This window comes from Chelon labrosus, assembly GCF_963514085.1.
Source record: "Chelon labrosus genome assembly, chromosome: 17".
In the NCBI taxonomy this organism is placed as follows: Eukaryota; Metazoa; Chordata; class Actinopteri; order Mugiliformes; family Mugilidae; genus Chelon; species Chelon labrosus.
Genome location: NC_140350.1, coordinates 7953700 through 8064662, shown reverse-complemented (window position 1 = coordinate 8064662; position 110963 = coordinate 7953700). Strand labels below are relative to the sequence as shown.

The 110963-nt window shown below is 42.6% G+C and overlaps 2 protein-coding genes across 4 annotated transcripts; both read right to left on the bottom strand.

The window, feature by feature from the left end:
• Window positions 1-21554: 21554 nt before the first annotated feature.
• On the bottom strand, window positions 21555-40979 carry ints2 (integrator complex subunit 2). 2 transcript variants are annotated; one of them, XM_084564203.1, is made up of 25 exons: window positions 40343-40979; window positions 39070-39378; window positions 38767-38905; window positions 37839-37941; window positions 36054-36167; window positions 35069-35199; window positions 33556-33726; window positions 32426-32646; window positions 32103-32228; window positions 31796-31867; window positions 31086-31200; window positions 30539-30607; window positions 29783-29917; window positions 29496-29672; window positions 28696-28816; window positions 27877-27981; window positions 27616-27780; window positions 26689-26890; window positions 25488-25613; window positions 25096-25297; window positions 24611-24892; window positions 24026-24133; window positions 23720-23825; window positions 23262-23438; window positions 21555-22535 (listed from the first exon to the last, which is right to left on the bottom strand). In XM_084564203.1, exons 2-25 carry the CDS (start codon window positions 39360-39362, stop codon window positions 22354-22356), a joined length of 3642 nt encoding a protein of 1213 aa, XP_084420329.1. In that variant the 5' UTR covers window positions 39363-39378; window positions 40343-40979; the 3' UTR covers window positions 21555-22353. The 2 variants fall into 2 exon arrangements, with proteins under 2 accessions (XP_084420329.1, XP_084420328.1); XM_084564202.1 differs by having other exon boundaries at window positions 21556-22535; window positions 40102-40979.
• An 832-nt stretch (window positions 40980-41811) lies between these two features.
• Window positions 41812-109836, bottom strand: med13a (mediator complex subunit 13a). Of its 2 annotated transcripts, XM_084564888.1 has the most exons (31): window positions 109402-109836; window positions 109187-109289; window positions 101923-102157; window positions 90266-90434; window positions 73413-73558; window positions 66537-66737; window positions 66231-66425; window positions 65925-66087; window positions 65345-65455; window positions 62607-63353; window positions 60991-61207; window positions 57823-57853; window positions 57237-57358; window positions 56914-57004; window positions 55468-55679; window positions 54833-55029; window positions 51861-52783; window positions 51576-51743; window positions 50828-51051; window positions 50419-50608; window positions 49672-50086; window positions 49309-49540; window positions 48505-48696; window positions 47511-47734; window positions 46484-46626; window positions 46202-46360; window positions 45132-45320; window positions 44556-44698; window positions 44291-44455; window positions 43210-43310; window positions 41812-42923 (listed from the first exon to the last, which is right to left on the bottom strand). In XM_084564888.1, the coding sequence occupies exons 2-31, from the start codon at window positions 109250-109252 to the stop codon at window positions 42791-42793; spliced, it is 6504 nt and encodes a 2167-aa protein (XP_084421014.1). In that variant the 5' UTR covers window positions 109253-109289; window positions 109402-109836; the 3' UTR covers window positions 41812-42790. The 2 variants fall into 2 exon arrangements, with proteins under 2 accessions (XP_084421014.1, XP_084421013.1); XM_084564887.1 differs by having other exon boundaries at window positions 109187-109836.
• Window positions 109837-110963: the final 1127 nt, after the last annotated feature.

Here is a 110963-nt window from a genome sequence, read left to right as displayed (position 1 = left end):
AGCTCCATCCTCACACCTAACCTAATCAGAGCCACCGTCATCTTATAGAGGCCGCCTTTAACACGTAATGTTTGGTGTAATTGAATGATGATGGCTTCCTAATAGACGAACAGCCACCCTGGCTTTTGTGACACTCGTTGCAGCGTGGGCTATGTCTGTCTGGATCGTGCCTTTTAGGAAATGGTTTCGAGTGGTAACCCTTGGGTCAGTGCGGATGGGGATTGGTTTTATTCACGCAACACTGATACAAAAACGCTAGAAGAAAACCAATGGATGTTTTTTGTATTTTCTCTGTATTGACCTAGCCTCTTGTCCTAACAATTTGACATTTGTGGAGTTGCCAGCAGGAGTGGAGAAGGCTGGTGGAAAGCTGGCAGCTGGAGGCTGATTGTTGATCGCTTCAAGCCCTCAACACTGCCAACTCCAAATATACACACCTCTAGCCACAGGACTCATCATTCTGTCATAGCTCTGCATGAAGCACTCTCAGAAACACACCGATTCATTACCAATCATCGCAACTAAAAACAACAAAGTCTCTACTCTCAGTTGAAGCAACCATAACACACAACATGGCTGATAAACAACACTCTGGTTAAGTATTTCAACCCTTTTGTATTTAAACTGAATAAACTGAAACACTGTTGCAGTGCAATACCTTTGGCTCTGCAATAACAGCAAGTCCACATCCAATCTGGGACCAATATACTTAAAACCCCTACCAGAGTGTTGTTCATTTAATTCTGGGAAGAGGTGATGTTGACTGTAGATTTGTCTGAAGCAATTTCCCTGCTCATGGGGGATGGATAGGTTTGAAAAAAAAAAGAAGGCAAATCAATACTGAATAAGAACCTCAGCGTTAAATCTTTTCTAAAAAACCCAAGGGCCCAGAGAAGCAAAGGTGGGTGAACTGAGGTTTAGATATGAGCTTACATGTGCTTACAAGTACAAAACCAAGTGTACTGTATGAACAGCTTTTAACATCATGTACAGTTTGCAAGGAATACTGATGATTTAGTTGCTTTTTTCAAGACGGATAATGTTGGCATCTTTGCCAAATATTCTAAAAGAAATAAACCCAATACAAGATCCAACCCCTGTTGAGTTTGTAATCATCCCACTTTTCTAGTCACCAGTGCAAGGCTACCACATTTCTCAGTGGATTCAAAATTTGCTTCTGCTGTTCTTTAGATGTTAGTCTCACCTACGCAGATGTGTGAAGTCAGAACTAAGAAAATAAATGCAAAGCCATGTGCAAGATAAGCCAATTAGGGGTATAATGTTGGGGAAACACCACAAATCTCTGAAATCAACGACAATATCAGTTTTGTGAAAATCTCTTTCATAACTAAAAAAAAATGTTTTGAAAGTGACATATCTCTTAATCGAGCAAATAAAATCAGAAACTTGAGAACTGGAATCAAACTTATTTACGAAATCAGTGGAGATAGCTAATTCTACGAAGCACCAAGACAATTTCCTTGTAAGGTACTTGTCAATCAAGTCAATTCTGATTCTGATTTTGGATCAGGAATGAAATCTTTAGAAATGGGCGTTAGCACAGACAATGAGCTGGAGGCTTCTGACTGAACTGAATCATCTCGACATTTAATGGAGGTCCACAGGGAGTATAGACTTAGGGCACTGGGATAGAAGCATATATTAATAAGGTAAACAATGTTTTAAACAAAACAATTAAACTTGTGTAAATACTTTTCATTAATTTCTTTTCACTTCACTAGAATCTTTAGCAGGGGATTGGATCACTTTGCAGCTGTTTCTCTGATTATATGAGTGTGTTCCTACAAAACCCTCAAATTTTAGATCAATAAAGTAAGAGTAAAGAGAGTAAGAGTAACATAAACCGGTTGTCCATGTTCTCACATACCTTGGAGATAGCTGAAACACATGAAAAACATGGGTCAACTATTTCAACTGTATCTATCATGGTTTTACTGAAATTGTATTGACCTTTCTGCATTATTTCAGCAGCAGTGTTTTTTATTAGCTGTTCAAATAGTATATTAATCCTAAATAGACAAAACACTTGAAACTGTATAAAAAAGGTTAACTGACCAACATAATCAAATTTAGATTTAATCTAAGAGCTATGTCTCATATCTTAACTAAATTCTTAAATCTGCCATCATGTATATCAGCTGTACATCACCATCACATGGTACTGGCAGACTAGTTTTCCACTTTGTTTTCCATTTTGTTAGCCTCTACATACCAAGTGCAAAAGGACGCAATTAAAATGTCTGTAAAAAGTGTATCTAAAAAGGCCTAATAAACACATCATGTAAGAGCTAAAATAACGTATCATCAGTTAGACACAATGAACTATGCACTCTATATGTATCCTATATATAGCCTAATATACTGTAAAGGAATTGAACATACATACTTAATAGAGCATAATACAAGCACAAAAGGCCATTTGTTTCTGTTCCTGAAAATGGTGCAGCATCCGAATTCTCCAGAAGAAAATAACCAAATAGATATAGGCACTATCAGAGAAAAGACTGAGAGTCAATCTCTCTATCTCACTCTCTCTCTCTGTCTGATCTGCGTAAGAGGGGCCTCAGGTGAAGACAGCTGTCACCCTGATCTACAGCCCCCGGCAGCCTCAGTAATGTAGGCCAAATTGCCTGAGTCGCTGGAAATGATGCAGTCATTGTGGAGGAAATTGGAAATCAATTCTTGTCATCACTGAACATAACTCCCTTTTTAGCAGAGCCAGGGCTCAAATGTATTTGTGTAGGCCATGGCAGCTCTGACAAAGATACCGCTGCGTTGGAAAATGGAACTGGACAGGAGCAAGATAAAGGAATGAGGAAAGAATACATCTGGAGGGATGACACCACTAAGGCTGGTAGTTTATAACAAATCCTTGTAGCAAATATTAACATGAACCATGAATGTATATATCATAATTTATTAATGTATGATATGTGCATTAATATGTGTGTATTAGTATTAATTATTATAATTAACAAAACAATATCGCAAACACTGGTGAACAGCAATATCTGTTAGGTTGAGTATTCTGCATAACCTTCAGGCAACATCTGACCCCAGGAATATGAATTTATAAATATAGAAACACTAAATAAAGAATCCTTTGTCGTTCTGCCATTCTGTCCTCAGGGTAATGAGTACTCATTAAAGAGGTTTCTCACCAGTAATTCTCTGTAGTTCTCAGTAATGAGTTTTCTTAACAGATTTGCAGAATGCTCTTAGGGAGAAAAGGCTTGGTTTCCTGGAGCTCATCTCGACATTGTTTACAGCTCAGTTTATTTCTTCAAGGAGACTTTTACTGGCCCCAACACAGAGTGGAACTAAAGGCCCTGATGGTGCATTGCTGAAATGTAAATCAGAGGAAGGTGCTCTTTTCTTGACATAGTGTATGTTGATAGACTGTATGTAACTCATGTAGGTCACAGCAGGAGCCATGACACAGTACAGTGCTTCTGCATGCTGAGTAGCTCATAACAACGATCCCAGGGGCACACAGGCTCAATAAGAAGCTATCAGCAATGGAAGCACGCCCTCCCCGGCTCTACTCCATCTTCCCACAAGGCACTGCTTCGAGGCAGACCCATCCATTATGCATCAGAACCTACACTACAAATCTCCTCAAATAGAACAGAGTGTCAGGCGTGATAAAGAACAATCGACCAAGGGGAGGGAATCAAAGCAAAATAATTCCCAGGATGAAAAATATTCCGTTTTGCTCTCTGATGTCGCTCTTTGTTTTTCTTTGTTTGTCTTGTTATTCGAGTTGTATGTTCATGTGTCTCGTGGGATCCCTGCCGAGGCGCAAGTCATTCGTCATCCTAATTGGTTGTGTTTAGAGAGCAACTGTTGTGTTTGATAGAGAAGCTTTTCCGCTCCTTCTGGTCAAAACAAAGCCACACTTTCACTCTCAGAGATGGATAGCTATGTAAATGGAAGAAGCCACAGATGTGATTATCCCAGCCTTGTCTGTTCATCTGAAAGTTTTAGCCTCAGCATGTTCAGCTGCTGTAATCTAGCATCCTTTATCTTTATATGCCTGGAGCGCAGTCAAGACTCGGCTGGGTGGAAGCCAGCAGTCACTGCGTCTGCTCTTAATGGAATTACATTAGTTAAGAAGTTGTTGGGTATGTAACGATACAAGGAGAGCTCACAGGGTGGCTGCTTCTTTCAGATTAAGACAGTTCCAGTTCCTTTTTATCAAGATAAATCATAATAATCTTTTTGATAAAAACTGAAATTTGAGGAGAAACAATTAATCTCCAAAACACTAATGCCTCAAAACACAAAGGGGAAACTAAACATAGGAAATTATGATTAACTCTGCAAAAGAGGATACCAAGAAGTAGAAGTCATAATACGATAATAAACAGAACAAATTTAACTATGGATCCCACCACAAGAAGTTAGATGTCATACTATTAAGTTTGCTAGAAAAAATGGGTTTAATCAAGGTATAACAGAAAAACTAATTTTACTGGAGCTAATTTGTCTGAATATACTCCGGTTTATTTCCACCGTCCAAAGACATGCTTGTTAGGTTCATTGGTGATTCTAAATTGGCCGTAGGTGTGCATGTGAGTGTGAATGGTTGTCTGTCTCTCTGTGTTAGTAGCCCTGTGATAGACTGGCGACCTGTCAGGGCAGACCTGGGCATCTTACGGCCCGCGGGCCACATCCGGCCCTTTGGGCGTCTCTGTCCGGCCCGCGTGAGTGTGCGGTCAATCCGAACATGACTGAAAAAATATTATATAATTTATGCCGTTCATGCTTTACAATCGTGTTGCTTTTATTTTGAAAAGCGTGCCGTTGTTTGTTTGTTTTTCTATTTATGTGACGCGCATGCGTATTATGCATCCACGACGTGCGTGCGTGAACAGAGTGATGCGGCCAGCTAGCCTTCAAAACGTCAGCTCACGCCAAAAAGTGAAAAGTCGATACCGAATGCCGCGTTTTCAACAAGACATGGACTGCTAAATATTTATTCACAGAAGTCAAAGGTAAAGCGGTGCGCTTAGTTTGTGGTACACAGGTCGCTGTGTTCAAGGACTACAATTTGAATCGCCACTTCGTGACCAAACACGAGGAGAAATGCAAGAACTTGTCCGATGAAGAGCGCGCGAGGGAGTCGAATGCTTTGCTAGCTAAACTGCAAAACCAACAGGGATTTTTTACAAATCTTTGCACACCCAGAGATGCGGCTGTCAAGACAAGTTACGTCATATCCCACAAAATCGCCAGAAATAGTAAGCCGTTTTCTGACGGAGAGTTTATCAAGGAGTGTTTGGTGGACTCTGCAGCGCTAATATGCCCGGAGAAAAAGGGCGCATTTGGGGACGTGCCCCTCTCCCGACGCACTGTAACGAGGAGGGTTGAGGACATCGCGGGGAATCTGGAGCTTCAGCTGAAGAACAGAGCGGTCAGCTTTGACTATTTTTCCCTGGCTTTGGATGAGAGCTGTGATGGACGTGACTCATCTTCCTACGTGGGATAACTGCAGACTTCAAGATCACGGAGGAGCTGGCAGTCATGCAGCCAATGAAAGGGACAACAACTGGAAGTAATTTGTTCACGGAGGTAAATGCATGTATGGACAAGCTGGGACTCAGATGGGGAAAGCTGGCTGGTGTGACAACAGATGGTTATCCAAATCTGACAGGGAAAAATGTTGGACTTTTGAGGAGAATGCAGGATAAAGTGACAGAAATGAACCCTGAGCAGAAATGGACATTTTTGCATTGTATTATACATCAGGAGGTGTTGTGTAAGTCAGTGTTAAAAATGAACCATGTTGTTGATGCTGTCACTAAAATAGTTAACTTCATCAGGGCAAGAGCATTGAATCACAGACAGTTTGTTGCACTTTTGGAGGAAAATGAGACTGAACATCGTGACATAAGCTACCACACAGCTGTTAGGTGGCTCAGCCTGGGCAAAGTGCTGAAAAATGTCTGGGACCTGAGAGAGGACATTCGGAAGTTCGTGTGAAGAAAGGAAATGACATCCCTCAGCTTTCAGACACAGACTGGCTGGCAGGCCTTGGTTTTGCTGTTGATGTGACTGCGCTAATGAATGAACTAAATGTCAGGCTGCAATGCAAGGGCCTTTTTGTGCATGAAATGTACAGCGCAGTGAAGGCTTTCATTAGAAAGTTGCAGCTTCTCTCAAGCCAAATGAAGGACAACATTATCACCCACTTGCCAACACTGAAGGAAGCCGCACCATCAGCTGATCACTTCCACAGGTACTCATCAACGTTAGAAGCACTGCATGGTGAGTTTTCAAGGCGATTTCAGGACTTTAAAACAGTTGAGAGTGAAATGCACATGATTTCCTCTCCCTTCACCTGCATTGTGGATAATGCACCCAGTGATGTTCAGATGGAACTCATTGACCTGCAGTCTGACACACTTCTGGCACAGCACTTTAAGTCAGTCTCACTGCTGGATTTTTACTCTTCTATCAAAGAGGAGAACTTTCCACACCTGAGGAGGCATGCTCAGAAAATTCTAGTCCTCTTTGGATCTACCTATGTATGTGAACAGACATTCTCAGTGATGAAGTTCAACAAATCCAGATACAGATCCTCTATCACTGATGATCAACTACTCAGCTGTCCTTCGCATATCCACCTCAGACATTCAGCCAGATTTCAGTGCACTTGTTCAAGCTCAAGCCAGACTGGATTTCTCTCACTGAACTGAAGTAAAGTGCTACATGTAAAATGAACTGAAAAAAACATGTATTGCTTTTTGTATAAAGTAGGTCAATTGCATATTTTAACATACTGCAAAATACATTTTCATTGTTTGTTTACCTAATTAAAAATAAAATGAAACAATGATGTAAAGATTGTTTTTGTCTTTACTGTTTGCTACTTCTATAGGAGTATTTTTCTATTTGACTTACACCAGAGTTTCATATATTTTTATAAATATTTCTAGAATATCCTTATTCTTCTGATAACAAAATCAAAATATATAATTTACTGATTTTTACAATGGGAGAAAATAAATATTGAGCAGAATTAAGTTACGTTATCATTGGTTCGGCCCTCCAACACAGTTCAGGTTTCTCATGTGGCCCCTTGTAAAAAATAATTGCCCACCCCTGCGTCAGGGTGTACCCCACCTCTCGCCCAATGACAGCTGGGATAGGTTCTAGCCTCTCCAAAAGACAGGTGGGGACAGAAAATAAACAAATGAATAATTTGTCTAAATATGGAATTTGAAAAGTACATACCAAACAGACCTTGCTTGTAGATGAGCTTAAGATTCAGCTGAAAATCATCTAAAACATCAGTATAAGTAGTTCAACTGTTTAAATTAACTGAATGAATAATTTTGTTGCATACTACTGTATGTTGACGCGCTGACTGACATTCTTGAACTGTTTGCTAGGTAGACTGTACTTTTCAGGGTTTATAGCGAAGGACAAAGCCAGTGCCTGATGATGTATTGAATAGCAGGGAACTATGGGAAATCCATCTCTGTCAATTCGCTACTTTACATGGTAACGGTATTTCTCATAACGGCCCATTTTTCACTCCATCTAATCTCCTCACATCTCCCATTTCCTCCTCCCCTCTCCTGTCAGATGGACATTTAATGGCACTGACCAACCATCATTCATATTAATGTATATTCTTCAAGAAATCACATCACTTTTTACAACCTGACTGACGCCTATTTGCCCATAAGGATTCTTAATTACTGCAAGTTTTGGGAAAGTTTCACAAGAAGTTCACTCTTGTAAAAACTTCTTTACTCATCACTTCAAACTAAGAATACAGCCAGGACTCTTTGGGGTTGTCCATCTCTACATGGAGGAACAGTGACAAAAGTATCTGTGTGAATTTGAGACTATTATCATTATGATATGTTTCTCCGACTCCAGTCTTACAATAGCAGCTAATGTCCGGTGACACCTTCAGAAAGTGTCATCTTGTCATAATTTGGACTTACCTGTTGTAACACGGACTACCACAAAGGTGGTTTTGAGTACTTTGTGTTTACATGCCTATATGTGTGGGATGGCAGTATCACAACCATGCAAGATGCAGTCATAATGTTTAAGTTGTGTAGTTGAGATCAAAATTAAGGTGGAACAACCAAAGATGGGTCTGAGTACTGAACACTCAAGGGTCGCACATACATGTCGAGCCGTGTCGTGGCTGCTGTGATCCTGAAATGGTCTCCAGTCACTTCTGCCTGTAACACTTCACTAGTTTTACTTACTAGCAAATGCATAAAGATGCTGGATTCAAAGAGGGTCATATGCAACATTTCGGAAAGCAATGATGAACATAATATTTTATCTTTTAAATTGAAGGAAAAGTAGTTTAAATTGTGGACATGACTCAGTTCCACATTTTTTAGCTAAATGTCAAGCTATCTTCTCTGAAGTCCATTATAAATGGGATTTAAATTGTGTAGTTCCCTTTGCAATTAATCAGTAATTAATCAACTCCTGGTACTTATCCTTTTCATGTAGCCCATTTATTTACTTCTACACAGTTTTTCCGTAAGATTTTTAAATTTATTTGAGTGTAACGCCAACAACAGCTTCAGTTGTTGGAAGTGGCTGTCACCTGATATAGACATGTTGCAGGAGACATCATTAATGTGCCACACACACATCCGAAGCTGAACATCTGGAAAGCCAGAGCGTTTCCGTCGGCTCGGTGTGGCAGATGTGTATGAAAATGCACATATAAAACAGAGAGACGTATTTAAGTCACACACTTGTCACTGTTGATCCTACCTTCCCAGGCCATCCTCCATCTGCTAGGCCTCCACAGCGGCTGCAGCCAGGAGCCGCTGCAGCATATGTCAGTGTTTGAATCGGAGAGCAGAGTTCACATCGTTAGGTCCGCCTTTCATCTGGTCCTTTGATGAGCCTTCTAGCTCTGCAGCTGTGGATGAAGTAGATGATAGGACACACTTGTTTATGCATGCACTTGACATGCAAAATGGAATATAACATGTCCCCTTGCCTCACAGTTGGTTATTTTTTGGAGAGACTTAATAAACATACTCTTTTCGGCTCAGCTCTGTGCATGTATTAATGCTGTATGGAAATTAACACATTAATGTAAACACAATTATATTAGTATATAAATTAAAAAATACTTTCTCTTCCACAAACCCCATGATCACATTTCCGTGTTACATAAACCCATTGCCTGAGTAATATACCACTGATAAACGGCTCCACAATAATATAATCTGTTCACGCTTTTCAAAGGGGACCACTGTGCAAATAGATGTTTACTAAGCTCACATTTGTCATGTTACAGTGCGTTACTCTGCATATATTGTTCGTCCTCACCATAACTGCAAGCCTTGAGGTCTGAAAGCATGAACAAAATGAGTGTGGATGAAAGGAATCAGCAATTCTATGTCCCGACATCTGTGTCAAAACAGCAATTACACATCCACACCCACACAACCGCACACACCCACCCGCACGCACACGCACACGCACACACACACACACACACACACACACACACACACACACACACTCAGGGTGTCTGCAGATCCATCAGGTGTGGAAACCTTCAAATCTCAGATTTAACTGTAAGACACATTGAGTGTGTGTGTGTGTGGGTGTCAGTATTTCTCCACAGCTACTCGACCACACACAGAGCTGTCAGTCAAACCTCATCTGGACTGACAGTCTCATGCTGTGGTGACTCCAGTCTCACGTTTGCCTCAGACTCTATCTTTTCTACAGCTGAAATCTGCAGATCGTGATGAACAAGGCACATAACAGATCGTTTTCTTTCATATTCAAACCAATGAGTTTGAAGGCTCTCTTTGAGACATTATCCTTAACCTTATTTTACAACACTGACATTTAGCAGACCAGCTTAATGTTGAGTAAAGTGTCCAGTTTGATAGACACAGGATGACGTCTCTTATTTCTACTAATGATGAACTCCCACTGTCTTCATCAGGCCGTGACCTACAGTGCATACATGGGCAGTTTGCAGCTGGGTGGAAAGTGGTTGTGATAAAGGTCAACACCTCCATCTGAGGCTCAGCAGGAAAAAAAAATATAGAGTGATGTCTGCTATCACTGAACAGGAGTGTTCATAATTGTGCAATTTAAACTTACAACACAATACGATTTCATATTTTAATACAGGAATCTTTTGACAGTGAGGATACAGACTACAGGGTACAACTGAACAACACCATGCATACACAAAATATTCTTTGTACCACATTCATTCTATTGTGGACATCAGGGCAGGAAATATACAGTATGTATAACTCGGGTCACAGCTGAGGCTTTTTTCTGCCGGGTAAAGAAAAATAGGCAGAGACAGAAGTGGCTCAAAGTCGTAAAGTCTACTTACTGTATAATCTCTCTATAATCCACCACTCAAGACTGACTGTGATCCACTACCTTCCCTGGAGGAGGCAGAGAATACAGTCCTACAGGGCCTTTCAGCTCGATGGCATGATGAAAAGCACCATCTGATTTACTATTGCAGCTAATTGGAGCTCCACTGTGCTAATTAAATCAAGGAGCCACCTGGCGTGTGAAGTGCAGTGTGTGTCTGTGTGTGTGCGTGTGTGTGTCCTAAAGGAGATGAAAACTTCCCGCTCCTGTTTATGTAGACAATTCCACATGATATTCTGGTAGATTCTTAACTCTCTCCATATGCACTAGCAGCACGTCCCTTGCCTCATTTAAAAGCAACCCATAACGTAAAAGCCTCTGCTGCTTGGGTGTCCTAAGTTCTCCGCAATCAGGACCATGTGAAAATGTCAGGCTCCCTTGTTAGCAATTCAAACGAGCAATGAGGCAATTATGCCATTTTCATGTTTCCACTAAGGCCCCGCTGCCTCCGACACAATTGTGACACCATGCCCCTGTGTTTTAATACAGGCTACAGGAACATTACATTCCTCAGCTGCCATGAAAAACTAACTGGACCACATTAACACAACCCCCCCCGCCATCCTCCCCGCCATCCTCCCCCTCACAGGCTTCCATTTCCACCACCTTCCTCTCCTATCTCCCTCAATCACCCTTATCTTTCTCTCTCCAGCCCTCACCTCCTCTTTCATTTCCGAGACAGTCTATCATTTGGGCAACACAGCGGCGTGATTGTGGCTTCCGCTAGAGGGGGAGAGCCGAATGCTATCATCACTCCCAGGGCCATAATCAATAGTGTCAGTAATGGCGATGGCGGGAGCAGAACAGTGGATTGCTGCGGGGTCCTCAGAGATCATATTGGAGGGCTTTGTCTTTTCTCTGGCACTCCCAACAGTCCTGTTGAATTATTCTGCAGGCGTTCCCACTGTCAGCCTCACTCCACTTGGGGCCACAGGAACAGAAACACTATTCTGTTATAAAGAGTACGGAGGCGACGCTGCCTGTTGACAGGCTTCCAAAGATGCTGTTATTGGCAAGGGTGCGCTAGTATATCAAGAATGGTTAGTTTCAGTCATATTATGTGCTTGGTAACATACTTTCCAAATTCACTGATATTTCTCTTTTAAGTAACACTTGCAATATTTTCCCTCCCTGATGTAACCCTATCTTTTTATTACTGTGCCATTTCAACAGACCCTGTAGTACTCAACATTTTCAAAGGTTAAAATCTATTTTTCACTTCCAGCGCAGGGACTAATACTGTTTTTGTAGGAAAGGGATTTATTGCATGCCGTATGTTTCACAACGGTTTGTGCTGCAGGAGACAGCAGTAAATCACATGAGAAAGACACATCAGACATACTTTGAAAGTTACTGCAGGTAGTTAATCAGAGAAACACTAATACCGATCCATGCTTGACACTCTTTTCAAGAAACAAATGTTTCTGATGCCGGCAAGCTGCATATGCCAAACCTCACAACGATGTATCCAAAACCTTTCAACTGTATCTTGCAATTGTGTGGAAAACGTCTCACACCATGTGCAAAATAAACCCAGCTAGTGGTTGCTAATAACATGATTAAAAAAAGCAAAATTACAATCACTTCTATATGAAAATAACTTGAGTTTCTTTCTTTCTATTACTTTCTTTTCTTTTCTATACTGTAACCAGATGTATCAGAACGAAACCTGGATTATAACTTTAAGCTTATGCCCTGGCGCAGTTAACACAGATGTAGCGTAAACCTTGTATTCTGGATGAATAAAGGCAAACCAAGTGTCTGGTGTGTGAGGAGGAGCCCCCTGGGTCACTTATTCCACCACTTTGACCTGTCATCATTCAGGCCAACGCTGTGAGCCGTAAAGCTCCGGGCAAACTGCTGCTCCTCTGGCCCCCTGGCAGTGCTGAGAGGTACAGACAAGGAATCTGTTCTCACAGGGGAAGCCGTAGAGAAAATGGGGCAACACTGTCAAGAAATGGAAGAAACCACAGAAGACCCACGTGGGATTAAGCCAGCAGGTAAGCCTGGCCCTGGCTGCACCATCTCTACATTGCAGGGTGCATTTAAAATATGCTCAGACTAGCTTGTAATGTCAACAGATGGCTCCTCTATTCCATGCTTTCATTACATCTCAATTCAAATGTCCCCAGATGGAGCTTTTCAGCTCTGTATGGGATTCATTCCCTCCGAGTGCTCTTACAAGACGACATTAGCCAAGTCGCCTGGTAATGTGAGAAGTCAGCCGTCTCGAATCGTCACAGTCATTGTACTGCTGCTGTCTCAAGGTGTTTCTGAGCCCTTCATTATTAACTGGAAGAGAGCCGTTCAGAAGAAGGCACCTGATTATTCAGCTGAGGAATAGAACAGCTTCACCTTACCACCTTACAGAAAGGTTTTTTTTTTTTTTTAAAAAGACAGCAAAAAAGCATTTTTTTGGAGGACGTGGAAGGAGCTAAAGGGAGGGGGCAGAGAGAGCAGAAAAGATACAATTTCACAGCTGAGCACGCCCGCTTGGTTTTCCGGCATGAGCTGGGAAGGATTTCACACCTGAGGTAATAATACAGCGGAGATAGAAGATGGGATCAAATTTTTACACTGCTACCCGTCTGTTTCTCTTCATCAGGGAAGATAGTGTTACCCTTTACAAGGTCTTAAACTACCACAGGCTTTTAAAGAACAATGTAGTGTCTTACATTCACTTAGGTCCACTTGTGCTCACTTTTCTCCCTATAGCCTTAGTTAAGAGGTGAGATTACTTGGTAGAAGATTTATCAGTATTTCTGAGTCACTTTCTAACTGACTTCAATTAAATATTTCTGTTGTTTAATATTATTATCTGCCAATTAAGTACTGCGATTTATAAACACTACTTTTCCATCCATTTGCCTCGTCTACCTGGAATCTACTCAGAGATGTTCCTCACTTTCCAGAATCAGCATGTGTTCAGTAGTAATATTATTTTTATAATGACCACAGTGAGTTTTTCTGTCAAGAATAAAGTGAGTGGGAGTGCTGATGTAAGTTTGAAGGTAAAGTGTGTAGGATGTCTGAGGGAGACATGGACATCTGCGCCAAATTTCACTGGAATCCATCCAACAATCTACAGACAAACATACACAAGCATCGTCACAGATATCTCACTGTCAAAGCAAAGCTTCCTGTTTTTCTTCCTTCTGCGAATTAGACAGCGAGAGACACAATAATAAACAATGCAGCCAAACAAGTATCATTTCTTTAGCTGAGCATTTTCGTGTCAATAGCCCGAACCCAAAGAAAACGAATGGCTGCAGTCTGATGAACTGATAATCACATACACACACTAACACCTAGACGCAGAGAATTTCTTCTGATGCATTTAATACCATATTCATATTCTCCACTCCCACCCTTCAAACTCGTTCAAATCCATCGTTATGCAGAAGCCATTTCAGTCATTAGGCATCAGTCAGTCAGGAGGCTAAACACAGTCCTCAGCAGAGGAATCAATCTGCCATTCTGTGGGCTCACCGGCAAAGCAACACATACACACCCTATAGCTGTGGCGGAGGATAATCAAAACCCATAATTGCTTTTTAAATCACAGCGTTAATGACAAGATCTCTCGATTGTAATGCATTGTAATCATGCCATTAATATGGATATGACTGCAGCATTGGGAGCCATCTGTTTGGCTGAGGCGGCGCTGGACATTTTCCAACAGACACACTCATTTCAAGGACTGTATTTTGGCCAGCGACCACAGGCAACATAATCAATGCGAATGCCGCCACCAGCGCTGGGAAATGAGGGACGCAAATTGATCCATCAATCACCTATTCAGACAATGTTTATTCAGCTTTGCCTCACTTCGCAGTTATTCACACTCGCAGATGAAAGCTCCAATAAAAAGAGATGGCAGAAAATGGAGAGGGAAAAAAACAGGCGCTCCTTACACAGGGTTTTTAGTGTTCGCTTTTGGTGAGGTAGGTGATTGCCTTGGGTTACCTCTGGGTGGAATCAATTATACAAGCTTTTTAAAAGGCCCTCTTTGGTCTTCTAAGGAAAGTGCGAAGCGAGCAAGCTCCCGAGGTATCGAGCATTATTCCTTTTTATGTCCTAACATCAAACTGTCTCTTTCTTTTAAAACTTTTCCATACTTACTGCCAGAGTGAAAATGTGGGGCATTTGAGATGTTATTGCCAAACTTCAATTGCCCCACCGCCCTCCCGTTCCTTCCCCTCATGACTAATGTATTTCTAGTACAAAAAAGCATATGTTGCTTTTAAAGAAGCTCTGCAGCAACTCCTGAGTGCTGTTGCTGTGTTTGTGGTCGCTGAAGGGGGAGGGGGCTGAGTTGGGAACAAAAATACTCTATTTTACCTCAGGGTATTTCTGACAGTTTCACTTTGTGTTTTAGAATTAAAGGAACGAGAAAAGCCTAACCCTCGCTTTGTTGTGACACGGGTGTCTTGCTGGCATTGCTGCTCCTGTGTACTCTGTACAAGTCTAGGGACGCCAGTCTTTGGGAATGGGGATATGGATTATTAGCATAATCCTTCAAGATCAGGTCCTCTATCAGAATCCTCTGAGCCTGAGGGTCCTGTGCAGGATCTTAACTGTTCCTAGTGCTACGCTCTACTGGGCAGAGATCTCAGATGTTGTTCCTGGGGTCTGCTGGAGCCAGTCTCACAGTTTGGAGGTCACAACCCCTAGTGTTCCGATCACCACAGGGATCACTGTTTCCTTCATCTACCACATCTTTTCTAGTCCTTGCAGGACTCAAGCTTCTCATGTTCCTTCTTTCTGACGTTGCCACCACTTGGCATTGCTAAGGAATACTGGGAATACTGCAACTGAAACATCCACAGTCTGATTTCTGTACGAAGGACGTGGGTTGGGAGGTATACCTCTCTCTTTGTCCCAGGTTCCTCTCTCTCTAGAATCTATACTGTCAAAACAAATGAAAACATCTGAAAAATAATGTTCAAAGTTTTTTAACCGACTTCATGTCTACACCGTTTCATGTATTCCAGTGATATAAATAGTTTAAACATAGCAGCTAGACAGGGAAGACTGTGGGATGTTGACGTAACTGCTCCCTTGATGGTGATGATGATGAATGCCAGATAGACTTTATATGAGGGTGACTCGTTTCTCGATCAGTCCTGTTATATATAAATTGAAGCAAACCTCATGTGGCAATAAAAGCAGAAGCAAAAGAAGACCTTACCTTATTGCATATAGCACTTACAGTGCCTTCCCTGCACCTAATTTGCAATAGTTTCCTGGAGTTACAAAACTCTTGAAAGAAAACATTTTTCTTATATCTTCCCAGTGTAGCTTCAAGCACAAGAGTATGCAAAGCACATGCTACTGTCTGTCTATTACAGCGCTTGCCAGGCAATTTAAATTTGGGCCTCTTTTACCTGCTGAAACATTGAAGCTTTGGGTCTTTTTTAGTCTGTGGTTAATTGGCAAGCATGCCTACACTCCCTCAGAGCACAAGACAGTCTGCAGGGAGGAGAGCAACCAAAGCAATGCATCTCGTCTCTCTGCAGATTTCTTCATCTCTTGTAATTAATTGCATCTTTAAAAGAACAAAATGTAAATACACCACTGACACGATGCCAATTAATTTTCAATCGCCGTCTTCCTGACGCTTTCTGCTCAACCGAGGGGGAAATCAAAAGTTTTAGAGGGTGTTACGGAAGCTTTAATAGTGTCCCTTTGTTCCTGGCAACACATTGTGAAAACTGCATTCAGGCCTGACAAAATGTTTCTGCTCCGTGTAATCAAATCCCTCAGCTTCAACCAGCAGAAGAATACGGGGTGGGGGGGAAGATCTGAGAGAACCAGCATCTCACTTGTCTCTCCTTGCTCTCTGATCAAGCAAAATAACCTTTTTTTAACATCGAAGACATGTGGATAAAGAGAAAACCGACTTGTCTGATGTATTCAGTCACTTGACGATGAGGCTGGCTCTTGAGAAGTCCCTGTAAGTCCAATGACCATTTCAATTATATTATATATTTTTCGTTCCCCAGCACATAGATAGATACATGTAGAGTGTTATGGCCTGAGGGACAAACGACATCCTTAACCTGTCCATGGAGCAGGACAGAAACAGCAGCCTGTCACTCAACAAGATTCTCTCCCTGACTATGGTGTCGTGTAGATGGTGGTGGCCCTCAAAAACCTTACAGACACCCACACTGCTGTGGAGAGATGTTCAGACATGCTGGACATGTAATTATCAGGCTTTATTTCATGTTCTTTGGCTAAGTTTAAGTTTGCAGTTCTGTGCTGTTTTTAAGTCAGAAACACTTGCTGTCCAACGATGGTTGAAGATATATCAACTCGTGCATGGTGTCATTTTTCATGCATTGGCTAATGGTGTCACTGCAAGTATTGCGTCTGGTAATAAGCTACTAGAATATTCAAAATGTCTATTCGAAAGAAAGAAAAAACAAATAACTGTAGATAAATGGCACTTTTGTCCTCATGTTGTTAAAATATTCTACGATATTTAAGACTTTTTTTTATAAATTAAAGAAGCTGGTTTAAAAAGTCAAATACCCAAAGAGCCCTAGAGAGACAAACACTGTCCTTTACGTGGATGGCTTGGCAGTAGTCACAGCAGTATGTGGGCGTTTTACTGCATTATACCTGAAGTGCCTTTCTCTCAAAGAGCCACTGAGACCAACAAGGAAAGAATGCTCTGCTAACCTCAATGACTCTCGTAACAAGCTGAAGTGGGATTTTCTGTGGCCTCTTAAGGGTTTGCCTTTTATTACTAGAAAGTAAACAGAAGCAAATAGACCTGTAATGTAAACTGAAAAAAGTCAGAGTGTAAGGGTAGTCTATACCTGGATAAGTACATTAAGAGCACCATTAAAGTGCTTCCCTTCGGAGGTGTTGGGGAGATTACTAAAGAGGCAGAAGACTTGTTGTGAAACAGTTTTCAGTTAAAGACATACTTTACATTCCTGTAGAATAGTAATGGATAATTAGAAATGTCTTTGTCTTTTACACTTCAAAATTGGAGCACTTACGTTCTGTCTCACATTCATAATCAGCTTAGTGTGTCTAATGTACTGAAATGCCATCAACTTGTTAATAGATTTTGCAGCATTAAATCATCATTAGGTCTTTCCAATGTTGCAAATATTTGCTGGCGGCAACAACAACATGCTTTGCAAAATGTTTTGTTTTACCAGATAAACCTGAAGAGAAAGTCTCAATAAAAGCCATCTAGAGTTACCCCTTGTCTTGTCTTTATACAAGCATACTTCCCTGCACCCTTTTTCTGCAGTTTACAAGGTGTTGTATTTTTGGGCTGTCGACGTTAGAAGCACAATGGCAACGCTAGAGAAAACAAAACTGCTCTGTGATTTCACCCTCACTTGCTTCAGGCAGCTCTCACAGCATCGGGAAACTGCAGCAGCACAACAAACTGCACCAGAGCGCTTCATAAATGCCTCCACACAAAGAGCACAAAGAGAGACTCTGTGGTTACGAGAAGCCATTCGCATAAAATCTTACAAAACATACTGAGCATTTTCTCACAATATGTATTATATTAATCTATTTCATCTGTATCTACCTGTATGATTATTAAATTTAATCAATGAATCCTTTGCAAGCCTTTTTGATGTACATGATTGTTCTGGTTGCTCAAACAATAGTGAATCACTCTGAATCACAGTGTATAATGGCGCTTAACAATCAATGTACAGTAACTTCCACTGGCAACCTTTTAGTGTTCATAAAACGTTAAGTCATGGGCCATATTGCACTGTAATTTCTAAGAATAATAGTTATAGGGAATATTAAACTATTCTCTGGTTTTTCACTGTTTACTCTTCAAGGTTTATTTAATTAAAGGGTTTAGCCTCACAGGAGGCATTTGTTGTTTTTAGTGTGGCAAGACTGCCCTCTGGTGAATTACCAGGATACAGTAATAAGTGAAGTAAGTGGATGGCACAATAGAAAAGAAAATAACTGGGTTCTGTAGCTGTTAAAGAGTCTGTTTCACTTATAGAAACCCTTTATATTCCTGACAGAGTGTACTTAAGGGTAAACACAATATCACAATAGCACTGAAGAGATATCAGACGCACTACCACCAATTGAATCGTGTTACATAGTAGAAAGTGTCTTTAAATAGACAATAATCCTTTCTTGTTGCAAAACATATCAAAGAAGAGTTGCATTAGGAGACGACCTCAAAAACCTCAGTATTAGCTTTTTCAAAATAAGCCTCCTTCATCACAGACTATGTTGAACAAAGATGGGAAATAGAATTGGACATATGGCTGAATGCCTGGAAAAGAATTTTGTTAAACCTCATTTGACTTTTTCATCACTTCAGACAGAAAGCAAACCAAACTGGCACTCAACTCTGCTCCATCTTGAACAAATAACTGATGAGTCACGAGAAGATAATACCTACTACCTACAGATTGTTTGGCAAGTGAAAAGGTGGCTCCAGAAAAACTGCCCCTCCGCTGGTTAATTTATCAATTGTAGTGATCACATACATTCGCCTGGAACAGACCTACACCTACTCTTTACACTTACACTGGGAAAAAATGTGTTTCTTTAGCTGATGATACATCTACTGTTTAAATTCTGGATGGTATTCCTTTATTTGTTTTTTTGTTTTGTTGTTTTTTGCAGCCATTTGTTTGTACTTTTGTACTGTTCAGAAGTTGAGATCTGTAAATTGGTAAAAATCTGAGAAAGCAACTGCTTTGCACCGTCAAGTTATTTATGGCCGCCCTCAGGGGCTCTGAATCATTACCTTGCAAAAGAGGCTCAGCTGGCAAAACCACTAAAGAAAATCAAAAAAGACTAACGGAGCACAACTGGTTGGTCTCTAAGTGGTCCATGGTCTAACTCAGTTAAAATTCATTTTCATTTTCCATCACAGAATGCATCTCATACATAAGAAACTTCAAATAATCTTTCCCTATTTAATTCTAGTTGTATGTTCTCAAACAGATTAAGTGGGTGCAAAATAAGCATTCATGGAGGAAACATTAATATGCAGTCTAATAGTTTGGTGGTTAGACTCAGAAGAGTGATGGTGTCACACAGCAGAATTTGCATGGGAAGCATAGGAAAACGGAAGAGGTGAGGAAATAGAGCAATAGTCCACCAATACAGGAGGGGGAACTAATTATGAAGAGACATGCGTATCTTGCTCACTGAACTTTCGCCTAATCATCATAAAGAATGTTTTCTCACAGTTTCTACTATGAAATGTTTACATATAATTAAGGCATTTGATGAAATCATTCCAGTAGGTTCCAAATGAATATCTTAATGCCAGCCTGCTTGTATGCAACAATTGTCTCCACCAAAGTTTTAATTCCAGCTTCAGGGGAAGTGGTTGGAATTAAAATGTCTATTGAGGAAAATAACATTTTCAGAAAATGTAAATTGAAACTCAACAACATAACATAACATTTTTGAGTTGTTTCTCCAGGCCTACTGGAGATGGCTGCTGCCATTAAGGAGTGTCATTGCGATAGGTTGGGGGTGACTTGTCTGGTCTAGGTGGGTGGTACATGTCTAAGTAACATCCACATGGATGCCAGGTCCAAAAGTTTCCCGGTAAAACATTGCACTGTCACAAGATGATAATGGCTGGATGTAATTTACATCACCTGTCAGTGGTTTTAATGTTGTGGCTAATCGGTGTATTACTGAACAGCGATATACAGTACATTCACTTGCCAGTTCATTAGGTACACTAGTGATGCATTCTAATAAAACAGTCCAGCACTACGTCCCCCTTCATGACTGCAATGATGTTGAGTTTATGCTGAAACGGCGTCATAAAGGTGGTAATTCAACTGTGGAGGTTGCAGTTAGACTGGACTGAATTAAACACAAAAGTGTTTCTGTTATTTGGTCTAGCACACTGGTTGTCAAAATAATGGGAACATGTGTCGATACAACACAATACAACTGTATATTATACAGTGAAATAATATCACAAACACAGCCTCCAAAATGAAAACACAATTGTATCAACAGCTCTCAGTTATTTGAAACAAATGGCAAATACCATAACCTAGACTGAGAGCAGGATTGTTACATTAGGATGCATTTGATTTTAGTGTACCCAGTGAACTGGCAAGTGAGTGTAGGACTTAAATATATTAATAATTAAAGGTAAAACAACAAGAATGAAAGGCTGCTGGTGAACAGGATACACCAAAAACAATGTGTTTTTCAGTGCAGACAAACTTGTCATAGCAGGACAAGCACAGGCCTAACTAACCGAATTAAGGGTGTCCCTGTTATTTAAGAGGATTATATTACAGGCACCACTGAGACATGATATTGTGACAATTAGCTTTAGCCAAGGTATACAATTCCTACAGTACCCTACTGAACAGCACCCTGTTAATCATATATATGTAAATATTAGCCCACGGTGTTATAGGGAATTTGTTATTATACCTTTATTTAAAAGTTTGTAAATAAGAAAAATAGTTGGCTCCTGTTACCTCAACAGTTAAGCTAGGTGAAGCTAACTTACCCTCTCATCTGGTGCTGTGACCGTCCGTCGCTCCTCTGGTCCGTACAGAAGGTACTTTTTAAAATACAGCCTCGGCAGAAAAAACAAATAGCAAACATTTCCACGGGTATTTCTTTCTGTGTTAATGCCTCTCACGTTGAAGTCTGCGCACTGGTGCAAGTGAGGAGAGAATTTCGTCAAATTTGGCGCAATCTCGAAAATTCGCGTCTCGCGAGACTAAAACGGGCCGGGTGAAAGTAAAAAAGAAGTAGAGATGGGATTTCTGTCTATTTGAAGGGAGCCGGAATGTGTGGATCCATTCCTTTCAAGGAGCCGTTCAAATGACTGGCTCATTTTGATAGAAGATACCAGAATGGGGGCAACTTATTTTATCCTAGATCAGAATCAACTGAAACACTCTCCAGTACATATTCTCTTAGAGGGATATCTTTGTGATTCCATTGTGTGAGAAATTCAGTAAACACCTTTACACTAACCAGGACTCAAACCGGTCCACTGCTATGCTCACCACTATACCAGCTCACCAACACTGGCTCAATGCTAAGCAGGAGCTTCTGCGTGCAAATGTCATTTCATAAAAATGTTTTGTTTTGTCAAACATTATGTCACATGGAAGTTTGATCTTTGGGACATAAAATCCCCTCACTTAATGCACTTGAAATTTATGTTAAATTTAGTTGCAGTCAGGTTTCTTAGGTTAACTGAGGCTTCGAACAGTGATCTCTGACCACCAAACAAATCAGTTCATCTTGGAGTGAACATTTGTGCCAGATCTGAAGAAATTCCCTCAAGGCCTTCCCTGAGATACTGATCACATATACCACCCGAAAACATGTCTCTGGCCATGACAACCATGTCCAGAACAGACTGCATCAGTCAAATATTTCCTTTGTTTTATTACAAACAAATAAAGTACAAAAAGATCTACACATTTCAAGGTGACATTTTAGTTTTTTTTCCACTTTGAGAAATAATGTCACAACACTTAAAGCTTAGAAAAATATGACTACAAGGGTCAAAACATTGGACCCATTTTAGTATTTTCAGCATTTCTACAAATTGTGACAGAGAACATAAACACAGATTTTCAAAATAAACTGTAAATTGTGATTATTTAGTTTCAGCAGAGCCAGATGGTTGAAGAACATGTTTTTCAGAACTTCAGCTCAGACAGAACAGACTAGAGTGGCTATATAGTACATGTCCCATCATGTGCAAAGAATGAAAGTAACGCCGACCTATTATTACCTGAAAGCCCTTAACAAAGATGGCATGAGAGTCCATTTTCTGAAGTTTAATGGATTTCTACTGACTGCAGTCCTCTTATGAGTGTGAACATCTTTCAGAGGCAGTGTTTGGAGTTGTTTAAGTTAAGTCCATCCTCTCCCGTAAGAACGTGTGTATCTGGTTTATAGTCCATGAAGGGTAGAGCTGATAATGTCCATGAAGGTGGCCTCTATGCAGTAGCAGAGCTGGACATCTGGGTCAGCTCCACCCAGCTCCTCTGCTGTCTTCTGGGGCAAAGTCAGCTTGGAGGAGGCTCCGGCAGGAACCACAGCTTCCTGTGGTTTCTCCTTTAGATACTGCAAGCCTGATGTTGGGAAAACAAGAAATGCAAAGTCTTCTTACTTCAACAAAGCTGTATCTTTTTTAAATGATAACCTTTATCAATGGTCATTTCATTATATTACTGTACCGACTGATCTGCATTGTAGTTTTTGTGGTTCGTACATTCACAATAATATACCATGTTATTATATACTGTATACCCATTGAGAAATTAGAAGTTTTTTAAAACAAAACAAGAGGGTAACTTGTATTTTTTTCTCTTCATGTAATATCAGCATACATATGAAATAATACAGACAGCAGGTAAGGACCACTTTCTACCCACTATATATAATTTTTAATCAAACCCTATTGGATATGGCACACTATGATACAAAAACATGTCAAACAATGAAGGGACATTTTCTGTGGTGCTTCTAGCAAGAATGAGAATTACTACAAGTTATTTAGAAATCTACAGATTTTAGAAAATATCTGTCTGTCTGACTGTCAATATAAGTTAAAGATTTCTGATCAAGGCTGACAGCAGGCATAGATTTCGTCTGCCATTTCTAGACAAGTTATGTTTATAACATAACTTTGGACAAAACATTTATAACCTTTTATATCTAGGCTACAATATAATCCTACAATGGTGATGGCCACCTAAACAGCGAATAGGATCTGTCACAATACATGTGTTTTGATGAATGGTGTAATATAACGAATAAAAAAATATCTTAATAGTCATCCAAATGACTATACTTACGGGCAATAAGAGGGTCAATGTCCCTGGCTTTGGTGGCCACATCAGAAGCACAAACCTGGCCCACTTGTACTAAAAGAGCTGCTACATCATCATACAGTGGAGGGAAGGCCTGGCAAAAAGCCACCACACATGGCAGGGTGGGCATGAAGAAGGAGAAACGCTTGGCACGAGTCAGCACTATAAGACAGAACACACACACACTTACACAATACACAAGAGCTGTGCAAACACTGAATGCAGTGACAAATAGGCTGGAACATACTGTACACTTTTGTCATGGAGACAGAAAGCTGCACTAACAGCCAGAGGCCAGACGGTGGCAGCCAAATATAGGAATAGAAATATCAAGGCATACTGTATGAGGAACCGTCATGTCCAATTCGTGGTCAGTCCATGGGGAGAATATGTGATGATTGATAAGAAGAGGCAGATAAAGACAAGAAAAGATGTTTTCTGACCTGTTAGAAGTGTGCCCATGACACTGATGGCCAACCTGGCCACACTCAGAGACTTGGGTAGCGCGTACTGGGTACACAGGTATGACAGCAACTGAATTGCAAAGATCTGTGGGGACACAGAACAGAACAGCTACACATTTTACCCATGTATTTATGTTGCAAATATGCAAACACTCAGTACACAGCACTAAGTAGAGTTGCTTTTAAAAAGCACAACAGTGTAAAGAGAGGCTCTGGCACAAGCCCAGGGCAATTCTAGGATTCAAAGCCAGAAAATAGAGGGGAGGGGAGGTTGGGAGGCCTCACCTGCTTTTCCAGCTGGGGCTGGGCCAGCAGCTCTGGGATGAAGTCCAGGCAGATATGGATGGAGGGGATGCCTGCCACGGTTAGAGGCAGCAGAGCTTGAGGGTAACCCTGAAAGAGAGGGAGAGAAGAGGAAATATGAAACTTATAATTAAACAAGTATAAGGGAGGAATAAGGAATACAGAGTAAATGTATTCAAGCAGCCATTCACACACACACACCCATACCCACACACAACTACAATTGTGTGTGTAGGTGGATTCACACAGCAGCCTCTGCTTAGAAGTGTGAATAAGGATGGATTAGTGTGACAGAGGAAGGATTGGTTTGATGAAGTCCTCCATATGGCCAACGGCTACTTCTGGGAAAGCTGCGCTCACTTATTACGGATGCCATGGCAGAATGTAATCACCAAAGGGGTCAACATGATTTGACTCTTCTTGAAAAATTCACATCAAGGTATTTTCTACACCATGGCATTATCCATTTACTATTTTAACATTACTTAGGATGGCACAAATTTGAAGGAAAGGAAGAAGGTTAGGTAGGAAGGCACTGTAATCCTCCCAGCCTATAAATTGTATTACCTGAAAGTGAACCAACTTGGCAATATTGGGGTCGGCAATGAACATCTGATGCAGCAGACAACAGATGAGACATTGCACCTCCCTCAAGTCACTGAGAAGGCCTCCCTCTGGCTCTGCTTCCTCCAAGCCCCCTCTGGCTCTCGTCCCCAGGCTTCCCTGTTTTGATTTCCCTGGCATGGGTCCCCGATTGCTCCTCAACAGGCTCTCTGTGGTGGCCCCCAGCTGCTGCTCTTCGGAGGTTGGCAGACATACCTCTAGGAGAATCTGGACTGCTGCGCTGTCCTGGAGTGAAACAGAAACAGGTGGTTACAATGAATGAGGGCAAAAGGTCATCTGTTACATATTTTAGTGTTCTATCATACAATATTACTTTTGTGTTTATGATTTACCAAAACTGCATGACATAAAGATAATAATAGGAGTCTTCATTAAAAAAAGAGGTAGATACTTAGAAGTGTGAACAAACATGTTGGTGGTTAAAATACCTGTGCGGCTAGAAGAGCATTTTTCAGCTCCTCCCTGGTGACCTCAGGTGTGTCTGGTTGTCCAGGTACACCTAAATTAGAGACAGTCTGGCTCTGACGGTCAAAGTCAGCTGTCTCCTTCAGGTGGCACTGTAGGTAGGCTTTAGAGGCGAGCAGATAGCCGTTCAGCATGTGAAGGACAATGTCCATCAAAGGAGGACACCTGGCCAAAAAAAAACTCATCTTTTAAGTTAAGTGACACGTAACTGTTCTTTTTATATTGTGAAAATGTGCATGAGTATTTTTTTCTTTTACACTAACAATCTGGTTTTTCCCTCACAAAGGACGATGCAATGTTAATTTCTGACTCTGTAGGTCTGCTATCTGTATACATGTCAAAGTCCTGTAGTTACCTGTATACCCTCTGATCACAGCGCAGCACAATCAGAGGATCCACCATGAGGTCATTTTGTGTGTACCTCTGCTGCCTGAGCAGCTTCACTGAAGGTTGGAGGGCATTTACGGTCATCACCCACAATCTGAAACACAAACACAAGTTTCAGCTTTTCTTCTTATCACACTTACAAAGTGAAGGACACAAAGAATGTGACTTGGACTACAATTTTAGTCACCTAGCTTTGGAGAATCATCATGAGAGGAAGTGTGTAATATTTTTCTGTGTTCATAAGAGATGGCTTCATGAAAGGACAGCAGTAAAACTGCTGATAACAAATTATGACATCTACTGTAAGCCATTTGTGGAAGACAGCTATGTAAATATGACCAAAATATGAAGTGGCACACAGTTCAGTGGGGGTTTAATGACTTAATTTACTCACAGATTAGACCATGGCAGCATTTCACCCACAGTCCCTCTTATCAGAACAATGTTAAACTCTAAACAGCAGGGTACTCTTGGAGCTCCAAGCCTTCATGCAGCTTGCACACTGGCATCAATCAGTGGATCTGTGTGAAATCGGACACTGCTTCCCTCCTAGATTCCCTCTCTCATCCAACCCTCTTCAACACTGAATATATGAGAGAGAGGAGGGAAACAAACTCTGCCTCATGGAGAGTTTTCTCACAGTTTTCTTGCCCTTGGCCCTTCTTGTTACAGGCCCCCTTTGGATCGATAGAATGTCTACTATTCGGGCCCTGCTCATCTGGCCAGAGAGTTCACACAGGCCCACAGACTTCAACACCTCTGATCTATACATACAACAAGCTTTGAGCAAGCAGCCTGGAGTTAAGGGCAACAACTCTAACTCCACAGGTCTGCATTTAATCTATTTACTGAGTCACCCAGCAACTATACACAGTCCTGGGAGAGAGCACTATTGTTAACCTTTTACTGAAATGATCCTGCAAACAATTATAAATTTAACCTGCAGCCAGGAGTGAAGCTCAGCAAATGATTACAAACTGTAATTAGTGAAGACAAAATAATTATTTTGAGCCCAAGAGATGCCATTAATGCTTTAAGGCAGAAAACATATGGTATATTAATGTAAAAACTAATTAAATATTGTAATTACTGTGATTCTCACTTGAGGATGTCACAGTAGCATTTTCTATACCTTGACCACAAAAGTCACCCATGTTGAGAGCATGTACCTTCGGGGCATTACAGTGTTGAGGCCCATCCAAAGCTTGTTGAGGGTCTGCAGTATACGGCGAGGCACAGCAGGCTCCAGCAGGAGCGCCATGCTGGCTGTGAGGGCCTCTGCATAAGGGATCAAGTCTCCAGGGGAAAGCAGCGTTAAATGCTCCAGGATCCGCATCAGCCTAGGACTACTGGATGGCAACTTCTGGAAGGCTGGGGGACACAAACACCTGAATTAAGCCTGCTTAACAAACTCTACAGCTTTGACATCTTGCTGGGTCAACTGATGTGACTTATTTGTACAAACTAAAATAAAGGGAAACAAAGATCAAACATACAGTGCAAGACAGTAGCAGTTAAAGAAATAAGTAAACTACAGTGGTCCCAGTTATCCCTTTACTTTTATCCACAAATTCCTTAAGGGGCATGAAAAAAAAGGTTAGAGTTAAAACTACAAAATAAAATACTGGGTAAGTCATTCATTTCAAGGATCAAGTTTCACACCCAAGTGCCAGAGGAGCTACATTTCAGTATACTCCCTATCATTATTGCTACTATTAGCACCATTACCATGAAAAGGTTGTAACGCATAAAGTGTACAAATTTGTATAAAGACAAAATGTATCCCTTTACTATTCTCTGAAAAGACGTGTGAAATTAAATCTGTTTATCAACGCACTCTAACAAAACAAAAAAGTTATATTGGAAAAATGCTTTTACTAATAAATGAAAAACACTGGCATTTATTCCCTGTACCGCCCAAAACATGATATCTCACCTCACTGGTGTCAATGGGAAATTAATGGATTGACGCTGTATAATGGTTTTTATTATTGTTATGACTTTTATGAATTTAGCATAATGAGTTGGTAGCTCTAAAATATAAATAGAAGCCAGGGTCCACCCCTTGCCCCCTAAACCCAACCCATCCTGCTCACCCTGGTGCAGCTGGCTCTGAGTGTATCGACAGGTGTTGCTGGGAAGCATCATCCTCCTGAGCAGGGGCAGGGTACCCGTCACCTCCTCCTCGCACACCCAGTCCTCCACTAGACATAGGTGGGGGTAGTTGGTCGCAAGCAGCCTCAGCAAAGCAGAGTGCAAACCTGGAATGGGTGCAAAGTTATTTTTGACATAATAGCTCACTCAGTTTCTTTATCACTTAATAAATGTGGATGCAAATGTGTATGTAAACATCTCACCCCCTAGCTCTTGCTGTAGCCCCTGGGCTTGGGTAACCAAGTACTTAATGGGGATCTGGTCCATCAAGGCTGCTGAGTAGGACTTTGGTTTCCTTTGCATCAAGGCTTAAAAAAATAGAGAAACAAGGGTAAGTGAAGCACACAGACAGCACAACAGTAAATGGAGAGTGTGAGAACATAAAACAAAAGAAGGACAAGGCAGAGCATAAGTGTTTTATTTGGTTGTGTAAGGACACCAGAGCCGCTGTGCCGATGCGTTAAAGAAACAGAGGTGATTTTTCATTGACGTGGGTTCATTACCACTGCTGATGGGCTTCATTACTCCATCCTTGAAGGCTGCGGGAGCACTTGGGTAAACAGAGCAATTAAAGAGATGGGCATAAACTCTCACATAAATCTGGCTTAATGAAGGGCAAGAGGAGAGCTCGTCATGGGAGAGAATAAACACTGACTAGGCTAACTGCTAATGCTCAATCTAACCTACAGCTGTCCTAGTTAGCTTTGCTCCCGCAGCCATTGTACTTGGCTCTTCGTCAGCCCTCCATTTATTCTCTATGAAGCCGCCAACATCCAGTGCCAGGAGAGAAAAGGATGAATGACTGCACATCCAGAGTGAGAGCGTCTCCTACAACTTAACAGAGGACAAAAGCTTCCTTTCTCTTCTTGCTGTCTGACAAAATCCCTCCACCTCACATACAAAACATTCTTCAGTGGAAATGACTTGACAGGCAAAGAAAAGGAAAGAAGCAGAAAGCAAGTGAGCCAACAGCACAGAGGGAAGCCAGGCACTGTGCAGTGTTTTTGTTGTCTTGTACATACCCAGTTGTTTGGTGCTAGCCAACAGGTTCTCTTCATAAGACAGGATGTAGTAGAGGATAAGAAGTTGGGTGGTGATGGAGTAGCGCTGTCGTCCTCCCCGACTACCATCCCCTTGCCCCGACTACCATACAATAGAGATAATAGAGTAGCAAAAATAAGTACAATGCGTAAAACAGGTAAAACAATAAGACTCTACATCAACAGTTAATGTGAAGATGGATACTCTCAAAAAGTTAATCGGCAATAAAAAATCCTGCAATTTAAGTGAATTGCAAATATAGGCCCAACTTTAAGTTACTTCAGCCATTATCAACACTAAAACGGGTTATTGCAGCAACACTATAGCTTAAGACTTAAAAAAAACAACTTGTGTTCATAGTGCTGCAACTCATTTTAGGTTATTCTCATCATACTCACTCAATATGGTTCCACAATAATCCACAATTTCATGTGGGTGTAAAATGTGTTTTCAAAGATGAAGATGGACAACATAATATTGCTTGAACAATAAATGAGCAAATGTAATCAGAACAGAAGCAGAACAACTCAATAGGAGGTTGTGTTAGGGAGTGTTAAGGTTACATTCTGTAAAACAACAAAAGGCAAACTCAGTCAATTGTGGTTAGGGGAAAAAAAATAATGATCTTGTGGTCAAATATAGCCTTCAAATTCTCACACATAATATTGGATAACATCAAAATGTGAACATCAGCGAGTGTGAAAATTGTACAGCCCTGCTGTTACTATTTCACTTTCTGGAAGCGGATTTAGGCTTTTGTGAAGCTCAGGCACTGACTCACCCCAGCGGAGCTCTGGAAGACGTTGAGGATCTCCTGCTCAGTGATAGGCTGGTTGGTGGCCTCCGGGTTGGCTTTGGACGCTGGAGTGAGGATGGAGTTGATATAGGCATCAATTAGGGGAATGAGTTGGGTGTGGATCGGTGTGGTTGTCTCGCAGAGTTGGCGATAGATCCAGTCCTGTTGGATACACACGAGGACAGCACCGCAGAGAAAAATGAATTACTGAAACAGGTGTACATCGGTGGTGAGTCATCCAGTTATAATGAGCCACACAGTGCAAATCATACCTTGATGGACACTTTGTGCTTGGTGAAGGCTCGACTCCGAAGCAGCTGGTAGATACAGTGAATGGGGAGAAATCCTGTGATGTTGGCACTTAAGTTGTTCGTCACTGCAACCCTCACAGCATGGGCTGTAACCACCTAAAGACCAAAAATAATAAACATGTAACAATACAGCAACCATGGAAAATGGACAAAGAACACCAATAGATAGAATAGAGACAGAAGTGCTATTCACAGTAGACAGTGAAGGCAGCATTACATATACCATGAATAATCAGGCAGATAATATTAATAAATAATAATAATAATAGGGAATATAGCTATTAGTAGTACGTTTTATGATCTGTAGGGTGAAATAATCTGTTGAGCAGAGTTTGACAAGTTATGCTGCAACAGCCTAAAGAGATTGGAACGAAACTCATAAGCTTTTTAAGCTTATTATACAATATTTTTTTTCCATCAAATTAATAATTTAGACCAACATTAGTTTACAAAAGATGTGAGACATCTTTCCTAATGGCCTGATGATAAGTATGATGAGCCATTTAGTCATAATCACAGGTTAAGTGAACATATCTTTACTTCATTGTAGCTAATGGACAACCTACCCAAATTTAGCTCTCAAGGTGAGAAATAATTGTTAAGATGATGAAGGTAAAATCAGAGACCATTAAATAATTAAACACCAAAATCATTAAGAAAGCTACCTCCTCACTGTGAGAGAAAAACGTACCCAAGGAAGAATAGGCTTGTTCCTACCTGTTCGGTGAAGATCTCCTGCGTGAAGATAGTCTTCATCTTGCTTAGAGAGCTGGGTTTGATGGCGATCTGTAGACAGTTGAACAACCCAAAATAACTATGAGAAAGTTGTAGGTTCGCTGTGAGTGCAAACAACCTAAAGGCAAATGTGCTGGTATTTTGTAATTCCTTCCTTTCATATTTCATGAGAAAATTCTACATGGCAGGCACAACATTGAATTGAGAGGATTGCCCTAGGGGTGGAAATAAACAGGCTCTAAATCCATTTACATTACACGTCTTAGTGGAAAATACACTGAGACAGGAAAACTACTTAGCACACAGGCAGGAAACAATAGTGCACTTAATAAGTAATAAAACAGCAAATTGGCCACAGGGTATGGAGTGTCTTTCTAGATACAGTATGTGTATGCTCCAAGTGTATTTTCTTATTAGTGATATAGTCTAGTACATATATACACCACTACTGCAGTGGAGGAGTGGGGGCAGTAGCTGGTCAGCCAGACTGATGTATTGATCACTGCCTCCCTCCCACCTTCTGCCTTACCTTCATCCCCAAAGTAGAGCACACCAACTCAATAATGGAGCTGAGCTGGTTGCTATGGAAATACATGGCAACCAGTAATAGCATCTCTCCAAAAGAAGCAGATACGCCTGCAGCACTGTAAGAAGGAAGACACACACATATAGGAAACACATTTAGGCTTGTCGTTAATCCTGCATATCACAGGACAGAATTTTAATAAACTCATTATGCCAGTTTCAACCCACACACACCCTCTTGTGTCAGTTTAACAAACATATATACACACTTTCATGGAGTACTGCCGCAACTTACAAAACAGGTCACACAAATTTGATTTTAACTAACAAGCAAACAAACAAATCACAAAATACTCTGTAATCATTTTATTTTTCAACATTAGCATAGCTATCTATTTGCTGAATACGTATTTGTATGAAATGTTAAAAATTCTTTCACATAGTGACTAATGTCACATTGTAAAATAATTACTATATCTGTAAAATCAGCAGTTCCATCATGGCTGATGTAATTGCACATCAGCATAAATGTTTACATGATCTTTTTAGAGGTTTACATTATTAATTGTCATTTTATGACTCTGAGCAGCCTCTTGTTGATAGAACGTTTATGATGGCAATGAAATTAAGAGCCATGCAAATTAAGGGAAATTAAAAGACTAAGCTTTCTCCATACAGCAATGCCTCGTTATCATGATAAAGAGATTTTCTTACCTCTCAAAGTATTCCTCTTCTTTGATCATCCAACTAAGCCACATGACCATCAGCTGCTCTTGCTCAGGAGTGCTGCACAAACACACAAAGAGGATAATGTTCACTACACATATTAAAAAAATAAATAAATAAATAAAAAAGAGACTGAATGCCAAAGAACACACAGAGAAGGCTTTGGGTGGGTAAGCGCATTGGCAGGAAATCAAAACTTACTGGATTACTGGTAGCTGAATAGGTTTTGTGATCCCAAACTTATTTGTGCCAGCTGAATAAAACAAAGACTTCTAAAAGTAGGTGTTTTATGTACCTGACCAGAGTGGGGAAGGCCAGCAACTTGCAGAAGGACAGAGAGACAAATCGAACACCAGCAGGAGTGGCTGGAGGCCGGCTGGTCATCAGCTGCAATAACTGCTCTGCCTCTTCATCTGTAGGTCTGGAGGGGAATCACGTATAATGAAAATAAGCTAGTTGTTAAAGAAACAAGGACGAGGAACATTTTAAAGATATGTAGACTATAAAGAGGAAAACATTTACTTTCAAATCATACTACAAAAGCAATTAAGTACACTTCAAAAACATGATCACACAAGTCTAAATATCAAGTGGGCTGCTGAATCCTCTCGGACCTACCTGAGACCTGCAATGCCCATGAGGGCACAGTATAGTCGAAGCAGAGCGCTGGCCTTCACCACATGCTCTTCTCTGAGGCCAGAGTACCCTGAACCGCCTCCTTCTTCCATGCCGCCGTCATTGGGCACATGGGTGCTGCGTGAGCGTGGCAGGATGGCGACCAGCTCCAGCAGCAGCTGCCTGCGCATCTGCCACAGCACAGAGCTGCTTTCTCTCTTACGCTGGCAGTTCAGAGAGAAAGTGAAGGAAACACATGAGTCACCTGCTCCGTGTTAACATTAGGGCTCCAATCAGTGAATGTTTGGCATTTACAAATACTGTTGACCATCAATCAGCTGACAAATTATCTGAGCTTATATCCAAATTATAATATACTGCACGGAAAAGTATGAATGTGAATGGAACGTCTCAGTAAATTTCTCCAGTGTTGCAGAGAAGTTTTTCCTCAAAGTTTTAAGAGATTTATTTTCTTAAAAATATAACCTTTTCTAAAAGGGGAAACATAAACTGACATTTTCACTGAGAGGTAGGCTGTAAAGCATATCAGCCCTCCATAAAATGCAAGAAAGGCTGGCAGTTAGAAAGACACATGATCCCTTTTAAATCATTTTTTATATATTGAACGTTAATTTTAAAAAGAGCTGGCAACAAGTAACATAGTGAAAAATGGGGGAGCTACAAAACAAAACAAAACAGAACTAGTACCTGATGTTGAACTCTGAAGACAGACACTGTATGAGACCACAGGTGTGTTCTAAGTACACAGACTGCAAGGTTTCCCATTCAATGTTAACACTATGGGGGCCTGCCAGGGTCTAATTTCATCTGCCATGGTCTCATAACCAATCAGAAATATTTTTTTGCACATCTCAAACAACGTTGTCCTTGTGTTGTGTTTTGCCCTACACCTCCCGCAAAGCATTTCTCCCCATTAGTGAGATCATCTCTCCCTTCCTCCCCTCCCCAAACCCACTTCCCCCAAGACCCCCCTCCATCCACACACACACATCGGCCGCTCTGGATTTTCTTAGTTCATGGAGATTTACAAGTATTTCAAGAGAGCAGATGAAAACCCGGAGGAAACGACCCGAGGTTTTATCCACAATACAGTTTGAACCCAGGCCTCTTACCTGTTGTCCATTGCGGATGAACATGCTGAACCAGGTGCGGACTTTGCTATTGGTGCCCAGCAGTAGACCGCTGACATAAGAGACGAGGGGACTGACGGCCTCATCTGCTGTATCTGGTTTGTAGTCCAGGGTAAGAGCCACACCAAGACCAGGCAGGTGGCACTCCTCCACCTGGAAATACACAGGATAATCCCACAGAGTCAGCATCCTGCTTTACTTGAGGTACTGCTATCTATCTATCTATCTATCTGATCCATATGTTTAACTCTAACAAATATTTCTGACTAGTCCCTGAAACAGTTTCAGGAAAAGATCATATCAGTTACTAAACTCCATTGTCTGAGACCACAAAGTACAGCCAAGTTAAGTCTTGCTGATGCATCATTCAGCAAGGCAATGAATTTCTACTACCTCCTGGGGCCTCGCTCGATAACTGACCTTGTGCTGTAACCTCCTTCAGAGGAGGAGGAGGGAAAGCGAGAAGACAAATTCCTCCCCTCAGGGACAGCATCACAAAGTGTATCACAACATAAATCAGTGTAGAGAAAAATCCTCTTTTGTGAGTTTGTGAGTTGAGTAAAGAGAAAAAGTTTGTGTATAACACTGCCTATCACTAGTTGGTGATTTTAGAATAACCAAGAATTACTCTACAATGATATTTAGGTGTTAAGAGTTTTTTTTTTTGAAATTGCAGAAAAACAAAAAAAACAAAGAGGAGTAACACAGAACATATTGTCCACTAAGATCATGTCATCTCAGATTCTCAACAACGTACACATTTTAGCCAGAGAAGACAGAGGGTTTGAAAACTTCTGTCTTAACAGGGGAGGTGGACCGAGACGTAATTCATCAGTCACTTAGAATATACGCTGAATATAACTCCCAAAAAAGTTTCACCCACACTCACAACTTGAGTATCTCTCCATTAATGGGTCAGTAGTGTACCACTAACTGGAAGAAAAAAAGAAACAAAGAGTATCTGGTTGGCTCTAGTCATGTGAGTTTCAAGTGGGCACTACTCTTCCCAATAAAAACCTTAACTCCTCATCAGTCAATTAGAGCTGAAGAAGGTATCTGGGTGAATGGTGAAATGCCTCAATCTCTCAGTCAAGATGATCTACTAAGATCATGTTTTTAAGCCATCATTATTAAAGCCACTCTGTGTGGGTGATACGTGTAGTATGTGGCTGCAGTGCTCCTTTAAATGCAGACGTAAATGTTTTAAGAGGACCTGCCAAATCATTTATGTAGTAACAGTAAATAATTATGTTGCGATCACCCTCAATATTTTATGCAACGTTTCAGCAAACACCACCATGCTGTAGTAACACACGTTTTTTTCAGACGAGTATATCACAACAACAGAGGAGATGCTAAAAAATGTGCTAACAAGCATTAATTTTAGTTTACACACGCATAATTAACGGAAGAAAAATAAAGAGTAGGAGATAGATACTGGTACAAATCCATCTCCAGTGTGACGTCATGTGATTATATTAATAGTGTCACTGACCACCATAGCTCTGATGTTGAGGGCTTGCGAGGGGTTCATCTGACATAGCTGCCTGAGGGCTTCAGTCCTGCGCCGACCACCCACACTCTCCTCATCCTGACGCTCTCCATTCTTGATCAGACCTCTGCAAACTGAAACAAGAAAAACGGGAACATTTAAACACCCACAAACAGAAGTGTCATTTCTCCAGTGCTATAGTCATGTCCTGCGTAAATTCTACATACAATAGAATAACAACTTATTAATTTGACATGAAATGATAGCATTTCCTAAGATTATCTTATTTTCCCTGCACTTATCCACAACCGACAGTTTACAAACTAAAAGGTTTATGGCTGCCTGAAACTACTTAATGTTGTCAAATTTTATTAGTTTCCATCTCATCTCGTTCTGGACTATTTCATACACCATGAAAGAGCTGGTGGAGTTGGGTCTGCTCACCGGCTGGCGTTCAGCATAACAGACCTTGATGCTTCTAGACAGAACCATTTCCCACACTTCACCCTTAAATCTGTTTATTTCACTTTCAATTCAATAAAACAAGTCTTTTCCAGTAACAAAGCCAAAAAGATTCCTTGGTGCTGACTGCTATGTAACACACACATATGCGACCGACTTAGTTCTGACCCTCTGTGCGCTAAGGAGACATTGTAGGCATTTTCTTCTAAAGCGACTTTCAAAGCAGACACTCTCCGTGAGTCAGAGCCACACAATAATGTTCATCATCAATCAAAGACAAACGCATACACCCTTGGGCCAGTGGCATGGCTAGAATTAAGAGGGCGAAAAAGATAAAGTCAGAAGAAGATCACATGGTGGCAACTCAATAACTGTCTGCCTCGAACTATAATGAAGCCACCACAGAAAGTTTGTAAAGCAGCCACACTGACGAACCATATGAAACGAGTACTGGCAATTAACCAGCCACTCTGTCTTAACATTGTCTGCTGACAGCATGTGCAGTGTTGTGAGACAGATGAATTACCTTCATTGAAGCTGTCAGGAACGTTGGCAACCAGCAGACACAGAAACCAATCTCCATTGCGGACGTGAAGCAAGGCCTCTGCCACATCAACGATGGGCAGCAAAGACGGCAGCTCTACGACAAAGACAAAGTAAACACACTTGAGACATAGACTACTTTTAGGCTGGCTTTAATTTGCAGAAATATTAGCCAGTTTTTGTAATATACAACTACTACTTGATATTAGCTGCAATGAATACATCAGCAGCAGTAGATTCTGTAGCTTTAGTAGCTGTTTCAGATATGCAGTTTAATCCTTTTCACTCTTCCATTTGTCATGAAATAACAAAGAAGCAGCTGGTCTTGATTCTGCAAAAGATGTCTGTAAATCCTGAACCGTTAATGTATTATTTTTTAAACTCCTTAAAGCTGAAAGTCTACACTTCAGTCACATCTTGATTATTTCATTTTATAAGGCTCTTATTCATTAAGCTGCGATACTTATTTGAATAGATTCAATGAGGCACGACCTTCCCTGTTTGGAGTATTTTACAATAAACTGGCTGTCAGCCCTGTGGCATCATTCATACACTCATCTATCTCTCTAACTCTTTCTAATTAACTGAAAAGGTACTTCAGTTGAGAGGACATGGCGATCTTTGTTCTCAGTCTCAATGGCAGTGAGAAATTCTAAGATACGTAGCCAATTAGGCCAAAGTGTTATTTACAACTAACGATGGGTGTAGACAGTTTGCCGTTACAATAATGAGATCTGTACTGTGTAAAATATATAACTGTAGCTTAAGAGGAGACAGCAAATAGTCTGTGTGAAGAGATGTGGCACAAGTTGCATCTCTTTAATCACGGTTATGTGATAAATGACGGTCTCTGTCTTCTACTTCAATGTAGCGTGGAAGCCAGCTCGACTTTTCCTGCACACACACACACATTTTTTGTGGCGGAAAATTGGTCTGGAATCACTCTGTTGGGAACTGTTTACGCTCTGGCAAAGATCTGCCAGGCTAATCAAATGGGTTGGGCGGGCTTTATGTGGTGGTGGACAGAAGACAAACAGCAGTGTAGTCGTCACACATGCCATCTGAGCGTTGTGGAGCTGAATTTGTTTACAACTAAATGGCTCTGACTGGTTGCATGCAGAGGTATTTTTCCCTCTGTGCGGGCTGAAACACACCCCTTAATGAAATACAAACGGTGTGGTACCAGACTCATAGTGTGTTAAGAACTGAGTCTGGCAATACCAGGCTAACTCCAATGCAAACAGAGGACAATTTACACTACATGCTTATAGTTCATTCCAAATATTTGTCAAATTTTCATTGTGTAGGTGCACCGTGTTTCTTTAATACAGACGTATAATGATTTTTTCAAATTATTATTACTTTCTAAGTTATTTTTTTAATTTATTTAAGTACTTTTTGTCTAGAAGGAATGATATTTGATTCTTAACTGCACCATGCATATGATAAAACGACCATAAAGAAATTATAAATCTAAATCGTAAAATCTTACAGGTGTTGAAGAGAGGTGTATCTGTTGTCAACTCAAATAAACACACCCAAAATGTGTTTCATTCTCTCCGGCAGGACCGCTGTGCTCTTAAGTTAATTTTCTGTCTGCTCTGTGTGTGTGTGTGTCAGGGTTTAAAGTAACATCCCTCCTTCGCACGAAGCCATGCTCCACACTACACATCATCTGAACAGTAATTCAGAGCAGCCAAGAAAATATCAATCCAGCTGCAAAGCACCTATAGGTAAAACTATACAGAAGATTAAAGGAGTTGCATACCTGCTTGTAAAATGCAGAGAACATCTGCAACCTCTTCCAAGTACACAGGGCTTTCAAAGAGTTCAGAAGACTTTAGGAAAAACTCTCCATTAGAGTCTGCCACCTGAGGAGGAACAAGGGAAACAGATAGCGTGGATTAATCATCCAAGTCATTTTATTAGATTAAGATGAAACTACTGAAGGACAATTGCAGTGCTGAGAAATATCTAATTTCAGTCAATGTGAGAGCAGCTGCCCAAAATTTGTGAGTAATTTCAGATACAAACTGGTGCTTTGATGAATAATCAAAGAAATACATACAGTGTTGTTTCTTTCATCTGAAACAAATTTCTCCAAGTAAGATATGTATAATCCCTCATTTATAAATATGTCTTATATTTAAAATAATAATCAGACCAGCACAACCTGGAACGTTGGCTCTCAACACATCCCGACCCGTTTGGAGGGAAAACAAACGACTCTCACCGTAGACTAACAGTACAAAAATAATTAAATGAGTCAATAAGTGACCCGAAGACACAATTTTTAATAAATATATTTCCAGTGTGTCTGTCATAAGACTGAGCAAGTTACATAAAGAAAGCTAAATTTGATCTATCTTCATTCCATTTTACTTTTCAGTCTTGTTCTACAAATAGTATGCTAGCTGGAAATAGCAATGTGGTCTGACAACTGACCTAGCTACATTATTGGTGATGACAGCCTACACTGGATGACAGATTGCAGATCTGGTGTTTGTCTGCAGCGTTTTAGCAACCTTTCAACAATACTAATTATATAGATAGTTTAAGGCATATAAATACTATCTATGTTTTGGAAATTACAATTACTTTTTGTCATATTTGTTAGATCTTATATGTTAAGATCAGAAACCATCATTGTCAATATCCTGTGACTTACTAACTTTTGTGGGAAGCTCTAACTCTACCTTATTCATGATAGCCAACAGCTCGCTGAGGGTCAGGCGGAGTCGCCTGAGGGGATCGCTGTGTTCAAACTCCAGGGTCAGGCCATGCTGCAGCTGCGACACCAGGATGCTCTCTCCATTAGAGCCACCTGCCTTGTGCCTGGCAAGAAGACAGAGCACACTGTGTATACTGCTAAAAAGAACCCCCAGCAGAGGTTTAGAAAATAGCAACGACGAAAGCAACGCATGCATGTATGATGCTGTCAATTCTATCCTGACAGCCTGTAAGCCATGATCATGTTACCATGTGAAAGTCAGCTGTACCTAAGCTGCTGCTCCTTCCGTGCATCCTGCTCCAAGGCGTGAAAGTCCACAGACAAAAGTGCTACAATGGAGTTGACGGCTTCCACTCCAGAGAGCAGGCGGAGGATAAGCTTCTTGTCCTGCGCCCAGGTCTCGCTCTGGTCAGCCGGAGCACATAAAGCCATCCTGACCAAGCAGGGCAGCAGCAGCCTCAGCTCTGGGTCGCTCAGGGCAGCCAGGCGCACCACGTCCACCTTCTGCATGGCTTCAAACGCATAGGAGCTGACAAACTGCAGCCCCGTGCTGTCTGCCATCTCTCTGCCCCTAAATCTTGGAACAGGCAAAGAGCGTTCAAAGAGCAGACATAGATACCACCTGGAGCAAATGCAGAGGGCAGGCTACTAGCCTGGGCTTCCCGTGGTCAAGATGTACAGATTTATGGTCTTAGCAAACATTACACAAACTAAACACAACTTCGCAAAGCCATGAGTCCAGATGGCAATATTCTTGAATCAACGGTTGATGTAATATTAACTTCTAGATTTATTAACGTTAACAGATGTTAATATGTGCTCCGTAGTCATGTGTTTATTAGTGAACTTGTCCAGAGGCTTGGCCACATAATATTTAAGTTAGCATTTTAATAACCACTGTGCTAACAAAACAAGGTAAACGCTAGCTATCGCAGATAGCGCTGATGTTAGCTCCAGCTGGAAAGATTACAGCCAACTTAAACTGACGTGGCATTCTCTTACCACAAGTCCCTACATTATATCAGCTTAACGGAAGCACTCACACCGTTTTACATACGCATTTAAAGCACAAGTAATGTAGCGAAGTCTTCGCGGGGCGGTTTATTGAAGCTAGCTATTAGCTAGCTGGCAGTGGCTAGCACTCATTCACTGTCCCCTATGACTCTTAGCATGCTACTAGCAGCTAACAGCTAAGGCTAAGCTAGCTTGCCAAAAGACAATACTCGCATGTGCTGTATGGTCCGTTTCTGCCGTCTAAACTTCTAGTACGAATATAATTGTCCATTAAGAGTGCCCTTACCTCACTTGTTAGGATGATTATGAGTCTCTAACAAAACATTCACAATCGAGGCCTTCAGACCTCGGACTGTGTTGTGTGCCTCCAGCCCCAACGGTCTATCGTTACAGGGGAGTCGTAAGCCAATGACAGAGAGAGGAAGCTTGTCCTAGCTGATGCCGATAGGTTTATAGTAATGTCTTTAGCGCTATATTTCTCACGTCCTGCTTATTATAATTTCCGCTTGGATCTTATCGTTACCTACAGGGAATACGGTGTCAGTGTGAGAATGAGGGAACTGATCTTGTCAGATCCGTGATGCCGCGCTGCCTGACTAACACTGACAGCGCCTGGAGGCAGAGCGGTCCTCTAGTCCAGCCCTCAGTGGAGGCAGCGCTGTGATACAACCTGAAGTGGGCTTGACACCGATTAATAGTGTAGGTCGGGTGGAAATCTTATTTCAGTCTGGTTATCAGCATCATTTATAATAAGAGCAACAGCGCTTCTGTTAGTGACAATATGAATTATATGCGTAGAAACTGCTGAAGAAGAGGATAAATACAGACAGCCTGGGAGTCTTCATTACTTGACATTTGTGAAATTATTCCTGCACCATCTCTGATGACAGTATGCAATTCCCTTTTCAAGCTCATATGTCAAAGAGGCCTTGCTTTTTATTCCTGATTAAGCTGCAAAATATTTTAATACAGCGTTCATACATTTTGATTACAGAATGCCTCCGGGTTATGGTTGCATTAAGAGATTTAGAAGCCTCTCTTAAATGCTGTAGACGTTTACCTTACCCGGTCCTTGACACAACGTCAGTGTAAATTCCACTAGATTTTCAAGGGCGCACTGACAGCGGTTGCAGGGAAATTAAGGAAAACAGAGCATGACCTCTGTTTATGCAAAAGCTGCAGACAGAGAGAGGAGATGCAGAACGTCTTTCAAAAAGAATAAACTGCCAGCTGCTACTACACCACCCTGGGCCAATTCAGCAATTTACAAGTAAGATATCCGACTCAAATTATTATGCGGGGTGACTTCAATGCCTTTTTCCAGCTTGGAAACAGTGCTAACCTAGTGTATAGCAGAAGCAGATGGTTACTGCAAACAACCATGATTTTCCCAAAAGAAAACATGGCAAAATAAATTTTCAGAGGTTTATTAAATATTGAATGTATTTATCTACACTCAAAAGACCAAATACATACTGATGGTCAAATTTCCAAGCCAAGTTGGCAAAATAATGCAAGATAAAGAGCAATATCACTGGATGTATAGTCAAAGGACAGTTTCCCTCAGGAGAGGAGAAATCCAGAGAGTCCACCGTTCTCTGCACAAACTCTGCATGTCCACTGGGCAACCATCCGTAGCTGGTTAAAGTTCATTTACACCACACATTTACTTTCACAGCAAAGTAAAATGGGTTTGGTCTAAATGTATCCATAACCAATTAGAAGTGGTGCCAATAGAGCCAGACCTCAGCCAATCAGTAAGGAGAGGTTCAGTGAGCTAAAGGGATGTGCTGGAAAGGACACTGCACACCTGCCAGCTGTTCTCACACCCTAGCTCTGTTTCTTTCTCTGATTTAAAAAATAAATAAATAAATAACCTGAGGTCAGGTACTTCCAAGAGATGCCAATCGTTCTCCTTCCACTCCACTATCGGTGTCCTTGTCTAATTGCACATCACCGTCCCCCTCCCCAAAGCAATAAACACAAGCACAGGGAAATAAGTTGACGCACTTTATTCCTAAAACAGAAGCCACACCACCAACTGCTGGCATGGCATTCATATATAATTATTTATATATATTGCCGTTTGGTTTTTGTGTCTAAATGTGTGGTATAAAATACTATATACAACAATGTACCTCTTTATTTGAACACAGTGAAGTTCATTGCTGTACAAGACCTCTGTAGCTACAGCTTTGCTGTAAGTCCTTCATGCTCAAAGGCATGAAACATAATTCTCCACTCTAATTCTTCTGTACATTGTGACAATACAAATATTCTGTCTCCATTACAAAAAATAATACTCTAAAAGCAACCTACTGGGACTTTAATTTTTATGGGATTTTTCCTGGTTGTTTTATTATTTAAGACGATTACATATATCTTAGACCAATTGCTTTAAAGCAGGAAGGTGATATAAACCTTCTCCATTTTTTATATATAAAAGAGGTTAAGAAATAAGACAAATTATACAATTAAAAACTTACAATAAATAAGATAGATGCAGGCATTTCATTTGGATACTATTTCATCCAAAGGAATAAAAAGGAATTTCATGTTTTAAAACTAAAGAGCCATTCTTTAGTTTTTTTTTCCTTGATCAAATATGTCCCTTTTCTTCCAATAACTTTACAGATAGACTTCTCTCCAATACAGACTGGCCTGTGACTGTGCCGCCATGCTACATACCATGACAACCAATCGGTCGGTCTCTCACGTTCATTAATTGCGAGTCAACATCAGTTTTCCCCCCTTATTTTATTCCATTGTCTCTATGCTTATGTCTTTGAATCACAGGGACAGGACAGTCTCAACAAGTAACAGCCATTGGGGGGGGCGGGGCAGGACCGGCGAGGCTTTGAACAGCCCTATAATTCCATCTTGGTGCAGGATCCAGCTCCGTAGTTCTTGATGAAACGCGCTTCGGACTTTCCTCTTCTCTGAAATGTTACATCCCTCCTGTAACAGGCCGTTGGTTACAACATGTTCATGATGAAGTTGTACATCTGGTTGAGCACCACGAAGTGAATAGGTAGACATGATCGTCTGTCCTGTGTAGCTGGGTCACACGTCAGCCAGGAGAGGGCGTTGTACTGCTCCAGCACGAATCTGTCGAGGTATACAAAAAAAATGTAGTCAGTCTTGTATGCAGAGTTATTTATAGACTGATAAACTGATGACCCCATCCTGGGCTATAATTAATTAATACACACAAAAAAATCGGTATTATGTACGTGTTAAGTTTTGCATCTTGTTGGAATTGTGCACAAAAACAACTTCAGTCTAAAGTGAAAGCCCACAAATACAAAAACTCATCCTGGAAGCACAATCAGCAGGGTGGTAATAGTAATTTGTGCACTTGACTTGAGGCGGAATGTGTTCTGGTGTTGTTTACCTGAGTACATCTGAGGTCTGATTGGAGTCAAGGGGGTGGGAGTGTTTGCTGTGCAGTAGTTCATCTGATTGCACTGAAGACACATGGAGGTGCAAAGAGGCCTAAAAGAGGGAGTGCAGGGAAAGAGTTGGTGTTAAAGGCATTATAATGACGTTATCAACCCTTTATTACATCTCATCTAAATAATTATAGCCCTCTTCACAGCAGCGATAGCAGCAGTGGGTCTGTAGCCAATTCCAGATGCAAGGGGTATCGCTACTCATCAAATACACAGTTTATTTATATGAGCTGTTTTAATTTTTGCCACGACACACAAAGAAGGGGGGGCACTTCCTCAGGTATAGTCACAAAAGCAGAAGTGATTTACAGTTCACTGACAGCTTACATCTTTACTGTATTTCTGAACACATTAGTGGCTTTATGGGGAGTTGTGTGCTGGACTACGTCTCAGCTGGGAGCAGTGACTTCCTGGAGTCAGCGAGATTTCAAGGCAATCAGGAGACTCTTCATGAGCTTCATCTGTTTTTATACCAATTTAACAAACAACATTGCAGTTGGTAGATTTGTATTATCTTTGGATACCAGCTTGTGATTCATATTCAGAGAGTTGTATATAGCTTCTCTTCCAACTCTAGAGAAGTATATTTCCTGAAACATGGAATTAACCCGTCCAGTCCCAGGACAAATCGGACAATCAAAGTGACACAACTATAGGCTGTAAACATGATGGGATGTTAAACAACTAACACTGCTTTGATTCACACATGTTGCTTCAATATATCCTCAAAGGAGGTTTAAAGTGAAGGCTGACAGTTCATTTGACTCATAAGGACTAGGGTTATAGATATGTTGACCCTCTCTCAAACAGAAGGAGCGACGCCTGCGTTCTGCCTCGCCTGATGGTGAGGACTCATCAATTCCTTTTTAGCACTTGTTGAAGAGTATTTTCATGTCTAAATGGTTAAATGCAGTTGCCTTTTTTGACTCTCAACAACCCTCCATTGTTTTATCATGTGGCCTTGTGTGAAAAGGCAGCCTTAAAAATGTATTAGGTGAGCGTGAGAGAGGCTGAGTGCAGTACCTTGAGGAAGAGTGGACACTGGTTCTGAGCCTGCGGACAGGCCGACCAGAACCAGTCGGGGAGAGGGCCGGCTTTGGCCGTGGAGACAAAATAGCCAAGCGCCAGGGGCTGCTGCAAGAGGTTGGGGACTTCTTCATGAGACTCCATGCGATCTGTACTCTGGCCCTGCAACACAGTGGAGACTCAGTATTAGCTTTGTTTCCATGTGTCATAACTCAAGCTGTATTAAAGTCATTTGACCGACTGTGTGTGCATGTTGGCTCACCTTGCTGCCATCGCCTCCGTGGGGGTAATGGGAGCCAGGGGAGTGTACTGGAGAAGTGGTGGGGGAGATGTTGATGATATCTGGGTCCACTAACTCGTTCTCTTGGTCCAGCAGGTCAAAGATCCCAATAGCGTCAGACCCATCTGAGCAGGAGAGTAACACATTAGGCCGGCAACTGATTATGTAAATGAATAAGCTCTGAAAAGCTTTTAAAATACCATTTATAAAATGCCCTTCCTGTACGTTAAGATATGACATCCATTTCTGAGGCCAATTTTCAGTCTTTTTCATTTTCTAACTTACAATGCCATTATTGATTCAGTATGTCATTCACCGAGGAAACATGTTGTACATTTCTGGAAACAGATGTATTTTTCACAAAGGAAATAAGCTGAAGACTCTCAAGCTCGCTGTGCAGGCATTATGCACCTAAGGATATGCTACTACAACGCAGACTAGACTAGTCTGGAAACTAACTGCACGGATGAAAAGAGAAACACTCAGTAATTTGTTGGGGTCCAGTAAATAGGATGACCCAGCGAATGACTGCAAGATAAACGTCGGAACTCCACTGACCGGTGGTGGCGTTGAGAATGTCGATGTTGGGGTCAATGTTGGTGTAATTGGAGCTGGCGACTTGGACGAAGGCGGAGGTGGGGAAGACCAGGATGTGGGTGCAGGAGGTGTCCTGTGGGGTGCTCAGCTGGGACGTCTGCATGTTCAAGGTGGTGCTGCGGCCAAACACTGAGCCTGTCGACACAGAGTCTGAGGGGACACACAGAGGAAGGAGAGAGTGTCAATAAACAGTGGTGCAAGGAGGATGGAAAATAACTGAACTGGTCTTCACTGAGCAAATTCTGCATATTGCACTGGTTTTAATCAATTTAATTCCATTGCTATATAATGATAATAATGAGTATGTTATTAATATGCAACATCTTCCACCGAAGAGCAAATTAAAGCTTTAACTGATTAAAGTAGATCCCCTTTCAAGTATACCATTCAAAGTGTAAGAAATGACTGTTTAAATATTAAAATATGCCTTGCTTTTTTTATAACACTACTTGAATTGATTGGATAAGCCTAATTCACAGTGGTAGGTTTAAAAATGTATTTTAAAATGTTTCCCCTTCTGTTCATCATGTAAGAAACTCCATTTAAAACGTCAGAACAGCTGTTTCCTTTGGTGCCAGACCCCTTCGTCATAGTCATCAGAGGCTAACACTGCCTTGCTAATCTCTTCCAGCTCGGAGAGGTCTTTTTTTTATTATTTATTTAAAAGGAGATGTCCTCAGCGCAGCATAGCTCAACACAATCCTGGTATGATGCGCTGACAATCCCCCACTCGTTTCCCAAAATAAACCCATTGATCTGGCTCTCCATCACGCTGCATTGAGATCAATGGGCATCTGAGAGGTAGTGCTTTATGAGCAAAAGGTACACGGTCTTCCCTGCCATCAATCTGCTCTGGACAAGGAGAGGACACGGATTGTGATATGTTGCTCCCATCCATCATGCCACACACACACACACACACACAAATACACACTAGCGCTACCTTTGTGGGTGGAGTAATGTCACTCAGATAAGAAGTTAAAACAGACACCAAGCGTATTTCTAATCTTGCTCTTGTGCACGCATTGTACCTGGCATGATTATAAAGGATCCCTGCGGCTCCATGGCAACCAGGCACACGCTGAGGATGCTGGGGGTGTCAGAGGCGGAGATGCCACACATTCGACACATTTCCTTCAGACGCCGACTGAGTGACTGGAGGTTTCTCCTGCTCAGCAGAATGCTCCAGTCTGAGGTATTGAGAGAGGAGAGATACAGGGATGACTGAACAAGTGACACAGGGGTTTGCAAGCGCTTGAATGTTCTGCTGCGATGACCGTGAAAAGGCATTTTAGCATGACAGCCCTCCTTACCTTTTAACTCTCCGTGTCCTATCCTGCCCAGCCGGCCAATCACCACCCTCCAAGGAACGGATGTCATCTGCACAAGTCCCAAGCACCAATCCCACAGCTTCTGCAGGCCGAGCCGCCGAACTGACCCCTTTTTCCTCCGCGCCCTGCAGATCATACGGACACATCAGAACCCCTCTTCAGAGTGTACATAAGTGAGCTTGGTGGAGTTCAAGCTGCTCATGAGAAGCTCTCCTCGGGAAATGTGTGCTTCACTAACGGTCTTGTCTCATATTTCAACACAAAGTGTCATCTGAACCATGCTCCAGGAAGATCTGTCGAGCCATTTTAAAGAGTTTGTGAGGGCTTTGTGCAGTTATGGACAGAAGAGTGACAGTGACGTAGTCATACATGTCATCTGAGCGCTGTTGGGTTGAATTTATTTACAAAGACATGGCTGTCATCAGAGAAGTGAGCGTTTTATAAGATACCGACAGCGATAAAACTTTAGAGGACAGGCAATTAATACTTAATGTCACACACTTCGTTGCTCTGACTAGTTGCAGGACTAGTTGCACACACAGGTATTTTTTCTCTGTATTGGTTGAAACACACCCTATAATGAAATTCAAATGGAGTGTTACCAGACTCAAATTCCTAAGTCGGGCTACACCCGGCTATCATCTGACAGCTACTGTGAGAAGAGATGCAGGTATCACAGTTTAGATACTAAGCAGACACATTTGGAGTGTCATCAATAGCTGATACACACCATTTGCAAGGTCGCAGTCATTTGTTGAGTCTGTGCAGAAGGATGTCAAACTGCTCTTAAACCTCGACGGGCATGAGCACTTTTAGTGTTTGAGATTCAGACAAATGCAACAGACCAAACTGAAAAATCTACTAAACTTTAAAACATATTTGAGTTTGATGATGCTTAAATTCTCAGTGTGAGAAAAGGCCAAAAGAACTTCAAGTGGCTTCAAGTAATGTGCACTGTACGGTAAAGTGAAGATGTTTGGTTTGAATGAGGTGCTGATTGTAATCCCACCTGTTGGGCACATCGATGTTGATGACGCAGGTCTCCAGGAGTTCCCCATACAGGTCAGTGCAGGTAGCCAGAAGCCACCGCTGGTCGTGGGACAAACAGTATCCTACAAACAGCACGTTGTATTTCTGCGACGCCTCTCCAAATGTCTCCCCGAGCTCTGTCTGCTTGTCCTTCACGGGTGCTAGGATGAACGGAGGTGTATACAGACGTAGACACTCTGGTCTCTGCAGATGGGGAGGATAAAGAATACAAGATAAATGTTCAACCCTTTTACATCCCAAATAAATAGAACTGCTCCAGACATATGAGCAAAAAAAGCCACAAGAAATACAATCTTTAATCCTAACTGCTGCTAAAGTGGCATTTTAGACATCTTTACTAGACATAAATGCCACTGTCCCTCTTCTATTGTCCCATCCATATCCTAGTTTTGCCAGCAAGTCTGTTCAACATTTGCTAGTGTGTAAAGAGAAACGGTAGTGTTTGCAGCGAGGTATGAAGTCAACTGAATCGGCTCCCGTCTAAACCAGGAGTCAAGATCCCATTATAAAGGTCTCAGGGAGCCAGCCAAGAAGATAATAGAAAGAAAGCTTTCAAGCAGAGGGTTACATGTTCCTTTGGTCCAGGTCCAGCTAAAAAACAAATAAACAAACTGAGAACGGTTAGCACTAAACCTCTCTATCCCATTGCCTTCTTTCTTTCCACTGGCAGACCAAACAAAGCCAGGACTAGAGGCTGGGTCATATCAGGTCAGGTTCATGTCTGGTTGGAAAGCTGTAAGCAAATGAAACTCCGCTGCACGGCCACAGTGTCAGCCTCTCTTTGTTTGCCTATCGATCAGAGGACAGAGGAACCTAGCTGGGGACCTGCTACTTATCAGCTAAAGAGCTGAACTGCAGCTGCATGCTAACATCGGTCTCTGTCTTGCACATAGATTATGTCACAGCAATTACAACAGTTCAGCTGCAGCGAATTCGCTGTGTGTTGCATTTACCTCCGGGCTCTTCAGTGCAGTGTCAATGGCCAAGCCCGGGCCGAAGCCCGTCAGCGACTTGACGTTGGTGGAGGTGGGAAGTGGCCGTCGGCACTGGGCAAAGACGGAGAACGCCAAGGATTTGAGGTGCTGGGCGTAGATATGGCGGTCTTCACCTCGTACTGGCTGCAGCAGGTACTGGCACGGGACAATCTGAGGTGAAAAAAAGACAAGTAGTTAGACACGGGTGACCAAACTACAACACTCTCTCTACAATCTCCAACAATGCAATAGCTACGTTTTGGAGAAAAATGGAAAACTAGAAGACACTTCTTTATAGAGCTGACATAAAACATATTGTATGCATTTGTACTGCACACAGGGCTATTATCAGAGGAGAAGAAGAAGTTAAATCTTTTTAGTTCACTGTACAAATGCGATTTATTTTACAAAGTCATGATGCAAAATTACTTGCTAAGAAAGCTAGCTGTGAAGTAAGCAAAAGAGAGAAGGAGCGAGACTCGTTTCTGTTCGGTGTAGAAGTATGTTTTCACATCACAGATGATTAATGAAAGTGGTGAAATGTGGATTCTAAACGAGGAGCTCAGTGTGAAGTGGCTGCTCTTCAGATGTGCTAAACTGTTGATGTATCTGTCCATACAGAAAAGCAGGATGGATATGTTAGCAGCCACAGAGGACCAGCTATTAACCATTAAGGGGGGAGCTGACACAGAAACACTGAATACACCTTAAGTGGTGCCAGTCGTGAGAATGAAATAAAATAGTCAGCAATATAAATGGCACTGTCCAGGGAAGTTTACTTACTTGTACAGAAATAGAATTGCGGATGTGTGGGGGCAGGAACTGAAGCATCTCAAGGTAGCAGCGTAGTAAACCCAGCGTCCACACACTGGAGTGAGCCGGTACCGGCCCGGGACCACCGTCGACGTCCTCGTAGCTAAAGGGGTCCACAATGTAAACAACGATGGCAGGTGGATACGTGATAGCGTGGGACTCGCCATCTGTGGGCACGCCAACCTTCTCTCGTTCCAAAGTGCTACAGAAACAGAGGAGCACGTAGACAAGAGTTAGAACACTTACCATACTTTCAGCTCAAGTTTTTAGTTTGGTACACAGCTTCTTAACGGTCGTGTCACATTCAAGGTTAGGTTTTGTGTTATGCCGTACCTTTCAGGAGGCTCTGTGGGGCCCTGTCCCTGGCTGCTGGAGTTGTCCCCTGAGGTGCCAGTATTCTGGGTACCAGCCTGCTGTCCCAGCTGTCCACTCTGGGGGCCACCTCCCTGGCCCTGGCTGCCCATGCTCCCAAATGGGGGGAAAGAGTTTGGCTTGGCAGACTGTATTGTGCTGCCAGGCTGGCCTGACGATGTCACAAGGCTGTTGGATGATGCAGAGCCATTTCCGGACCCACTGTTGGTGCTGTTGTTGGGAACGGAGGAGCCAGCAGCGTTCACTGAGCCCTGTTGGCTGACTGCGCCGGAGGCGGAGCTTGACAGTTGCGTGGATGACGACTGGTTGGACGAGGGCGCGGGACTGGGCTGTGTGAGGAGGGAACTGTCTAATGGCTGTGAGGCGAGGTATGGAGCTGAGGTGTGAAACGGAAATACGACTTTTATTAATCACATGAAACATACTGGGAGATAGTCAATGAAACTCATAAAAACGATACTCAGTTTAACATCCTCCTACGCCGATCACATTTCTTTGGCATTTTGAAGCTCTGCTTTCTTTCAAGCAATCAAGGTTCTCCAGCTAGTCTTTTCACAGGCTATATTATAATGGCAACTATGCCAAGAGGTGTTGAAGGTGGAAATTCAGTAATGAAAGAGCCGACTGAAAAACTCATTGAACACTCGCAGAACCAGGGGTCACGCAGTAATTCTCATTTAAAAATTTGCTAGTTTAAATGACACGTACCAAGGTTGTGGCGACACACTTGTGCATAGAGTTTGAGCTTGGTGAAGGCGTCACTGTTGCCGCTGGCAGCCTTGAGGAACCAATCGCTGACTGGCTGATCTACCAGATTCTTGGCTCCGCTGCCTCCGACGAGGACTATGCCATCAGGGTAGCCTTTGGAAATGGGCCGGTGCTGTCCCAGTCGACATGACTGTGAAAAAGGCAGAAATAGACGCAACGTGTCAGTGACAGTGAGTGTATGAACCGATACATAAATGGAATTTTACTTGAAAATGGTCAAAGTATAGAGTCGAGTTTCGCTGCAGTTGATATTTGATGCAGTGCTTTTTCATGAATCAGTTTAGCAAAAAATGAAGGGAAAAAAAGCATAATACATTTAGACAGCTCCAACACGGAAAGGTTTGCATACCTCGTAAACAGCAGTGAGGTCTCTGAAGAAGCTCTTGGCGCCGCTAAGCAAGGCCTCATTGTCAGGACAAACAACCAAGTACCCAATGTCGCGCTGGGAGCCAAAGGGATCTAGCAACAGTTTCTCCCAGTACGGGAGACCAAACGGAGACAGGACCACAAAGTCATACTCATAACCCACCAGGAAAGTGGGGATGGGCAGAGGCTCTGGGGACTCGTCTGTGCCTGTGGGAATAATGTGGAAACAGGAGAAGCATTAAGGGAAAGCAAAGGGGTGATAGAGACACAAAATAAGACAGAATAAGAAGAGAGTATTGTTAACAAGTAAAGTGTCAGCTCCTCGCCCTCCTTCCATCAGAATGTGGGGTCACTAAATGATCTGACAGCTCCTCCCAACAGAGCTGACATCTGGACCACAGCAGAGGGACCACACAGCCTATTGATCTGACAACATTCTGAGTTTTTCTACCTGAAGAGACACACATCCCAGACAGAATGTACCCGAACACCAAGTATTTCACATCTTGGGTTTGATCAATAATGTCAACAAATTCTGTGCCCAAGATGACAATCAAAAGTTTTTGGTCGTCTTACTTAAAGGACATATTTCAAGGATTCTTATTCTTATTTAAAGTGAAATCTTTTTTGTAGGTTTATTGGAAAACTCTGTTCCACACAAGTAAACTTGGTAGCAGCAAAGATCCAGTCAGAACTGTGTATTTTAAGCAGGTACATTTCTCCAGCTTTACCATAAGAGCCCCGTCCAGCCATCTTGTGGAACTGCTGCCAGGTGAGGGGACCCTGAACGCCCCACGACCGCACCGTCCTCTTCTTCTGGATCGCGTCCTGTAGTACGGGTTGGAGGGACATCAGAACCCGCAGCACGTCCTGAGAACACAGCGCACTCACATCCACTGCTGAAGAACAGATGAGGGAAGAGGAAGTTAAAGATTAATCACATCAGACACCAACAGGCATGTTTGTTTGCTCCTAAACTAGAATAATTTTTCTCAGTAGATTGCTTTGTTTCTCACCATTTTGTTTGGCCCAGTGGTGCAGGCAGGTGCTCTTAACCAGCGCCTCGTCCACCTTGCCACCTGACATGTTGTCCATGAACTGCCTGCCGTGCTCCAAGGCCATGTAGCAGTCGCTGTGGTAGTCCCTCTCCTCCACCCTTACACAGGCGGGTACACGGACCCCGCTTGGCCCCCGCGTCACAATGTCATGGTCAAGGATTGAAATGGGTGAAAAGGGGTTGGTACACTGGTCCTGTAGGAGCAGAATCAGCTCGTCTGGGATGCGGTCTCCCCTCCCGACGCTAGTTCTCTCCAACGACGAGAGCCGCAGCTCCTCAAAGCGCTTTTCTGCCTCTCTGCTGACATCTGACCCCCGGCCGATGATATCCAGCTCATCCTCCAGGAAGAGACCCGAGCCATTTCCGTAACGCCGGTTGACCACGGCGCTGAAGCCGCAGCTACAGGGTTCCTGGGCCTCGCCAATGGGGTCGCTCAGGTACACGCCCACATCAGCTCCTTTTATGTTCATGTTGCACACGCAGATGCAGCAGCTGTCAAAGTTGCAGTCCTTAAAGAGGTTCATGACCGACTCGGAGAGGATGAGGGTGACGTAGAGGCTGTGGGCCTCGGGGATGGAGGGTACTGTGGCCGGCTCTACCGAGTTGAGCGGTCGGCAGGTGGAGGGGGTGGACGCTGGCGAGTAAAGATCCGAGTTCTCGTACTTGAGTGAGCCCTGGACGCTGGAGGGGCCGCGAGGCGTGCGTGGGGTGCGCGGCGTACGTGGGGTGGGGGCAGAGAAACGCGGGGTGGCAGGTGAAGGAAGAATGCCCGCGCCGCTGTTACTTGGTGGAGCGCTGTTTGACATGATGGGCGTGTGGGTCTGAGGGGTGTAGGTCTGACTGTAGTCCTGGTCCATGGCGCTACCCACACTGGGGATGTTACTGAGGGCAGACACATTAAAGGACATGAATTAGAAAAGGTACCAGAACTACAAGAATGTCTGACAGCGGAGCCACAACAGCACATTTTAGGGGTTTACAACGGGCCTATGGGTTGTCCAGGGGTCCTTATATGGATTCTTGTGATCCCCAGCGAAGAGGACAATTAAAGTATCCCTATTAGGCCATAAATAAGAACAAATACTTCTTACCTAGTGTTAAAACTATAACATCCCATATAAAAAGAAAACACATCATCAAATCATCTCATATATGGGTCCCCTGGATAAAGCACCATCAGTTTGATATATTGTCTAATTGTCTAAGGAACACAACTAGTACTAGTACAGAGAACATAGCTGTTTTCCTGGGTCCCTGAACAGCAACATCCAGTACATTACTTCAGATAACAATATACCGTTATCTAACAGTCTCCCTGAATTTGTGAAGACAGTTGGAGTAATAAGGCAGTAGGGCACGGCGACATTCACTACGAAAGCAGTGCAGGGTGGGCTTGGACTGCACACATGTTTACACATGAGAGAACAAGAATGCGGGAGAGAGGGAGCGAGAAGCGGGCAGCGAAAAGAAGCAGAGGGGGAGAGAAAGACATTCAATAAACATTTCAACAAGCGGCCCTCTGAGGTAAGGGTTATTTTTGGGCTGGCAAGCAACTGTGAGGAAGCAGGGAGAGAAAGTGCGTGTACGAGAGAGCAGGAGAGGAGAGGAGAGGGGGAGGGAGGGTGAGCACATCATGTCCCTAGCTGTACGTGGGGGAACAACTCCTGGCACAGGCCCATTAGACGGAAGTCCCAGCACAAGTCTCTCTCCAGCCAGGACTCACTCTCCATGGCATACAGATGCAATTGCAGCACCAGCGCAACATTATAAGATCTTTATCGATCGCTTTTTGAACACTTGGGTTCAACACTTCAAAAAAATAATGTGCCATCCTCATATTACAGTTTTGACACACGTTTAAAATAGACCAGCTTTGTAGCTTGGCCTGAGATATGTTTCCTGTCATGCTGTTTTCACCTAACACAGAAATGCTCTAAGTAATATAACCCCATAGATATTAGAATTGGCTCTGCTAAAAACACACTTATTACCTATCGTGTAAAAGTTGGCCTAAACCTGTTGGATAAACTGCATGCTGACGGTTTACTTTTCAGTTAAAAACACTGTGTCGCTCCTTTTCTTATAAGTCACCATATTTTTTCAATCACTGCTATACCTGGAGAAATGCTTTGGCTTCGGCTCCAGGCCAGTTTGTTGTAAACTGAACAGTTTATTGTGCATTTCATGCAATAAAATTCAGTCAAGCGCACAAAGTAAGGCTGATGTGGTTAAAAACTGAAATAGGAAGTGCGTCATAGTGAAAGAGTAGCAAGTTCAAATATAGATCAGCACGGGTCTAATAAATCAGCTCATATAAACGCAATCAGGCTTATTAGAGAAAGTACAAAATCGATAGGAGAAAACCAGGTTTGTTTTGAGATTATTCTTAAACCGGCTGAAGAGAAATGTCAGAAAGTAGCAGAGATGTATGTGTGACAGGTATACTGAAGACAGCATGCTGCTATGAGCAGAGAGGTGGCATGGAGCCGCTCTGTCGGCCTATCGCACCACTCCAGTTATAATCCTCGTCTTTAACCAAGAAGGCATTTTACACTCATTTCCCTGCTCCGCCTGAGGCAGCCATGCATGGAGAACTGAGCTGCCTGCTACTGTGGCGTCCAGGGAGAGACCGGAGGGTGTGTGGACAGAAAGAGAGCAAAGTATCAGTATGTGTGTGAGTTTCCCAGCACAGAAAAGGCAAACCAATCCAGCACAGCCTTGGCATTTCCTCTGCAAGTCAAATTAGAGTTCTTCAGTAACCTTCTGCCCAGATCATCATGATAAATTATAAGGCAACTTTGAAACGTCGATTTGGTTTGAAAGACTTCAGAAAGAACAAAAAAAAAAAGGGAGACATAGAAGCAGCGTGGACGGTGGTGCATCAAAGTAAAGGAAATAATGTCAATTAAATATCTCACTACAGCAGCATACCTGTCCTTATTGAAGAAGGTCATTACAGGCACGGGGTTGAGAATCTCCCTGCCCATGGTCCAGCTTGATCGATAGATGCAGTCCTCTGGTATTTTGATCGGTGGGAGACATTGGCTGGGCAACATCTTAAGAGGAGCGAACATGGAGCAGCCTACGAACGTCTGGCACAGCTCTGGCTTGTACACAAAAGAATAGTCCTACAAGATGGACAGAAAAAAAGCAGCACAAAATAATTATCCTTACAGATCCTAGTTGAAAAAAGAAAGCGTTTGTTTCGGGGAATTGACGGCACAGGGAAACGTGTAGAAAAATTTCAGAAAATAAATCAAGGTATTGCTTTGATACTTTATATTCCCATCAGCACAACATCTGTGTTTCATTTCAATCACATTCAGTTCAGTACTTACACCTGACAAAGAGCATTTGTCTACTTTCTATTCGGATATGCTGTAGAAAATGAAATATCACGCATGTGTGATCTGCAATATTTGCATGGATGCACAGCTGGATTTCTTTGATGGTGAAGCAAACATATTTTTTCTGACTTCACAACAGATTTATTTATGTCTCCTAAATTTTAAAATATGTAAATCACATCTGTAAATGTCCACGGTTAAGGTTAAACTGTGACCTACCTTGATCTCAGATGGCTTGGGGCTGCAGAAACTCTCCTCCACCTCGATCTTGAAGTGGCCTCCCAGAGATGAGGTGCCGTCCAGCGTGGTCATGCCCGTGTTGGGCTCCATGCTGCCGTACTCCTTACTGCACATGTTCATGGGTGAGTAGCCCATGATGTGCTGCTCTAGGGAGGGAGGCGTGGGAAACATCTGGTGCAGGTCTGCTGAACCTGGTGGAAGAGGAGAACAAGAGGCGATCAGTATATGCGTGTTTAAAGAGGAAGAGCAGGAGACGTGAAGGATGTCTCCTATATGTAGGCTGACCAACAAACAGCTCCGTTAGACACTTGTCAAGATAACAATTATGTGCATAATCTGGATGACTCAATGCTAGATGTATTATTTTAAGCTTTCAGCGTTAGTACACATTCTGCCAAGACGATTGCTAATGTACGATTTATCATTCTGCAAATAAATATGACAAGCATGTTGTTGTCACAGGCAGCTGCATGGAAATATGAAACAAATGAATACAGGGTATTAGTCTAAGCAGGCGTCCCTCCCACAGCTGATGATATGTTTACATGGTTTGTGAAAGTTATCTTGGCATTTTCCTTTATATATTCTTGACGTTTTACAGACACCAGACAAGCTTTTTATGCAGCTCATATGCTTGTAATTTTCATAAGATAAGCCTCCAGTAGTATGACAGGTTCCTGGAAGCCAAATGCAAAGATGGCAAGAGCAGGGATGTAGGGAACCAAATCCAAGCTCTGCAATTCTCAAATTGTGTTTTTATTCTGGAATTGCAAGATACATCCAGGTAATAACCATTTCGGGTAAAAGGCAAAACTTAGGACTATGCATTTCCTGTTCATAAAACTAAAAGACAGTGGTTGACCTGAGACCAATTTGCTTCAGAAGAAATATGCTGCATCCTTAAATTCTCTTTAGTTCTGCATCAGTGTCCCTGAGCTCAAGCCTTACAATACACAGTTGCAGTTAAGGCAAGGCTCTGGTGTGTGAAAGCTTGGAGATCCTGCAGAATAGTAACAACAGAGACAACTGGACAGCAGCTACAGGATGCCTCTCAGCTAATACGAGACTATGAAGTTCATGACAGACATAATATTCACCACTAGGTGGCGAAGCCAAGTGTGAGCACGACCTGTGCTTGAGGAGAGAAAAAATTAATTTTATTTAGTGTACTAAAGGACTTGATGCCATTTCACTTAGCTCAGATTTTGAGCATGGGGAATACTACGGTTAAAGCTGAAGTGGCTCCTGGCAAAAGCTCAATGTGCCATTCTTAATTTTCAAGGGGCTCCCAGGTGTGACAAATCTGATTCTAGATTAACACTTGAGGTAAATCCATCCTTGTTGTTTAAGCAGACACGGTACATCAGTGTTCAGGGAAAACAGAGCGAGACAGACATCAGAAGAAACAGATGGAGAGATACATACTAATGCAGGATACGGGGTCCAGAGTGGATGGCTTTGGTTCCTTGTTGCCAAATTTGTCGTCGGTCCCATTCATCGGTCGTCTGGATCCAGGCTGTGGATCAAAAAAAAAAAAAAACTTTCAGCCTCTGATCATTGCTGTTACATTTCTCACACCTGTGGGGGGTGTAGTTCACTATCACACAGTGGAAAGTGAGAGTCAGCTGGTGATGGGCAGAGTGGAGATTCCGTTCTGGTACATGAATGCCAGTGGGAACACACGCATGACACACGTGCCAAAGCACACTGTGTAATAAGATAATCACTGCAGTGTGAACTGTACTAACCGCCAGATCATCCTCATCCGAGTTGAAGAGGTTGTCCAGGTCGTTGATGGACACCACCAGGTCTGTCTCGTGGATCAGGCTGATGGAGGCCATGCGGTTGTGAGCAGCTGCACGTTGAGCATCTGCACGCACACACACACAAAAGTACTTGATGTTGACACTAAATATTTCAAAGTTCGAACTTTCAGCGTCGACAAGTGGATTCCGGCTGCCTGAGAACTCAATAAAAGGCAAAACATCTTGCTTGGAGCTGTGATTGTTTATTCTGACTACCCAGGATGGCTTCGATTCACTCCTGTTTTAACTCAATTCAGGAAGTAGATTTTCTTCTAAATTCAATTACTGAAACGCTCATGGCATGACAAATCTGTTCTTTGGGGTTTCAATTAAAAATAATTGGGAATGAATCTTATTTATTTAGTGAATGAATGTAGTTGCTGCTGAAATGAAAATGATTCCGTATGCTACTGCCCCAAAATCTGAATGAACACCAACAGATAACTTTTTCACCCTGGTGTCACTATCTAGGTCTTTAGAGATTCTGACCGCAGCCAAGTGGATGTTGGGAAATAAAGGGTCTCCTTACCATCTGACTGACCTGCTCCTCCGTCTTCACCCTGTAAAAAAAAAGTAAGATGGACGGATTAGAAGAAAGGACCAGCAACCAAAAATTCAACTCAAAAAATATTTGGTTAAACAAAGCTCTCGATGTGCAGTTTAGACGGATAACTTGTTTATAAAACTGCGCTCTCATATCAATGAAGCTTTTCTGTCTTCTTAATGGGGGCACCTGGCTGAGCAAAATCTGCTTCGCTACTGTGTTAAAATGTGGGTGTGTGAAATCCTTTGAGCCCAGAACTGTGATTATGAAACTATACGTATAATAATAAAACAACAACGAGAGACCAGCCAGATTAAATTTACAAAAGATGTTGATTTCTCCAATCAGTGTGGAAAATAACGAGAATAATCGTGATAGAAGAGAGAGTATTGGACAGACGGAGAAGAACAGCAAAGGGGACAGCATGCCTCTGCTGTGGCAAATGAGATTTCCAGAGCAGACCAGAGTGAAATCATGATCCAAGGAACGGCCTGTTAAGCTCCCACCCAGGCATCAATATCTGGTAGGGCTGGCCTTCTGAGAGAGTGTGCGCTCTTATGGTGGGGTTGTGTGTACACTGTGTGCTGAGCAGTTCTAGCGGGGGAACAGGAATGTTATGTCCTGGCCATTGATTTCATTACGCTCCAGGGCTTTTCTCTGAGTAACTTGGGCTTTAATCTGTCTCCCTTAAAGGCCCAATCCACAGCAGTGCACAACATCCCCACCAAGGCCACAATCTATAGGTGGCAACGATGCCTTAACCCCTTATCAATAACATAGCCTTGGGTGGAAAATGTGTGTGCAGTCTTTACGTATGGCAAAAGCTAGCCTGACTCCAAGGCTGCCTGCATGAAAGCATCCCATCACATTCAATCTCCATCTCCCCGTCTTTCCTCATTCATCTAGGGCTTTTTCCTGTGTATTCATCTTATACTTATTTCAGCAGACGCACTAGCACCTCTTCGATGCAGTGGTATGGTGATCAGATGACGGCCCGTTACAGCGCGGTCAATAGCTCTCCAATTTAAAGATCATTGCCTGATGCTCATGCATGGCTCACACTAGATCTCGGCTCTTTACAGTGAGTCGCAGGTAAGTGCTTTAATGAGCTGATGAGGAGTGAACAGAGAATGTTGGTTGGGCTCCAGACCCACTACAATACGAAGAGAGAGGGAAGAATTATTTCATCTAATTGATTCCTCAATCACAGGGAGATAATTCTAGTTCAGATAAAACACCAGCCAGATATGAAGTACACTGCATCTCCATTAATGAAAACGTTTCGAAGGGGAAGCAGCTCCAACACAGTGAAAATATTAGCTTAAGCAAAAATCAGGGAAGTGAGGGAATCAACACGTCTACACACACACACCACACAAAGCAGACAGACGGTGGAAGAGCTCCACTGCACAGACTCCTCTTTGGGGACTCCTTACTCCACAGAGACCTCCCTTCACCCCGACATTCCAGCACAGGTTGGGGGGAGTACAACAGGGTCTTCATCACCCACAGGAGCAGGGAAAAGTCTGAGTGCTTTTTAGGCTTAATGGTTCAATGATCCAGGTTTGTGGCTGTGGGAAGACTGCTGCAAACACGCAGACCCCGACAGACACAAACACACTGAAGCTCCCATTCGAAGCTGGGGGCAGTACCAGCTAACAGGTGCCACCTGTCTGGAACAGGAGCCAAAAGCCACAGACGCATAGGCAGAGGCAGAAGAATACAGAGAGGATGGGAAGTAGGAAGAGGGCAGATCAAATAGGAAAAACTTAACAACTTAGAGGAAACTTGACAGGCTTAGTATTTGGTGTTCCCGTGGGCTCAAATAACAATGGTGATTCAGGAATGGTTTCCTGTTCGGTTAGACTTGGACAGAAGAAGAGGATGTAGAAAGTGATTGCACCGTTATTTTTAGTGCAGCGTTGCTGAGGATGCTGATGGCCTATTTTCTACCTCGCCTGCTCCCAGATCTTAAAATCAGCCCTCTTGTCCCCTTTTTACCCCCGGCAACTAGTGACGAAAGCGTGGAAGAAGTGGTTACGCTCTATGCTGCCTTTAAAAAGCCTAAAAGGCTTCACGCCACTACAAAATCTCTTGAGTGTCCTTTTTTTGTAAGAAGTCCACTGGACTGCAGCAGCACGAGGGATTGAAAGCAGCCAGAGGGCACCGTGCAAAGCTTAACTCCAGGCAGAGTAGTGGAGATCAACATGTCCAGGTCACCTGGTCACAATGGAGACGTGCATGTTGCCAAGTTAAACAAAAAAGTGATAGCAAAACATACCACCATAATACTAGATGACTGAAGAATAACCCTGATTCTTAAATGTATAGTGAGGTTGGGGTATTTATGGTTATAAATATGTATTTTTATAATAATATCTTGCTTTCCCTAAGACAAAAGGAGGAACGCAAATATGATGAGCATGTATTTATATTTGATGCTATTGTCAAATTTTTTCTTCACGACATTTAAAAGGAAATCATGCCTGTTTTACTCCTCTGCGTGTATATTTATGTAGAAATTGTGTTTAGTCGTGGCCGATATTGCGGGGCTGACCTGTAGGTTAGAAACCACTGGACCGGAATTTTATGTTGAAGAACAAGCATTTTTCCTTTTAACAGTACAGTTTGTTAAGAAGACAGTACATTGCTGTGATTGAGTTTCAGGTTTGGTCGATATTTCGGTTGTAAAAATAACAACAAATAAAATGAATAAACATTTTTGAAAAAGAGCACCGAGACCAAATAAAATGCAAATAACACATCTGTGTTTGTTCAAATTAAGATAAAGAAGTTAAGCGCCAGCGTGCAGCATATGTTGTGGGAGATGCAGTTTAATGTTTGAAAGCTGTACAAAGGTAATGTTTGCCAGTACTGAAACAGACTGCAGTTTGTTGTTATGGAAACAAGTTGCAAAACCCGTTTTCCATTTATCTGTCTTTTAGTTGATAATGCACATATGGGATAAAATAATAACACTGGTATCATGGCCAGGTATGGTATCTGGAATCTGTCTGATCCTATTGTCCAAAGCAACAACACGCCAAAGAGATCATTTTTACATCTATTACAGCATCCAGTACAGCAAGGCTCAGAGAAGTGGTACTCAGCTAACAAGAAACATTCCTCAACCCTCCACTTGGCTTGCCTTACCTTATGTTTCTTGCCTGGCTCACGCTCCCCGCCTGCTTTATCCTTCTTGTTGGAGAATGTGAACTTGACGTCTCCTTCCTCGAATGCGTAGGGATCCACCTCGGGCTCGTGGTCTCCATCGGTTACGGCAGCAGCCAGGTACTGGTTCCTCCTGGCTCGATACATCTGAACGCGCTCTTCTGATACCTTCAATGGCCATTTAGATGTGGACATCACCCTGGAAGAATGGAAAGTGTTGACCATCAGAAAGAGTAAGAATGCACAGATAGCAAATAGCAACAGTTCATTCTTGACGTCAATTTTAAGAGATTGGACCTTTACAAATCGGATATTAAATAAGTTGTAGAGCTGTATGTGAATAAAGTTATAGTGGACATTTCAAACAAAGGAACATTGCAGCAACCACTCCGTTTTGGACTGATTCTGTCTGATATGTACGACAATGATGCCACCATGTTTATCTGCAGCAACAGAAGTGGCAGCGATCGCAAACCGTTCTGACAGCTGTCATGCAGCAGAACTAATGCATCGTGTTTGCTGTCAGACAATTACATTTCTGCTAGACTTTTTTGAAATCATGGTGACTCCAGCACTGACTGCTCAGTCTCCAAGAGACACCGGCACCACCTGTTACTGTGGCATCACTCATCAAAACGTCTTGTGCAGCTATGACTGTGGCCTACTTGTTTCTCATATGTATCAGACCAAGGAGGGGTGGAAAAGAGGGGAATCGCTGGCAGTTTGACAGGAGAGGAGGGACTGGCCCAACTTATGTGTTCTCCCTCCCCTTCACTGCCTCCAACATTTCTCTGTACTTCTGTCCTCTCGTCATGCCTGTCCAGCTCTGATGCAAGGTGATGGTGTGCAGTGGCCTGGGCCAGAGATTAGCCGCCATTCAGAACTGAGGCTGGGAGGATTACAGCTCACTAGAACAGGCCATCCAAGTGGCTGGCCCCTCGGGATTGCATAACCCCACCGATAATTCCCACTACGGCCACCCTACATCCTGCTGGTCACCCTGGCTGCCTTCACACTGGACAAACTCCCCTCACTGTCCATTTGGGATTCCTTGCTAGTAGCTTTTTCTTGGTCAAAATCTCTCTCCGGTGCCAGGCACGCCGATAGCCGGCAGACACTACTTCTATCGGCTTCAACTCTATTACAATAGCAGAGGTTTATCTTTATCTAACCCTATCATTGCTCTTGCTCCCTCCTAGCTCCGGAGTGGGAGCGTGTTTGTGCGTAGGAATCAATGAGTAGTGCTGGCCCTGCACATTGGTGATGTATGATGTCAAAAGGGCACATAGCAAGAGATTAACATGCTGTGTGCAGCTAAGCGCTACAGTGAACATTCTGAGGGATGGGAGGGGGAGTGAAGTGAGGGAGGGGATCTGAGAGAACAAGAGCGAGAAAGGGGTAGAGGGTGCGTTTTGCATCATTACTCTTTCAAAACATTTTTTTCTGGACTATAAAACTAGAAAACACTTCAAAGCAACCCAGGGCAGCTGCAATGGGGGAAAGGTGGGATGAGCTGGACAGTTGAGCAACTGACCCATTTATCGCCCTCTGTATGTGGGGCAGTGAGTAGTAAGTACTAAGTGGCAGCTGTCACTCACTCTGTGATTGACACCAGGTTGTCCTGTGACGCCGAGGCCTCGTCCCTCAGCTTGTCCCCCGGTAGCAGTGGTGTAGGTAGCTCTGCTTCTTTCCTGCGGGGTAAGTTGAATAACCTCCATGGTGCGTGGGAGCTGTCGTCCTCCAGGTTTATCGCTGCACCCACATACACAGTGGGCTCTGGAGGCTCAGAGTAGGCAGAGGTTCCAGGGTGAGGGTGATGGGAGTGGAAGTGCTGATTCAGGCCCTCTGGCCCGCCGGGCTCCTCGCCACCACCCTTCACCAAACAGGGTTCAGGGGGTGGCTGGTAGAAGTGTTGGCTGTTGGGGGTTGAAGGGTTCTTCATGCCCTCTCCTGACTCCTCGCCACGCTCACAGAGGTGGGGACTAAGTGGTGGGGGTTGGGGGGAGTTGGCCTGCTCCGACGGGCCGGTGTTGACCCCCCCACCGTGGAGCTGGGGGGCTTTTTGGATGCCGGACACATCTGCAGAACGAATACTAGAAAACCTTCCTCCATCCTGGCCCCGCATGGCCAGCCTCTGGCCCGCTGTTGCTTCGCTCTCTATGGATGCCGCTTCTTCGCTGGTCAGGCTGCGGTGATGGAAGGGTGTTTGGGGTCTTTTCTGTTGCTTGTCACCTTTCTCTGGCTTCTCTCCTCCAGTTTTGTGCTTGGTAGGAGGCTGCGAAGGCTGACCTGCTGACTGAGCTTGGCCCGGAGTGCTGCCTGTTCGTTGCTTCACCGATTTGTATCTGCAGGCAAAAACACAAACAGAGAAATACGGTGACACTATGAAGCAGCATTGACACCAAACAAAACAGCAGCAGGGAAAGATATAACCTTTCAAACCATGAAGATGCTCAATGAGGATTTTCTTTCTCAAACACAGAGAAGTTGTGCAGGTTATGTTAAATCTCACTCTAAAGCTCTAAATATCAGTTAAGTCAATTCCTCTCACCTGCAACAAAGCAGGCTCAATAATTCATCCTCAAAACAATTAGCAGGAAACACTTAAATCACATTTCAACTAAGGTGCTTGAGAAGAAGACTAAAACAGCTAATCCACAAAAGCGGGTGCACATTTCCTATTGTCCTGATTATTCACAGCCAAACTCATGAACACAGTGCATCTTCCCAAAGTTTCATTATCTTTTTCCATGACGTTGAATAATAAAATCAATTAATCAAACAATAAAGTGCTTTGAGAAGAAAAGAAACAGTCGCTCATGATCTAAGCCTCGCTGCTTCTGCCAGCTCAAATGACGGGTAATTTATGGTTGTTTTATGTTTAATACCACGCATCCAGGCTTCACTATGGTCAGCGTGACCTGCTGTCAACTGCCAACCACCTGCTCTGCTCTGTGACCATCTCACTCGCTCACAGGCAGCCAAGGATTCCTCTCCTGCCTTGTGTTACATCTTCCATGGTACAAACCCCCTACGTCGCTGCAGATATGTGTCAAAGAGTCCTGGGTCAGCATTAGTGTTAGTTCAGCCTCTCTGTTGCTGGGTCACCTACTGTTGTGGTTACGTGTTGATGAGGAAGCTGCGCCTCTTTAATGACTGGGATAGATGTGTGTCCTGATAATTAGATGTCAACCAAACATAAGCAGGCACACGGATGATTTCCATCTACAAAACAAATGGCCATTAAAACTGGCAATGTAGAGCTTCCAATATCTGTGTTGCCAAAGTGCTGGGTGGCTTCCAACAAAATTAACATGCTCCAGCTGACTGTCCAAATCCACTCTGCTCTCATCTGCGGTCCAATTCAGCTCTCCTTGCCCTAGGTGGAAAAATAAGCCTGGTGCAGAGGATTCCCCGGTCGAGGTATGCACAAACTCGGACTGACCCCAACAAACACACACACTAAAACCCGCGTTAGATAGTACTTGCTCAATAAAAACAAATTTTCTTTCAATCTATTCAACCAGTCGAGCATTGAGGAGACCACTTAAGCATCCAGTTTCTTGTGAATTAAACAGCTGGTTGCAGCTGCAATTGGTCAGAAGAGGGAGAAGCGGAAGACCAAGGGATGCAGGAGACATTGGAGTGAGACCTCCCAGACTCTCATTAACTGGAACGTGATAAACACTCTCATAGAAGAGAAAACGGTGTGCAGGTGTAAGCACGCACAACAAATGCAAATATTCACATTCAGAGGTCAGATTATTATATGCAAAATTATATGTTGATATGCAATAATTGTGTTAGTGCGATATGAAAGAGATTTTGTAGAGTCTGTCCGTCTATGTCCTGACATTATGCGTCAGCTGTTTGTCCTTGCAGATAAAACAACCGTGACATTTAAACAGATGCATAATGAAAGAAGTTATTCAACATGTTTAGAGCTCATTGTCAACATTGGGCACATGCAGTACACGCATACACTCCATTTTACCACTAAAGCAAACCTTAAGAGCTCCATCAGGGGTCAAACCATTCTTTCTGCCAGAAATGATTCCCATCAGTGTGGAAATAAAAATGTCTGACTTACGAGAACACACAAGCCAGCAGAGGTTTTATCCCCGGCCCGGCTGCCGCTTACACAAAACAGTGATAAATTGAAAAGTATGAAGAATAATATGCTTGTCAAAGTCTAGACGTGGATAGAACTTGCAGATATTTTGCTGACTATGGCCCTTTGTGCCGGTGTTCAAAGCCCTGTAGACTCTGTATGACCTCTTTGAAATGTCTTTAAGTGTACATAGAACATAGTACACAAACATGGACAAAGACTGACCTTGAACAGCTGCAGTATGACCTCTGTGAAGGTTCCACAAAATCCCAGGCTCCTGCTTTCTCAATGGGCTCCTCCTCACAGGTACCGTTGGTTGCAGCTGAAAATTTCCGCCTGAGGAGGAAAAAACTATTAATTACACTGGGGGCGAGGTCTAAACACTTGTTCAAATCATTTATGAAGCTTTTTTTCAAATAATATTTGAAACTCTTAGATGATAGCACAGATTCTGTCTTCAGCACTTTTCTTTAGTTTACAGTGGAAATTAGTGAAAGCTTTGTGCTGAGAGTGTTTTCATCACCCGCCTTGGAGCACTTATACTTTGGCTGACAAGCTAACAGCTAACTATAGCAGACATTCTGTGCTTGGTCAAGGGGCAACAGATCCTGGGGTGCTCCCTATGTGTCAGATTCACTGATGTTGTAAAATACAGAAGACCAGGGGGGAAAACGGTAAGCTAACTCATATGCTAATTATTTGTGGTAATTATGTCTGGGTTTCTTTTAGTTTATTTATCTAATTTCTTTTCTCCATTATTTGACCAGCTACCTGCAGACATTTCAAGACACAGTAGCAGACTTACTTGTTCTGAGCTCGGTTGATATTGCACTCTTGCCAGACACGCTCCACCACCTGACTGGCTAGCCGGCGTGGAATCTTTCCTCCATGGTGACTTGTTCTGTCCACGCTGAAAGCATCAGATGATGAAGGCATCTTAACCCACTTCTGGGCCGAGTGGGAGTCCACTGGAGAGGGAAACAGCAAAGTTAACAGAGCGCTTGACAGAATATAAGCAATTCTCCTCAGCATCTCAAGAGAAAGCCTTGTTTTAAAATTTTACTTTTTTGGTCTTAAGTCTCATAACTCTGCACTCTGTCTATCCCCGTACCTGTCTGCGCCTCCTCAGGTGATGTGGGAGGGGTGAGGGTCACCAAAGACATGGCGGGCTCTCGCTGGGAAGCAGGCACTTGGTGGCCACCCGAGTAGACGGCAGTGCAGTGGGAAGACCCCACAGGGGCCACAACAGGGATGTCTGACTGGGGTACCAGCACCAGACATGCTGGGTACACCATACGCACACCACCTATACACAAAACACATGGGCGGGATGTTCAAGAAGCAAACCAGGCAAACCCAGATAAGGGAACTCCAGCTTTTAAATCATCAATCTTAAACTTAATGATTTAAAACTGACCGACGAGAACCTCCACAGAGGCCAGAGAGTCATCCTCCCAGTCCATGTCCTCTGCCTTGTCCTCCGACATACTTTCCTTGGCACTGGGACTAATGGGATAGAATTGGTTCCACTCCTCAATTAGCTTCTGCGTAGGTGGGTCTGACATCTTGAAGGACTGGCCAGTCAGCGTCCCATTCAGGCCAAATGGACTCAGGATGACTAGTCAGAAGAAAATGGGAGGTGGAGGAGAAAGAAAGACATTGTTAGTCAGCATTAACTTCTGTTCTGCATCATTCTCACATCCTCTTCCACCTCTTTATTATTTTTCCCCTTTATTTCCTTTCTCATATTCTCATTGGCTATATTTCACCATACTTTTCTGTTATTTCTACTTTTTCTCTTACTTCTTTCACCTGCTACACATTTACATTGCCCAATTTTAAATGACATTGAAATTCAAATTAAAGTTACATTTATCTTTTGTTCTCCTCTCATGCCTCAACCAGTCTCCCATCGCTCATTTCTCTACATTACCCTTCCTTCTATCATCCTCAAATCTTAGCCTCATTCCCCCCACCATCATTCCTTACAACTTCTTATTCCATCTTCTTTACTTCCATCTTCTCGGATTCCCTTCCTCTTTGCCCAGTATTTTCGTGCAATAATCCCAGTCTCATCTTGATAATCTTTCTTCTTACATACGCTTTCCTTTCACCGTCATCGTCGCATACCCAGCCAAATCAGCAGCACTCCGACCTTTCCAGATGCCAATTATTAAGAAGCGGCAGCCTCTCAAGAGCCCATAAACAGAGGCTTATAAAAAGAGCCACTCCTTGGCAAACACACTTGACCTCACAGACATGAGAGCGACAGAAAAAAAACCCATCAGTGCGCTTATAGAGCAGACCGACATCCATCAGCCAATGCAGATAGTACCGGAAAGTAACATGCATAATGCATACATATGAGCACAGAAACCATATACATATCAACTGGCGACACGCACATGTACACACAAGACCTGACATCTTGCTGTGCAAGCCATTCTCTTTCTCTGCGTCTGTTATGCATTGGAATGTGGAGACGGGTTCTAATGGTTCTACGAATAGACTGGCTGGGTGGGTGTGTGAGTGAGCATTTGTTAATGTCCCTTTCTGCTCTGCCTTTCTAGTATGTCATTACTAGACTGGATGGCCTCTGTCCCCAGGTATTGATCCAGTGGCTGGACCGCAGAACAGCTTCAATAATAGGAAAATGGCAGAAGCATTGGAAAGGAAAAGGAAAAAAAAAAAAAGAAAGAAAGAAGGCAAGACGTCTGCCCGGCTTGCATTTAGACTGTGGAGGTTTCTGACAAAAGGCCCTTAAACCACTTAAAAGATATGAATTAAAGGTATAATCCTTATGACTTTCATAAAACTGTACCTCAGACATTTATCTCCTGCAGCCATTCAATATATTTCTATTCTGTAATTAGCTCTCTATATAATAGTTTTAATTGCAGTGGTGGAATCTGGCATTGCCACACAGGCTGCCTACTTAAACACAAGGGATTTACTGGAAACGATACAGGGGATTTGAAGTTATTGATATCCACCTCACTGATTAGGAGCCATTCTGTTTACATTGTGTATAATAACGCATTTCTTCTGCAAACCAAACTTTTTCTTCTGCAGCAGCTTCATATTAAAGCTTTCAACTGAGGATTTTAATGTGAAGCAGCGAGAGGTAACATAATGTCACCAAGGTTAGCGCTGACTACGGTCAAATAACAACCTATAAACGAACACAAAGGACGTTTGGTGTTTTGTCCATCAGCGGATCATTTTTAACTACTGCTGGAGGAAACTGAACAGTCAGCAGCAGCCAAAATGATTTGTTAGATGAGAGCAACAGGTTTCTGCATGACAACAGGGCACACAGTAAAAGGGGGGGGGGGTGCAAACTACCCACACCATGTACAGCATGAGCTCACGTTGTGGCTGTAATAATTATTGTTTGACATTTTTATTAAAACAACCTGGATTTGTTTGACAGCGCTGTGAAACAAATTGACCAGCTGCTCTTCTGTTGCGTTTTCTGACAAAGTAGGCGCTCAAGGAGCTCCGCAGCATTCAACCGAACTTGCCGTTACCGCGGTAACCACGCCTGTTGCCAAATCAACCCGTACTTAAATCTTGAGCTTTACAACATTAAATGAGAAGGTTTCGGACATTATTGGCCTAAAAGAGAAATCTTGTATTCAGATCCAACACTTCTGGATATTTTAAGGATGTGGCTGCAAGGTGGTCGTGCAAGATAAGTAACAGAGAGTGGGAGCACTGCAGCTTTACCAGGCAAAGTCTGCTACTCGGAGAAATAATATTCTTTACAACTGAACCCAGGTGGCTTTGGGGGCACTTCAATGTATAAATATCTTTTAAAAATCACAACATCGTGTTGTCCACACACAGTGAGTCCTGAATGCCCATCGGCATACTGTTTCGCTTCAGCCTGCAGAACATACCACCTCAGCAAAAACAACCCAACAGAGGAAAAGAACAAAAGGTTATTTATGTTGCGATACACAATAACATCCAACTACGGCCGATCATATTAACCTTGATTAAATTCAACCCCGCTCTCCTTTCATTTCTGCATTTCTTGCTCCGAACACTCGTAAAACCCGAGGCTTATTGTGCAGGAGAGATCAAATCCAGCACAATTATGGAAATGGTTTACCGTTTTCCCCATCACCACCTCAACCACATCCTCCCATGCCATCCCTCCATCCCTCTCTCTCTCTCACTCTGGCCGTGAGTCTATCTCTGGCTCCCTGAAGACATGTCAAATGTGCTCAGATCAGTGTAATGGGCTGAGAGTTCATTACATTCACTCTGCGCCCTTTTATGAGGTCACATCCTGGAGAGGTCTGCCTGCCGGAGCGCTCTGCCGCACAGTAAACCAAGCTTGGCAGAGGTGAGTAGGGGGGAAGAGAGGGGGGAGGGGGAGATGGATGGATGAAGGGGGGATGGAAGTCAACCCTTCCCCAACGCTATGCTTGGTTAGCCAGGTGGAGATACAGTACACCTGCGTGCGGACACACACAGACCACACTCTGATTGTAAAACACACATTATTTTACGCATTATCTCGCAATGGAATAAGGAAGTGTGTGTGTCACATAAAAACTTGCTCTGCCACAAGGAAAGACAGCTATATAGAGCAACAGCAGGTATTCACAGACTAACAAAATGATTAGCTGCTGACAGGGGAGCAATATGATCATCCTAAATGACTAGCAAAACCCATCAACATACTCACGGCCATCCATATGCCAAATTCCAATAATCATTTTATTTTTATCCAGGGCACTAGTCTTTAACTGAGGGGTATTATCACCGCGCCCCAGGAGGGCTCTAGAGACAGTAAAGGGGTTGGATATATAGGAATTACTGTGGTGAATGGAGGAAGTGATCACTATTATTACTCTGGAGGGGGTGTACGAACAGAGGACGGCTGAATCACATCTATCCAACTATAGATGAGGAGGTGAAAGAGGGAAACAATTCCTCTGGGCTAATGGATCACTCAACTTCTTGTACAAACTAAATTCTTAAAGACGGCAAAATTATTTAATCCTTACAAAGCTTTACAAAGTCCCGTTTTATCAGTTTTATGGGCAGCATTCATTTGCACGGTTTAAATGTGACCCTGGTGCAGGTCACATGCCATCGGCGCGAGCAAACCGGGGAATAAGTCGGCCCCCTGTCTATGTGCCACCACATGTCAAACAATGTTGGAAAGCTTCATTTCTTGAGAGCAGAGCGATGGACCCCATTTCAAGATACAGTCATAACTGCAGGCTCAGTAAACACTTACGTCAGACCAGTCACAAACACAAAAAGTTGTACGACTTAACAGCCTTGCAGTATAGAGAGCAGGTAAAACAAAAGTGGTCGTTACATTGCCAGGGTCCAGTAAACTAGTAAGTCCACACCAAGCCTTTGAGCTACAAACGCATAATGTTCGCTGCAGCAAATGTTCACAGTTTTCATTAGAAGCAAACATTTTCCATATTTTCTCGATCTAAGTTCAGTTAGCTTGCATGTATTAGCCACACCGCCATGCCAAAACAGCTCTGAACACTTGATTGACACCTCACTTGACCCAACAGACGACTGTTTACCATGTCTTTGACACACTTGTGGCATGCCTGGTGTTATCCTTTGAAGAAAACTGCATAAAATACTAATTTACTGTAGTATTATTAGCAAATTTCAAATGGGACTAGGTAAGACTACCAGTCCACATCACCAAACTACACTCATTTTGGAGGCAAATATTATTTAAAAAAAAAAAAAAAATAGACGGACATAAAATCCTTCTTTTTCCATGTATTCTAACTCCTATTACTCAATGCCAGTAACACTTAAACACTTCTTTCAAAACAGGCCAAAACCTTGCCTGTACTGCAAACAGTTCAAGAACAGCTTTAAATATACTTTCGGTATGCCTTATTTATTTATTTATTTATTTTTGGTGTTTTAGGCGAATATTACAGGAATTTAAAGTGGTTGTGGTCTGTGGCTGAAAACGGCTGAGGCAACATTCAGGGGAAGTCAGCAAACTATGCAAATGAAATGGCTGAGAACAGTCGGATAACGCTCACAGATATTCATACCTCTTCTCCGATACAAATATCAGCAGGATGACTGTGTGATACTTGAATTAGAAATCTAATTATGCGTCTGAGAAACCAAGCATCATTTGCTTCCCCACACAAGACAGACAGAACGTATATTGCAGTCATTACATCAACATTTCTCTGTGTGAACGGAAATGCAAGCAGACAATAGTTTGGGGATTACATAGTGTTTGGCTTGGGGAGGGGGGTGGGGGTAATGAATTTAGGGCCAATGATGGAATATCATTAGAGCCACAGATTTTTACAACTACACCACAATATGATTTAAAGTGACTACGGAGGCTTTTCTTTTTAAAGTGGCTGCAAGCCAATCTGTAATGAAAGACAGCCTCTCAGAAGATTATATGTGCATTATCTTGGCAACCACCACAGCACACGCACACTGCTAATATATTTCATTCAAAAAATGGTCCCACTACACTTACGCTAGTGTTAATATTTAAAGGAAAATATTCACAGATGATTCTGAAAGCTTTTTTCTTCCTATCTTCTTGGGTTCTTGGGTTGATACATTTGTGCCTTGCTCAACAGCCTGGAGTTATTTTGAGATAAACAGTGTCCCCTTGAATCTTTATTAATTACATTGATTAATCTGTATTTTATGCCAAAAATAGCCTCTAAAACTAGCTGCATGATAAAGTAAAACAATCTAAAGTAACCTGAATATCTTGAAGTTTTGCACTGAAAAAAAGAAACAAGGCATTTGTAAATGTGACCTTTTGGTTTTCTTTCACCTTTGTACTAAATGATGAATTAATCTGGAAATGTGTCCTTGTTTAATCAAAACATGTGTTTCAGACAGCCTTATCTTTAGTACCTGATGAGTAATGGAAACAGCCTCTTTACCTTTTCTTCATGAATAGTATCAACAAGGCGTATTCTCGTATGCCTTTCTATCAATATACACCGACCAGCCACAACACTGACAGGAGATGTAAATAACATTGAGCAGACCAGGCACCCCCACCCATAGCAATGACACTCCTTGATGGCAGCAGCCATCCCCAGCAGGATGCAGCCTGACACAGACACACACACAAAAGCGGCTGAGGAACAACTCAAAAATATATGAATAAACAGCACAAGGTGTTGACCTGGCCTCCAAATTCACTAGATCCCAAACTGATCAAGTATCTGTGGGATGATCCACAGAGGCCCCTCAAGCAATTGGACTCAAAGGCCCCCACTAACAACATTCTGTTGCCAGACACCACAGGACACCCTCAGAAGGCCCATGTCCATTCTCTGATGAGTCACAAGGTAGACTACACAATATTAGGTCATAATGTTATGCCTGATCAGTGTATAATGGCGGTTTGTTCCATTGACGGGAAAAATGTGACTTAATGTAAAGGTAACTTAACAATCTAACAATGCAATTTGAGGGGTAATCTATTAGAAAGAAGCTTCTAATAAGCGAGTTAAAAAAATTAATGATTCATTAGTTGTAAAACATAAATCTAGCCGCAACTACAAAGGTTAAAGAATGCCAGCTGATTTTTAAAACGTTTAAAGATGCTGGTGAGTGATTCACTTTGAAAGAGAGACATTTTATGCGCAGGAGTCTTAGAAAAAACAAATACCAACATTGTAACACATTGCTCATCACTGATTTTTTTTTACTATATTACAAGAAGTGAACTAAAAAAAGAAAAAGAAAAGCAACAGGTCACGTGGCTGCAGGAATGTACGGGCACGTGCATAATCAACCAAATGCCCAAGAGGCTTCCAATAATTCTGTCTGCTGATTATGGTCTTTTGTCTTGGATTTGTATTAAAATGAGAGATTCCGATGTTGATGCATGAAATTAAAGCCGTTTTCTACCAGATACAATATACCAGACAGCAAAACAAACTGTGCAGCATACTATTATGTTTCCACTTTGACTGTGTGTGGCACTTTTCTTCAAAACAATGAGACACATTAGAGGGTGAAACCGTTTTCCCAACCACAGATCAGATTTTTGGGAAACGTGGGAATCGTGTGCACCAGCGCTGAAGGTTCTTAAATCAAGTCCCATGGCGAACTAATGTAATTACACATCATGACATGCTTACATACGTTATTTGTTTCCAACTTGCCTGAAGGGGACTGCATAATTCACGAAGGACGCAGTGTTTACTGGAGCCGTGTAACATGTTCCTTTTAATTGTTTTCGCTCAGAATATGCCACGGTGCACTGAGAGCTGCCACGCGAAAGGAGACCCACCTTGGAAGGGGCTGGACGCCTGCTGAGCCAGAGTGAGGTGCTCCTCTGTTAGATGGTAGACGGGCTGGTGCTGGTTGATCTCCACACTGGTGCACACGTTGCTCTCGCCGTGCAAGAAGAAGGTGAAGGCGCAGGACAGGTGCTCGCTGCGAGGAACAAGAAAGAGCCAGATGAGTCATTCGGGATCACACTGCTTTAATATGCACCTTTGAAAAGAAGCACGGCTTGCGATGAATAAGTCCAATGGACTGTGGGGTGGAGAGGTGACTGCTGTGTGGGGGGGAAAGGAGCAGATCAGACAATCTTAGAAAAAGGGAAAAGCAGAAATGGTAGTGAGAGGAAAGGTAGAGAGGGAAAATATGATTATAGAAACCTCTGTCTTTTTTTGTCAGAGGATACAACAGAATCTCTTCAAACTCATATTCTGCTTTAACGAGATAGATCCAGGTGAAAAGATGAAGCCTGAGATAGATAAACAAGAGTAAAGAGGAAGCTGCCTATGTCTATATCAAACTGATCTGATAGCCGGACAACTTTTTATTACTGTATCGCTGTAGGTGATACTGAAGTGTGTGATCTGTTATTACAGTGTGGGATCCCTCCAGTTAATGACACATAGTTTAGGAAGTTTAGAGACTTAAACAGCATGTGGTGAGGTCAGGATGCACTTCAGTCGCTGCAACAACGCTCACAGGTGGTTTGTGTGTGCAAGTGTGCTTCTGTCTGTGTAGTGTGAATGAAGCTGTGGGTAAAACAAAGGGGCAAGCCCTGGCTATCCCTGGCACCCTGGCCAATAAGCTCAGCTACAAAACACACACACACAACGGCTCTTCTGCTCACAACAACGCCTGCCTGTGCCCGTCTGACCTCAGCAGTGCACGGCAAAAAAAAAAAAGACAAGTGAAAGAAGGAAAGGATGAGGCAGACGGAAAGAGAGCGGCAGAAAAATGCAAGGCATTGTCTGCGGGCTCTCCCTCTCTGTGTCCCTCCGACATTTGCACGTTCAAACACACACCAATGGAGAGCGGCGGAGGGGGAACGCGAGAGAGGCGGCACAAGTGACAAATGACCAAATGAGAGTGAACGCAGTGAATTTGGAAGTGGATCAAAGAGGGTTGCCTCCTCTGAGGATTTGCTTAAGCAAATATCCGTCTTCTCTGCCCGTCTCTGGCGCCCTGACACACCTTCTCTGCAGAGGATTAAAGAAAGGGAGCAGCGCAGGAGAGCGAGGCAGATAGGGACAGGGAGAAAGAGAGAGCACTTTAATAAGATAATACCACCTACGTATTGGAGAGCTGCCCTAAGCCCACCCAGGGCTTGACATCCATCTTACACTTCTCTTTTTCTGTAAGAACAAGGCAGTTCTAGCTCGTGAACAGCTACCAATATTTCTATAGCTGGAAGGTCGTACTCTAATGGGGGCTAGTCAGACCCAAAAACAGACTTTGATATCCACAAGCATATATAGGTAGACTGCTGCTGCCATTAAATTAAAGGACATGTTTAAAACAATACACACACTGAAAGAGTTCCCTGTTCCTTCTCTGAGTGATGGAAGTGGAGCAATGACTTCAGGAGTCTGAGTTCCTGGCTGTTCAGACAGAGAACAACAATCTAAAGTAAACAAATCAAGTGAGTATACTCCAAATTTAAGGAAGCTGTTGTGTAAACCTGTCTTTGTGTTTCCATGTTGTGCTGAGCATGCAGTAATTAATGTTTGTTGTTACACACACCCAGATCCCATGGATCGGTATCGGGGTTAATCAGAGCAGTTTGAATAAAGTCGATCAAAATCCAACCTTTACTGTACTGTGTTTTATGGCTTTAGCCCAGTACCATTTTCATTGTTGATCTTCTGAGTGACAATGCAGAACTAATGATGTGTGACTTTGAATGATTTGTTCACACACAAAAACGAATGAACGACAGTCAGCACCGTTCTGAAACCTGTGGTTGGTAAAATACATTAGCAGAAACCTCGTCATTAGCAAAGTGCGCCGAGCATTTAAGTATCTTCTCGTTTTCAGCTGACGCGGGCGACCTTTTCTGCAGTTAAAATGACAGATAGGAGGTCGGTCATATCAGCTACAGCTAATTATTATAAATTCAATAGTAACTTGATAAGAGTCCAAAATTAAACTTGGCTGGGACACCTGCAAAGTGTGACCCGAGGGGCCACCGCTTCATGGCTGATCTGGGCGGTTTATTGGTGTAATCAGTCTTTAAAAGAGGTGAGAAAAAGCACAGCAGAATGGAGGTCACAGTTAAAAGATGGTGTCTGTACTACAACACCACAAACACTCATATATCAAGCTGATGGTTTCGCTGATGGCTACAGCAAACTCAAGTCTAATTTTGTCAATAGCTTAAAAAGACACTTGAAGAAATAATGCTGTGCTGTTCGTTTCACACGGTCCTTGTTTGATTCAATTCAGCATCGACGCATTTAGAGATGTTTCAGTTTCAAAAGAGTTTTACTTAGTGATGAAAGAGATTTTTATAAAAACTAATGTCTGGTTACAGACTATTGTGGTATAGCCACAATATTTTATCTGTAATTGGCACATCTTGTATTTGGCTTTGCTCTTCTCTGTTGTCATACTTTTTAAATCTCAGAGTTGGAGCTTCTGTCATGTTTTGGATCTCTGTCACATGCAAACTAATCTCGCTGTAAACCCAGACTTGCAAGCCCGCAGAGAGATTTCCAACCGGGAAAAGGCATATATTTAAAGAAAAGGCTGTCCAAAGATTTTATGAATTGATATCAGATCTTTCAAATTAAGATCAATTAGCACAGAAAAAATCAAAATTAAGATAAGAACTGAACAATGACTCAAACTTAAGTCTGGTCTTTACTCATACCCTTAATTGAAGTGCAGTCACATTCACAAAACCCATTAGCTAAGCAAATATTTGGGTGTTGTTTCTGTCAAGATGACCGTATCCTGTCATGACTGACTGCCCAATGGGAGAAATGGGATACAATATAAAACGCTAGTCAAAAACTATGAAATTCAGCATTGCCAGTGGTGGCCTGAAGAGAAGTAGAGGGATAAATGCAAACAGAGGAGGAAAACACTGGTCTGCAGCCAGGTGAGGTTGTGAAAAGACATCTGGGGAATTAGGCCACATGCTGGCACAGGGAGCAAAGACACCTTTGTTTGGGAGGTGTGTAACGACTGCTCAGGTGCTCAAGTAGTAAATTACACTATGTTCCTTTGACCGAGGTTTGTGTGTGTATGTGTGCGATGTGTAATACGCCGTCTGGTCTTGAGGCATGACATAAAACCAAACCACCTGCAGCATGTGTGAGAAAAAGCAACTAGAGCTATTAAGTTGTGGGTGGAATGGTCGGCAGACGTAAGACCTTCTCATGTGGACGGCCCGTCAGTGGAAACAGTGAGCCTCTATTCTCATTTTTTTTTCTTTTTCTAACAAATGAACGAGTCGACAAGCCTGTACTGATGACAAATAGGCCACTTTGCTAATACTGCAGCGTATTTATGAACATGGGAGGAAAACAAGGCTGGAGAATGACAGGGGGAGGGAAGGGAAGGCAAGTGAGGGACCACAGAGAGACAAAATGTGCCGGAGTATTCTGCAGACATCAACAGAAATACGGTGTACCATTCTCCTCTCACGTGCAAAGAAAACCTGACACTACACATTCACACACATCTGGGTTTGCAGGGCACTTGTAAGCTTGAGGTAGAGGGCTGCCATCTGTGGCTCAGCAGGCAGAAGTACAACCCAAGCTCATGAACACACACACACACACACACACACACACACACACACACACACATACACGGTATCATCCCTGATTTAAATCGGTTTCTTCTCGAATGTGATTGTACAGATTGCTTTGTGGGTGTCAGCGGAGAGGTTAAGAAGATTACTGCATGTGCCAGCTGTTTAAAATTTAAACATTCTCATGGAAAATGATAACATCACTACTCAGTAGTGATTAGACTTTGTCAGCTTGTATAAACTGGAGTTGCAGTCATAAAAATGACAACAATAATCCTGCAGGTCATCCGTATGAAATGCTGTCACTTCCATAGACTCTTAAACTTAAGAGCGAGAGAGGGGATCGGTTCAAATCTCAACAGGTGCTCGACCAGCTCTTGGCCAAGTAAGCAACATCGACGACAACAACAACAACAACGACAGGAGCACATGACACATTTTCTCACCCTGCCTCACTCCCCGACACACACAAAGGGAACAGGATTTAGTAAAGCGTGCACTGTGACAAAGCGCAACACAAGCCTATTGGATCTGTCAGCTTGCCTGTGTGTTCGCCGACCTGTCCGCACATGCGACATACACAAACACACAGCATCATCGTGCCAGATTCAATTCTTCTGCAAACATCCGCGGACTGCTGGTGTTACGCACACACACACACACACACCACAGCATGTGGGACGCGCTGGCAAACTGGTAGCTGGTAGCAAGCTGGTAAGCGTGGTGGGAATGTGTGTGGTGGCTGAGATGAGGTGAGCAGGTCAAGTGTATGTATTTGGACAATCAGCAGATGATTAGCTTGGTTTAGCTTGAAGACTAGAAACTGGGGAAGCAGTAAAATCCACCCACCAAAATCTCTAAAGGCCACTAATTCACAAATTGAATTTTATGTAAAACCAACGGTTTTATAGAGCGTTATGTGCCACTGTTTACACAGCACGGCGCTGTGTCTCTTAAGTAACCCAGACATTTCTGTTAGAGTCCCCCTTTGCCTTAACTCCAAACTGAATCACGACTTCATTAGGATTTTTATTTGAAAACTTTGTACTTTGCCTGAGGGGTCTCTAGGAATTCCCTGAGGGACGCCTTGGGGGCCCTTACCCACAGCACATTGTGTCTGTTATAGTGTGTTGAACCTGCCTCAAGACTGAGGATCTCAGGGATTTTAGAATGTCATCTCCCCTGCAGCGAGATACTGCTTGCACTTCAAAAAAAAGTCCAAAACCCAAGGCCAGAGACTGCATGCCTGAAATTAAAACACCACCTGTCAGCAGCGCACTCTGAAAGAGCTAAAGACGTCTCATCATGTTGCTAAATTATTAAGAGGAATTCAAAACATAATTTCAAGAATAGAGTCTAGAGTAAATCTAGTTTTCAAAACTATTTAATCCTTGTCAGAATATTATGTTTATTAACTACATTAGTGGGATCTCGCTTCACGTTTTAAGTGCCTCTCTGTGTCTATTATGTAGAGAAGGAGTATTACAGAGAACCGGTTGCCGCTGTAGCCTGAAAAACAGCCACACGATCATTTAATCATCTTTTTTTCTCCGTCTCCACCTTTCCTCCCACTTCTCTCTCCTCCGCTCTTCATCTATTAAAGTGGCAAATGGCTTGGGCTGCTCTCTGATCTGCTCTCTCCTTCCCCTCTCCCTCACACACGGCGCACGCTCGCTAGCACGCAGCTCTGATTGTCCGGAGAGGCTGTCCCCGCTCCACCTTCTCAGATGCAAATGGCCAGTGGCCTTTGGCCGGGCAGGGAGACAATAAGATAATCCGGTGAGGATTAGAAGCGGAGCAACATACAAAGGAAGGCAGGTGGGCACATTTGCCTTCAGCTGGCATGCCATGGAAATGAGGTGCCAAAGACCAGCGGCAAAGAGACCAGAGCGAGAGAGGGAGCCAAGTGGGACGGTCAGCCTCTACCTTTGTCTCATGAATAATATACTCGTAGCAAGCAAACAGGTGATCAGTGGAGACTAGTTAACCACACAATAGTTCAATTATGACATCTATTAATAAATAAGGCTTGTGTACATCAGAAAACCTCGTCTCTAAATCTCAATTATTTTTCATTATTGATCAATTTGTCAATTATGTTCCCATTTGATCAATTAGTTGCCCGTGACAATTCCTCAGAGTGCATGAGAATGACCTCAAATTGCTTGTTTTGTCTTCACAACACATCCAAATATTTTGTGCAAGTCAGTAATCAATTAATTGACTTACGTTCTATACTTACACAAATAATTTAATGCTCCCTCAAAACCATTATATTTTCCTGTCAGACAAATCAACATTGGACCGGAATGTTCCCTCTGAATAGAACAATTACTCTGGGAGCAACATCATCTCATTATCTTCCATGTTATCTGGACCCAGGCTTGCCAGCAGATGAATTTGTGGCTTGTTGTTACAGCAAACAGCAAACAGCAAAAAAAAAAAAAAAAAAGCAGTTGCCCATGTAAACCTACAGGGGACAGAGCATCCAAATTCATTCATTCACTGCCTGAGCTGCAATAGATTAATGCGCGTTGTATTTTTTATTTATTTTTTTCTCCCTCCACTGGATTATGGTGTCCCTGACACATTTTAATGCATTCGTGGCTTTTTTATTTTTTTTGCTGAGATTTATTTCATTTCTGATGCATTACTCGGTTCTGTTTCTTTAGATGAGCTCACAACACAAACATTTTCCCAAGCATGACATCATTTTTTTGGTTTGTTTGATGGCAAGCTGCTTTCTACACTAACGTCTAAAGCACTGCTACTGGTATTTAAGTCGCCTCTGTTAGTTTTATTAAGCTGCAAGATAAAAACAAATCCCACCAAGGCTGTAGGAGATGACAGAATTCTAATTAGCCATGAGCAACTAAATACTGCTGAGGACTCATGTGCTTTTCCTTTTAGTTGTGAGATAAATGCACAGACAGACAGAGAGAGAGAGAGAGTGAGGTTATATGAAACATGACCTAAGTCAAATCAAATGTCAATTGTAGGCCATGGAGCCTGAAGTGGGACAAACAGTTCGGGGTAATGATATGAAGTTAGAGACTTGAGAAAGGGGAGGGTGCTGTAGAGCTGTGACATTCCACTGATGACATAGGAGGCATTCCATAGTTATTTGGCTGGCGGCGCTCTAACAAGTGAGCTTCCGTTTAGCCAGCGTACCCTTCCTGAACACAACAACAAGTGTGCCTTGAACTGTGAGAGAAACTCATCCGTTTCTGGCTGTTTCGCTTCATTGTAAACAGCAGTCATGTGGGGCCTGCCTGGTATGTGGATATCTGCCATTTGTCACTGCTTGCCATTACAATCGGGCACATGTAAACATGTTTTGACTGGTCATGTGCTGCTGCAGCGACAGGGCACAGTTTCTGGCAACACATTAATAAAAGAATGGCTCTGGAATTGAGGCTTACAGTAATAAGACTCAGCAGGAACTTGAATAACTGCTCTGACAACAGAGACGTAAAAGAGGTTTGCTAAGAAATAGCGGTTAGTTATTAAAGCTTGTTCTTGGAAAGAAGAAGGAGGCTATTTTCCTAAATAACAGCGTTACAGACGTAGCGACAATTATCAGAAAAATACTTAACACTAAAAAAACAATTTCTCTTTCGATGAGAAACGTGCAATGTCTTAAGTATAAATAGAGCATTTTTATTAGCTGCATTTTGTGAAAAATAAAGACAAATAAGGGAAGCACGATGGACAAAAAAAATAAGGTGGTAAACAGCAGTGAATTGTAGGACACATTTCCAGGGTGATATAATCTTCCCTACCGTCTAGCCACCTGACCACTGGGAAACAACAGCACTGTCTGCTGCCAAAATAACACAAAAACACACACGGCCCAGAGAGACACAACAGCTCTAGCTTTAGTGCACGATTTACACAGGAGACCAAGTACCGGAGAAAACACTCAAGTAAAACTCTTAAGGCCAGCACTTTCACACATGCAGAGCTCTATTACTTTGAATTGATTTCCCTCCGCCACAAATGGAGAAGGGGGCTGAGACTCTTTATGTGTGTCAGATTAAACTTGAAAGAGAAATGGAAAGAGACGGAACGACAAGTCCATAAAACCGGGAGAAATCCAACCCTCTGCGAGTGTATCATAACCACACACGGATACAGCCGGAGTCGAACTAAAGATAATACTGACATAACCCTGACAGGAAGACAGGTTCCAGCTCCCAGCTCCCTCCTTCTGTATTACACACACACACACACACACACACACACACACACACACACACACACACAAGGACAAACACGCACACACACCAGGGTTCCTCTAATACACCTGTCCTCAGTTAAAAAGTCACGATCTCAGTCTGAGCCTTTGCTCTTCGGGAAAAAAATGATTTCCAGTAATTATTATGCTCATTACCACCTTCGCATATCACTTCATATGTGGTCCTACTTGTGAAAGAGGCACTTAGTATATCACTGCAATGTCATACACATTTAATTGTTAAAATATGCACCACCACCTACCAGACTCACTAACAATTAACTGTGAAACATAAGAGTAAACCTGTCTGTTAAAAACTGAATCTGCTTTGGAGGTATATTAGAATAAAATAGTTTTACGCCAGTTTAAAATCCTGTTGAGTCACTGGGTCATCATAACACAAGTAATTCGAGTTGTGCCAGTATAATAATGAAGACTCATTACTCAGAGCCGTGGGCAATTAGTCAGCCTTATCCTGGATTAAAGCTGGGCTTCTCCAGTTAACCCAGAAATGCAAGGCCTACTTCTGCCCTTTTTCTTTTAACTAACTGAACTGTTTATCTAAATCATGTTAAACTGCGCTTTAAAATTGTCACTACCAGCTGCGACACATTCTGCACAGAAAAAGTAACTAAATGTCATGACCAAATTTGTGGGTGTTTCTAACTGTGTCCGGGGGAAACGAGGAAAGGTTAGCCGGGCGACATAATCTCTTTGTCTTGCTGAACAAATTAATTAACTTGCAATGAATGTCTGAATAAATATCAGGGGCCTGTGAACTCTGTGGAGTGAAATTAGACTTTCGGCATCAGGTTAATAGCGCACAGTGCATGTACCATCCAAATGGTTTGGGCCCGTTGTGTTTGATTTATCTATCAAGTAATAACATCAGTCACATATTCATTCAGCAGAACGATTCCAAATATGCAGCCAGAGTCACGAAAACTATCCTCAGCAAAACAGTCCTGCAACAGATGGTGTGTCCCCGACAAAGCCCCGATCTCAGCATCATTGAGACAGTCTGGGATCACATGGAGAGACAGAAGACACTGAGACAGACCAAATGGAAGAACTTGCCTCAGTTCTTCTGTGTTCTTCAAAGATGCTTGGAACAACCTACTTGCAAAGGACACTGTCATGTGGAAACAGCTCATGGTTTAGGTCTGGGAAAGAGATACTCTCTTAGAGCTTAGAACTTTCCTTTTAAATAAAGCCTTTAGACAGGAAAGACTCTGGCGATACTGATCTATCCCTTAGTTAAGGCTGTGACATACTCCATGAGAACAAAATTACGTCATTTTGTTCTCGCAGCCCTTGTTTGGGAGTTCTTGCTGCTTGTTCTCAACCTGTCAACCGGGTGGAACTTTTTTCTGTGTCTGGTTACTGTTCTGCGATTGGCCAGAAATTGGAAGTGGGCGTGGCTAATGCAGATAAGCGGAAAAGCTAGCGGCCACTCTGTGAGCTCCCAGATGCTAATATTCGCAGTGTGACCACTAATCTCTCCTGGGAAGAGATCGGCATACAGTGTGTGGGTGCATGCTCGATAAATAATAATAATAAATAATAACAGTTTGCCACTTGGCCAAAACGAACTTTTCTTCTTGTTCTCGCAGCCCGAAGCGAGAACAAATTTCTTACTTCTCGTGGAGTATGTAACAAGCTTTATCCTGCTATAGGCCTAGACTGCTGGGGGCCTTCTCTTTGTTTTTGATGCTATGTAAATAGAATTAAATTGGAAAAACTGCACACAAGTGTATCAAGGCAAACGCTCACTCCAGGTATTAATTTAACTTTTTGTTTATTACTGCACTTACTGTGAAATTAACATATAAAGACTGCAAGGCATTGCTAATTTTAGTGCCTAAATAGAAGTTTACATTAATATTCATATGGTCTAAATAGACTAGAACTATACATGCCTCATTTTGAGTCCTCAAATTAAGTAAGTTTTACGTCAAACTGAGAGATTAGACTCACAGTATACACCACGTATGCATTTCGACAGTATTTGCTGGCAGTGTTATCTCCAGTAGGTAAGACTGTGTAAACGTTCTCTGAGTAAACCAGCTACATACTGGATACTGGACTCGGTACAATGGCAAAAATAAGCCATTCTTTAAGCTCTGTGCATGGCAGTGGAAGTTTTTTCTTGTTGGTCTGTTACATATCATACAAATAGTGTTGGATATCATGCAGTAGTGAAGCCAACCGTTCTTGACGCCTTTTCAGAGAAGATAACATCTTCCTCTATTGTCTTGATCGGTTTAGGAAAAACTGGGCATACAATTAATTTAAGAGTTAAAAATTGGTGACTGGTGTTTGAAAGAACAAAGTTCTGCATTTCTAGAATTATTTCTGATGGAAGAATCCCAATCCACATGTATAAATGCTGAAAGTCATATAAAAAAAATGATTGTTTAATTTTAACAGAAACCAACATTTGCTTAACCACATTATTTGCAATAAAAGGCAGGCTTTTATTTTCAAGGTTTCTTCGAACAGTAGTCAACAACCATAAGGTGAAACCATAAATGGAATTTGCTTCAAATGTATCCATCTGTCTGAACCCTCGGATTAAAGACAGTACCACAGGAATAACAGTTATTTAGAAAGGGACAGACAGTTTGGGAGGGGTAGACGGGGAGAGAGTGACGCCTGACGGATTAACTATGACGACTTCCTCAGACCTTCTCTTGGTAGTCTGTAGTCTGTCACAGACCCTGGTCACATGGGAACATTGGAGGAATGTGAGGAATGCTGCGGCTGAGGAGGCGGGAGGGTGAGAAGAACAAGGGAGCCGAGACGCAGCAGAGGAAATTTAAGGGCACAGGATTCCCTCAGTGAATGAAGGAATTTGTCCTGCTACGACACATAAAGAGACAATGATGCTTCTTAACCGTAGTAATAGGGGATACATTTTTGCTCTCTCAGGGCCCCTGGCTGGTCTTAGAGGAAATGAGGACGGCATTCAGGAGCTGAAATTAGTAAATTATCTTCCAACAAAGTATCGGGTGGTTTCTCGTTTCCTCACACTGGCTGAAATATTCTAAATGTTCTGCTCACAGCACCATGTCATGAGACGTGTTAATCAAAGTCACATTAGCTTTGTTAGTCTCATTCAGTTGGAAACAATATACCTTATTCACCCATATGATAAAAAGCCGTGATCCATTTCAGTAAACAGTGATATATCATCAATATCTTGATGTATAAATACTGTATTAACCAATGCAGCCAACTCAGATAAGGTGGTCTGTCTTCCAGCTGACAATTACAATGTGGGTATGCCATTAAAATTAGCAGGTAGCTAAAAATTGTACGATGTCTCTAAGATCGGTGGTGCAAAAGACTTTAAACGGTAACCCTAAATTGAGGTATAACTGTGCAGCAATTAAGCAAATGAACCGTACCAATGAAAAATATTGGTAGTTTCCTTTAAGAGCCATATTTATCTTCTGGACAGGATCTCTCCGGCAACATGATATATCCAGAGCGCCGGGTCACATGGTCCCACAGCCCAGTCTCCCTGGAGTTCCTGTTGCTAGAGAGACTGATGAAGTATAGGCTAGACCAGAGGGTAGGGGGTCGAGTGTTAGGAGCAGGGTATTTAGGAGAGGTGCTCAGTTGTCCTGCGTGTCTATATCAGTGCGACTGCTCTGTATGGCCATTACATGTTATTCAGGCAGCTTTTCTTGCGTTTCAACTCTCCGGCTGCCCTCGATGTGGACTGGCTTGTGCGGCGATTGTTGGCGAGCATGTTTGTGTCCGCATCTCCCTGTATGTTTGTGTTGTGCTGCGAGCAGGGAGGGGATAAATTTAGCACTTTAGCCCCAGACTGGAGGCAGTGGCCCTTTATCCTGCACTGTCCTACTTAACAGAGTGCTGCTCTCTGCTTCCGCCTGCCACAGCGCACCAGGACTCACACATTCACCTCCCAACATTGGACCAAAACAATAGAGGAAGAATGTGCTCACCCACATAGCCCACAGTCATGCAGGAAAGCGGAGACAGTTCCAAGTGTTGATGCGGCCGTATTTTGTTTCTGTATTACTGTGTTTAGCATTCCTTCATTATCATTCCCTCTTGTAACATAAGCTGCTGCAGACTGGCCTCTTTCCATAACAGCTTGATTTGTTAATGATGCTTCCAGTCCAACAACAACTACTAAGTGCAGAACAGAATACAAACATATTTAAATTCAGAAGAGTAGTAATCTAACACTCTGATTGCAGAGCAGTTGGAATACATTGTAGATATTGTAAACGCTGCTTTAAATACAGAGTGCATGCTAAGCAGATAAAAAAAAAGTGATATCCCTTTTGTCCTGATCAAATTGAAACATCAAAGCAGGCTGGCTTTAACGTGGCTCCGAATTTCTGTAACGCAGCCAATTAGGAGCCAGTCAACGAGTTAGTCTGCCTTAAGCTGACCAATAGAACGCGAGCATCCCGCTTCACCTTGGAAACACACGATCCCAGGGTGCATTTCCCTGCTGCCATGACAACCAAGAGGAGCTCTCCCCTGCTCGTTCCCTCGCTCGCTCCCTCCCTCCCTCCCTTGTGTTCTCTCCCGCTCTTTCTCTGTGTTTCCTAAAGCCAGTCTACCTAGCAGTAGAAGGTTCACAGAAACAACCAGGCTGCACAACTAGCAGCCGCCTGTACTCCAGACAAAGGGAATTACTGTCAGCTGTGTCAACACATACTGCTGCAGCTGCAGCTCCTGTCAAAAACAAAAAGGCTTTAACCAATCAATGGTGAATCCATTTAATTAAGAAAACCCACTGAAACTGTCCATTTGCCTAATATTACATTTTAAAGTCAATCTGGGAATATTTAATTTTCTTACGAACTCATAGAAATTAGGGATGACAAGACGAGCAACTTCTTTTTACCTTATCTTTACTGTTTTCAGATCCTTTAGCTTTTTGCTGTGTACTGCTGACCACACACATCACAGGCTAAAATGAGAAGCAGTGAAGGAAAGGGGCGGAGAGATGATGTAAGCATTACACCACAGGCTGAGGTTTGGGGTTGAGGTTATGAGCACTGTCAGCTGGCTACAGCTTCCACCAACTGCAGACTTTGGAAGCTGCACAGGAGTTGTGTGATGACATGACTGGCAGGGTCTCCCGTGTTTGCCTATCTGCAGACTGGATTTGATCTGAACACCCGATAAGATCTTTCATTATTTACTACTCCTAGCTGTTTGTGGGGAAATGTTTCTGAGAGCTTGGACGGATGACTGACAATGAGAAGTGTGCAACAATGGTGCATACACGTACATTCCTGCTGCAAGGATCACATCAACAGAAATGGAATCATCAAATTTGGTTTTAGCTAACGAAGACTTTCATAACTAACCTACAAACATTTTTATTGATCAACTGTTTATGATACGTCTTCAGAAAATACACAGTTTTGCACAGCCAAAATTATTTCATCAATTGTGTTTTGTCCAAGCAACCTTCAATGTTCAGCCAAGAACAGGAAACAAATGCCTCAAGTTATCTAAAAAAAACTTTAGACTTCTTTTGTGGCATTTCGTGGGAAAAACAATTCACTGTTCAATCACAAAATAATCTGCAGATGAATGAATCATGAAGATAATTCCTAGTTGAAGCTGTATATTGACATGCAGTTTTGCTGACAGTGCAAGTCAGATGCTGTGATTTTCGACCAGCACAAACTACTTCCTTCATCTAATAATTTAATGATGAATGTCATCCTGAACACAGTGCAGTATTCCCCAAATGAAACGTATGTCTTCCTATGATCCGAAAGTTTCCAATAGAAACAATTTCTTTATACAAATACATTTTCTGAGACTTCAGGAGTCACATTCAAAGAGACATATGCGTTTAGATATTTCTGCATTTCTTTGCTGCAAGTCCTGTTGCGGTTTAAAAGAGAAGCCGTACTAAACAGTGCCTGACCTACTTGTCAATGAAAGGTGAACAGGGCATTTAGACAAGACAGATGAGCAGAGGTGTTGGCAAACAACGTTAAGTAATCAGTTTAGCGTCTGTTTCAGGACTTAAGGGGGGCAGGAAAAGTATCCAGGAATGGCGGACGTAAAACAATGCTTTTCCCAGGACAATAACAGCGGGAATTCCCTGGAACTTTTCAGTCCAATTTCCTGTGGAATCAGCTCGTCTCAGAGAATGATGCAAGATTTGAGGACTGATAAAAAGCATTGCCATGCCACCAATGAGGATGAAGTCTCTCTAGGGGCGAACGCTCGGTTCCCTGCAGCAGAAGTGGTAGGACAAACTTGAACATCTCCATGGAGACAAGATGCAAAGAATAAAAGAGTTGGACTGCTCTCTGTGCTCAGCAATACTTTGTCCCACAGAAATAACTACTAGTATTATGTGAGCCCTTTAATAATTTCTAGAAACTTTCATACATCAATAGCTCAGGATATGTTTCAGCATCAGACCAGCTGGTCTGGACACAGTAGCGACATCAAAGAAACACAATAAGGGGTGTAGTGAGTTTCCGTCACAGTTTTGTAGTACTTTGTTAAAATCCCAGAGTGGCTGGGGCACAGAGGATCACACCAAAGGAGAGAGGAAAAACATCCTTGACGACAACAACTGAGATTCAGGGTGGCTGCACCACTATTTATAACCTGCCCAAGCTGCTCTGTGACAGCAGAGGGGGATGGAGGGAAGGAGGGAGGGAGAGAAAGGAGAGCGAGGGAGGAGAGAGAGAAGCAGACACACAGACAGAGGGTGGCCTGTGAATTCCAGAGCAGAGGAAAAGACCATTGTTTTTTTTTCCCTTGACTGGGGCCCTCTGTGATCACTGTACTGGGTAAAGAGGCAACAGAGCTAAAAACAAGACATGTGCTTAAGAGACAAGTGGCTTGATCTTCAGTATTGTTTTGTCTGCTCAACTGTCTATAATTATACCATTAAAATCTATCACACTTGTCCTGTTGTCCTGTAGAGATGCCAGTCATTGTGCAGGGTCGTAAAAAGTCTGCATCAAAGCTGGCAACCTGGTCTGCTACCCCACACTATGGCAATGATAGAGACAAGCTGATAGAAACAGCAGACAGAGTCTTGGTCATTTCTGACTTGGACAGTGCAACTGGTCTGCAAACAAACAAAAGCACGTGTCTGTGCATGTACAAGATTATGTTGCACCGTGGCCCCCGCCCCCTCCCCGCCTGTGAACACCTGACTGGAAAATCTGGCAGCGACACCAAAACAATTCCAAAAACAATAACACGCCGACACGTGCACACGCAAACCAGAGCAAGCGGTTGAGTGAATAAACCTGTTTGATTCTAGAGCTTTGTTTCACAAACGGTGTTCTCATCTAACGCTGCCCTGCAACTGTTACACCAACACTAGCTTCTAAATCTGTGAGACCTCATATTACAATTGCACTTCTCAAAACTGAAATCTAAAAAGATTTGTGTCCCCTCGGACAATAGCTGAGTTGGTGCAGACGCATTGGCACAGCGTGGACGCTTTCTCCTCAATACCCACGTCTTCATCTGTTATCAATAAGCCCAGACACCGACGGCACCGACAGAAATCCAGCTCAGCAGATAGCAACGAGGAGCTGGAGGATGCCTCAGCTGCGCGCGCACACGCGCACACACGCGCACACACACACACACACACACACACACACTTGGAGTAAGAGGAGATAGGAGACAGACAGTACTGGCACAACGGCACCTCTTTTGGTCTTTTTTAAACACGCTCATATCATAAATTTTGTGTAGAATACAAGTGCCAGCTTACCAAAGTCCCAGTCCAGGCTTATTTGAAACATAAATCATATTATATAAAGCCAGATTAATTTACCGTGCTTTTTTTGCCATGTTTACAGGAGCATATCAAAGGTGTCCATTAGTACTCCATTAAATGCAACGCAAACTGCAAGCAAGTGACCCACCATTAAACTGCACACAACATAAATGAACAGCAGCCAGTAGTTTGAACTAAATTAATAATGCAACAACATGCAAACACGTCGACAGAATTTGGATTCATTTTGCACATATTTCAACAACATTTTTGCAGGTGACCCTCCTGCTAAACTACATTTAGAGTATCAGCATTCAGTTGTGCCTGAGAAACCCAGTTAAGCACGATAAGAACCAGCCAATGCAATGTTGCAAATGTAGACATAACTTTGAGATATAGATATCTGTTGAGAATAGAACACATTTACAACACCTGTTCTTTTATTATTGTATTCAAGGGTATATTAAATTTTTCCCTTGAAGGATTTACTGCAGCTTATGTTAATACTCATTCTGCAAAACAAACGCCTCGTATAAAAGGTAAGTGCTCTACCTACAGTAAACAGTATCCGTCTCTTTTATAGGTAAATGAAAGTACGTTAGCTGAAGTATTAAGAAAGGTTTTAACCAGCCTACTGCACTCCAGCTATTTAAGATGCAAATCATTGATTATGATCAGAAAGCAGAAGGTCAGGTTTATTGGGATGTACCTGATTTCCATTGTTAACTATTAGCTATTTGCCTAGGTTTAACATGCACTGGGCATAAAAAAGAGCAAACACAAAGTTAGCTGTCAAGGTATGCTACCAAACAAGAAATCTAGAGAGTTCAGTTGCTACAGCAGTCCTGAAGTGAAAGGGCTGGTTAAATACATACTGAATTACACATAAGACTGCAACCCTGTGTGTCTCTTGTTGCATTGTTGAGCGCTCCAAGCCCACATCGCTAACCAACAACAAGAGACATAGGTTAGCTAAAATAGCAATGACAAGATACAGCCCAGAAAATTCCTATATTCCAGCGCATTTACATGTGCAGACACCTGCCAAAAAGAAGAGACAACATAGACACGAGTGTAACAGAACAAATGGTGCCAGCGTACCTCTTGTTGATGGGCTTCTCATCCTTCTCGTAGGGCTTGACAAACCACTTGCCAATGCGAACGAAGCTGCGATTCATGAGGCAGCGCTCCAGCAAGTTGTGGATGGCTTTAAACAGCAGAGTGCGACACTCGTAGGAAAGGCCATTCTCCCACAGCCCGTCGTCCTCGGCTGCAAAACAAAATAAAAAACAGAAAAGAAAGACATAAGAGGACGGGAGGAGTGGGAAAGCTTTTGAGAGTTTTCGTGCCGTTTTCATAAACGAGTGAGAACACTCCAGGGCGAATAAAGTCAATCTTGACAGCACAAAAACTCCATTTACAATTGCAGCGAGGATGGCGCATGTTGCTGCTGTGGGTAGTGGGAGCACAGCGTAGAGCAGCTCTTGCACTTGATCAGATGGCACAGTCACCAAAAGGGATATTCATGGATGTGTACACGATGACATATGGGAGTACCAACTGTCACACTTAACATATCGTCACATAATACTGTATCCCCCAATACCAAGCTCTCAGTCAGACATTGTTTATCACTCAGCACTACACTGTTTAAGTTACAAAGTGAGTCATAAAAAGGCATCACTGGTAAGAATACTGAATATATTTACACTAAATATACATATACTTCAGATGAACTGAACATGAATACATTGTGTATGGGGATATTATTGACTGAAGCAGTGAATTAATTCATTCCTATAGACATTATGGAACACCCTGCAATTCCAGCCTGACAAACTGTCTAATAAACACAGATGTAGCCGTGGGCAGCTCCATCAACAAATCAAACCCACAGATCTCTTTGGCATTCAAGACTAATCACGGAGGCAGAATTTGAACGCTACTCTCGTGCAAACTGAAGAGCGTGATGCTCTGGACACCTGGATGCAGACATATCACATTTCCTGGAATGCAAAACAGTTAACTCTTAAGAGACATTAGAAAAAAGGCGGCAAACTGGCCATGTAAATGCAGACAAGTGTGTGCTCACTGAGACAGAGAGAGAGGTTAAGTAGAAACCTTCTGCTGCCTGGTGAGGTTTCAGATGTTCCTTTGCACCTTCTAGTTTTCATACTGGGGGCTTTAGGAGTGGAAGAGTGCAGAAAATTCACAGCTCAACAGTACTGCACAGTACAGTTTTGATTTCGGTACGGAGGGGAAAACCGAGATTTAAATTGATCAGCAAGTAATGTAATAAACTAAAGGCAAAAGAAGTGTGGTACAAATATAGATTATATTGTTGCTCTGACACTTTGAGTGTCATCTATGACCACAACGAGAATGATAACATATCTGCTGTGATAAACACTTCCATGTGTCATGTCTCCGTCTGTGTACCTTGGTCAGTTTTAGCCTTGATCCACTAAAAGACATACTGGGGTGATGCTGTAGCTAATGAAATGAGATAACATGTTTGATGTAGCCATTTCCAGGAACAGAGACACTGATAGACTGGAAAAATATGATGCTTTTAAACAGGCAGACACAGAGCTGACAAGACTAGCTAACATAGAGCAATCACCACACTGCAAAAACTCAGATATAACTCGCACTTCTGAATGCCTTTTCTACACCTGCTTGGAGTTAGACTGTAATTGGACTGTGTTAGATTCACAGGACTATAATTATCTGGTTCATAGGGCGTGACCGAACTGCACCTAACCGCTCAGGATGAAGAAATGTACCGTTAGAGCGATATCAGAGTTGCTTTCTGAATCACATTCTGCACTGGCCTGAATGCTGGTCTAATCTCATTAACAGCCACTGCTCACATCTTACAGCACTTAAGCTCCTTTCAGTCAAGTCTGCAGCAAACATCTCCCCGAGTGTGCTGTCTCTGCATGAGCACAGATGAAATAAATACCGAGTGTGACCCACCCTTCGAGTCAGCCTGCTGTGTGCCAGGGCCGCACAAGCCAGCCCAGAAGCGAGTTAATCAAAAGTTTATTGAGTTATTAAGTGAATTTTTGGCTTGCTATTGTAATGCGAAGGTAGGTAACAATACTTTAAATACAGAGGAATCCAAGGCTATCAACACAGGGAATTACACTGGTTTCCTTCTTTGAATAAGCAAGGAACTAAAGGCTCTGTGCCATCTTGGCAGGTACACAAAGCTTATTAAGGATGATTCTTTTTATGCTTTTCCTGAGTTTAAGCAAACAGCCAGCTATGTTGCAACGGTGCAATTATAAATATTATGAACAAAATGTGGCAATTTCAAAAAGCAAACATGTATCCCCGACCCCATCAAATCTAAATGCCACAGCTCTACCAGACCCTGCAACTTCAGCTGGCCTTTAAACCATTACTTCCCACCAAAGGAAAACAACCGCAGGCTAGCGGCCAAGTGAAAGCAGGCTACGTGCTCGACGATTTTGAGAGAAACAAACTAATTCATCAGGTGCACACATATCTTGAGGGATCAGGAACACAGAAAAGCAGGGCAAAGGCAGGAAAAAGGAAGGAAAAGGGCAATTTCCCATTAAAAATTAACAGCAACTGCGGAATAAAAATAAATCAACAACAGCATGAAGACACTTAACTTTCTAGAAAATGTGAATCTGAGTGCAGCATGCGTGGAATCAAGAGCTTGTTGTGTATTTTTTATTTTTTATTTTTTTTAAACCATGCCTGCTTTGAGTGATTTAACAGCTGGCCCGGCCGTCCTGAGAGACATGGCAGGCAAGAGGGCAAAAAGTCAACAAGAAAAGAAAGTCGGCCCGCTGCGGCACTGGTGACAGATTAAGAGAAGAGATCGGGAGAGAGAAAAAAACAAAACAAATTAGGATCTAGGGCAAACTCTAAAACAGAAGAGACACATCCATGTGACTGATATTGTTAGCGTGGTGTAGTCAGACTCTCATCAGAATATAAATCTGGTAACATTTGGATGTAATTACGGAGGATGTTTTAACTGATACAGAGAAAAAAAATATATATATCTGCACGCAATTGGATAGTACTACAACCAATCAGAGTAACAAAGTTCTTAATAAATGCTTTAATTCCTGTCATTTATTTCTAAACAGCTTCTCTGTCTGGCGGATATTTTGTTATAAACAAATTCAACCCACAGCTCGCAAGTGACGCGCATCGCTGCCTGATCAACTTTCCACTACAGAAAAACAGTAGTCGTGGAAGTTGTTCTGACTTCCATGCTAGGATAGAAGAGACATCCAACCAGCAGCCAAACCTCCAGGTCTACTTAAACCCTCTGTGTACGATGGCTCCTCTGTAAGCAGGAAAACCTCCCTACACCTACTTCTCCATCTGATCTGATTTTCTCTGCCAAGACCATATCTGCTCCGTGTGTCCTCTTTCCTGTCGCCTGTTACTCCCCGGTCCCTCCCTCTAGCACAAAGCCGCTCTAAAATAAAGCGTCTGTTTCACGTCAAGTGTTCTAAAGACCTCATGTAGACGGACAGAGACAAAAAAATGTTGCAGTCAAAGTCGCAAAGCATTCACTGCAATATGAATAATGACAAGCTCACTAGTAATTAATATATCTGAAACCATTTAAAAAGGTAGGTGTGACTCCGGGGAGGATGGGAGTTGGCTAAGCAATTGTTTTTAAAGGTAACACATGTCTGCACTCAACTGCCACAATGACAGGGAAACAACTCCAGGGGGAAAAGAAAATAACGAATTCCATAACACTTAAAAACAAACCCCTGAACATGTTTATTTTCCTGGTGGCACTTGGCTTTCTAGGTCCCTGAGTGACACCCATTAGCCTTCTATGAGACAAAAGCATCACCTCTACATTAACCATCAACACATGCAGCAGACTATGAGGTTTGTCTAAAGAGGTAACCACTCTTTAGTCTTGAAAGACGGCGAATTGTACGAATATATGGTCAATTTAAACTGCCACGATAGACTCACAGTCAAGGTGCTAAATAGTAAAACATACAGAAAGACAATATTTACACAACCAGTTGTCAGTGTGAGCATCTTATTCATGAAACATCTTTAATAATTTGAAATTATACCTAAGCCTGTGACAACAATTATTACGGATTAAAAGGGTTTGCTATCGCTTCCAATCGTTTCACATCTTGCACATGGCTTCGCTTTTGCTCAGCTCCTCTCTGCCGCCATCCTTTTTTAATCCAATCAGCTTGTACATCTGACAGTCTTCTCAGAGTTGGAGCTCATGTTTTGGATCTCCCTCGCACATGGACAAGTCTTGTTGCGCAGCCTTGTTGTTCAAAACAAGTCGAGACCGCGGCGTCATTTCTAGCGAGGGGATGTAGGAAACAGCGCACGTTTTAAGAAATTAATCCAGCAAACTGATGGCTCGATGTTGGATCGTTCAAGGCGAGGTTGATTTGAATCGATTTTTTTTTTTTTTAAAACCCAGCCTCACAAATTAATATGGAAAATATTGATTAATGAAAATAAAGTGTATGGAAAATGGTGAAAATGTCCTTCACAATTTCTCAAGAGTCCTGAGTGACATGATTTGTGTGCTTTAAATCAACCCAGCAGTCCAACACACAAAGATATTCACTTAATTATTACATATGACAAAGAAAAGCATCAAATTGTCACATCCTCCAAATTGGAAATGGCAAATTTTTTGATTTTTTTCTTTAAAAATCACTCCAAGTTTTTGGTTATTGATTATTTTTTTGTTGAGCACAGATTTCCCAAACCAATAACCCTCGAGCTTCAATTTAAACCTTCTCTACCCATGCAAAACTCCAGCTTGCTGACAGATGTTTGAGGGAAGGTGGGAGGGTGGTGCACGGTGGGCGATGGTCAGCGCAAGAGGCGAAAGAAGAGTGTCCTCATTTAGACAAAGATTTATGGGCTAAGCTGATGGTTAGGACACTTTCATGTCTCTGCCTCCTGTGAAGCAGACCCAGATGAGTTGACCTTTATGAGAGCTCTTAGGCGGGAACACAGTAGCTCTGTTAGGAATCCACCTCTGAAGCCTGGAAACACCTTTTGACACAAGGGAGCAAAGGGCCTTTTACAATCCAAAAAACTCAACCAAAGACCGGCAGTTACATCGCGGGACATGGGTGTTTTGGAGGGGTCTACATATACACAATGAAGAAAAAGTTACTGAATTTTATAAAAGCTGAGGAATTTTTTTTAGAGGTGCCCCTCCCCACACACAGTTGCTCATCTGTGTATAAGCAATTAGAGCAGCAGTCAGTCATTAAACAGCAAGATTAATGCCTTGCGATCAACTGTGCTCAGGGGGATTCTACCAAGTATGGCCAGAAGGTTTTCCTCCTCTCCTCCACCTCCCCCTCTTATTCCTCCTTATCTGCAAGGAAAGAGAGAGAGAACCAGCAGTGCTCTGTAAAGTCTCCATTACTAATTAATGAATATTTCTTGAGCAAGAAAGGGAAAAGAGAGATATATAGAGAGAGAAGAGAGGGAGACTGCACCCATGGGCCAGAGCCGCATGCATGGCCGAGTCCCTGCGCTCTGCCAGCCAATGGAGATCCATCAGAGGGAGCGGGAGAGGGAGATGGAGCAGGAGGAAAAGAGCAAAGCGGAGGGTGGTTCACAGGCAGGAGATTAGCCCTGGAAAATTGATCCCCAAGCACAAAAGCCATTGGCCTCCTCTACTTTTTCCTCCTAAGAGCTGGTCTGGGTTTATCTATTCATCAATCTCTCCAATACACTCTGAAGTTTAGAACCATCTTTGAAGGGGGAAAAAAAGAGAAAGCCCCACAAATACTGAGCTAAGGTTAATCAAGTGTATCTAATTGTCTTTGATACACATCCACAGCTTCACGAATTCAGGGTGTAGGCCTTCAGCAGGGCTAGGGCTGGGTATCGCTACAAAATTTCTGAATTGATCCAATTTCGATTCACAGCGTCCCAATTCAATCTGATTCCCTTCAATATCAATTCATTTAGAGATATTTCACTTTCAAATCTATTTTATTGAAAGAGGTTTTTAATTTAGTTTGTCACTGTTTTAAATTGGTTTAGTCACTGGTTTCACAGATCTGAGGGTTTAGTTTCACATCTTACAGATGGCTTTGCGTTTGTGCAGCTTCTCTTCTCTGCTATCATGACTTTTTGAATGCAAAATGCTGCCAGACATCAAGCACACAAAATATTAGATCGATATTTTCTTTAGTACTTTACCTACCCAGATTGCTTACACTGGTGCAATCTATCGTAAAAGAAAATCAGCCAGTTTTATAAACTACAGCAGCCAGTCAACACTACTACTCACATCTGGCTACTAGGAAGCCATTTGATGATGTCATGTAGTCCGCTGATTACACTGCAGATTATCTACTCTTTAGAAAGCAGCACACATCCAGTGCGCTCACACATGCACACGCCGTCTTGGGAAGAGTAAATTCAAATTGGTTCTGTTTCAAACCAACATTAAAAAGTAATAAGAAAAAACACCAAAATGATCCCAAAAACAACCGTGAAACCGCCCGATCTGGCAACCCTGCCATCACACAAGCACTAATCTCGTTACCCAGTCTTTGTTGTGCGAAACAAGTCAGGAGAGGATGCAGGAAAAGGGTCTTTTTTTTAAATTGATCCTAGGATTATATTAATTGATATTGGATCTTTCAAATCAAAATGTCAATCAGAAAATGTTTTCTTTTTTTTTTTTTAAACCCAGTCCTAACCCACATTGTTACTGTATAGATCAATTATATAAAACACAACATGACCAGTATCTGTAGGACTTTTAATTGTCATTTACAAAAGTGTTTCTTGTCCCAATTAATGTTCTGTAAGCCAGTTGTCTCTCCACTTTAAAGCTTCTGTACACGTTTTGTTCATGTCTTACAGCTTAAGTGTAGATATTTCAAAATCCAGTTTGACTTTCACAGGCTGTCCAAGTCAATAACATTTGGGAATCCTAACGAGTGAGCGGCACTTCTCCTTTCTGAATCCTTGCCTAGGGCATCCACTGGGCTGGAGGGGGCCTTACATCATTGTGGGATTCAATCTGTAGCACAGTCATTGTTGTGGCTTGTGTCACTATCCATGACAGCAAATATGCCATTACAATTTATTAAAAAAAAGATGCAGTGCAAAGGCAGACAGCTGTATAGTTAATGATGTTTTGCTTTAAGACTGCAGTTGTTACACCCAAATGTAATCCCAGATTTTAATTTTGTCTAGAAAAACTTAAGTCATAAAGATGAAGGCATGGAACCCTCGAGCGCGATTCTCGATGCAAGCACCTGGTATTGATGGGCTGAAGCTGAAGGAAACAAGAGAGTGGCTGTGTGGTAGGAGCACAAGTCAAACATGATTTACCAAATTTAACACAACTCATGTTTAAAAATCAGAGCTGTCTAACTCAGATCAGGAAAAAGTCAAATGTAAATTCCCACGTGCAACACATCATCATGCACCACAACCAAAAATTCAGCTTGCCTGAGTAATTTTAAACTGCTGTGCTTTAAGACAATCACACAGCAGTAAGATTTCTTGATGCCTTAGATTGGATTACGTACTTCTCAGCGGTTTGATCTGCAAGAGTTTTACTTGAGATTCACTCCTTGCTCTGCTGGATATAAAAGGGGAATAATAATCCAATGATGCCATTAACAGCAGAAAACAGACGTGTACCTTTTCCCTCAGTCAACTAGATCAGTGAAATCAGTGTGATCAGTTCTTCCCCATGCAAAGAACTGATCATCAATAATCTGTTCTGCACTAAAATAACATCAGATGAAATCTTTCAATTTACAATCACTGACTAGACGACCACAACCCATGCCAGTCAAATTCAGACACATTTTCATATTTGAATGGCACAGATGTTTGTTGACAACAAACATCTGCTTCAAACAGAACATACATGAAGGCAGTTCAGTAATACTGAAGTTGTGAGATCTTCACAGAGGAGGGGAAAAATATAGGAAGACCAGTGAGAAAGTGAAACTTTCAGCCAACACGCCCCTCTCAGACTACTGAAATATGCCCTTTGGAACTGGAAATTCTGCCCTGAGGTGTAAAGCAGGGTTGGTTTTATTTCACCCTTGATTCAAATTCACAGAAGACAGTCATCAAACAAGGATAAAAAAAAAAATCGTATGAACTTGGAAAAGCTAGAAAAACTCAAAGAATGACTGCATATCAGTAAAAACAATAACAGTTGCCGGAAGATTACTGATAACAAGCTCACGGAGGGCTGCTGGAGTGAGCCCAACAAGCGTTCATCGCCACATTGGTGGAGGAGATCGATGTTTTACATGCAGTCCTCTCTCCTCCCCCATCATGTCTCTCTCGCACTTTCAACAGATCAGACCCAACACCAATGAATAGATGTGGAGCCTCCAATGATCACGGTGGAGATGGCTCGCTGATAACCTGTGCTGGACAACAGATGACCGTCTCTCTCTTTTAACCTTCTCCTTAACAACGAACAATCCCTGCTTTGTTGCTCAAAGACAGAAAAGAGCAGGATCCCACCACTCTAGAGTCATAGTCAGCTGAGGAAACTGTGAACTTGGAAAGACCCAAGAGAGAAATGTGGTGTCAGTCTGCCAGCAGCGGATGCCCCGGTGGGACTTGCAGTGCAGGGGAAAGAGACTCCGGCAAACTACTAAGAACTTAGACAAACGTGCACAGAGCAATTACCCTCACAGACACCTACTCCTAATTTCTATGCAAAAAAAAAAAAAGATTAGTGGGTCTTTGAGAGGAGGAAAAGGCAGCCATTTATCTTTAGCTTTGGATGCCCCTGGTCAGGAGACTCCATCAGCTTTTGAGGGGAGAGGACGATGAAGAGAGCCTGTCATTTGCATAAGAATACATGCATATACTCAACCACTGGGAGGGGGAGGCAAGCCGTTTAATTCAGCAATGGCATGTCGCTTGTTGGGAATAATTTCTGTGCATGGCCAAGGGAAGATTAGAATTGGTTTTCTCGTTGTGTTCGTGCAAGCAAGGCGGCTTGTCCAACAGCGTAGAAAAGGGGCTTGGTGGTTTGTTCCCCTTACATTCCTTCAATGGTGATTAAGCGTCTGACGTTAAAAGATCCCTTAAGTTTTCCGCCCTTCACTACTCCCATCACTCTGGCTCACTCCTTCTCCCCTCATCTCCCAGGAGAGAAGGGATTACTGGCACACTGGTATACAGAAATGGCACTTGCTCAAAATTAAAAGACTTTCACAGGCTGCTAATCTAATGAGGGTGGAAGGGGGTGTGGGGAATGAGCAAGCGCCATTTCTGCTGCCGAAATGAAAGGACAAGAGCGGATTTTCATGTTTACCGCCAACATTGCACTATAGACTAAGAAGAGGCTGAAAACACATAAAGAAAAGAAAGCTTTTTAAAATTCCCAAGAGGCTACAACCAAAGGCAAAAAAAAAAAAAAAAACATCAAACTAGTGGCAAAGAGAGTGAGGCAGTTAAAAGGCGACAACAGATGTGACATTCCACTTGAATGCACAGGTTGGACTGGTCCTGCCGTGGTCTGCCCTGCCACTGCTAGATGGTTTTGCACCTTCACAGGGAGAGGACTCAGGAGAGTACATAAACACAGCTAACTGTCAATCATTCTGCTTCTTGGGGGACACACGCAAACACTGCGAGGGCTGTAATCTTGAATCCTGGTGCTCAGTGCGCTGATCATCCGCCTGAAATCCAACTTATTGCTAGTTAGGCAGTCAGACTGAAAACCATCAGGAATCTAGGGCCTCAGAAAAGACAAAGACTACACTAAAGGGCTCTAAACAGGACCAAAACATCCACTCCCAGTGCAACACAGATCCAGGTAAAGCCATCTGGACAGAGGTCCTGACATTCCTCAATCACGGTCTCAGCTGTGTTTTCAAGTCTCAGGACGCACTATCCTGAACATACTGATCCACAGCTGCAGATCAGAGTTTGGGGGAAGGAGGAGAAGAAGAAGAAGCCCTCTGGCTTACTTTAGATCCACCGAGAGAGACTGCTCTGCTTCATTTCACTGGCAGAGCCCCACGGAGGGAGGGTGCTGGGAGGGAGGCTCAAGAAGGGCAAGGAAGACGGCTTCCACTAGCAAGAGGAGAGCAGCAGTTTCCAAAACAAGAAACAGGGATTACACCACCCATTTAGAAAGCATTCACACAGAGACACAGGTGAATGCAGCGAGTGGAGAATGTGACACATGTGATCAGATGCTGACGATGCAAGTCGCTGTCAGTGTTCATGTCAAGATCATCCCCAAGAGGATAGATGGAGGCTTACTAAAAATTCAAGGAAAACCAGGCCTAAAACAGGACCTGCCAGCAGCACAGCAGAAAACGTTGTTTTTTTTATTAGAATACCTGAAAGAAATATACACTGCAGATGGGTCAGTATTTTTTTTAATCCCCAAAACCACTAAAGATATCATGTTTAATCTCCCTAAGGCCAGAGTAAAAACATAACAGTGACTCCAACAATTTCCAAATATAGATTCCCCATACCACCCCCTCCTACTTGAAATGTAGCACACTCCATTAGAGGGCCCGAGCCAAACGCTTCAGGTTATTACCAGGACCCGTTAGGCTTGAATGAGCTGCCCATCGTAGCCTTCAGCTCCCATTTTGAGTCCACTTGAGGCACAGTGTCTCATAATGAAGGAGGGTCACAGACGGGCTGTGTTTGGCTCCGACTCCAAAGTTCAATCTACATGGCAGGGAGCATGCATAAAGATGGCCCTTTCCATCTTTCGCCGCTAATGTGACCGTTACTCAAGAGGAAAAAGAAGAAAGTGGGGGGTAGATGCATTTGCCTCATTTCTGCATGGCTGCTCCTGCATGCTGTGCTTCTCACTCAAGTTATGATAGGACTCAGCTCTGTTTCTAATACCTTCTTCCTTTCTTGTTCCCCCTCTGCAGAATGGCGACACATGACTTCTGAGCTTACGTGCTCTACTTCGGATTAAAACGAGAGGTGCCGTTTCATCTTCCGCGAGGCAGCGTCCAGAAATGTTAACCCACTCTCTAACACACATGGAATAATAACACAGCATCACGCCCAGTGTCTCCGGAGAGAGGGAGTTGCCCTACAGGTGTTGGCACTGCCAGTCTGGCTGACTAGATTATCAGTCAGAGGAAGGTAAGGGTGTGAGGTATTAGGGGGTATCAAATTACATAGATCACAACACTTCCCTGAGGCTCACATTTACAGGACATCTCCCTTGTGCCTACCTGACAATCAAGCAGTGAAATCGGTATCATTTTTCACTGTACAACCAATAACCATCCTTGACAGGGTGATCTATAATATATTCAAGTGCTTCTTTTAAAAAGCTGTGAGTCCATTACATTTTCTGTTATCTTTTACAGCCAACCTTGGGTGAATTTAACAAAACATGTAGTGGAAGGCTGCTGAATTTAATATTCATAGAATATGTTTTTTTGCTTGAGTAATCGCTCAGACACACAGAATAATTCAATTTAAATCATCCTTTTTATCAAAACAACTAAAACGCATTTAGTATCCGTCTATCTTTCAACAGCAGGCAAAATGATCTGCTCCTATACAGCAGGAACCATCTCTTTCTCAAACAGCATCGTTCTCTTGAACTCAATTACTGAATCGCTACAAGCACCCTGGGTGTTGTTCCACAGCTGACCCCGACCTCCATGAAGTACAGAAGCAGAATAAATAGGATGTACCCACACGGCTAAATAAAACAAGCATTATTATGTGTGTGCCAAGGGAGGGAGCCCCACCTGCAAGCTCGTGATGGATGAGATCAGCGAAGTTGGGGTCTTCCCCCCACCAGAAGAGCCAAAGCTCCCTCCGGCCCTGCCGCTGGCTGCGCCGCCACACGCTTAGCACGTCGGCCTTCAGGCAGCGACTGAAGCTGCATAGGATGGGGTCCTCCTCCGTCACCGGGAAGAGGATGGGTGCAGAGGTGGGACCCTGCCACACAAACCTCTTCCATTTGATCCCCGTCAAGTCAGCCTGCAAGACAAGGGAGGGGGCGGGATGGGAGGGGGGAGAAAAAGTGTTAGTGTGCAGAGTCGCTGCTTCAGGATCCACTCAGCACCTCAGAGTAAACATGTGCTGACCAGAGCGTTAAGAGTAGGTATTAATCCTCTTTTATGGGGCAGTTCACCCTCCAACTACATCTGACAACAACTCATGCTGTCAAAATGGGAAAGAAAGCAGAAAATGGGGAGAGAAAAGGGAAGATGGAAAGATACACAACACAAAAATAGAGGTCTATTGTGTGTTGACACAAAAGAGAAATAGCCCCTAAAAAATTGGGACATTTGTACTTATGCTTCAGGTGCTTTCAATATCGCCGTGAACAACATGTTCAAACCACAAATAGGAAAAAAACTAATGCTGGTAGATGTGGTCTCACCACCTTAATCCTCATTATTGGTGAGTGCTGTGGGGGGTGTTCTGCCTTTTTATAAACGCTGTCTGGCTTTTATAGAGAGAACAAAACACACAGGAAAAAGCCTCATAGGCAGTAAATCACTGGCGGGGTTATTAAGTGTTAAAACAGGAACATTACGCTCCACTGCTAGCCAACACTGCTGCTTATCACACGAGCGCCGACAGACTGCCCACGTCTACCTAAGCACATGCACACAAACACATGTGAACTACCAGAAAACACACACGCGGTGTCTTAAGCGTGCATTGCTCTTTTCTGCTGGCAATCTTGGTCCTCTGTCTATCTATCCATCTATCCTTGTAGACATTTCAAGTAATCTGTGAGAACATGGACTGTTCATTTTCCTTCCATTTAGTCCCATTTCGTTCAGGCTGAGTTGGCAAGCCGTCCCTCTGTATATTCAACCAATTAATCCATTACAATTCAGGGGATATCTTAACTCAAGTGCAGAGGCGCTGAGCCTGAACAAGTGATTACCCGTGGTTGTGGTGAAGCGGTGGTCTTTCGCTTGGCTAGGGATAAGCTGAGAGATTTGTGGTGTTAGTTGGGATGAAGTGGGGGGGACTGTCAAAACAGAGCATTGTGTGGCGTCAGCTGTAGCAGCGCAGGATCACAACAAGTTAGTCAGCCATAGGACATAGCAATGATCTGTTCACACGTGTGAACCAATTAATAATAAACCTGAGGCTGAACAACAGTTGTGACTATATATACGTGCCCATAATACGATACAGCATGTAGCCTAGATTCTTGTTCTTCAATTAAACTGTGCACTATCAATAAACACAGCAAGTGCTTAATTTGTTACAACAACTAACTCAAGGGGGGAAAAAAAAGTGTCTGGCAAGCACACAAAAGCCCAAGGTTGCATTATAGTCTCGTCATAACTACACACAACAGTCGCTGGCGTGCATGATCAAAACACCATGATCTCTGATGAATAGTCTGGCTCGTGAGGAATTCAAAGGCTGCTGCGTGCGCCGAGGACAAGCTCCACGGTTCAAACAGCACAGCTCGTTTTGTGTGTAACAACAGAGCTGCAGCAGTTAGCCTGCTCCTTCCTGCTGGAGTGTGAGAAGCACTACTTTACACCTGCAACTCGCTCGGAAACATCTGTGCACACAAAGCAAACTGAGGGTGTAGACAACGGTTGACTGTGAAACCAGATCATAAGCAGTACACATAGGCAATTAGCAAGTGAACTCCCCCAACCATCTCCCGGACCATGGCCAGTCCCCAGCAGTATTGTGCATTTCAGCATGTAAAAGGGTTCATTCTCAAGTGGCCTCCAGGCCTATTATACCTATTATAGGCATCTGCTCCTCATATATATTGGTTTCACACTTATAGACATGATCATCTGCTGCATACAGCCAGCCAAGAATCCAGCTGGTCACAGTCCACTGATACCTTAGGTTTGAATAACACAACTCTTATTCAAATAAGCGCGCCAGTAACTCTTCCCCTGTAATTGCCAGATGTAGCTAAACCGAAAATAGTTTTATGTAAATTACAGTTATTTGTATAAATACACTTTTTCTGTTTCTGAGAGAATATCCAAATTTTCTTGAATTCTCTTGAATAGGCTTATAGTATTACAAGTTCCTGTCATATTTTAAAAAGAAAAGCCTCATAAGATGACCTGCAACTAACACAGACTGATATTATCAGTGCTCCTAGAGTTCAGGCCAAATACAGCAGACAACAGCAGTTTTGTAACGCGTCTTGAGACGATTTGTATTGTTACTGACGCTATATAAATAAAATTTAACTGAATTGAATTGAACAAACACAGATACAAACAGAATGTAATTCGTTCAAGCTTTCTCCACTAACAAACTTTTGCACGGATCAGTTCCAAAGAGAAGCACAGAGATGCACACATGACCATGAGACGGTTAATAGTTTAGTTGACCGTCAGCTGGTGTCAGGCGACTTCTAAAATACCAAGCAGAGAACACACAGACATGCGTCTCGTCATTATCCATAGTTACTGCACTGCAACGGTAGACATCAGGCAAACTGACCACATCCTGTGGGCACCGACTTTGACCTGGTTCATTTAGCTACTGCAGCAGTCACTGCCAAAGTACTGATTAATGCTGCTGCACTGTTAATGGAAGAATTCAACAGGATCTTACAGTCGTCATACTAGTCATCACCTTTTTGTGACCGTCTCCATTACCATTGGAACGTTTCGGGTAAACTGCAGTTTCTCTGCTAAGCAGGACACTAAATGCTTAATGAATAGTGCCTTCAGAAAAACTTCACTACAGAAGCTGTGATGTACAGAAAACGCATACAGGAATACTCTCAGTCTATCGTTGTGTACTACCATACACATACACATGGGACTTTATAACTGATAGAAACTCTATCAAACAGCCACAATCACCTCATTTCTTTATTATTACTCTGCAATAAATGATCTCTGTAGATGCCGTCACACAACACATATCTCAAGTTAACGGGGTGCCTACATGAAGATTGAACCTTATCTAAAATGTTACTGTATGCAATCTGATCAGTGATAAAGCTTTAATAGTCGTTAAAACCTCTGCTCATAAAACAGTAATCAATAGTTACTGATTGATAGAACACATGTAGTTGACAATACACGGAAGAAGAGTGAGAGCTATGAAGGTTTTCCACAATCTAATTACATCTTATGCAACATGTCAAGTCAGCCAAATGTTTATTGTTTTACTACAGTCTAATACCTGACACTCCGAGCGGCCTTTTCTCTTCACAATCATAGTAAATTTATCCTTAAGTCCTAACACTTCTACTGAGCTACTTAGCTCAATACTTTGTGGAAGTAGTGACAAGGTGGACTTGAACTGGATCTGAACTAAAAGTTGTCAAGTCCCTGCACTGGGGGAAGTACTACTCTTTTCTGTTTTGGTATCTTTTTAATCAGCATGAGTATAGGAAAGGCGAGAAAGGTGATGCGAGGACGTGAGCAATTAGCTCCAGAGATGGATGAGTGCATATTAAATGACATGGCACCTGCTGGGCATATTACGGAGAATTAGGTATTAGAAAATGTCTGAAAACACTTTCAACAAAACCAGCTGCTTCCTGGAGGATCTGTTTTGTTTACTAAGGAGGTAAGCCAAGTATTTCCACTGCTGATCCATAATGGATGCACCTAATGATGAAGACTGAAGAAGTGCTTATGTAATCTATAATTCTACAAACAATACAATAATACTCATCGTCACTGTTGAAATATTTCATGTTTATCCTTGCATTTGCAAACTAAAAACTTACTGATAGTTTATGTAGCACTGCTGGGTGGCAGCATTCTGGGTTTGAAACGCAAAAACAAAGACTGACTGCAAGTATTTTAAGAAACATTTCCCTTGCAGATAACTATAGCAACACAGGGCTTTTGCACACATTCATTTCGATATAAAACTACACCCACCAATATGTACTGGAATGTTGTACAATCCTTCAAAACAAGCCTTTTAAACAGTCTACTTCTTGAACAAGCAATCTCTCTCGTTGCACAGATGTATGCCCAGCTACATTACTTGGGAATTACACAAGTGTTAAATTACATTTGCGTTGAAAAGTCATGTCGCAAAAATGTAGAGACCTTAAATCAGCCTGCGAACAGTTTGTAGCTCTGCTTTGTTTAAGTTGTCATAACAGTTTTAATCTGATTTTGCACAAATGTATGCGTGCATTGAAGAAACAAATCTTCACTTCTGTCCTTACATTCTCCTGAGCCAGAAGAGGCAGAACTGAAAAGCCCCTCTGTCAAAGACTGGGGACGTCACTACTGCGCTCCCCATCAACAATATCCAAGAGGCAGACTGCTCTATCAAGGATAAATGTGCCTTCTGCAGTTGTTCTGTCTGTCCTTTCAAAGTAAATCAGTTGCAGCCTGTGTGCAAAAGCAGAGGGTGCCAAGGATATAGCTGCATTTCCTTCCAACTGTCACGCTTTCCATGCTGTCTCAGTGAGTGTGGCTTAAACATTTTTTGCACGATGAATCTGCAGCATGTCTTAGTAAATGCTCAGGTATGTGAGCAACTGCTTATAAAATGTCCCAGCGGGGTAAGCAATGCGAGTCGTGATGAGAAGTTTTAGCTTTCATGTCAAAGCCAAAAATCACACTGTTGCATTATGAGGGAATCTGAGGCCAAAGCCACTGGATACAGGCATGAAGTTTTCCTGAGGTGATGCGTACTTGAGGGGGGGTTGTGACCCCTGATTTTGCCAGCTGCTCACCTTCCCTCTGGCAACCTAGGGATCTGGGTCTCAGTAGGGAACACTGTGTTCAAACAGCTGCCTTCCTGCCTTTCAAGATATGAGACAAGCAACAGGTGAAGCTGTTCAAATGATGCCACAGATGCTCCTCTATGTCTCTTTTCCTGCCTGTCACCTCTCTCCCTCAGCTAACCTGTCATGGAGCAGACATGAAACAGAGTTTGCATTTTGGGTTGCAAATTCAATCTGTTGCATTTGAGCAAGTTTATGCAGACCACTTAATTTGCTGGATTCCGCATTGAATGCAATCACCACGTGATTCTTTAAAAAAACTTTCTTCAGCACTAACAGTCACAGTATTTCAACTGATATATTACTAAAAGTCAGCAACAACTGTTCACAGTAATACAGATGTAGCTAAAGTGAAGTTACACTTGCCAGTAAATCCCAATAATCCCCACCTTTAAAATGTGAAAATAAATAACAGAAGGAAAAAAAAGTATGCAACAAGTAGCATCAAACTCCAGAGAAGACTGTCCAGAGTAAAGGGAAAGGGGGGAAAACTGCCACAATGTGTTCACATTCTTTCACTATAAAACCACAAAGTGGAGTCTGTTCAGCAAGTGAGTCATAACAGCAGTGGTGTTATGCTTAGTCTCAGTGTGCAGGAAAATGTCAGCCAGACAGGCACAGCACCACGACTACCAGCCTCTATCTCGCCTGTCCACTGTAGCCAACGCTGCCTTCAAGTGCTGTCGTAAACATTGTAATTACGAGTTCAGCACACACAATCGACCCAACAGAGTAGTATCGAGAGACTGGGGATTTTCTGCAGTGAAATGTTACCTTTAGGGGGCGGACAGCTAGGAAGCTGCGACAATTTGAGGTAAAAGCAGTGTAGTATTTCACTATATTGTTATTATACAAGACTCTAGTGTGCTACAGATGCATTTCTACTTTCACTTCTCATTTAACTTATCAGATAGCTTTATCAGCAAATACACATATTGCTTTGCGGTCTTGCCAATGCGCCACAAAGTGTCGCTTAATCTATGACACTGATCCAAGTATCCAACCAATTCTTTTTCTAAAGGCTGCATAAAACTTCCAAGAGGGGAAGTGTGACGTTAAGAGGAGCACATCACACTCCTCAGTTAACCTACAAGTGAATCTGTAGATCTGTAGTTAAGCTTGCTAACAAGCCAATTAACTGCGACAACAAACACATTCAGACCATGATCTTGATTATCCCCGCCAGAGGAGGAGGAACTGTACACTCAGGCGGGGGGGACACCTCCACATTTGCTGCTGCGGCCAAGATCGTAGACCACACAGTGGGTCTGACTGCTCTCTCACAGGGGATTTAAACAGTATCTGTGAAGCCGGAGCAGGGCAGGATCGCAACTAGTGACGATGACAACAAGATATTCAGAGAAACACACTTCCTCCCGATCTATGTGCAGCTGAGCTATGTAGATGTTTGCAATGCCCATGGATGAATGCCACAGATTATATAATCAGCCTGGGGCCTGTGCCCTAGTTGGTTTGAATATTACTAAATGAAGTCCAAGGAGATTAAGACGGAAATAAACACCATGACGACATATTACATAAATAGTTTGCAAACAAACACCGTTACAATACACAACTCTGTTACAAGAAAAGAAGAAGAGCTGTGTAGGCAAGACTTAAGGGGCGTGCTTTTACAGACGAGTCGTGCAAGTTGGGCACTGACATTCGCTCATCCTGGAGTTGTCAGTGCTGACAAAACAGCATTTAACTGCAAATGCACCGTGGTCCGACGGTGTCAAAGTTGACGCTGCACACCGGAGTGCACGAAGTGTTTGGTTCACGGCTCGCCACTTGATAAAAACACAGTGGAAATGCAACGAGAACTAGACAGCAAGTTAATAATAAACAAGGCATCAGGGAGCGGGGGGGGGGGGGGGGTGGAGAAAGTGCCACAACAACAACAATTCGCTGGGAAAACACTGTCGTGCTCCTGGCAGTAAAATGCACATTTATTTTCGTGCTAGCACAAAATATGTTGCTCTGTGAAATGTAGTAAATGAAGCTTTTACAAGCGAGTGGCGTTAACCTCAAGTGTTTTGTTTGCAGATAGGAAAAGGGGGGAGCATGCTGCAGCAGACAGGGCGTTACAACTAAGAGATAAAGTGTTAAAAACAAGTACTGTAGTAACATTAGCGAAGTGGGGTACCTTGTTGTCCTAAAATGATGTCAGCTCGACAGGGCCGTAAGCCTAGCTAAGCTGCTATCAACTGATGCCTCTGTGGCTAACGTTAGCTTAGCCCCCGTTCAGCTAGTTAAAAATGGCTGCTTTCCTTTAGTTTTAAATCTCTTACCAGACAGAATAGATTGGAATGGCAATCCTCCAAGCTGGCCCCGTTTGGTACAAAACAAGAACTCATCCTTCTTCACTGCGAGGTCCAACTCTCCATCATTTCACTTCCCGGGAAATAAAGAACAATATTCGAATTGGTGTTTTCTAGGATGTGCAGGCTTAATCAACGAGAAATATTTTGTGTAACATTTGGCTTGGATAGTTTAATTCAACAACCTTCCGATTGCAGTTCCCCCCGCCGGAGCTAAAAGCGGATAAAAGCGACCGTGCGGTCTTTATGTCGACATCTCAAAAGCTCACAGTAAAAACAAATTGAAGGAAGCGAAAAATGTTCATAAAACAAAAAGAAAAGGAGAGCAAAGAAGCAACTCTCCCCCTCCCCCTTAGCCCTAAAACGGTCTCCGCTTAAAAAAATAAAAACGTCCTGCCTTACTCCTCCATCGCAAAATTTAGCCTGAAAACGAAGTACATCCTGTAGCGACCTCTCGAAATCTGGCACCGGCCTATATTTTAACGATTATTTCGATCATTATTTCAGCCTCGGTTCCTGTTGGTTTCCATTTGAATTCATGGATTCCTTTCTTTAATGGCGGCCACAGGGACAACTCTGCCTTCCACAGCCTATTGGCTCATTCGTGGTCAAAGCTTTGTCAAGCCAGATGAACATATATCTGACAGCAGACAGCATTTCCGGCAAAGTAAAAGTATGCAATTATTTTTCTTTAACAACATCGGAGAAATACTTTGGGGGGGAAATATTATACATAAGTATTATATTACGTATTAATTATATTTAGTTATCAAGTGATATCTTTGTTGTTACCAATGTGTAAATTTAACTAAAATACTGTTTTAGTCAGTAACTGTTTTATTTTGACAGTCCTGACAACCAGTTCCGTGTTTGAGTTTTGCCAACTTGTTTCTGTCGTTGGCATGAGGGCTGTAATAACACAAGACTGATAGGTATTGCCGCTGGGCCAGCGCAAGTGGCGCTACTGAGCAACAGATTTTGTTACTAATGATCAAACCCTATAAAGTTGCTCACTTACACAGTGCACCACCTAGCGCATGTGATGTTGCACTTGCAATTGAAATGTGCAACCGAGATGCATTGATGCGCCCTTTGTTTTGATCTTTTTCAATCAAATACATTCAATTGACTGTAATTTAACAGAGTGCGGCTCGAGTGAGATAAAGAAGGCAGCACAATCATCAAACGTTTATTGGGTAGGGAGATGAATGAACAAACAAATGCATGCTATTGAAGATAATTTAAGAAGCACGAGGGGAAAGTGAGAACACTTAAACAGATGAATAGCTTTACAAAAATGCTGACACAGTTACAGGAAACGATAAAGTGCTTCTAAATCTGACAGTAAGGACAGTTCGTGTTTAGTTGAATAAAATACAGTAAAACATAAATAAAATAAAAGACTGGGGTAAAAAAATCAAAGACAGAACAAAGTTTTCGCTGACACATCACCATGTGAGAAACACATACACATGCATTTATCATGTTTTATTTGCAGATTGTTATGAAGAATGACTTACATCTTATTCATTGCCATTGTCGTAAATTCAGCCATAAAATAAATTGTTCATTCATTATCTGTCCTTTAGAGGGTCACAAGGGTGCTGGAGCTTATCGCAGTTGTCATTGGGCAAAAGGCAGGGTACACCCTGGACAGGTATCCCGTCTACCACAGGGCTAACACAGAGACAAAACTATTCACAACTACGGAGCCCAACAAGCATGTCTTTGGACTGTGGGAGGAAGC

Excerpts from the sequence above, each read along its gene's own strand:
- med13a (XM_084564887.1), bottom strand. The coding sequence starts at position 109,252 with ATGAGTTCTTGTTTTGTACCAAACGGGGCCAGCTTGGAGGATTGCCAT. Across the intron at positions 44,699-45,131 it reads CATTCTCAACGCCACCACCG|ATGGGTCTGACGCTATTGGG; the intron begins GTCAGTGGAGTT and ends TCTCCTGCTCAG. Across the intron at positions 44,456-44,555 it reads ACGGAGGCGATGGCAGCAAG|GGCCAGAGTACAGATCGCAT; the intron begins GTGAGCCAACAT and ends ACTGTGTTGCAG.
- ints2 (XM_084564203.1), bottom strand. The coding sequence starts at position 39,362 with ATGGCAGACAGCACGGGGCTGCAGTTTGTCAGCTCCTATGCGTTTGAA. Across the intron at positions 26,891-27,615 it reads TCAGAGCCAGCTGCACCAGG|CCTTCCAGAAGTTGCCATCC; the intron begins GTGAGCAGGATG and ends TGTGTCCCCCAG. Across the intron at positions 25,614-26,688 it reads AACACTGTAATGCCCCGAAG|ATTGTGGGTGATGACCGTAA; the intron begins GTACATGCTCTC and ends TTTGTGTTTCAG.